This window comes from Chenopodium album, chromosome 13 (genome assembly GCF_948465745.1).
Source record: "Chenopodium album chromosome 13, dcCheAlbu1.1, whole genome shotgun sequence".
NCBI classification, from domain to species: Eukaryota; Viridiplantae; Streptophyta; class Magnoliopsida; order Caryophyllales; family Amaranthaceae; genus Chenopodium; species Chenopodium album.
In genome coordinates this window covers 47,752,668-47,889,829 of record NC_137846.1, presented here as the reverse complement: position 1 = coordinate 47,889,829, position 137,162 = coordinate 47,752,668, and the positions used below count along the sequence as shown (strand labels likewise).

The window sequence follows — 137,162 nt, the reverse complement described above, 5'->3', positions numbered from 1 at the left end:
TTATTATTGCTATAATTATTATAGTATTAGTAGTAGTAGTAGTAGTAGTAGTAGTAGTAGTAGTAGTAGTAGTAGTAGTAGTAGTAGTAATAATAATAATAATAATAATAATAATAATAATAATAATAATAATAATAATAATAATAATAATAATAATAATACTGGTGCACGGGATATCACACGACATTCTCTTATCAAGCATCTTGGTGATCGTCATTTTTGTACTGGTGCGCGGGATATCACACGGCATTCTCTTACTTCTAATTTGGCTGTTTATACTGAGGCTGAAGTTACTTTTTCGCGTATGGGGATTTGGTTATGTGGAGTTTGCTACAAAACGCATACGCATCGTACTAAGTGTCGTCATAGTTGGAGTGAGTTTGTGTCACCCCCGGATGATGGAGATGGTATTGTTCGTTTTGTGCTTCATGGTTTCTCTAAGCCACAAGCTCCTTCTTCTTCGGCTCAGCTTAGACGCATGGGTGGTTTGGTGTCAGATCAACAGTGTGGTTTTGATGTGGCTCTTCTTAATTATTTATTCTCCAAGGGGTTTCGTACGGTGAAGTCTATCCCTCCCAAGTGTCATTTGGGGTTTTCTCGGGTTCTGAAAGGTGTTCTTAATAAGGTAATCTCTAAGTTTGATGACATTTCTAGTTAGGTCTCTTTGTTGGTGTTACCTCTTTTCATCCTTAAAACCTTTCGCCTGCGGAGCAGTTATAAGTCCAGGTCTTCAGTAAAACGCCAGCGTCAAGAAGAGAGTATTTCCCGTGCTATTTGTTCCTGGAGTGCACCAGGCGGTAATTTGCATCTTGTGAGGGATACTTTGGCAGAGGATTCTCCTACTTTATCAGTGGTTGATGATGAGGACCTTGATTTAGAGGAGCGAAATATCAAGCTGTGTCGTAGGAAGATTTGTGATGGCCATTACACTGCTGCGGTTCGGGTTCTTTCTTCTTCAGGCATTGCTCCTTATAATGATGCCACTATCGCGGATTTACAGTCTAAACACCCTACTTCTCCGGCTCCATCCTTGCCTGATATACCTATTGATGGTTTTCATCTCGTTACTACTTCCGCTATTGTTTTGGATCGGATTAAGAGTTTTCCACGTGGCACATCATGTGGTAGGGACGGTTTACGTGCTCAACACCTTATGGATTGCTTGAGTGGTGCTGCTGTGGGCTGTATCAGATGAGTTAGTTCCCTCTATTTCCGGGGTGGTTAATCTTTTTCTAGTTGGAAGATGTCCAATGGTACTAAGAGAGTATATTGCTAGTGCTCCTCTTACACCACTTGTCAAACCCGGTGGTGGTATTCGTCTTGTGGGTACTATTTGGCGGCGTTTGGTTTCGAAGGTGGGTGTTGTTATGGTTGGACAGTCTTTAGGAAGTTACTTTGATGGTCTTCAATTTGGCGTTGGGGTTTCTTTAGGTGGTGAGGCAATTCTTCATGCTGTGAATCGGTTGATTGAGGACCGTGGTTCTGACATTGGTCTTTCTATGTTGTTGGTAGATTTTCAAAATGCCTTCAATCTTGTTGATCGTACGGTCATGTTGCGTGAAGTTTGTCGTTGTTGCCCGGGAATTTCGTGATGGGTTGAGTTCTGCTATTCTAATTCAGCCAGATTGTATTATGGGGACCAATCCTTATGGTCGTGTTAGAAAGTACAGCAGGGTGATCCCCTTGGTCCTTTACTTTTTGCTTTGGTTTTACAGCCCCTGATTTGTAAAATCAGAGATGCTTTTGACTTATATCTTCAGGTGTGGTATTTGGATGACGGGACTATTATTGGTGACACTTTGGTGGTTGGGAAGGTTCTGGAGTTGATCATGGAGGAAGGGCCTCATTTTGGGTTATATCTCAATGTGGAAAAAACTGAAGTTTTCTGGCCTTCAGAGGACCCTCGAAGCAGGCTTGTGGGTGTCTTTTCGCCTAATATTGCTCGACCTCACACGGTGTTAAGTTGCTTGGTGGTCCAGCTAGTTTCGATCCCGGTTTTAGAGGTGACCTTGTGATGCATAGGGTGACTAAGACCATTGCTCTAATGGATAGGGTTGCTAAGCTTGATGATCCCCAGTGTGAGTTGTTGTTGCTTAGGGCATGTACCCGAGTTTCAAAACTCTACTTTGCTTTGCGTACTTGTCTTCCGAGTACTTTTGAGGTGGCTCAGCGCACTTTCGGCGAGGCTCTTCGTTCTTCCTTGGAGCGTATCGTTACTGCTTCGAGGCCTGGGTTTGGCGATTGGCAGTGGCGACTTGCCACCTTACCATTTGTGTTTGGCGGACTTGGTGTTTATTCTGCTGGTGATGTTCGTCATTATGCTTTTCTTGCCTCTCGGTTACAGTCTGCTGGGTTGCAAACAAAGCTACTACGGCATGCTGACGTTGTTGGCCTTGGTCGAGCCTTTGCGGATGCGTTGAGTCTGTTTGATGGAACGGTTGAGTCTGACATTTTGAGTAATCCTACTGAGGTCGCTGCCCCTAAACTCATGAAGAAATTGGAAGATATATACATCACAAAGGTTACCGCTTCTGCAGAATCCACTTTCTCTTTATCTCCTCGACAATCAGCATTGTGGAAATCGCATCAGGGAGATCACACCTCCGCTTGGCTTCGGGCAGTTCCTATTTCAGGGTTGGGTCAGACGATGAACGCAAAGATTTACCGATGTGTGTTATGCTACCGATTGGGTGTTCCATTGTTCTCTGTCTCGACGTCGTGCTCTACTTGTTCAAGGGTTTTCATAGGAGATATTTTCGGTGATCACGCGGTATCGTATGCTGGTATGGTGGGTATTAAACATCGACACAATGTTGTTTGGGATACCCTTGTTGATATTTGCTATCGGTCAGGGATTTCTGCTAGAAAGGAGGTGGACATTGGGTTATCTGGAGGGAACGACGAGGCTCTCATACCTGCAGATGTGTTACTTTATTCATGGGATCGTGGTCGCGATGTCTGTGTTGACTTGACAGGGTATTCTCCATTGACACAGTCTGGGCTTTCTAACTTTGTTCCTGGACGGGTAGTGACTGATGCGGCTAATCGGAAGCGGGTCAAGTAGGAATCCAGTTGCCGAGCAATTGGATATGGCTTCCCTCCTTTTTCTTTCTCTTCTCTTGGGGAGTTAGAAAAGGAGGTTGTTGTATTACTGAAGCGGATCTAGTAGTTCTCGAAAACTCAGGACATTGGGGCGCATGCTGCAGTTCATATCTTTACCAGGATCGGCTTTTCTATAGCTAGAGGAGTGGGGCCCAGATTGTATCTCGGCTTCCCACTAATTTTTTATAGGTTGTATAACTTTGTATGTTTTTGAGATATAATAATAATAATAATAATAATAATAATAATAATAATAATAGTAATAATAATAATACTAATAATAATAGTAGTAGTAGTAATAATTGTTCGGGATACATTTATTGATATTTGCTACAGATCTGGGATTTCAGCCAGAAAGGAGGTTGACATAGGATTGTCTGGAGGGAATGACGGGGCCCTAAGACCTGCCGATGTGTTACTTTATTCATGGGATCGTGGTCATGATGTATGTGTCGATTTCACAGTGTCTTCTCCTTTGACATAGATAGGGCTATCTAACTTTGTTGCGGGACGGGTTGTGGTTGTTGCGGCTCATCGGAAGCGAGTTAAGTATGAAGCTCGTTGTCTGGAAATTGGATATGGTTTCATACCCTTCTCCTTTTTCTTCGCTTGGGGAATTAGAGAAGGAGGCTGTTGCGTTGCTGAAGCAGATTCAGAGGTTCTCGACGACGCAAGACATTGGGGCTCATGCTGCATCTCATATCTTCACTAGCTAGGGTAGGCTTTGCTATAACTAGAGGAGTGGGGGCCATATTGTATCTCGGCTTCCCACTAATTTATTGTAGGTTGTATGACTTTTGTTCTTGAGATATAATAATAATAATAATAATAATAATAATAATAATAATAATAATAATAATAATAATAATAATAATAATAATCTAATATATATAAATAAAGTAGGCATTTTTGGAGAGCATTCGGAGCGCCACATAAGCAAAGGTATCTTTTTGACCAATTAAAAATTAGATTTCTATTTTATTTTTGAATTAAAAAATTCACTTGCCACCTAAACAAAAGTGACGAATGAGATTTAAGAATTTTGTCACGTAGGTAAAAACAACGAATAATGATTTTTTAGGATTTAATTTATTTAATAAACTAACTATTTTTTTTAAAAAAAATCATCTATAGATATAGGATTTATATCTACCATTATAAGATAAATTTTGATGGTGTTTGTGATAGTAAATAAAAATTATTCTTTAATTATAATTAAATCAAAATTTGTGATATTTATCACTATAAATTGACGCATCATACTCCATTAACAAAATTTGATATCAATACAAAACAATATCAAATGAATTTTGTGTCAGTTTTATTAGGTCATCAATGAATGGGTTATTTTTTAGCTTAATTTTTAAAAGTCATGTTTAAATGTATATTTGTGATTATTGTTTACATTGTGTTTATTTGGAATACTTAATAATTAAATGTGTAATTATAAAAATTATTTTTTGTGTGATTTTTTATATATAAAATCATGGGATATAAAAATTATCTTATAAAATTAATGGTTTTATCTAAATATTCGATTAATCTAATATCAAATATATATATAAATAAAGCAGACATTTATTGGGAGCATTTGGCGTGCCACATAAGCAAAGGTCTTATTTCGACCAATTAAAAATTAGATTTCTATTTTATTTTAGATTTTAAAATTCACTTGCCATCTAAGTAAAACTGACGAATGAGATTTAAGAATTTTGCCACGTTGGTATAAATAAATGAATAGTGATTTATTTTTGAAAACTATCTTTTTTAAAAAAAAAATTAAAATCATCTTTTGTTATTTTTTTTGGAGAAAACTAAAAATCAACTTTAGATATAAGGATTTAAATAAATTTTTATTTAAAACATAGGATTAAATAATTTAAAAAGAACTCATGAATAAGTTATATTTTGATATTAGAATTTAAATTATCAATTAAATAATACTTCGTATATACTTATAACAAAAAAATTTAAGTTTTATCAAAAAAAAAAAAAAAAAAGAAAGATTGAAAGATAATAAACATAAACTACATTCAAGTTAAAAATTGTGAGAAATAAAATGTTCAATTATCATATTTGAAAAGTTATAAAATACAATAATGATGGTAATAAAATTAAATTTATATAAGAAAGATAATTTCAAGTTAAAAAAGTAAAATTGTAATAAAAATCATGTTCAATTACTATAAAAAATTTTCAATTTTAGATTAGATAAAATAATAATGTAATAAGAAAAGTGATATTCTTTTTAAAAAAAAAAGTGATATAAAAAATATAAATTAAAAATAATCTAATAAAAAAAATATAAACTACGTTCTATAAAAAAAATAGTAAAAAAATAAAAATAAAATAAAAATTCAATTTTGGATTAGCTAAAAAAACTAATAAATCATTAAAATAAAAAATAATCCTTTCTTTTTATCTTGCAAATAAGAAAAAGTATGCGCTTATCATTTATCATTTATTCTATTAACAAATAAAATATATTATATTAACAAAATTTATCATATTCAATGCTAATAATTTATCAATACTTTAAATTTAGAAAAAACATAAAATTTTATGGGAATCCCAAGTACCAACAATATTTATATGCAAAGAAGCGTATTTCAGAAGTTAAAACAACATAAAATTCTTGGTTTAGAACTCAATAACGGACACAATCAGTGATTCATTATATTTTATTTTAGTATTATAAGATTTAATATTGCCACTTAACTAACATAAACCGATAAGGTCACATTATAAATTACTATCATTAAAATATTATATGGTTTAAGTAAGAAAATTATCTTTTCTTGAGATACATCAACAGATAAAGCCACATTTTTACATAAAAATAATAAAAATTATCCTATTTGATAGACAATAGCAATTAAATTATACTCCGTATTGTTTAACTAAGAAAGATAACTTTTCTTGAGATTTATATATGAAAAAAACACCTGTAAAAAAAATCTATGAAAAAACCGTGCATCGCACGGGCTTTCATCTAGTAATAATAATAATAGAACGGGGCCTTATTCTATTTTTTTTTTTTTTTTTTTTTTTTTTTTTTTTGTTTTTTTTGTTTTGAAACCACAATTATCCTATTGTAATGTACTCTGTAGCTCACTTAAAGTGAACATGGTCAAAGGTTGGATTATTTAGGAATTGAATAACCAAAAGGTTTGATTTGGATCAAATTGACTAAAGCCTAAAGGCTTGCTTATTTTCGGCAACTTAATACAAATTTTATTTATATCCATATAGAAACCCGTAGAAACGATTAATACTGCAGTAAACAATAGTTTAATCTAAAAACAACAAACTTAATTCATATTCAAAAAAATACCTTAATAAAAAAGATATTTATGTAAGATGTACTACTTTCCCAATCGGCTAATCTTGCATGGACCTGAGGTTTATATACACACAACTGATGTAATATTGAACATATTGACTCTAATTTTAACATAGTAACCTTATTTTTAACATAGTAACCTTTATTAAAACTTATGTGACCTTTAATATTATTATGAACCTAAAATATGAGTTATGTTGAACATAATGAACCTGATTTTAATATAGTGACCTTCATTATACATATTGACCAATATATTAAAATTTTCATTAAAAAATTAACCTCATATACTTTTTATAATGTCATAGTGACTTTTATTTTAACATAATAATCTTTATTTTAATATAATGACTTTTTTTAAATTAACAAAACAATCCTAGTGTCTCTAATGTTAGTGGTCCACAATAAATTAGGGCATGTTCACATTTACTGAACTGAACTGAACTGATTGGAGCTGAACTGAACTAAACTGAATTGATTGGAGCTGAATTGAACTGAACTGAACTGAATTGAACCGAACTAAGCTGAAATGAATATTTTATGACATAAGGAAATTAAATATATAAATTTTGACTGCAAAGGAAAAAAAATTTAGCAAGTGAAAATCACACGATGAAATCATATTTGTTTTAATCAAATTACATATTGACTAGTTTTGTGCCCAGGCGATGCCTTTATGGTTGATAAAATTTGTAATTTGATTTGTCAATAGAATCGATGTTATTATTGACTTGAAATTATTTTTATTGACCTTAAATTTTTTTTATTGCACATAAACTATTTTTACCAAAATAAAATTATTTTTACTGATTTTCTATTATTTTTTAATTAAATAAAATATAGAATTTTTTAAAACGAATTTTATGATGGATATAGAACTGGTTATGATTAATTTTGTGTATATGAAATATTATAAGTATATTGATAATAAAATTCTATACAACATTTTTATCTTTTAAAATCTATCCAATATTCGCTTACTTAGCATCATATGTGTCACGGCTATATCTACTAGTCGCCTATGTGGCATGATACTTAGCGAAACACTACTAAAATGTCAAGTGTGTCTCGTGGCCTGGCTGCGAGACCGACTTTATTTATTAGTAATATGATTATTGCTATAATTGTTGAGATGTCCATAATTATAATAGGAATTAAATGAAAAAGATTAAAATATATTGCAATAAATTATTCTGGCAAGAAAAATTCACACTTCAAATATAAAGTTAATTATACATAATTAGGTAAATCATATCAATAATAATATATTTCTTGTAGTGCTACATGTCATAAATTATGTCTAAAATCTAATTATGGAGCATTTTATTTATACAGAGTCAGTTGTCACAATTTTATGTTAAATGATACGGAAGTATATCATATCTTTTATTTTAAGTAGTTACTATATTAATGAAAACCGTTTTTATTTTAGTATTAGATCTTTTCAAAATCTATTAATCTATTAACTAATACTAAAACAAAACATGCTTACATCATTTATGACACATGTCAAAATATCATTAAAAATTTTCCCGCCAAAAAATATATGATGTTATCATTATTTTTATTTATTTTTTTTGGTTTTTGTTATTCTACTTAGCGTATTTTTTAAAAGTACGTTGTATAGTTATTTTTGGAAAAAAACATGCATCATTAACGTAATATAATGTATACTACTTTTAAATATTTTCAACACAACTAATCAACAATAATTTTTTTCTCAATTTAATTTTAATAATTTTGGCCTTATTATTTCAATTTCCTTATACACATTGCATTTGTATATTTCATATGAATTGCCTCATTTTTTAATATTTTATCACAAATTAATTATGGAAAAAAATTGTTACTACCGTGCGATGTACGGGCACTAATCTAGTTAATACTAAAACAAAACGTTGCTGGCATCATCCCTTCTCCAATCTCATTAACTTTTTCCCGCCAATTTGCTATGATGATGTCATTAGTTTTTTTTTTATTATTTTTATTTTTACTTTTACCTTTGTTTTTTTTAATCTAATAAACCTTTCATATACTTTATTCTTTGTCTCTATTGAGTCCTGTTTTTTTTTACACGTATGTTAATATTTCAATGTTTAAAATTGTTTATTGTGATTTTTTTTTTGTAAATTTTATAAGTAATGTGTTACATTAGAAATTACTTAATTGGTATACAAAAATTACAGAGTAGAAAATTTTCTTTCTCCATATTATAAACAGTTCTCATAATGTGTTTGTTTAAAACGTGCATCGCACGGGAACTAAACTAGTAATTTAAAAAGAAAAAAAAACAAAAAAAAACTAAATGACACACTTGGAGATGACACATGTCATTGCCGATGAGTCTTTTAATATATAGCTATTGATGATGATTGAAGATAAAAAGAACACGACCTAGTAAATACTAGATGAAGCCCGTGCGATGCACGGTTTGTTAGTATTTTTTAAAAAAATATTTTTCATATTTATGCGATTAAAATTGTTATTATATTAGTTTTAAAATATTAGATAAAATTCCTAATCTCAAAAGATAATATTTTGTATTTAATTAATTTAAACTTTAAAATCTCATTCGTCAATTTTGCTTACGTGTCATTTGAATTATTTAATTGCAAAAGAAATTAATAATCTCTTATTTAATTGGCTACAACTTAAATTTATAATCCTACATGGCGCACTAAGAAAATTAAATCCTACGTGGCTCTCTAAAAACTCGGAAAAAACTCCCCTTTATATATATATATATATATTAGATTGGTTATAAAGTAGGATGAGAGAAATAATAAAAAATAATACTCGTAAAAATTAATCATTTGTGTATCATTTGTAGAAAGAAAGAGAAGCAACTAAATACTACGTCGGGCAGACTTAAAAAAAAAAAAAAAAAAAAAAAAAAAAAAAAAGACCAAAAAGGACATTGGTATTATTTGGATAAGTATGGATGTAAATCTTTTTCATTTAGGTAAATCTTTTTAATTAAAGAGTGACGGAAGGAATATAACTTGTTAGACCTTTTTCTACAAGAACAAGAATTTGCTTTACTTGGGTCTTTTAAGTATTGTAGCATTTTGGAGAGAGGGTTTCAGTCAATTTTTTATACACTAGCTTAGAGTATCTCCAATGGTTATAGCTAGAGACTTGTTAGCAATTTTCAAAATTGTCTAGCTACTAGCTTGGCCATTGGAGTAAAAAAATGCAATTAAGCTTGGCCAAGCAATTTAATCTTAGACAAGCTAATTTGCTTAAGAAAAAAAGTTTCTAAAACTTTTAAAGATTAATATATTAAAATTATTAAATTAATAAAGCTAATTGAGAAAGTCAAGCTAATTTAAATAGTAAGTTCGTAGCTAACCATTGGGGCATATAATAGCTACAAAATAATTTTGCTTGAAATCATATGTGGCATGACAAGCTAATTTAATTATTAGCTTACCATTGGAGATTCTTAGTCTAGTTTAAATTTAAACATTCATATTATTGCAGGTAAAATTGGGTTTGTGAGTCATCTATACTAATCTATTAAAAGGTGTTTCTAAAAACGTCTTTATGCCACGTAGACCCCCTCAATACGCCACGTCACTAACTCAATTCCTTATTATGCCAGGTCATCTACTTAATTCTTCAATATGCTACGTCACCCGCACTACAAACATTCAGTACTTCATGTTGTATCAATTATATTGAAAAAATATATATGGATGAGAAGGTTCGAACACTAGCCCTCTTGGAAAAGACATTATTGTTTAACCATATAGGCTAATAACCAATTATGCTTTAATGTTGCACACTAAAGAATATTATACTATAAAAGTAATAAAAATAATACTACATACTTACTATTAAATGTTCTTAAAAATTAGCAGTTGCACAACTATAAAAATAGTATCTTGGGGCAACGCCCGGGCTACTCACTAGTTTAAAATTAAATACAAGTAATTTATGGTCAAATGTGTATACAATAAGATCCAAAAATGCAAATGGGTGAGGGACATGTTGGAAGACGTGCATTTGTTCCAATGCAAAATAAACAAGGAAAATTTGTCTGGAAGGGACATATATGTTCACTATTTCATTTCGAAGGGCCTTATATGTTAAAGTGGTCTAAAAGGACCTTATAAGTGTATTTTGTTGTTTGGGGGGATTTTGAAGTCGAAATCCGGCGATAATTAACTTTTTTCTCCGACGTTGACCTCTCATGTGACCTTAAAAAACAATCACGTTTTCTTTTTTCCCACGATTTCCTCCAATTCCTCCTTCTCTCTCTTCTAATCCCGAAATGACACAAATCAAATAATGGAAAAAAGGATGTCATTTTTTAAGATAACATGAGAGGTCAACGTCGGAGAAAACAACCAAATATTGTCGGATTCCGACCTCAAGGTCCCCCTAAACAACAAAACAAACTTATAAGGCCCTTTTAGACCACTTTAAACATATAAGGTCATTGCAGACAAAATCATGAACATATATGTCCCTTCTAGACAAATTTTCCAATAAACAATTATATATGAACATGCTAAATTTTCATTGAACAAATTATGAGATTAACAATTAATAAAATGGGAGAAGCAAAGGTATCCATAACATTAGAAAGGAGATAATAATAAACCAAATTTTATTCATATTTTTTGTAGAATTTGAGGTTCAAACGCATAGAAACAAAGCATGATTATGTTTTACATTTTATGGTTTATTTTCTGTATCAGGCAGAGCATGGAGAGACTTGATGAGACCATCCAACTCTTCCTTGGATAATTCTTCAATCCTTTTCTCACCCTGTGAAATCAAATGGTGTAAGTTACTCATCTTCGCCTCATGATCTTTTTTCATCTCATCTAAAAATTTCTTAACTGCTCTTCGTCCTAATTCAATCATCATAGCCCTTTCAGAATCAATTTTCTGGACTAGACATGGTTGAACTTAATTAGACAAAGTGTTTTGTAAGAAATTTGGGATGTGATGATTTTTTTTATCAATTTATGCAATTTATATATAGCTAGAGATTTAGAGGCTGGCAATTAAAATAATGGTGGTAACATAAAACATGCGAGGGAAATCATGATTTTGTTACCAAAATTTCAAGATATGCCAGCTAATTAGATGATGTGTAAGATAGTATTGTGTATAGGGTTCACATCTTGTCAAGCTAGAATAATTTCATATTAGAGAATCAATTTAACAAAAAACCTAAGTTGTTTTGTGTTAGAGGACCAAGCCCATTCAACTAAAATTTGCAATGGGTATGAGTAGGCCCATGCTAATTGTTAGAGGACCAACTCAACAAATGGCTATAAGGATCAATTCAACCAAAAGTATTAACAAATCATCTTAACCAAAGTACAAACCTAATTATTGAGGCCTAAAAATATGTTTTATATTCTATCACAACCCTCACATGAGAGCATATTGGGATTGAAGTAGGGATATGGCATAGGCCACACATACATAGCGTGAAATATTCCATATGAAAGTGAGGGTGAATGAGACTTTAACTCGCGACATTTGTGTCACATAGGCTCTTATACCATGTTAAATGATCATCTCAAGGGTTGAGGGCCATGATTCCATGAATATGATTTACACTATATCAAAAAGTGTAAGCTGATGAAGCTCGGTTTTGTAGGGAATATTTCAAGCATTAACCCCAAGATTGAACCTCACTGTGATCATACACTTAAGCATGGTGGCGTCCAAAGGGAAGGAAGCTAGAGCAAAAGGTTCGCCAACAAGTTTTTAGGAACTTGTAAACCGTTCACAAGGTGAAGATTACACCCCTTAACTATCCATGAGATCGTCAACTCCAAAAGGTCTTGAACCAAATAGGGTTCGGGGATGAAGGTACAAATCCAACCTAAAAGAGATTGAACCTACCCTAATAATAGGCCTCTACTTCATTCTTCTCGTATTCATGTGCGCTTTCTGACTAGCATGCAAACAATAGATTAATCCTAAACCTGTTTATCTATGTTGGTTGAATTTAATGCACAAATAAAACTATTATTGGCGATCACTTGAATTATAATCATATTAGCCCTAAAAAGATTATTAATTATTTTATTAAGCGTGATTACAAGTACAAATTCCCTTTAATCCTGCAAGAGAGGACGTGATCAAGCAATAATATATATATCAAGCAACATAATAACAATCATCATAATAATAATCATAAAAATAATCATTATAACGATCATAATAATCATAATTATCATAATCACGTTAAAGCACAATAATAGCAAGATCCTAGACATGATACTAACAAGATTAATAACAAACCCTGACATGTCACTAAGTATTAAAGATCAAAGCTTTAGCCCTAACATGATACTAACATGCTATTAGAAAAGAGTAAAAGGCACCCTAAACATGATACTAGAAAGCAATAATAACATCCTAACATGATACTAGAAATTAAACAAATTTAAACATGCTTTCTACAAGAATAGAGCAATAAGATTACATACTTTGATGCCTCGTACCTCTTTCTAATAACAAAATACACGCGTTAGTAATTTCAAGGAAAATATAAAATCAAACAATCAAATCAAATAATTGAAATAAAGATTAGGGACCAAACCCTCAGAAATTATAACCTTTCACGTCTAGGGCGAAGGCAACTTCGAACTTGGCTTGGTGTTTCTAAATCTTGTGAATGTGGAATTTTGTTAGAGGGAAGGTTTAGAAAAAGAATAGAGAGAGAAAGCTTCTAGCTTTAGAGAGAGATGATTGATTGTTGATTGATTGAAATTATTGATGAATAAAAATGGAGGTTCAGGACCCTATTTATAAGAAAACAGTCCGGAAATAGGTAGAACTTGATAAGGAATAAAACCACGCTGTCGCTGCAAAACCGACCTTGTCGCTAGGCGACAGGGTCTGTCGCATGGCGACGGCCTGGATTCCTATGTGCTTTCAAACACGGAGTCCTCATATGAATCAAAATCGATTGATAAAGTCCGTATGAAAACCGAAATCGTATTTTTCATAAAATAATATTTTATTCCAAAAAAAAATTTATCAAAATCTAATTATTAATTCTAATCTTATTAGGATTAAAGAGAACCTTCTAAAGAATTATAGAAGACTATAATCAATTCTAATAACTTTAGGAATAACAATTAACATTGGGCCCTCCCTTAGATCATTGGGTCGCATGTAAAGATCAAACCGGGCCTAGTTTAGTGTTTTGGCCATAACTTCCTCATTATTCATCGGAATTGGGCTTATAATATATCGTTGGAAAGTTCTTTGCAAGCCCCATCCAACTACACTATTATCGGAACCTTGTCGTGGACCAAACTAAACTGGATTAGCTTTTTTCATAAAATAGAGTTGCTTTTGAAAACAGAAAGAAAGAATTTTTAATAAAAACCAACCGCAACACTTGACTTTTCACACTTTCACCTTATTCGATAATCATTCGACGCAAAAGGTATTCATTACTGGGTTTGGTTTTTGGGAGACACATTTGGGTGTCTACAGAAGCCCCCACTTTGACTGAATTTGGAGAAACGCAAGTTTCGAAAACGAAAGTCAAAGTAGCGATAGGGACGGAGAATGATTCAGAACGTTTTGCGATCCTAAATCATTCTTGTAACGCCGATACCTGCAAACTAGCATTAGTTAAACAGATAAGAGAGTTAAGAAACGCATATCTTGCACCGTCGAGCACACGTCTCTGAAAGTAACCGATTTGTTGCATTTTTTTTTTGTCGAAGACCGCTCTGCTTGTAGCTGCCTCCTATTGTTGAAGATGACTCTGCTTGTAGTCATTCTCCGCCGCTTGTGACCATCTTCCACATCCTAGGGAACACGATCGAAGATAACTCTGCCTGTAGCCATATTCAGTTGTTGATGATCATTTTACACATCCTAGGGAACACGATCGAAGATAACTCTGCTTGTAGCCATCTTCAATTGTTTGTGACAACCCTCCACAAGCTAGGGAACGCTGCCGAAGATATCTTCGCCTGAAGTCATCCTCATTTGTTGTGACAATACTCCGAAGAATATCACCGAAGACCAATGCCTGTTGATCTTTTAAAGTTCGCTTAAACTTTGCTTCTGCTATGCCAGTACGTCGGCGCTTTTGCTGCTTGTGAACCAGTGTGTCGGTACCTTTGCTGTTTATGAACCGTTATGTCGGTGCCTTGCGATGAGCCAATGTTTAGACGCTTTAAGCTAAGTGAGACGTCCTTTCATCAGGTCGATCACTTGATTTAATCGTAATCGAGCTGATCATTAAATCATGTCAAGTTGCTTAGAGGGGCTAACCGGCGTACCAAGGAATCCAAACCACCACACGAGGTTCACATAACCATATTATGGAGCCCTGTACTCTGTCGTCGCTCCAGCGCTAGCCGGAACTTCTTGTTGCCACTATTTCTGCTTGTCGCCAGGCGACAGGCTTTGTCGCCACGCAACAAACTTGTCGTTTGGCGACAGGGTTGGGTTTTTTAAATACCCTCCATTTCTTCTTCATTTTCCGTTGCTGCTGATCTGTTTTTCGCATTTGCTTAAAAACTTCGATCTTCTCGTTCTCGCTCAATTCTCAACCGAATTCGCTCAAACTTGTTGCAAATCAAAGCTTATTTCATCTATTTTCCTGATCTATGTAAGTTTTATTCAAACTTAACTCGGTTTTTGCTGAATTATGCGTTCTTTGTTTGTGAATTTTTCGAAAATTCGAACATGTTCTTGCTTAATTTGCTTCTTTTGCTGAATTTTATGCTTTGAACTTGCTTGATTATGCTTATGCATTGCCTTGGGAGTGTTTTGAGACTTGTTTGACTCAATTTGGTTAAGAAATGAGCGATTCACCATTGTTGGACTTCTTGAGGTCGTGAAGAACAATGTGATCCGTTCTTTGTGTTTTTACTAGTTCGTCTTGTATAATTTGTCACCATATTTATCATAGTATTGCAAGAAATTGTTTGGTTGCTTGAAAATGACGATTATGCTCATATTGAATTTGTGCTCTGTTTTAGTACTACGTACTCCATTTTTGCGAACATAGTATCATGCGGCTAGGCGAACCTTAGATACTATAGAAGCATGGTTAGGCAACGCGGATCTGGTTCTCAGTCGAGGGACGCACCCTGGGACGACGAACCTGTCGGCGAGGGTGAGGACCCTTCTACTAAACTTGGACCTCTTCCAGAGTGGGATGAGCACACTCTTTTCTTTTCTCCCGAGCACCATATCTTTGAGCGGGTGCGACGCGGGCTCATCAGCGGGAGGACTCGCAGTCATGGTTCTGGCAACAACGTCATCGGTACACTATATAAAGCGTATTTCAGCAGAGACAAGGTGTTGCGACAGCTGTGGGAGTCTTGTGGGTTGACTCCCCTCTTTCGGGCTACTCAGGCCATGTACTCCTATGATGGGGGTAACCTTCGTTCGAGCTTTGGTGGAGTTCTTTTGGGACACCACCAACACCTTTTACTTTCCCTGGGTGAGATGACGGTCACCCCTGCCGACTTCAGTCTCATCACAGGTTTGGAGTTTCATTCTTCTCCACTGCCATTTGACAGTGATATTACTGTCTACTCACCGATGGTCTCGGAGTTATTAGGTCCGATTCCTGTTCGGGCCCGTGCCGAGGCTCAGCCGGGACAGCTTAGTTCCCGGTGCATCCGCCGTTCCACCTTGGTAGCGGCTTTTGAGGATGATGCGACCACTCGCGAGCAGCGGGTGCGCATCTTTGTTCTTATTTTGCTGTCAGGGACATTTTCTCCTAACAAGGGTATTCGAGTGCTCCTGGTCGGGACGTATGACTGGGCCAGCTTGGCCTATGCTGACTTTCTTCTGGGCCTGCGACGTTCCTGTCGTCAAAGGACCTTGTCGGGAGAGGTCGCACTTTCCAGTTTCTAGAGGGTCGTAGAGGTATATTTCTATCCTTTTGAAATTAGCCCTAGACTTGTGCAAGCATTTGCTGACTTTTCCTTATCTATGCAGATTTGGTTCTACGAGTACTTCCCCTCGCTTGCGCTGGTGAGACCTTCACCTCGCGAGCTTCCCGTCGGCGCTGGTTGGGGAGGTCGCACTGGCCAGGTCGAGACTGCACGTATTCGAGATCTGATTCTCTCGGTAAATTCCCGTGGACACTTATTTTTTGATACTACCCTTTTGAGTGCATTGATCTTACATAGCTGTTTTGTAGGAGCCTGACGTGGTATATCGACCATGGGTTGATTTGGCTATACCTGTGCTGGCCGCGCGGTATACTACCGAGCGTCGTTATTTTCAAGGGACGTATGACGCTACATTGTATCTTGGCGAGACTATTCAGCACTCCTCGGATGCTCTTGTCGTCCCTGCTTGCCCGCCTCAACATATGTTTCATGAGGCGTTGATACGTGACTCTGCTAGTCGGTCGTCTCCTGGCACTCCCTAGCAATCTCATGTCCATTTGGAGTAGAGTTATGAGGATGACTTGCTGCCTTTGCTAGCGCCGGCCCCTGTTTTGTTTGAGGAGGCAGCGGTATGCTTAGTTTTTATTTCTCCTTAGGTAGCCCCCAAGCGAATTCTGATCATTTGAATTTTACTTTATCGGGCTAGGCCTAGGGAGTTCTTCCCTCCGAGGATGTCTATCTATTACTAGGGTACGTTCGGACTAATCGAGGAGATGATTCCTCCAGCCCCCGAGGATCAACGTTTTGTGGAGCGCTCCATTCCTCGTCACCAGACTCGGGTGAACTTATCTATTTTCTTGTTTTTGTATTTGTTTTGTATTATCACTGACTTTATTGCTTTGACAGTTTTCTCGCGAGGTGGTGACAGCTATGGCGAGGTGTAAAGACGCCTTTCGCAGCCGGCTCGTGAGGTTACGGGACCGAGCTACCTGTCGGAGGAACGACGTTGAGGAGGTATCTCTCTTGTCATTCTTTTGTATCACCTTTCATTATATTCTTTCCTTGGTGTCTGACTTGATTTACCTTTGCAGGGATAGCCTATTCCTTCACCACGCACTCGGTCGAGACCCGAGGCTAGGAGAGAGCCGAGTAGATCAGGCTCAAGGCGTCGCCGCACTTCTGACAGCGGCCGAGGTGGCCGGTCTGAGGCTGCTCCAACCGAGGGCTCGACTTCTTCACCTGAGGATGTCTTTGCTGGGCCGACGGGCCAAGGAGGCGTGACATCGGCTCCTTCGATGGGTGGTGGGACGTACGAGGTTGGCTCGTCGTCGCAGCAGCCCTTGCAGCCTCAGCCGTTGTCGATTGGTGAGCCTGGGTGGACTGGCCCTGAGCTGAGATTTCCGCCAACTGGTGGAACAGGAGATGGTGAGGGGCATACTCCCCGGACTACAGCGTTCTTTGATTTGATGGGCGTAACTCACCATCTACGGCCTCCGGCACCATAGTTTGTACCTGTGCTTATTTATTTGACTTCATAGGACTTTATCTTTTGTAGATTGGACATATTGTATGTACAAACTTTTTATATTAAGCCTGTTTTATCTTTGCCTTTTATTTTTCATTTTATGTGCATGTGAGTGTGTGCAATTGTGACTTCATTTTTACGCAAAAATTTCCGTCATTTTTATTATCAGTGGAGGGTATCCGACTTTCTCCCCCAAAAGAAAAAATGGAAAATCAAATGATTTCGACTAAAATAAGCCTAAGCTCAATTTAATCAAAAAGAAAAAAGCAATATGGATTGGAATTGTATATGAGGGTATTGAGTAATGGGGTGTAATGTGCTAAATAAAAGTCGAATCGAAGTCAGAAAAACGCGGTTTTCATGACGCATAATTGTCGCTGTCTTAGACGCGTTGTCGCCAAGCGTATCCTTTTGTCGCCAGGCGACAAGATTTGTCGCCACGCGACACATGTTGTCGCCACACGACAAGCTTGTCGTTTGGCGACAGACTTATTTTTCCAAATCCTTACAGAATTCGAAATCTGCCAAAAAATTGTTTATAAATAGCCCCCAAATCTGACGATTTCTGTATAATTCGAACAGATTAACTCAAAAATTAATTATGGCTTAAATTAAGAAGAGTTTTTGTGATTTCACTCATGAGTGGTGTCGTTTTTTAACTGCTAAGGAGAGAAAGGAACTTGACTTTTTCCATATGGGGGTATTATACCGCCTTAGAATATTGGGATCCTAATACTCATTGTTTTAGATTAGGCTATAATGAGATTTTCCCTTTACCAGAAGAGTTCGGTGCTATTCTAGGCTTTCCTCCATTAAATCTTGTGGTAATGCCTACGGTGAGTGAGTATTATTACAAAGATTATGAGCATTTCCTTGACCTTAGGGGTAAAGATCTAAAAAACATCGTGCATGGTAATAATGTTAATTTAAAAGAATTTGCACGTTTTTATTTTGATAGACCACGCTCTGAATCTTTTCATGTTTATTGGAGAAGAGCTTTCCTCTTTTGCATGCTTAGCCAATATTTTCTTACTAATGGTAAAAATAATGATGGTCAAGCAATTATAATATCTGTGTTAGAACAAATCGAATCTGGCAGAAATCCAATGTCATTAATCGTTGGAGAGACTATGCTTTGTCTTGATGAATTGAAGAAGAATCCAGAAGCAGCTCTTCGAGGCTCCCCAATTTTATTACAGGTAGAAAAATAATATTCTTAATTACAGAAATTAAGAATATATTTTTGTATAGCAATACTGATTATATGCATTGATTTTTACAGATGTGGCTCATGGAGAGACTAGAATTGATTAGTCCTCCTGATAATATTGAAAAATATACCCCCAATTGCTTTGTTTGGCGAAAGAAGCATTTCTCCTTGAAGATGGGTCGCCGTGAATGGGGCGAAGTTTTTGCCTGTTGTGACCTCTCTATTAAATGGGTCGTTCCTTGGTGGAAGCTTGAAAAGATGATTGGTTGTAATACCCAACCCTTTTGTCGTCTTCCTAGTTTGTCAAAATTGACCTTTTATTATCCCTGTAGAGTAAAGAGGCAATATGGGATTGCACAAACCATTCCTACGAGAGATCTTCATCGCCCTTACGAATTCCCGGTTTCACAAGAACTTGAACGATTTGACGGGTATTGGTGTGCTAGGCCTTTATGGAAAGTGATTACCCAAAAGGCTCCATCTTCTTTGTCCAATGATGTGAAGCAATGGTTGACTGGTAGATCTCAAAAGGACCGAACCAAAATAGAGAAGACCGATGTGAAGACTCGCCTTGGTGACAAGAAAATTCCTGCGAAGGAACGCCTAGGTGAAAGTGTTGAGTTTAAGACTCCTGTGACGCCTAAAAAGAAGAGTGCTAAAAAAGACAAAGGGAAAAGAAAGGTGGACTCTACAGAGCAGGAGGTTTGGGTAGAGAAAAAGCATGGAGTTTTAGCCGTGGGAGAGACTATCCATACTAAAATCGAATGTAGATCCTCTAATGGATGTCTCTTAGCAAAAGTGATGGATGAAGAAGAAGCCTCTGACAAAAATTGGAAAAGAATGAAGAAAGAAAAGAAAGATTAGAGTATTGCTTTTCCTTCGATTTATTAGACAATTTAAGTTAATTTTAATTTTTTAAGCTTTATTAAATTCCATCAATAATGTAATTCTTCATTTATTAATGCAATTTTAGCTTTTAAATTAACTTTACATTTGTTCATTTAAAGCAATGAAGACAACTTAAAATATTTTTTTCTGAAAGAATTTCTTCAAGTACAGAAGTCGAAAAAATTTCCAGCATGCACTAAAGATGTCCAGATATACGCAGAAAATTGGCGCTGCTCATATGAGTCTGTAGCCAGTCTTTTCGCCTTGTCGCCTGGCGACACACTTGTCGTTTGGCGACAATTTTTTTTTTCTTTGTCGATGTTGAGACACGAAACGTTTGACAATTAAAGTGGCCGCACCCTTTAAAGAGTTGCCTATGTATCCTTTTTTAAGGAATCAGGCCAAACGTAGCTCTCTTGAGTGTCCTACTCAAGTAATTATAGGTAGTACTTCTTAAGTTGGTCAAGATTGGTCATGTTTGAGAATTCATTGCCATCCATGTCAGTTAATTGAGCTGCACCTCCTAACAAGATTGTTTTGACAATGTACGGTCCGGACCAATTGGGTCTGAATTTGCCTCTTGGATCCAAAACATTTTTCCTTAGTGCTTTTAGTACCAAGTCTCCAACCTTGATGTTTCTTGTCTTGACCTTTTTGTTGAAGTGTCTAGCCATACGAGTTTGGTAGCATTAGGTATGATGTAGAGCTTCTAGTCGTTTTTCATCAAGTAGAATTAGCTCTTCATGCCGTGCTCTAGTCCATTCAACTTCATCGAGTTTACTTTCTAACGCGATGCGTAGAGAAGGTATTTCTAGTTCTACAGGGTGTACGCCATCCATTCCATAGACTATGGAGAATGGCGTGTTTCCTGTTGATGTTCGAATTGACGTGCGATAACCCCAAAGTGCAAAATAGAGTTTGTCAGGCCAATCCTTGTAATTTTCCGTCATTTTCTCGATGATAGTTTTTAAATTTTTATTAGCTGCCTCAACTGCTCCATTTGGTTGAGGTCTATAAGGGGAAGAATGGCGATGTTGAATACCATACTTTTGTAACAATTCTTCACATTCGGCTTGAAAGTGAGTTCCATTGTCAGTTATTATCTCATGTGGGACTCCGTATCTATAAATTATGTTCCTTTCGATAAAGAGTGCTACATGTTTTGCAGTGAGTTTAACATATGACTGTTCTTCAACCCACTTTGTGAAGTAATCGATTGCTACCAAGATGTACTCGTGACCTCCTGTTCCAGGAGGTGTGATTTTTCCGATTGTATCAATTCCCCGTGTTGAGAATGGCCATGGTGAGGTGTAGGTGTAGAGAAGGGATGGAGGAATATGTTGCAAGTTTGCATAAATTTGGCACTTAGGGCATCTTTTTACATATTAATGACAGTCCCTATTCATGGTAGTCCAATAATATCCTTCTCGCATTATCTTTTGGACTAGCATTTTGCCGTTAACATGTGTTCCACATAATCCTTCGTGGACTATTCTCATAGTTATTTGAGCGTCTTTCTTGCCTATACATAATAGAGCTCGACATTTAGGTACCCTTTTGTGTAACTCGTCATTTATGAGTACGTATTGGGAAGCCAAAAGTCTTAAACCTCGTTTTGCTCTTTTGTCAGCATGAGGAGGGTATTCTCCTTTGGTGACATAATTGAGTATATCGGTGTACCATGGTTCTTCTTCTTCTTCTTGGATTGTTTCATCATCCTCTATAGCCTGAATGTATGTTGGTTTGTGTCTTTTCTCTATAGTTAGAGGCATTTTCTCAATTTCCTTAGGAATCCTAACCATTGAGGCTAGTCTTGCCAAGGCATCGGCAAATTGGTTTTCTTCTCTAGGTAGATATGTGTATTCCACCTTTTCCAGTTGATCGGTGAGAGTTTCCAAATAGGTTTGGTAAGGGGCTAAGCTTTCGCTCCTTACTTTCCATCTTTTGGAGATTTGGTTGATGATCAAAGAAGAATCTTCGAATATTCGAAGTTTCTTTACACCCAATGCTAAAGCTGTTTCGAGACCTACCACGCATGCTTCATATTCCTCAGCGTTGTTGGTAACGTCGAAATCTAACTTTATTGAAATTGGAACATGCTCCTCTTTAGGTGATACTAATAGGACTCCTACGCCACATCCCTTTTGGTTCGAGGCTCCATCGAAGTATAAAGTCCAAGTATCATCTTTCGTGACCATTAAGTCTTCATCTGGAAATTCATTGTCGTGTATTGGTGTCGAATCTTCTATTGGAAAGTCCGCTAAGAAGTCTGAGACTACAGATCCTTTGATAGCCTTTTGAAGCATGAATCTCACGTCAAACTAGGCTAGGTTGACTATCCATTTTGAGATGCGTCCATTTAGCGTGGATTTCTCGAATAAGTAATTGAGAGGATCCATTCGTGACACTACAAAGACTGTGTGAACAAGCATGTAGTGTCTTAACTTGGTTGTGGCCCACACCAATGCGAGGCACAATTTCTCAAGTGGTGTATAGCGTGCTTCATATTCGAGCATCTTTTTGCTTAGATAATAGATGGAGTTTTCTTTCCCTTCTACCGCTTGTGCGAGCATAGCTCCCATTGTTTCTTTGGTGACTGTTAAGTACAGCCTTAGAGGAATTCCTGGAAGCGCTGGGGCTAATACGGGAGGATTGGCGAGATAGGCTTTGATCTTTTCAAAGGCTTCTTGACACTCGTCGTCCCATATTACTGGCACGTTTTTCTTAAGCTTCTTGAATATTGGTTCACATATTGTTGTTAGCTTATATATGAACCTACTTATATATTGTAACCGGCCAATAAATCCTCAAATTTGCTTCTCGGTTTTGGGCGGTGGCATTGACATGATTGCTTTGATCTTGGTTGGGTCTATCTCTATTCCTCTAGAGCTTATAACATATCCCAAGAGTTTGCCTGAGGTTACTCCAAAAGCACACTTGGATGGATTCAACCTCATGTTGTATTTTCTTAGCCTCTCGAAGAATTTTCTTAAGGCCACTTGATGTCCTAGACGATCTTTAGATTTCACAATCATGTCGTCCACGTATACTTCGACTTCTTTGTGCATCATGTCATGGAGTAGGGCAGTTGTTGCTCGTTGGTAAGTGGCACCCGCGTTTTTCAACCCGAATGGAATTACCGTGTAACAGTAAGTACCCCAAGGTGTTATGAATGTTGTTTTCTCCATGTCTTCTTCGGCCATGAGAATCTGGTTGTACCCTGCATATCCATCCATAAATGAGAGAAGTGCGTGATTTGCTGTATTATCTACCAAAATATCGATGTGTGGTAAAGGGAAGTCGTCCTTTGGACTTGCCTTATTTAGACCTCGATAGTCGACACACATTCGAACCCTACCATCCTTTTTTGGAACTGGGACTACATTTGCAACCCATTCGGGGTATTTGGATACCCTGATAAAACCTGCAGTTATTTGCTTTTGTACTTCTTCTTTTATTTTAAGAGCTACGTCGGGTTCCATTTGACGCAACTTTTGTTTTACAAGTTTCATTCCTGGGATTAGTGGTATAGTGTGTTAAGCTATTTCTCTATTAATGCCTGGCATATCTTCATATGACCATGCGAATACATCGATGAATTCTTTAAGTAGATTAATTAAATCGGTTCTTTCATCTTTGTTTAGCGTGAGTCCGATTTTAACTTCTCTTTTAATGGTTGGATCTTTTGAGATATCAACTGTTTCAGTGTCCTCAATTATTGGTGTCTTATTTTCAAGTGTTTCCATTGCTTTAATAATTTCTTTGTCATTTTCATCGTTAGTTAAGCAATACTCGTCATCTTGAGCTAAAGAAAGACACGAGGAATAAGGGGAAGAAGACATATTATAAAACTCATAAATCAGTACATCGAACAAAGAAGTGTCCGTTGGGACTTGATTGCTAACTATCCTAGGAGTAGATGTTGAAATAAAAGAATTAGAGGGAGGTGCTACAACTAGAGACTTAGAGGACTCGATAGGGGAAGACTCTGACTCAGACTCTGACTCAGACGATTCTTCGAACATTGGCCCTTGTCCTGTAGTTATTGAGATCTTCTTTCCGTTTTGAGTAATCACCTTTACTGTCTTGCGCCATCTGCGCACTAAATCCTCTGCTGGGGTGATGAGCTTGGAGGGATCGAAATTTTCGCTTTGTAGGACGGTTTGAATGAGTGAAGAGTTATCCTCTGTATATCTTGGCTCATTCTTTTCTTGCCCAAAGATAAGTCCCATGACGTTAAAGTCAAAGCATGGGGGTGCTTTTTCTTTATAGATAGAAGTTGGGATCTCATCTAGAAAGCAGCAATCCAGAAATATTTCGAACCCAGGTTGTCTTATGCCGTTTACAACGAAGGGTTCTGGAAATTCGTAACATGGATAATCTTCTCCCTCTCTTATGAATTGTCCATTTAAGGTAAGTGGGTATTGATCCATTGGGATTGCTTTCTTTTGTGCTCGAGCATTTCCACGTGCTTTTGATTTTTCCTGGGCTCGCTTTAGATCTTCAAGAGTCGGTTCGAAACCAAGTCCGAAAGTATCTAATTTAGGGAGGCCAGGTAGTCCTATCTGTTTTGCTATCCCTTTCTTCTTTCCTAGAGTCATTCCAGGGAAGTGTCCTTGTTTTCTCAGGATAGCATTGGTTATCATGTTGGAGTGGAGGTCATAGAGAAGAGGGGTCCTTTCATCTTCCTCGATCAAGGAGACCTCTTCATTAAAGCCCCACAGATCTTCGTCGTTCTCATCGTGCTCCACATTGATTAGTGGATTTTCTACTGTTTTGATTCTCATGGGTGAAGCATCGATTGTAATTGGTACTTCTCCAACTATGGCTTTCACTTGTTGGTGAAGAGACGAAGGGATGGCCTTGAGGTCATGAAGCCAAGGGCGTCCCAACAGTAAGTTGAACGAAGCCTTAATATCTACCGCTTGGAATGTGGTGGCATGTTCAATTACTCCCGTCGTTATGTTCATGGTAATTGTGCCTAATGCTTGGCGACGTGAGTTATCGTAAGCTCTTATCCCTTGTGTTGATGGAGATAAATCTTCATCCCTTATCCCCAACATCCTCGCAGTTCTAAGTGGGCAAACGTTAATTGCCGATCCATTATCTACAAGAGTCATAGGGACGTTCATTCTCTTGCAAATTACAGTAAGGTTGAGAGCTTTGTTGTGTTTGTCACCTTCCGGCAGTAGATCTTTGTCGGAAAAAGTGATCAAATTAGTAGGACTTGGGAGATCACTCGTGAGAAAGTTAGCCAACCCCTCAAGAGTGGTGTCTGATTCTATCCCTACTTTAGCTAAGGCATCCATGACCGCGATTCTATGTTCTCGGGATGTAGCTAGAAGTTTCCATACGTTCATTTCGACCTTAGTCTTTTTTAATTGTTTGACAAAATCGTTGTCTTCTATGATTGGTATGGGAACTTGCTGAGTAGTGGGAATAGGTTGTGTAGTAATGGGAGGTTGCATTCTCCCGGATCTTGTGAGGACATCTATAGGTGAGTCCTCTTCATCCCAAATGTCACCTACTGGATATATCGTCGGAAGTGGAGTTTCTTCGACGTCCATAAGGTAGACATCCTCGTCATCACTATCCCAAACCCCATTAATAGTAGCATCTCGTTCTTGTGGGATTTGAACTAGCTTCTTGTTATCAATCAATCTTTGGACCAAGTCTTTGAACTTGAAACAATTTTCTATAATATGTCCTCCTGATTGATGATATGGACAATATTACCTATCTGTCCTTTTTAGTGATTCAAATGGTCTCGGTTCGAGAGGTTGAATTTTACCATTCTCGGAGAGCATTTTGAACATGTTTGCATAAGAAGTTCCAATTGGAGTGTATGGCCTATTGCTCCTTTTGGGTGTGTCAATTACTTGGAAGGAGAATGATTTCTTCTCTTTAGGTAGAGGTCTACTTTTGAGTAGTTCGTTTCGTTCCTTTACCACCTCCATGGCCTCGCGTAATAGTTCTCTTGCTTCCAACACAACCTGAATAAGGATACACACTTCTTGTTTTGTCGCAGGTTCTTGTCCACAAGGAAAATGATCCTCGGCATTTTCGAAGATTTCCTCCTCTTGTTCAATAGCTTCGACAGGTTTAATAAGGTTCGAGGGGTCGACCTGATTTTCTTCATCGGAAATAGCCAAGGATCCGACAGTGGTGCATTATTGATACTTGGCTTCTTGCTTGCAGGGGGCAATGGAAGTTTTTTGTTATCAATTAAATCTTGGATTGCTTCCTTTAGCTTCCAACAATTTTCTATGAGATGACCCCTACCCTGATGCTACTTGCAATGTGCATTGGGGTTCTAGCTAGCCGTTCTCTTTTCGACAGTTGGGTCCCCAAATGGTCCTATGGGAGTTATAAAACCTTTTGCATGTAAGCGATCGAATACGGTGTCATAACTCATACCAATAGGAGTAAAGTTCCTCCTAAGTGGTTTCTTTTGTCCTTGATTATTCATGGCGAGGACTTCACTCAAATTAAAGGTGCTAACATTATTTGAGTGGGTGGTTTTGGAAGAAGAAGGATTGTCATTCTTCTTGCCTTTCCAGCCACTATTAGAGTTACTGTTGTTAGCAACTTTCTGTTTAGCTAGGTCGTTTTCAATATTGATACCAATGTCATAGACGGCCTTGAAAGTGTGCAAGTTATTTTGGTATTTGAGATGCTTAGAATATTTTTCTTGGAGATTCTTGATGAACATTCTCACAGATTCTTTCTCACTAGGCACCTCGACCATCTTTCTGCTTAAGTATTTCAAGTTCCCTATGATCAGTTTCAACTTGAATATTTCATTTATACCTATCAATGAAAGCGTTTAAAATTGACTCCCAACTAGAGGTTTTCTCTTTATCAAGAGAAAAGTACCATTGCTGACAAACAGTTTCTAAAGATAGAGAGAACACAGAATGAAAAGCTTTTTTTGTCTATTCCCTTAATATTCATTACAGTTTCAAAAGCTCTTAAATGAAAATAAGGGTTATCCATTGCCTTGAATTTCAGGATGTCGTTGGCATTGAACTTCTGCGGAAGAAGATCCTTGTCCACCGAGACCCCTTGTGAGCTAATGCCTTGCAATTTATAGTCATTGGGTAATCTGCTCAAACTTTCTTGGATGAGCTCCATCTGTTGTTGTCTTGCAGGGTCATTGATTTGAAGAGTCAGATTCTTCAACATTTTAGCCATGTTAGCTACCTATCCCCTGAGTTCGTTGACTTCTTCCTGAATTGCTATTGTCTTCTTAGCTTTCCTTTTTCGACTGATTGGCTTATCAAAAAGTGAGACTTGAACGAAAGTGTTATCCTTGATTAAACGCCCTTCCTTTCTTAACCACGCGCTGTAGATTAAACCATATTTGTTTTAATGACTTGACTCAGGTTGACTTTGATTTTATGGTCTTTTTTAAAAAAAGCAAAAATAGCAAAAATAGGGTGCATATTTTTGGGAATGGGTTCAAACAAGTGGTTTAATTGGAGGATTAATATCCGACTTACCCCCTTAAAAAAATGACGAAAAACACGCATTCAAGACTCTCTAGACACGGTCAAGGTGTGACATGCATGTTAAGTGTGTGCTTTATAAGTGAGTGCAAGTGACATGCTTTGACTCTTGTGTATGACCATAGGACTAGGTGCCTAGACTCAATTAAGGACTTAACAAATTGATTAAACTGATTAGCAGACTAGTTAATTAGACTCATCGTGATGACTCGAGTAAGAATCTGGACTGTCGCCGGAACAACAGAACTGTCGCCATAGTTTAAAGCTTGTCGCCAGGCGACAGGCAGTAAACTCTGGCGCCACAGCCCAAACTCCCGCACCATTGCTGGAACATTAATCTGGGACTGTTTCCAGTAAGCTTACTTTAAGGGGACATGCCTAAAGTCGTACTAAGTCAGATTAATTACTTTATTAGTCTTTAATTAGTCAAATTAATTAATTAATTAGACAAAGTCCTTTTTAGTCATTAATTGGTTTATTTAGACTTAAACACAAGTCAAACAAACGGTTAGCACATATAAGTTATGCACAAGCAAAGAATGTACAAATAGTTCAAATAGTCACAATATGATGCAATGAGTTTGCAATCTAACCATGGCTCTAGTTCTCTAAAGTTCAGGATATGGGTTAGTCAAAGAGGGTCCATGGTTATGAGTCCGGATGCAGCGCGCGGAAACCTTACCTTTGGAAGGGTTGGCGCGAGTGGATGGGACCCCGCAAGTTAAAAACTTGCTTCCACGGTTTGGTGGATTCACAAACTCGGATGTACCCGTCGTTGCCAGGAGCGTTCGATTTGGTAGATGGAGCGTGAACTCCCAGAGGGTTATTTCCATATGTAGAACACATATGGGTTTCAGAAAAGTGAGAAAAACTCAATCAGTAAGTAGAATCGAGCCAACAGTGCTAGAAATGGTCAAAACAAGAAGGCAGAGTTCTGGCTCGGTATTGGAAGAACTTGGTGCCAGACTACAGGGAATGTCGTCGCAAAAGTACCCCTGTCGCCAAGCGACAAAACTGTAGGGAATATTTCAAGCATTAACCCCAAGCTTAAACCCCATTGTGATCATACACTTAAGCATGGCGGCGTCCAAAGGGAAGGAAGCTAGAGCAAAAGATTCGCCAACAAGTTTTTAGGAACTTGTAAACCGTTCACAAGGTGAAGATTACACCCCTTAACGATCCATGAGATCGTCAACTCCAAAAGGTCTTGAACCAAATAGGGTTCGGGGATGAAGGTACAAATCCAACCTAAAAGAGATTGAACCTACCCTAATAATAGGCCTCTACTTCATTCTTCTCGTATTCATGTGCGCTTTCTGACTAGCATGCAAACAATAGATTAACCCTAAACCTGTTTATCTATGTTGGTTGAATTTAATGCACAAATAAAACTATTATTGGCGATCACTTGAATTATAATCATATTAGCCCTAAACAAGATTATTAATTATCTTATTAAGCGTGATTGCAAGTACAAATTCCCTTTAATCCTGCAAGAGAGGGCGTGATCAAGAAATAATAAATATATCAAGCAACATAATAACAATCATCATAATAATAATCATAAAAATAATCATTATAACGATCATAATAATCATAATTATCATAATCATGTTAAAGCACAATAATAGCAAGATCCTATACATGATACTAACAAGATTAAGTCACTAAGTATTAAAGATCAAAGCTTTAGCCCTAACATGATACTAACATGCTATTAGAAAAGAGTAAAAGGCACCCTAAACATGATACTAGAAAGTAATAATAACATCCTAACATGATACTAGGAATTAAACAAATTTAAACATGCTTTCTACAAGAATAGAGCAATAAGATTACATACTTTGATGCCTCGTACCTCTTTCTAATAACAAAATACACGCGTTAGTAACTTCAAGGAAAATATAAAATCAAACAATCAAATCAAATAATTGAAATAAAGATTAGGGACCAAACCCTCAGAAATTATAACCTTTCACGTCTAGGGCGAAGGCAACTTCGAACTTGGCTTGGTGTTTCTAAATCTCGTGAATGCGGAATTTTGTTAGAGGGAAGGTTTAGAAAAAGAATAGAGAGAGAAAGCTTCTAGCTTTAGAGAGAGATGATTGATTGTTGATTGATTGAAATTATTGATGAATAAAAACGGAGGTTTAGGACCCTATTTATAAGAAAACAGTCCGAAAATAGGTAGAACTTGATAAGGAATAAAACTCCACGCTGTCGCTGCAAAACCGACCTTGTCGCCAGGCGACAGGGTATGTCGCGTGGCGACAGGCCTGTCGTCTGGCGACAGCCTAGATTCCTACCCGCTTTCAAACACAAAGTCCTCATATGAATCAAAATCGATTTATAAAGTGCGTATGAAAACCGAAATCGTATTTTTCATAAAATAATATTTTATTCCAAATAAAACTTTATCAAAATCTAATTATTAATTCTAATCTTATTAGGATTAAAGAGAACCTTCTAAAGAATTCTAGAAGACTATAATCAATTCTAATAACTTTAGGAATAACAATTAACATTGGGCCCTCCCCTAGATCATTGGGCCGCATGTAAAGATCAAACCGGGCCTAGTTTAGTGTTTTGGCCATAACTTCCTCATTATTCATCGGAATTGGGCTTATAATATATCATTGGAAAGTTCTTTGCAAGCCCCGTTCAACTACACTATTATCGGACTCTTGTCGTGGACCAAACTAAACTAGATTAGCTGTTTTCATAAAATAGAGTTGCTTTCGAAAACAGAAAGAAAGAATTTTTAATAAAAACCAACCGCAACACTTGACTTTTCACACTTTCACCTTATTCAATAATCATTCGAAGCAAAAGGTATTCATCACTGGGTTTGGTTTTGGGGAGACACATTTGGGTGTCTACAGGTTTATATACTCTTTCATACTACAATAATCTTTTTTTGATTAGTGGGTATTCTTCTTTTTTTAGGAAGGGGGGGGGGGGGCTTGATTGGACTCCATCTACATAAAGATTTTTCTATTGTTTTTTAATTATTTCTTGAATTCTCATATTGTAATATCTCTTATATCATTTTTGTGGTTAGTATCCACAATAATCAATGTTGGACTTAACATGTGTTCTATTCACCTGATTTTCACTGATCTGAAATTATTTGAACTTATCTAAACTTATTTAAATTTACCTGAACTAACCTGAACTTATTAGACCTTATTAAAACTTATTTTAGTTGTAATTTATACTTGGGTAACCCTTATCAGAACTTATTAAACCTAACCTGAACTTATCAGAATTTATTACACCTGAAATAAGTGAAAATAAGGTGAATAGAACAACCCCTTAATTAGGTAGGGTGTTCAGTTAGAAATTTAAAATGGGTTAATTATTCTAAGTATCAAAGTAATTTATAGCTAAAAGCTTAGTCTTACTAGATTTTTTTAAGAACAAACAATTTAAATGTGTTATTGAAAACACAATACTATGGGACATCTATACTATATTAAAAGGCATTTCTTTTTAAGGAAAGGAACGGTGCAACGTGACACTTTTCAACGTATATGACACCATGTCACAATGCCACGTCACTATTCAAAGTACATTTGACACTTAATCTTGCAACTTCATTTCACAAAATAAATAAATTATGGTTTGATGTAGATTCGAATCCAACCTCCTACAAATAAAGCTTACACACTTACCATGTCAACCAACTTTTATTAGTGTTTTAAATTTCACATAATTAACATTATATATATTCTTTTCAAATTAGAGGTTATTTAATTTATTTATTCTTCACAAGATTAGAAAATAAATACATATGAGGTAAATAAAAAAAATTAAAAAAAAAACCGTAACATCCAAGGTAAATTCCGGATCACACATTAGCTATACAAACACTTGAACATAATTATCAAATTAAAGAAATACAAAGTACTAACTAGCAATGTGGGCATTGCTCGGGACACACACTTTTATGACTTTAAGGGTGTCTTTATCGCAAGTAACAAGCAGAGTCTCAAGAAGAGTCTCATGAAAGACTTTGGCAATAATGTCATAAAAGACTATCGTGAGTCTCGCAAGGGGTTTGGTAAATGAAAACTCATCTCAAGACTATGCATGTGGGGGCAATAAGCTGACAAATTTTGCATGGCCCAATAATACCATGCCACCTCATCATCATCAATGTTGTTTTATGAGCAATATCCAACGGCAACCTGCTCCAATTCTCCCAACATTGTTTTGCTACAAAATTTCCAACGACTATCTAATTAACGGTAATAATTTTACCTATAAAATAATTTGGGATCAATATTCTCCAATAATTTTCTTTCCAAAAAAAAATGAACAAAAAAAATAATAATTCATGGATCCAAATCAAAATTTTGATTTAAATTCTTTTTTGCATTTGTTGCAAAATAATCCTTAATTACATTCCTTTATAAATCAAACTCAACAAAATCAATCCCAAACTTCCTCAAACCCAAATAATATGCAAGTGGAAAATTTAACTCAATTTCTCCAATCTCAAAATTATCAATCTACTCCTACTAGTCAAAATATTGAGCAACCTTCCATTACACCCTTGAGTGGTGAATCAACATCCGACATCCCATTTCCGTTGGATAATAATATTGATGTAACTACTACTACTCGTCGACCCACACGCCACAAATCAACTCAAAGAGGAGATAAAAAATGTTTATCTTGGTTGACTGAAGATGAAACACTTCTTGCCATTGCTTGGTTAAATACTAGCAAAGACAAAATAAATGGCAATGCACAAAAATCAGATGCATATTGGGGGAAAATTGCAGATTTTTACAATGAAAATAAAAAAGAAGATCAACCTATATATGAGGGAGACAAATGCTTGCAAACAACATTGGTGGGCAATAAATACTGCTCTTGGTAAATTTGCAAGTTGTTACGCCAAGTTCAAAAATAAAAGTGGGTATAATGAAGCATTTAAGTTGTCGGATGCACGCGCACTATACCATAAATTATACACTTTCAAGTTTCAATATGATGATATGTGGAGTATTGTGGGCAATTCTCCAAAGTTTCAAACTGAACTAGCAACTAAGCGTAATAAATCTGATGGTAACGAATCTTCAAAGAGGAGTAAGTTGTCCGACGCAGGAGATTACACCTCAAGTGGAGGGGACTTCGATACTTTCATTGAGGATGAAGATGGTAGACCAATGGGTTAACAAGCTGCAAAGAGGTTAGAAGATGCCCAAAGGAAAGGAAAAAGTACACAAAGTGATCATAATAGTGAAGCCCTTTCGGTAGCTGTTAGTATTGAAGAAACACGTGCACAATCAGCTAGCCGGTTGGCAGATTTGAAAGAGCAAGAACTTGAAAATCAACTTTTATGTGCCGATGTCACCAAAATGGGTCCTTTGCAAAGAAAGATACATAAGAAAAAATTGCAAGCACTGGCTGAAAAATATGGATGGACTTTCGATAATTAGGGAGATTTGAGCTAGTAATGGTGTTTGATTTCATAAACATTGTAATACTAGTAATAATGTTGGTCGAAGAATTAGTAATAGTAGTAGTACTAGTAGAACTAGTAGTGGTAGTCAAAATAGACTATGAGAAGTAGTAGACTAGTAGTATTAGTAATAGTAGTAGTATAAGTAGAATGTAGAAGATGATATGATGTAATATTATGTTTCATTTAAAGTCTTATGAATATATGTTTAATTCAAAGTCATATTAGTAAATATAATTATAACTTTATTTATTAAATAATTTAATGCCACATTAGTTAATAATAATAATAATAATAATAATAATAATAATTGCATTTTGATTGAGTTGTCAAATTCAACTTTATATTAGCATATAACAATTTTTGTATGTTGCAGTGACAGTGTGTAGTCTAATAACTAATATCTTTTCAATAAAAGAGAGTATTGTTGTTCATTGCATTATTGTAAGAAATTTCAGAAAATTGTATCTGAATTTTCAATTATGTATTGTCACCTCAAATTTTCTTGAACCATTCATTGTATCATTGTATTATTGTATGTACCGTAGAGTTTATAAATTGAAGTTACTTTGGTACTCAACTTCACCCACCAAACAATCAACTCTTTCTCTCTACTTCAAACACTCCAATTACCACTATGTCAGATTACAACCCCCCTAGCACATTTGATGAATTATACAATGAATTGTATAATTCATATATCGAGGGAAACACTTCATGAGTTCAGTAGATAATATCATAAACGATATCGTAGAAGCAACTTCTTCCTCAAATGTTAGAAAAACGAGAAAGAAGCGAGAATACACAGAGAGATATCGTGAGGAAGGTCATGAGAGTATGTGGAATGATTATTTCTCAAATACCCCGGTGTATAATGAACACCAATTTCGCCGGAGGTTTCGAATGAGAAAAGAGCTATTCATTCGCATTATGAAAGATCTTGAAAATAAATATCCATATTTTCAACAAAAAATTGATGCCATCGGTAGAAACTCACTGTCACCCTTACAAAAATGCACTGCTGCCATTCGAATGTTGGCTTACGGAGTGGCCGGTGATGCCGTAGATGACTACGTGCATATTGCTGGAAATACAATCCTTTAATGTTTGAAGAATTTCTGTAGAGGGGTGATCGAGATTTATGAAGCTCAATATTTACGTAGGCCCACTGTCGATGATGTCCGGCGTCTTCTTCGAGCGAACGAGGCCTGTGGATTTCCTGGTATGCTAGTAAGCATCGATTGTATGCACTGGGAATGGGAGAAATGTCCAGTTGCATGGCAAGGCATGTACACTCGAGGTGATCAAAGGGTCCCTACCATGATATTGGAAGCTGTTGCTTCCAAATATTTATGGATTTGGCATGCCTATTTTGGTGTTGCAGGTTCTAACAATGATATCAATGTATTGGATCGATCTCCAATATTTGATGAGCTTCTTGAAGGCCGAGGCCCTGACATTCAATACATAATAAATGGAACAATGTACAATTTAGGATACTATCTAGCAGATGGTATTTATCTTGAGTGGCCGATTTTTGTCAAATCCATTCTTCAAGCAAACATGCTCTCTGAGAAAAGGAAATGATTTGCTCAATATCAAGAAGGCGCGAGAAAGGATATAGAACGAGCATTTGGAGTGCTCCAAAAGAGATTCGCAATTGTATGTAACCCGGCACGTTTGTGGAAAAAAAACTGAAGTAGGAGATGTCATGAAAGCATGCATCATATTGCATAATATGATCATTGAAGATGAAAGAGACGATAACGACGAAATGAATCCACCACGAGATGTCCAATATTTTGTAGCTGTGAATCAAACAGAAACACCCGAACTTCATTATGGTCTTCTTCGAAATTATTATGCAAATCGGGATCGATACTTTGAAAATCATATTCGAATTTGTAACCGAACTCAATGGTATCAGCTGCAACATGACTTGATGGAGCATATATGGTCACGTTTTGGAGGAGGTGCTAGCTAAATAGTGTTGTTTAAAGTTTCATGTATTTTTAAGTTCCATTTGCCTTTAAATTTCACATGCTTTAGAGTTATTGTTATTGTATTATATCCAAAATTATCGTTGCTTTATATTTTATGTATTTTTAAGTTCAGCTCGCCATAAAATTACCAATTTCCATTACAAGTTTTATTCTAATTTAATTTTTTTTCCTAATTATTATAATGCATGAAGTATTTTTTTTTTCAAATTATAATATATACAAATAGATATTATATCATTAGTATTAAAAATAATTTTATAAAAGAAATAGATTTATTAAATTAATGTTAGTATTTAGGAGGGTCAGTGAGTCTGGAGTGAGTCTTGGGATAATGTGTGAAAATGGAGAGAGTCTTGTATAAGTTTGAATATTAAAAAAAGTAATTAAAAGTTAGTGGAAAGCTGATGTGGTAGAGTTTGGAGTCTTAGTCTGGGTCTGGGGATAAACTTACCCTAACATCAAAATAGGTGTATATTTGAGTTGACATATAAGATTGAAATTATTATTCAAAGTATCTGTTGAAATATTATAAACAGCCAGGTGATTTGAGAGATCGATTTGGATACAGGTATTATGCTTGTTCTTTACCAAAAAAAAAGGAAGAAATTATTGTTTTAAATGTTCACTTATATATAAATAAACATCCAATTGCTAGCACAATTACGTATTTACATTATTGATAGTTAATTAATCATACAAAGAAATTTGCATATTTCCTCTAATTTCTTATATCCTTCCTGTTAAAATCGAGGACGAACTAACTAATCTATATGCTAATGGGCTAACTCAACTAATTAAAAGCTTAAATTGATGGTTAAATAATTTTGGAATCGATTTATATACTCTATATTACGCCTCCTCATATGAGAACTCTTCGGGCTTGAAGTGTGGATATGACATGGGCCCCTATATACCCAGCGCAAAATATTCCACTTGAGCAAAATTTGAACCTGTGTCTTTTGTATCATGTTGGCTCTGATACCATGTTGGAGGGCCCACTCCACCAAAAGTTTAAACAGATGGTCAAAGCCCATGAGTGATTTATTTACTCTATCATTATACCTATTGCTAACGGATCATCTCAACCAAAAGATTAAGCCGATATTTAAAGCCCAAAATCTGTTATATACTCTATCACGCTCCCTCACATGAGAGCCTTTTGGGCTTGAAGTATGGATGTAACATTGGCTTTCTAATACCTTACGCAAGGAGGGGAGGATGAGATTTAAACCCGTGGCTTTTGTGTCACGTTGGCTCTAATAATATGTTAAAGGACCAATATAACCAAAAACTTCAGCTGATGGTTGAAACACAAGATCGGTTTATATACTATATCACATATACTTCCACTGTTTTTTTTACTTGCAATGTTTCTTGTATTTACGTTTGCCGATGCATATAACTTCAATCGTTTATATCTTTACATAATTATTTATAAAAAATCAAAAAATGTCAAACTCACCACGCATAATTGTATTTTTGGTTAATTTAAAAAATTAAAAAAGACACACCAGCAATGACATGTGCCATATTCTAGTTTATAAAATTAAAAATTCAAATTGATAACTATATAAACTTAAGTATGTGAAAAGAAAAAAATTCAAATTGAATCTACTAAATTATTACAATAAGAAATTTATTTTTAACATAATTTTTGCCAAACATAGTGTTATATAGTTATGTACTAAATTTTTACAATAAGAAATTTAATTTTTTGAATATTTTTATCAAATTATATATTAGAAGCTCCAAGAAAGTAGTTAGATTATCAAATACTAAAACCTTACTTAAAACAAAATATTTGATATCCTTCCACAAAAACCATTTACAACTATAAATTTAAAAAAATAAAAAAAATAAATAAATAATAAAAAATAAAGTTTTAACATGTGACATTCTGATTGATGTGATACGTTTATTATTACAACACCTATTTACTTTATAGATTTTTTTATTTAGTTACAAAATAGAATCGACAGCAAAATAATTTGTGAATATCAACCTACGACTTATACTATTATATATTTCCTTGAATAGTTTATGATTGGACGACTTATAAATAATCAATATCTATAAATATGAATACTATCATTATACAATAAAACTTGCCAAATACAACACTGCACAAATTGATTCTTAGTGAGCCTTTTTTTGCTATTTATTTTTTAGTTAGTTATTCAGCAATAATTCAATGGTAAATAATTTTATGAAATCAAATAAAGGTATTGAATAATTGTTTAATAAAAATATTGGCAAAATATAGTTTAAATTTTCGAAGAATTATGCAAATTGAATTATCTAACAAAATTAATGATATGCCATAAAAATTATAAGAATTGTTAAATTGATAAGATATCATTTTACACAACAAAAATAAATAAACTAATATACAAACTTTGTAGTAAATATTAAATTAATAGAATAAAGTTCAAAAAAAGATGTGAAATAGATTAATTATCAAAAACATACAAATGAAAAGTTTGACATAACATAATTTAAAATTAAAAGAAAATATAATGTTAAGCAATAAAATTCATAATAGAAGAAACACAAAGTTTCATATGTGGCTGGCCATACTGTGTGTCCAGGGTTACTCGGTCGGTCATGGGTTAATCGATCAGGGTTTACATTTGGTCAAAGATTACTCGATTAGTCAGGGGTTAATGGGTTGGTCAAGAGTTACCCGGTCATTGTTTTGGTGTGTGTCTGCCAACCACACAAAAAAAGCGTTGTAGACGAAATTTTGAATATAATAATAAAAATAATATTTGACATAAAAGATATAGAATAATATTTAAGTTGCTTGATTATTGATTTTTAAAAAATATTAATATATAAATACATTCATAGGTTACATACGTAGTACATAGTTTTAAGAAATTCATTTGTTTGTGAAATATACAAAAACATATAGATATTGTCAAATACGTATATTAAAATTCTTAACTAGCTAACATGGTCTTTCATATATTATAAACTCATTATAGCATTTTAGACAAATTTACATGTTTATAATTGAATGCAGTTTTAATTTCAGAATACTCAATTGATATGTATATAATATATCAATGTCATCAAAATATTATATATAGTGTTAATTTTAAAAATAATTACCCTATTAAAAATTATCTTGCGTGACACGGGACCTGATCTAGTTAATTATTATTTGCAACAAAGAAATTTTTTATGTCTAGGAAATAATATCTCTTTGTTACAAAGAATAAGAAACGAAGGTAATAACTTTTTATTTTCCAACAAACCCCACTTAGGATCTGTTCACTTCACCTTATTTTTGCTGAACTAAAATTATTTTTATTGAACTGGAATTAATTTTACAGAACTGATTTGCTGGATTGAAATTATTTTACTGAATTCCTATTATATTTCTTCTTTAAGTTTATTGCTTTTTACTGAACTGAAATTAATTTTGTTGAACTGAACTTATTTTTACTGAACTAAAATTAATGTTATTGAACTAAAATGATTTTTACTAAATATTCTTTTTTAAAAAGTGAATAGGGCTTTACATATATACTGTATTTGAACAAAATCAACTTAATCACCCGAAACAAAATTTTGTATTTAAAAGTGTTTGGGGAGGGGGGGGGGGGGGGGGGGGGTTTAAATATTATCATACAAATTGTTGTGAAACATAAAGTATGTATCACTATAGAAATTTCATAATATTAATATTTTAATAACTTTTACGAAGTATTAACTTTCAATTATATATATTGGTGGTCAGAGTAATGAATTGACACATATTATAAGTTTGAAGCATCAACTATTATGGAAAGGAGGGGGTATTTCGTATTTGGTATAAATGCCTATAATTGGGAATATTTCACTAATTTTCCTTCGAGAAATAATTATAAATTTTTGACGAAAAAGCTATAATGCATAATAGAAATGGTAGTTGAGAGCATAATAAGGTATAATTATTTTAGACAACCAATATAATAAAAATGTAAAATTACCATAAAATATTCAAAAGTTACTCTACTTGCTATACACTCTTCCGTACACTCCTTGTTTGTTTAAAAAACAATTTTAAATAATTAGAACAAAGGTAGTTTAATATTTTAATCATAACAATACATCAGAGATGGAAACAATAAAATACATCATCATTAATCCCATGTTTATATACTAATAATCTCATGTTCAAGTATAATTGTTTGTAACTATTTGTTCATTATTACTAATGCTTACAATGCATAGAGACAAAAGGGATCTTGCTTTCACGTTAATGCATGATTTTAGGAGCCAAGAAAAAAATACAATACATTACAGTTGACATGTGAATAAGATATTATTGTACTATGTATTATGTGTCCTGTTGAATTGGAATTCATATATATATATGTGTTATGTTTTGAATAGAACAAAAAACCAGAAGTCCTCTTATTCAAACACTTAAAATTATCACTTCTTAAGTACAATTATTTACTACAATATAGTAATTTTATGATGAATACATCAATTTCTGGTACGTTGCTTATTGCATTAATCACTTGGCTCATTTTAATAATGAGCAATTTTGGTGAGTCTCATGGTTCCAATTTGCATGAGAAGCACTTCAAATTTAGCCACCTTGGTAATAAACCTCCTGGCTTTGGTTTGTATAACAAGTTCTCCAAGAAGTTTGGTCATCACAGTAAGCTTTATGATGATGTTGATACATCCGAGGATCATATACTTACACATGATCAGTATAGAGAGCAAAACGGCCATCAATGGAGACCTTATGGTTCTGTTGGTTTGCAAAAGGGTCGACGGGTAAATGTTGGTTCGTTTGGTCGACGAGCAATACAAAGAAGCAATTACCCAAATATTAATCATGGGTCGAACAACCCTTATAGTCAATACACATATTCTCCTCCAACCCCATTTAGTTCTCCCTCAAATACTTGTAGCCCTTCAATAAATCCGACTAACTTTAATTCAAATCCTTACGTTTCTAGTCCTTCCAATACTCCATCAAACCCCTCTAGCCCTATAATTGATCCTTATTATGACCCTTATTATAATCCTTCAATCAAGTTTTCTAGCCCTCCTATTAATCCTCCTACATATACTTTTATTCCTTCTACAAGTCCTTATAGTTCTAGTAATCCATTAATTGCTCCTTCTAGTCCCCCTCTCAATCCCCAAATAAAATATTTTTCCCCTTTGGCAAGTCCATCTAACTCTTCTCCAAGTCCTTCAATATTTTCTTCTAGTCCTCCTCTTAATCATCTTCCAATAAATACTTCTAACCGTTCTTTTAATGGTCCTGTAGCTTCTTTTACCCCTTCAGTAAGTCCTAGTCCTACTATAAATCCTCCTATCCATTTAATAAGTTCTTCTAGTCCACTTATTTCTCCTAATAATGCTTTCTCCCCTTCCATAAGTCCAATTATTAGACATTATCTACTTCCTTCTACTCCTTTCCCTAACCCTTCTATAAATCCTTCTTCCCTTTCAATTAGTCCTATTAATTCTCCTATATATCATTTTAATCCTTCAATAAATTTAAGTCCTTTTAACAATCATCCTTCAAATCATTTTCCTCCATCAATAAGTCCTTCTAATCAAAATATTAATCCTCCTATAACTTCTTTCCCTCTATTAATAAGCCCTAGCAATCCGAATCATGTTTCAAACCCTTCAACAATTATGTCACAACCTCCTAAAATTGCACCAAAAGATCTCATTTCCCCTTTAATAAGTCCTTCACATACTCCATCAATCTCAATGAATCCTTTGAGTCCTATTGATCATCCAAAAATTCTTTCTCTCCTTTAATTAGTCCTATGCAAAATCCAAAACCTCTAATAAATCCATCTAACCCTCCTATTAACTCCCCCGTAACTCTTTTATCTCCTTCCATAAGTCCTAATTCTAACAATCCTAAGTCTTCAATAAATCAATCTCTTAATCCTCCTGTCAATTCTTTCTCACCTTCAATAAGTCCTTCTGATTCTATCTCCAATCCACCTAATTCTTTTTGGAATCCTTTGAGATCTCCTCTTAGTTCTCCTATAGTGTCTTTAACGCCTTCAGAAACCCCAAGTAGCTCTCCTACAAACACTCCTAACTCTTCAACTAATCTTTCTAGTCCCTTACTACATTCTCCCATAAATGCTCCCTCTCCATCAAAGAGTCCTTTTAGTTCTTTTCACACAAACCCTCCTAGTAATTCTCCAACAACTCTTTTATCTCCTAACCCAAGTCCTAGTTCTTTTACTGTTCAACCTAAACCTCCAATAAGTCCTTTTCTCGATCCTCCTACCAATTCTTTTTCCCCTTCACCAAGTCCTTCTGATTCTACCTCTAATTCTCCTAGATCATGAGAAATCCCTGATTTCTCCTCCTGGTCCTACAATCTCATTAACACCTTCGATAACCCCAACTACCTCTTCTATAGATACACATAACTCTTCAATAAATCCTTCTAGTCCTCTGATTAATCCTCCCACTAATGCTCCTACTCCATCAATGAGTCCTTCTAACCCTTTTCATACAAATTCTTCTATTTCTCCAAAACCTTTTGGTTTGCAAGTAGGCTTCTACAAAGGTTTATGCCCTAATAGAGTTGTGGATATCGAAGCTAGCATTACATCTAAAATCCAAGAGCATTTTCTTAAAGATCCAACTCTTCTTCCGGCCATACTTCGTATGCAATTTCATGATTGTTTTGTCCATGTATGTACAAATCATTTTCAACCATTCTATTGAATTTGTTATCCTCTATGGTGACAATATGATTATAAATAGTTTCACATTAGTAATTTAGTATGTTTCATAATTTACAACCTATCATTTATTAGATAGCGGCTTAATTTTATTATTATTATTATTATTATTATTATTATTATTATTATTATTATTATTATATGGTTACTTAATAAACTAATAACTCTTTCATGTTTGATTCAATTAGGGATGTGACGCATCAATATTACTTGATGGACCTTCGACTGAGAAATTTGCCGGCCTTAATTTGAGTGTTAGAGGATACGAGTTTATTGACTCTTTGAAGGATGTAGCAGAAGAAGAATGCCCAGGGTTGTTTCTTGCGCTGATATCATCGCTATTGCTACTAAAGAGCTTATCAAGATGGTAAGTTAAATATATCATGCTCTTAAATTATTTCTAAATGTTGTTTATCAAACTGCTACATAATTTTTGTCAATCTTCAGTATCAAAAATTAATTATATTATGGATCTTTATTTTTTTAATAGGGTGGAGGACCAGATTATTTAGTACAAACGGGGAGAAAAGATGGACTTATATCTGAAGCCCAGGATGTGAGCCTACCAAGCCCCTTCGGATCTGTCAGACAAAGTATATTAGCCTTTGCTGACAAAAACTTTTCTCCAGAAGAAATGGTTGCTCTTTTTGGTAAGTTTATTACTTTATACTTCCTTCGTTCTTTTTTACTTGACCTATTTCTTTTATCACGCTTGTTATTACAAATCTTTAAAAATTAATAACTTTAATTTTCATAAGTGAAAATTATAAAAGTTATATATTATGATAGTACTTATTGAGACAAATTCAAAAATATCCCCCATGAATTCACAAAAGACAGTCAAAAAAGAGGTAGTAAATAGTGTAAAAGTCAAAACGGGTCAACTAAAAAGAAACGGAGGAAGTTTTTTTTACTTTATCATGTTAGTTTGTAATGTTTTTTTTATTTTTATTTTTTTACTTTACAAATCAAAAGAAATTACTACCTCCGTTTCATATTATTGCAACGATTTGACATAAATTAGAGAGGAAAAATGTCTAATTGTTGCAAATAATATGAAACGGAGGTAGTAATCACCTAAATCGTGCAAGTTTCTAAGCTCAAAGCATTTTGCTAAAATTATTTTAGGTTCAATTTGGTTGAAATGATTTTGGTTAGGGAAGCAAAGAAAGTAAAAGATTTTAATTATGTCCTCGTGTTTTGTTTTAATACTAAAGGAGGTAGAGTTTTCCTTATTAACAACCAAGGGCTTATTCGGCATCGTTTTTTGTTTTCAGTTTTCTATATTTTTTTAAAAACAAAAAACTAAAAACTAAAAACAAGAAAAAGATATTTCCACTTTTTTTAAAAACTAAAAACTAAAAACAAAAAACACCCAAAACCTAAAAATCGACAATCGAGAAGAGAGGGGAAAGGGACGGGCCGAGGTTCCTTGGTTTCGAGGGAGGGTGCGCAGGGTTTCGAGGGTGGAATACGCGTGGATGGGGTGGCTGGAAATTGATAAGATTTTTGGAAGGGTGGCCGTAATTCGAGAAGGGAGGGGAAAGGAAAGTGGTTTGGAGGTGTTCGGGGAAGGAATGAGGAAGGGGAAGTGGTAAAGGGAGGTTGGCAGGGAAGGGGCAGCTGGAAAGGGAAGTAGGGCGGGGAGGGGAGCTCCCCGGAAATGGGAGCGAGGCCTGAATTCTTTTTTCTTTTCTTTTTTTTTTTTTTGACGGGGAGGCCTAAATTCATGGAGGGGTAAAGGGAAGAAGAAGAAAGGGAAAAAAAAGGGATTTTTTTTTTAAAATTTAAGTTTTTTTTAAATTTAAATTTTTTTTGGACAAATGAAAACGCAACACGTGGCAAGTGACCTGCTGTTTTAGGTTAGGTGACCTATTTGGCCTAATAAAATAGAACACCCCCCAAAGCTTGAATTATTCTAGAATAATTAAAAGGTTGGATTATTAAAAATAAATACGTTAAAGGTTGGATTATTTAAATCAAATTTTCCTACTTAGTAATCCTCAGAAAAATTTGTAGATTACACATGTCAGCACCACATAAAAAAAATTCCGCCAAAAATATTGTTTTTTTTTCTATTATAATTTTTTTCTATATATATTTTTTTAAAAAAATCAAAATAGTTTCAAAACTTGATATGTAAAAGCAATAATAACTAAAAGCTAATTTTATCAGGATAAAAAGATAAAATAGATAATTTTAATTTTAACATATACAATCATATGTCTAATTTGACCGAATCAAAAAAAGAAAGGTTTTTACATATTAATAATTTCAGATATTGATCTACTAAATAAATCAACAATCAAAATTAATTTTTCATATTATATATAAAAATAATCCAACTATGTATTAATTGAAAAAATTGAGCATAGCTCGAGCATTAACTAGTTAACTATAGAGGTAATGTTACATGCATCCTTAAAATAGTACAAAATATAAATTTTAAAATTTATGACAAAATGATGCGTAGACTAATTTGATTAATGCTTACTTACTCGCAATATTTTCTTTTTTAGCCTATTTATGCAACTTTCTTAGGACCATTAACATTTCTCTAAAAAATAATGGAGCTTTTTTTTTTGAAACGTTTCTTATAAATAACATATTATCCTACATTCCTACTAATCATATTCAAATAAGGATAACTAAAAGAAATAAAATAAACAACCACCGACCTATCATTAATTGATGAGAACATTTCAGTTATATTACAGTTTTTGGTGTATTGCAAATATCATATCATATCACTAATATATAAAGCCGGTCATGGTCAATTTTATAGGGGTTACTTTGGTGTGGCTAGTCGCACACAAAATGCATTGTTATTTAATTTATTAAAAAAAAAAATTACAGAATCTGTAAAAATAAGTTTTAACCAGTAAAAATAATTTAATTTCAATAAAAATAATTTCAAGTCAATAATAACATAGATATCTATTTACAAACCAAATTACAAAAAGTAAACTCCATATGCTATCGTATGTGTAAATATCCTTCATTATCAGAACGAATTATTTGACCGTATTTAACATTCAAATAAAAATGTTATCATACAATTTTATCAACCATTTGGGCATCGCCCGGACATACAACTAGTTATGAAATAAAAGGAGTATTTAATTGATAATCAGAGATCAAGTCAGAGAAAACAATGAAATAGATTATTTGATCAAAAGTTTGGGGTCGTCACAACTAGTAAGATATCAGAGTTTATATCTAAATATTTATATTTACTTTAGTTTATCTCTATTTACTTGCTCCATTCATAATTTTTTTTTCTCTGTATAATTTTTTTGTACAAATTAATGGTTAGAAGGAAAATAAATTATACATATTTTTTTTATGAAGTTTTGTACAAATGGTTAGAACCTAGAAGGAAAGTATGTATTTTTTTCACCGTTAAAGCCAATCAATTGGTAAAGTGATAATGTTCAATGCAAATTGCAAAACAATATCGATAAGTACACTATTTGTGGCTTTTGTGCTTTTGCTATTGTGTTAAAAAAAAAAAATAAAAAAAAAACCTATTTGACTATTACTAGTTTACTACAACCACAACTTGAAACAACCTACTCCGTAACTTTTTAATGTTGACCGTACAACAAATTTTATTTTATTTTAAATAATACATAGTAGCTTTTTTGAAATGAATAAATATCATACGTTGTATGGGACCTAAATTAGTTCATATGAATATATGATCTATGTTGTTACGATAATAATACACTTTGAATCAGGTGCACACACGGTTGGAATTTGAATTTCGCAATGTATTTTCTTCCAAGATCGTTTGTACCAAGGGACAAGCCAATTTGACCCAAAAATGGATCCAAACCTTCGTCGACAATTGATTCCTACTAGTCCTCAAGGCACCAATTCAAACAACTTCACCTTTCTTGATCAAAATTCACAAAGCTCGAACAAATTTGACAACTCTTTCTTTGATCAAATTCTCAAGCAACGAGGAATCCTCGAAATTGACCAAGAATTAGCTCGTGATCCTCGAACTAGGGGCTTTGTTTTAAGATTTGCTCGAAATGCTGCTTTATTCAATGCAAAATTTGCAAGTGTTATGGTTAAAATGCAAGCCCTTGACGTCCTCCTTGGCGATCAAGGCCAAATAAGGAAGGTTTGTAGTAAGGTAAATTAATCTAAGGCTCTAAGATCAGAGTCGAAACTCACGAGTACAAAACGTTACTTGTATCTACTGAGAGTGAGAGATAGTTCAAGTAGTTAGAACACAAGTTAATGTGGTACTGTATGTATTTAGGCTTGTTTGATTTTTAAGTTGAGCTACATTGTGTATTGAGTATGGAAATTTTATCTATCTATTACTTGAATAAAAGTTGTACGAAGTATGACTTTTTAATGCAGTCAAATAAAGAATTTGATCCCAATATTGTCAAAGTATTAACTATAAAGTTATTCTTGACCTTTTGGTATTTTGTTTTGATAAAAAAAAAAAATAAATAAAAATGATCACGAAACAAGCCCTAAATTAATTGATCCACTTTAATTTCATACTTTGTAATAGATATCACTAGATGAAGCCTGTGCAATACACAGTTTGTTTGAATTTTTAAAAATAATTATATATATATATATATATATATATATATATATATATATATATATATATATATGTGTGTGTGTGTGTGTGCGCGCTAAAATTTGTTATATATTTAGATAAAATTCCTGATATCAAAAGACAATATTTTATATTTAATTAATTTAAACTGAAAAATCTCATTCGCCAATTTTACTTACGTGTCATTTAAATTTATTTAATCTAAAAGAAATTAATAATCTCATATTTAATTGGCTACCACTAAAATTTATTATCCTACCTGACACGCAGAAAAAATTAAATCCTACGTGGCTCTCTAAAAACTCGGGAAAAAACTCCCCTTTATATATATAACTAGTTTTGTGCCCCGTGCGATGCCCGAGTTGTTTTTATTAAATTTTAAAATAAATTTTTAATATATATGTCAAATTTTAAAATATATCATTGATACAAAATTAGTTAGCAATTGAAGTGCTTTTGTAACGATTTGCTATTTAGTAGGTATGTAATGACTAATAATTATATTGGTGAAAATGTTCGATTAAATACATATAAAAAAAAATGTTCAAAACCCGTTGGGTTGTCTTGAACTTAAAACTTTGGGCAAGAGTTGAACATTTCTTGGCCCGTAACCTAAAGTGACCTGATCCGAGATAACTTGTGACCTGACCCGGCCCTGATTAATGGGTCTCATAGTAATAAAATTACATTAGATTGTGAAGTATAATGAACTATTAACTCGCTATCTTTCTTTTACAATTTTTTAATACTTCAATTACCTCACTTATCTCTTATTTTATTTAAGTCAATTAAATTATCTAAAATTATGTGTCGGTCAAAGTGTAAGACTTATTAAAACACGGAGGGAGTAAGAAATAATTTACCAAAACTATGGTTCTCTTCAGATAATCGGTTTTTGTTAAGACAAATTTTAGATTAATTATAACAAATCTTTGTACCTGCAATGGCATTTTAAAGTATTAACTTTATATGACCTTTTCCGCCAATTTAGGATTAATTTATAGTTGTATTTATATAATTATTGTCGTACTAGATTCTTCATGTATAGTATAGACGTGTTGGACTTACCATGTTAAATCTCAAAATAGTTTATTCTTTCATTGATAAATTGTCCCTTTTCAAAGGTTAATTAAATCACCGAGTTTGACCTTAAATAGATGAATGTGGAGAGCTCATTTGTGAAAGGGTCGGATTATTCGTTAGAGTTAACAAGAAAAAGACCCGGTCTATTTCGTCAACGGCAATGTTGAATTGGGCCAAGTTACCGACATTTAAAATTAAATACTCGTATCAAGTTTATTACAAATATTGGGAGATGACAATCCAAAGGCCCATGATTTTTTTTAATAAGAGATAAAATTATGCCATATTTCAAACATTATTAGTTTATTACTTTCTCTATTTTTTTTAACATGTCTAATACAAATCTATTATCATATAACTAATATATAAAACAAAACTTTTAGCCAGGCTACGAGACAGTGACACTTGGCGTTTCAACTTTTCGCCAATCGCCAAGTGTCGCGCCACGTTGGATATATTTAGATAGATTTCATAGTATAAAAAAAATTAGTTTAAAATTCTATTTTCAATCAAACTTGGATAGAATTTTAGGATAAAATTGTTAGTTTAGAGTTTTAATTTCGATAAAATACAAATATTTCAGATGTAAAAATTGAAAAATAATTTTATTCAAAACAAATATAAGATTATAATTATCATATACATTTATTTTTTATATCATAGTATTTTTTTTGGAGCGAAGGAAGTAGTTCAAAACATAAACATCCATTTTTAATATATACTAATCGGTTAGAATAATACATATTGAAAAGTAATAAATATGAGAGAAAAACAATAATAAAAAAGTAGTAATGGGTTTGAGTGGAGACCATAAAAAGAGAAAAATATAATATTAAAAAAGAAGTGTACCACTTATTAAAACATAGAGAGAATACTTTATCTTTTTTTTTTTTTTACGAACTTACCTAGCTAGAATTGATTGATGATAACTTACTATCCACGATATCTAAATTAACTGGTTAGTAATAATAAGCCCTTTGATTTAATTACGTGTTTGTACAATTGTACCTTCATGGGGGTATGTATAAAAGGTTATGTAATAGGTCAAATGATGGGTCAATAATTGACTATCTAATTTCTTTTTGTCGTTTTAGATCCAAATTAAAAATACTACTTAATAAGATTTTAAATTTCATAGCTCGTGAATAAAAGAAAAATGAATCCAATAATTGATGTGCTCATTCTATGAATCCCTAACAAATCAACATCAATCGTTATGTAGTTAGATCACATTCATAGGAATGATAGAAACATACATTATTATGAGAAGTGGAAGAACTCAAAGTTAGCCGTCCTCTTAAAAATACTCCATTGCACGTCTAAAATAACATGAATACTGGAGTCGTGCATGCCACTTTATTTAACGATCCATCAACATTTTTTTTTTTTTGGAAAAACTATTCTTTCTTTATCATCATATATATACATTGCATGCATAACATCATACTACAACATCGACCTCCATATTAAAGCTCTAATATTATCTACTAGTTCCTCGAAGGAGCTAAAAAAATTTTAAAAAATAAAAAATTACAAAAAACAAGAAAAAAAAATGAAGCTTCAAGCAAATTTTGGGTTAGTCATGCTAACCCTAGGGCTAGTCTTGGTATCACCCCCAATGGCTCAATGTGCTACTATATTTGGCATCAAAGTGAAGAATCCCTTTACAAAACCTTCAAAGGAACAACCAATGGGTGATTCTCCCGCGTTGTCACCCAGCCTTGGTCCTGCACTGGCTCCTGCTCCTGGTCCTTCTATGAGTTCTAGACGTTCAGGTCCATTTTGGTTTTCAACGACTGCTACTTCTGGTTTGGTTGTTGGTTTCTATGAAGACAAATGCAATTCTGATGTTGAGGAAATCATTGATGTCCTTTGCCAAGAGGAGTTTGATCAGGATCCTACTATTCTTTCTGCCCTTCTTCGTCTCCAGTTTCATGATTGTTTTGTCCATGTAAGTTCCTATGTTATATTCTCGTACATTATTTATCCAAGTAAAATTTATAGTCAAGTATACATGCATTTTTTAAAATCTTAGAAAATTTCCACAATTTCTAGCTATATAAGTATTATGTATAGATTTCCATACACATCCTTTAGTTCAAATACGATTATATATGGGGTACCATATATATTACATTATAATTGATTATATAATACATAGGGTTAATTAGCATCATCTTAATTAATAATCTGACGTACATATATACGAAGGTATGGCTTAGATAATGAAATTATTATTTCTTGACGAAAGCAGTACTTATTCGTATAAGGAAAGTGGATAATTTCATTCACTCATTATCTTTCATCATAATTATTAGTGTATCTTATCATGAAATAGATCCTTAATTAGCTACATAGCATGGTATGATGAATATAATGTGACTAATTTGTATATTTTTTTTTTGTATAATGTGAAGGGTTGTGATGCATCCATCCTTATCGACGGACCATCAACTGAGAAGACTTCAGACTCTAATGGTGGCGTAAGGGGTTATGAATTTATTGAAAAATTGAAGACCGCAATAGAATCAGAATGTCCTGGTGTTGTCTCTTGTGCTGACATTATCGCTATTGCTACTAAAGTGCTTATTAGGCTGGTAAATCCATACTTTTATAATATCTAAAACGTCAACTTTCCGAGTTTTAAATTTCATTATTAAGAGTAAAAAAACAACATTAATTAAAATGTGTATTAACACTTAGCTTCTAATTAACAGGGAGGAGGACTTGACTTTCCCGTAGAAACTGGACGTAGGGATGGACTCGTTTCCAATTCCGCCGATGTGAACCTTCCAAATCCTTCCATGACCGTCAAGGAAGCAGCTGCTGTATTCGCAGCCAAGAACTTCACCGTCGAAGAGATGGTTGTCCTTCTAGGTACTGTTACTACCTTATTACTTACTCTTTTATTTTGTGAAAAAATTCAATAATTTTAACCTAAAATGAAGTGTTCAAGTGTCATACCCATATTCGAGTATCAAGGATTCGACACGACATGGGTACTTAAGGTAAAATAAAGAGTCGGAATAACATAGGTTATATTATATGATGAACTTTAAATTATAGGTCCCTAAAAAATATTTTATATGTTATATTAAATAGACAACAAAAAGCTAAAATTAATATTTCAGATATTCATTTGAATTAGTTTCTTTGATCCATTAAAAAGGAATAACAAATCTGAAAAGAAATACCGTCCAAAAAAAAGCTAAGAGATTAATGTTTCCACTTAATAAATTATGTTAACTAAAAGTGAACTAGCTCTTCACATATACGAAGTACTTCCTTTAGGTATATATTTCATCACTCGTAAGTTGCAACACATATTTTGGCACGTCAATTGAAGTTTAGTTGTGACTCGTAAATGCATATAAAACCATTACCCTTGTCCATTATGAAATGTGTTACACATAAATGCATGATCATTTTTCATGTACATGAGCTAACAATTTTCTTTCAGGTTACCACGCTGTTGGAAAGGCACACTGCAAATTCTTCGAAAAACGACTCTACGAAAACACCGGCGAATTCGACTCAGAGATGGACCTAAGCCTTCTAAACCAGTTAAGAAAAGTTTGTCCTCAAAACACAGATACAACCAACAACTCCGCTCTCCTTAACCAAGACCCAACCAACAACAACACATTGAACAACCGTTTCTACGGTGAGCTCATCGGAAACCGGGGAGTTCTCAAACTCGATCAAGAATTGTCCCGTGATCCTGCAAGCTCTAGCTTCGTTTCGGCTTTGTCGCAAAATCGAACATTGTTCAACGTTAGGAAGGCACAAGTCATGATCAAGTTGCAAGCTGTTGAGGTTCTTACAGGCAGTCAAGGTGAAATTAGGAAAGTTTGCAGCCGCTTTAATTAAGAGTACGTAAGCTAGCCCAACCCCTTATTATACCTTATTAATTATTGTCCTAATCAAATTTATTTGAAGATTTAATTTGTTGACATTTTCAACAACATTGTAATTTGTATTGTCTTTTTGACATATATTTCCTGGTTTTGAGATTTCATAAATCTCAACAATATATGGAGTTCTTGACAAATCATGGTTGTCTATTATTTTCTCATAATTTTTTTTTACTATTTGTTATTTCATGTTTGCCGATGTAATATTTTGGTCATTAAAATCTTTGATTGTACTTCCGTAAAAATTATAAAAATTTGATATTTGAAGAGTAGTCGTCAAGACGAATCTAACGAGATTTATTTTTCCTTACTGATAAATCACAAAAGATGGTAAATAGAGATATGAATAGCGTAAAATCTCAAATGGTGCAACTTAAAAAAAAGGGAGAAGTATTATTCAACCTTTCCTTGATTTTTTCTTTCTTTTTTTTTTTTTTATTCACACGAACATCTCCTCGCTAAATGGTACTTCATGATATTAAGCTTATACAATGCTATGAGAGTTCGGGTGTATATAATGGTCATATATGTTTGGTAAAATGGAGGATTCTTGTTAGGAAAAAAAAGTATGAAATATTTGGTAAAGAATTTGTATATGAGAGTTGTAATATTTACTTTTACAGCTTATTTGTTTAGAGAGATAGGAGAAGAGGGATAAGGATAAAAGAAAAATGATCTAACTAATCTTTTGTTTGTTTAAAGGGATGGGGATAGAAAAGGGAGTTATCCCTTTAAAGTAATAACTAAAGGTTCGTTTGGCATCACGGTAGTTTTTTGTTTTTTTATTTTTTAAAACTATATGATATATATCACATAATGAATTAAATATTATTTAAACTTATTAAATCATGTTAATTTTGAAAACTGACAACAAAACAGTTGAAACACTTTTTTCTTATTTCCTGTTTTTGGTTTTTAGTTTTCAAAAAACCAGGAAATTAAAAATAAAAAACAATGTCAAACAAGCCCGAAGGGTGGTGGTATAAGGGATGGTGATTAAATTTAATGGATAAAAGATGTTTCTACTCTTAATCAGTGGCGTATCTAGGGAGGTACACAGAGGTATAGTTGTACCCCCATTCCGGGAAAAAAAAATCAGAAAAAATGGTAAGAAAAGAGACCGCCTGTACCAAATTGGTGGTCTTAGGTTTTGTTATGTAGTTAGCCAAGGCAACGAATCAGTTTGCCTTTTTTGTGTTAACTTTATAGAGACCGCCTATTTAAAAAACTGGTCTCTTAGCCTCTTAGGTGATATTTTAATTTTTTCAACGTCAAATTAGTATTTTCCGATCAAAGTGACATGTTGTTCCAAATAACAGGACTCTTAGGTAATCTCTTTTTTTACACCCAAACATATTAGTTACTCAATAATAGGACTTATTGTCGGAGCATGGGGTGTATCGTAAACACAAATACTAATACAAAGTAAAATGATTTATGATTTATTAACAAAAAATTTAGTTCGGAAAAAATAATTGCAATCTACATATTATTTTGTAAATTTTTTTTATCATCTTCATTTCTTACCCCCATTTCCCAAATCCTGGATCCGCCACTGCCCTTAATGAATGAGAAAGGAGAAGAGAGTGACTAAAGAATACTAAAGATAGTTATGTATTTTTATTAGTTATTATTATCTTAATATATTTCAATTCATACCAAACAATGGAATAAATAATTTTTATCCTTATTCCACCTATTAATTCCACCTTTCTATCCCATACAATCTCATCCCTCATACGAGTCATACCAAACGCTTGAAATTAGGGTGCACATGGATTGAGTCGATAAACAAGTTGTCTGCAACCTGGTTGTTGGAAATAAAGAAAGGAAATTCAAAGGGTCAGATATGGGCGCCCGATCAGGTGCCTAATCGAGCGAGCCCCGCCCGATCGGGCGTGGGAAGAGTCGTAAAATTCTAGAGTTCCTCCGCCCGATCGGGCGCGTGTTTGTCCGTTGGACTCCAACGATTCCCTTGGATTCCTCTTCTTGTTTGATTTCTTGTAACCCCCCATTCAAGAGGTTGATTATGGTGTTTTAATCACCATAATATTTCTGATTTCATTTCCTTGTTCATAGAAGATTCCTCCATGATCTTTCATCTTCTTCCATCATTCATTTCTATAAATTGGAGGATGTATTCTGATTTTGAGATATACAAGAAATACATATCAAACATAAGCTTGCTTAAACACATACTCTATATTGGGCATAAGTTACTTGGCTCCAACCTTCCACCCAAAAGTGCCTTTGTGTGGCAGTGGTGTGTTAACCTTAGGGAACGTGCTGGCGAATACAATTGTGCACCCCGGTTGCGCCGGAATTTCGTTTTCAAGTCAGTGATTTACATCACGACACACCGTGCTCTTTCATTGTCATAAGATCATCTTTTCGATTTTCTTATTTTAATTTCAATATAGCCTTGAAAATACTTCTTATATTACAACACTAGTTTGTGTTGACAAAGTAAGCTAGACATGTCAAATGCATGGGCCATAGGCATCCATGGATGTCATTCAAAATTGGCAAGAGCCCAACAATAGAACGAGAGCTAGGCTATGCATCTGCCCACTTATTTCTAACCAATTAACACAAAAAATTGAACAATACTCGTAGCTAAACCCTTATGCCTCGGTTCCTCACATAAGTCACATGACACATAAGTTACGTTGTGCATGATCCATTTACAAAAAACACGAGTTCTCTTAAAACAACACAACTTGCCTTAATCATTATGCCACACTACCTAATCAATCAACATTATATTAGGATAAGAAAAACAAAAAATGTTTATAGGTTTTCTCTAGATTTCTCCTTGGGAGAGTGTTTTCCTAGTTTTTGCTAGGGTTTTTCTAGTCTTTTGGGTTTGCTTTCAATCTTCTCCCTTCTTTATTGTTACCATCATCCTTCTCTCCTTGATCTCCCCCGTGAATAATGGGTAGGGGCTACCACTAGTTCCTTAATCAGTGGTAAGCCCCAAAAATCCCTTTTTAATCTTTTATAATAATAGATCTCATCCTTTCGATGGTTTTGATCGGTGTAGATGATTTCTCTTTTGCCATCGGAAGTTCTAATTTGTTGCTGGTGGTTCGTGCGACGTTGAATCGGTTATCAGATCAATAACTACAATTAATTAAATCAGTTTCTGTTCAATTCAAAAACTACCAAAGATCGCAAAACTCCATTATAGAAGGCTGCAGAGGACGACAATTCAAGAGACGGGGGTATTTAGGAGATTCAAATGCACAACCTCTTATAAGAAGGATGGTTACTTAACCATCTAACCCAATCATAAACCATGTTATAAACATGAAAATAATGTATATAATTGCAAATCACAAGGACTAATTAAAATAAAAAATAAAAAACACCATAATTATAAAATACATATAATCATAAGATATATTTAAAGTAACAAGTGCATGCAACGCCCGACCTACACATTAATTGTAGTAGTTATACACATGTTCATTATTCAATTTTGAGGAGGCATACCTAGATCGTGTTTTTTGTTCGATAAGAACAGATGCCAAAAACTTGCACAATTATAGCACTTGCACTACAATCCATGATAATTGCTACGAGTATTATAATGGGGGGTATTTCATTGATTTTTTTTATTTTTTTATTTTTTTATTTTTTTTTGACAGAGAATTAAATTAAATTAAATTAAATTAAATGATTAACAAAGAAGATGAAATTCACCGTCGAATTAAAGTGCTGGACCATGTGACATGACCCAGGGAGATGCAACGATATTTGATGCTTCATCATACGTTGTTTTTGAGGATATAATTAAGCCACGTATGTCATACTGTTTCTACAATTAATTACACTTATAGATAATGAAGATGAGGTGAGAAACCTATTTAACCTTTTTATCATCATAATTTAAAAGTAACTATGTTTAATTCACCTTATGTCTAGACCTTACATTCTTCATTAGTAGTAATATAATTGCTCTTATGCACTATTTAGATACTATACTTTGACTTTATCAAAAGATTCTTTTCGTTTTTTAATGGACACGATTGGTGGAGAGTCAATTCTAAGAACCTTGGAATTAGGATGGAAGCTCAAACTAATTGTGCTATCCTCACTCTCTATCAAAATATATAGCTAGTTCGGGTTAGATTCATTTCCATCAAGATAACCATTTTTATATTATGGAAAATTTACAAATTGCAGCCATTTAAAGTTCGTATTTTGCGAATTGTAACCATTTAAAAAAATTGCAAATTGCAGCCCAAAACTTCGTATAAATTGTAAATTGCAGCCCCATTCAATTTTTTCACCGGTTTACATGTCAAAAAATCTTCGGTTAAGGTTTTAGGGGCCATTTTCGACCTTAAGGATCCGAATTGAGCTCGGAATTAGCAAAAAATAACGTAAGTGTCTCATTTTTACAGTTTTCCACAAATTGATACATTTTTGTTACGCAAAACGAGGCATTGACGTTAGTTTTTTGCTAATTCCGAGCTCAATTCGGACGCCTAAGGACTAAAATGGCCCCTAAAACCTTTACCGAAGGTTTATCGGCATGTAAACCGATGAAAAAGTTGAATTGGGCTGCAATTTACAATTTATACGAACTTTTGGGCTGCAATTTGCAATTTTTTTTTAAATGGCTGCAATTTGCAAAATACAAAATTTAAATGGCTGTAATTTGCAAATTTTCCTTATATTATACATAATTTTTGTTTTACCACCCGTTTTTTCATTTATTTTATTTAACCAACTACAAAAATGAAAGAAATTATCACCTCATCACAATTTTCATTAAGGAAACATAAACTGTTAGGGCTTGTTCTCTTCACATTATAAAAATAAGTTTCAGGTCTAATAAGTTTAGATCAGTTCAAATAAGTCCAGATAAGTTACAATGAGGTTCAATAGTTTAATAAAGTCTAATAAATTCTAATAAGTTAAATAAGGTTTAATAAGTTTCAATAAGTTCAATAAGATCTAATAAATTCTGATAAGTTCTAATTAAGTCTAATAAAAAGGTCCAATAAGTTTCAATAAGTTCAATCAGGTCATATAAGTCACAATAAATTCAATAAAGTCTAATAAGTTCAATAAGGTTTAATAAGTTTAACATGGGTCTAATAAGTTCAGATAAGTTAAGTTAAGTTAAGTTTAGATAAATTCAGGTCCAATAAGGTAAAGAGGGCACACCCTATTTTTTTTTTTTTTTTTTTTTTTTTAAAATATCCGATTTTGTGTCGAACACTTGCTCTAATAAGGTTGGCCCTTCAAGATCTAATTTGAGGTCAAAATAAAAAAAATAAAAAAAGGAAAAATCCCGTTTTGCGCACTACTCCCGTCATTCCTGAAAAAGTTTACATTTGGTAATTTCACGCGGTTATTAAGGAAAATAAGATAGTGAAAATCATTAATTATCATGCATATCAAGTATTAAGACATTAAGGGTCTGTTCTGATTTACTGAACTGAACTGAACTGATTGGAGCTGAACTAAACTAAACTGAACCGAATAGAGCTGAAATGAACATTTTATGAGAGAAGAAAATTAGGAACTGAAGTGAATTGAACTGAACTGAACTGAACTAATTGGAGATAAATTGAACTGAACTGGACTGAAATTAAGCTGAAGAGAACATGCTCTAATTCAACATTGGAAATAAAAATATTTTGTTGGAAATAGGTAGATATTTATGTAAATAGGAATATGTGCATAGACAGTGGGTAATTATGTTAGTAAATGAGAATAATTACATTGAAAGTAGGTATGTATGAGGGAAATTGTGGAATAAAAATTTACATTAATCTAGAAAATAATTTAATTGAAATATAAGCATCAAAAGAAAATGCCTTAAAATGACAAACTTAACCACCCTCTTTCAGAAACGGAGGGAGTAAGAAATACTTAGATTTGCGTGATGCACACAAATTAAAATGAGGCATTTTCAATAATTTTTGTTAGTTATGAGATCAAATCGGATTGTGAAGGGCCAAAATAATCCCCAAAATATTAATAAAGCAAGTTTTGGCACGTAAATTGATGTTTTTCTTTAAAATGTAACTTAACAATTCATGGAAACTGTTAAGAAGTGTTGAAATTTAATTAAGTTTTAACATTTTTTTTAAGTGGTTAAATATAGATAAATGAAAAAACGAGTTGTTAAATCAATATATATTGTTTTGAGTGGTGGTAAAATACAAATTTTTCTTAAAGATATTATTGTATATATTATTGTATTGTGAAATGAAATTGTTGCAAGCTAAGTAAAAAGCTAGAAATAGAGTAAATATTTAAGGTAAGTTATGTTTAGTTCAACTAATTTGAGACGATCTAAATTGATTCATATTGTGCGTGCATTATCATATTTGAATTTTTCATAAATTTGTTGAATAAGAAAATAAAGATATTTGACACAAATTAAAAGATTTGATTAAAAAAAACTCTAGCCGTCTCCTCTCTATTTTTTCTCTATAGGGTTCTTCAAAATAAGTGTTTCATAGGCCGACTATAACCAATAGTTTTTTTTTTTTTTATGTTTTTGTTATTGAATTCAATAAAAACTACACTCTTTGAAGGTAGTAACTAGTAAGTATCCCTATAGTGGGTTTGAGTGTAGTTATGGTGAGCTTTATTCTAGTTTTGTTATTGTTTTTTGAGTATAGTATGGTACAAGTTGTTTCACGGGTAAAGATTTGTGCTGGATCGAAAAAGTGGTTAATCCGTCGATTTCAATAAGATGAATGAAATGAACATTTTTTTTTTTCATGACTACAACAAATCGATAGACTCCCTCGTCAAAACGCAGTAAGGGCCTGTTCACATTTACTGAACTGATTGGAGTTGAACTGGACTGAATAGAGCTGAAATGAATATTTTATTAGAGAAAGAAATTAGGAACTGAACTGAACTGAACTGATTGGAACTGAATTGAATTGAAATTAAGCTGAAGTGAACAAGCCCTAAATCACAGAGATTTGAAAGAATGTATGAAAAATATACGATTTGCAACAATGATCATAGCTCTATAGAAAGGATGTTTTTATTTGACTCAAGTGTCATGTATCTCTTTGTAGATAACATACGACTTTTTATTTATGAATCATTTTAGAAAGAAAAAATAAATAAATAAAAAAGATTTGATTTAGTCTAATCTAATATGACCTGAATATTTACCTAAATAAGTTGAGCTAAACATACCCTAAGATTCTGTCCATGTTTACATCCACCTCATCATAAACCATACAACTGGTTGTAAAGTTTCCTCATTTGAATCAACAAAATTTGTAATATTTAGAAACATAAATAAGCAATTTTGCTCATTTCTAATTAAATGTGTAAAAATAATATTTGCTTGGAAAGTGGAAAATTTAATTTTGGTTAAATTTTTGGAATTACTTGTTGTTGGGTGATATAAAAGCTTTATTTTAATTTGTTTATGTGTACTCCGTTGTTTAAATAATATACAAAGTAAGTTGGTGATCAAGAATAAGAGCTTAATTGGAAATATTTGCTCATTTTTTACAATGAGCAAAATATAATGTCCTCATCATTGACCATTTAATAATGAGCTCATTTTACAAATTAAGCATAACTAAATCAGTGAATAAGAAAAAAAAAATTTGTTTTTGAAATAGTTGACTTAGGTATTGAACTTACAATATTAAGAAATTACTAACAACACAAAAGAAGAAAAAACATAAAAGAGAATAGAGTGCTGCTTAAAAATAACAAACCTGGCCTAAAATGAAAGATTTTCATGCAAAAGTAAAAAGGTACTGTAAGAGAAAACCAGTCTTATGTATTTAGAGACTGAATTCATCGAGAGGGTATGAAACTAATTGATTTAGTGAGAGAAAGTGAGTGCTATACACTTAGAGATTAAAAGAGGAATGAGAAATGAGCCTTATTTTATAAATGTTAAAAAAAATATTTAAACAGGCTTCAAAAAAAAAATATTTAAACAAAAAAAATTGCTTATTTGATGTAAATTTAATTTGCTCATTTTGATAAATAAACTTAATTTTCTCATTTTGAGTAAATGAGCAAAAATTCATGCAAATTATCAAGTAAATATTATTATACCTTTTGTAAAAAAAATAATAATAATAATTATTATTATTATTATACCTAGTTATATGATACAATCTGTCATTTACATCACCTTTTACTCAACTAAAATTATTTTTTTACAAAGAGAAATTTTTTTACTAAAATCAACTTTTATTGTATTTAAATTATTTTTGTCGTACTTAAATTATTTTATTAAGTAAAATTTTTACAAATTCTTTATCAACATGTGCTCTTTAGAGTTAGTGATTTTTTGAAAATTTTAAGGTACAGGCAGCTGTACCATGCTTGGTAGAGACAAAAAAGGCGGAATAAACATGTATTTATTTTGTAAAGAACATACCGCTATTTTGTAAAGAACATATAGCTGTTTTGTAAAGAACATCCTTTTTTTATATACATCTAAAGAACATCTATAATATTAATAAAGAACATAATAATATTATGTTATGAACATTTTATATATACGCACCATAACTTGAAGACATAATTCAAATAACATTTCACAATAATCAATGAACATTATGACACAAATAAGTACATTACATTGACAATCAAAGAATATGTACATATGTTCTTTTCACTCTTTTGGGTGCAAATTTGTTTTGTTCACTCTAGGTATATGTTCATTGTATTTTAATTGTATGTTTTTTTCAATCTAGATATATGTTCATTACATTTTAATTATTATGTTCTTTTCACTATAGCTATATGTTCATTACTTTTCTATATTATGTTCTATCCTACAAAACGGTTGTATAATGCACCGTACAGGCACCTGCAAGGACCATCGTTTGCTTATTTTTGTAGATTAATTTATTTATTTTATATAGAACTTAACTTTTTTTATTTGCTAAATTTAACTTTATTTTACTGAAATTAATTTTTTCTTTTTGCTATAATTTTTTTTTATTGAATATTATTTGAATAAGGTGATGTAAACCGGGCATAAATATAATGAATATGATGTGATATTTTTTTAATGAATTAAAGAGAACATAAGACCCAAACTTTGATTAATTGGAAAAAAAAAATAACGAGTCCTTGCTAAAAAAATAAAAGGCACAAATGATATTAAGATAACCAAAAAAGGAAAGATATCGTATAAAATACTATAAACCATGTTTTTATCTTAAAATTATTATATGTAGGCTTTGTTTGGTGATAACGTTTGAGGTAGCGATTAGCGTTTTGACCAGTCAAAACACTACAAAAATTTTGAGTGTTTGACAAGGTAGCGGTTAGCGATAGAGGTAGCGTTTAGGTAGCTTTTCTCAAACGTTATAGTAGCGTTTAGAAGTAACGGGTAGAGTTTGACAAATTTTTATTACTTTTTAAACAACATGTAATATAATTAACAACTTACTAGCTTAAGTTCCATGCAATGCACAGTTTTTATAAATTTTTTTAAAGGGTTATTGAATTTTATAAAAAAATTATACTACTTCAAAAACAAATATAACTTGAATTTTATACCTACACCAATGTCATGATTGAAACTCTATGATGAATGGATACTTCTAATAATTATCGTACCCAACTACCCGTACTGAACACGCAACACACACCCGTATCTCTATAGGTATTGAGTGCTTGATATATTGTTTTATAATATTTTAAAATATTTTGTTTTTCATAAAAAAATTTGCTTTAAATTTATTCAATTTGATGAACTTTTGAATGATTTTTTTTTGTCTTATTAAAATATACAATAATACGTAATTACGTATAAAGTAAATTTTATTAAATACTATTGGAAATTTTATAAAATATCACTCTATGATGAATGGATACTTCTAATGATTATTGTACCTGTACTGAACACGCAACACGCACCCGTATCTCTACAGGTATTGAGTACTTGATATATTGTTTTACTAGTTTTGTGTCTGGGCAATGCCTAGAAGGTTAATAAAATTTTAAGATAAAATTTTTACTTGAATGTTAAATACGGTCAAATAATTCGTTCTAATAATGTAGGATATATAAATATACGATATCATATGGAGCGTAACTTTTGTGCCCGGCGATGCCCGGATAAAATTTTAAGATAACATTTTTACTTGAACGTTAAATATGGTCAAATAATTCGTTATGATAATGTAGGATATTTAGCCATATGAATATATGATATCATATGGCTTATATTTATATTATAGTGTACTTTTTTAATTTTGTTTGTAAATAACTATTTATGTTACTATTAACTTGAAATTATATATATTGAACTTGAATTACTTTATTGAACTAAAATTATTTTCACCATACTAAAATTATATTTTACTAGTTAAAAACTTATTTTTGATGATCCTCTAATGTTTTCTTAAATAAGTTAAATAACAATGCATTTTGTACGCAGCTAGCCACACAATATGGCCGGACAAAATAATACCTATAAAACAGACCGAGTAACTCCTGTAATAGTAATTGAGTAACCTCTAACATTAACTAAATAACCCCTATCTATAACACTGATTGAGTATCTGCTATAATACTGACCAAGTAACCCCTATATCACTAACAAAGTAACTCTTAAAAGTTTTTAAAATGATTTGGCCAGCTATGTATAAAAGTTCGTTATTAAATATATATATTATAAATGGATCTTATATTAAAGAACTTTTTAAAATGAATATGATGATGAAAATAGAAAAGAGTTATAGGATATTAATTAAAAGTTATGATTAATTTTGCATATATGAAATATTATTGATAATAAAAGTCTATACAACAATTTTATCTTAAAAAATCTATCCAAAAATCGCTTACTTAGTATTATATGTGTCACAATAACCTATTTTTTGCCTACGTGGTGCGACACTTGGTGAAAAACTGGAATGCCAAGTGTCGCTGTCTCGTGGCCTGACTATGAGACCGGCTTTATAAATTTTATATTTTAAAATATTTTTTTTTAATAAAACTTTGCTTTAAATTTATTCAATTTGATGAACTTTTGAATGATTTTTTTTGTCTTCTTAAATATACTACCTTTGTTCCTGAAAATTCGACTCACTTACTATTCCTATGGTCAAAATAAAATAACTTTGACCATATTTTATGATTTATACAATCAAAATAAATTAACAAGTTTGATCTTATTAGATTCCCCTTATGATAAATTTTTCAAATATCAACTTTTAAAAAAATTTACTTATACATAGCCGAAGTTATTAGTGGCCAAAGATGTTCATTGGAGACCGTGCAAGTGTAAAGCGAATCGAATTTTCAGGAACGGAGGAAGTACAATAATACGTATAAAGTAAATTTTGTCTAATATTTTAAAAATTTTATAAAACTTTCTTTTTAAAGAATAAATTATACCATACTTAATTAGTCGTACCCGTATCCTCTATTTTCTAAGTAATCGTGTTGCATACTCGTTTCATATCCATACTAGATCTCATACTTGTTCTAGTGCAACCTAGTTGACACTTAGACTTGATTAAAAAAAAAAGGAATATATGAGGTTTTATTTTTTATTTTTTTCCAAAAATCAAAAGATAGTACCCGTGCTTGTTGCGTTATTTTTTATACGACTTTTAAGAGTAGAGAAATAAAGTATCACATAAACGAAATATATGTTAACCAAATGATATAATTTTTAATTGAATTAAACATTATTGCAAAAAATTAAAAAAAAAAATTGGAAGAAAAAAAAAGTTGTTCGTATTATCATAAAATTTAGGAAATTTTGATTTTTACCACCTCCAAAACACGACTTATTGGCTTTAACCACCTACATAAAAAAAAAGTTTAATTTTACAACCTACAAAATTTCCAAAAATTGGATTTTATCACCAACTAACGGATTCCGTCAATGAATCCGTTAGTAGGGCCCACCTTTTTGACGTTTCTTCTTTATCTTCCCCGATTTTCCATGTCAACCAACCGACAAGGAAATAAACTTATCTCGGTTGGTCGGAATTTCGTGTGGGGCTAAGGAGGGGCCGGAATTTGGTGTGTGGGCTAGGGAGGTGGTCGGAATTAGGTGGTGGCTAGGGATTTAGGAGTGCGAAATTTGGTGGTGACTAGGGTATTTAAGAGTGGTCGGAATTAGGAGGGGGATTTTATGGGTGGTCAAAATTCGGTGGCTAGGGTTTTGAGGTCAGAAATTGGTGGAAAGGGGGTCGAAATCTGGTGGTGGTGGCTTGTGCATTGTACGATGCATGCGGTGGCCGTTGTGTGGCGAATAGGTGGTGGGGCTGGTAGTGGTTTGGTGGTAGGGCTAGTAGCCGGTCTGTCGATGGGGCTAGTAGCCGGTCCGGCGGTGGGGTCTTGGCGGTGGCAACAACCGCCGGTTGATGGCTGGGGTTTTTTTATTTTTTTTGTTTTGTTTTTAAATTATTTTTTTAAAAAAATTTACTCAATAATACGGTGACACGTGTGCAAGGTAGGCCTCACTAACGGATTTATGGACGGTATCCGTTAGTTGGAAGTGATTGGTGGTAAAAGCCAACTTTTATTTTTTTATGTGGTGGTAAAATAAAATTTTTATGTAGGTGGTAAAATCAAATAAGTCGTTTTTTTGAGGTGGTAAAAGTCAAAATTTCCTAAAATTTAATAAAATTTACCTAATATAGGTTAATTTACCTAATATATGTTATTTATTTGAAAAAAAAAACTTATATAAAATACTACTTTTATGTAAAAATATATTAGTTGAGTGTATATGGAGAATTATTGTTAACAGTGTTGATTGGAAAGAATATAGTTTAGATTATTATTATAAAATAATTTCCTTAAACAATATGGGAAAAAAGAAAAGCAAAAAATTTTTAAACTAGGCAATGACTACAAATTCTTAAATGGACCTGGTTCACACTAATTTATTGTGGACCACTAATATTAGAGATAATATGATTGTTTTGTTAATTAAAAAAAAGGTCACTATATTAGAATAAAGGTTATTATGTTGAAATAAAAGTTAGTGTGTCATAAGCTATAAGAGGTTAATTAATTTTTTCAATGAAATTTTTGATACAATGGTCAATATGAATAATAAACACCACTATGTTAAAATTAAGTCACTATTCAACATAATGTCGTACTTTAAGTTCATAATAACATTAAAGTTCGCACAAGTTTTAAAAAAGGTTACTATGTTAAATATAAGGTTACTATATTAAAATTAAGGGTCACTATGTTGAATATAATGCTAGTTACGTGTGTATAAATCGTAGGTCCACAATAATATTATTGTGGACCAGGTCCACGCAAGATTTTCTGGGCAATGACATGTATCATTCCTGGTTTTGATTTTAGTATATAGTTATGATTGCAAAAATTTAAAAAATTGGAAGAAAAAAGAATTTGTTCGTATTATTGTATAGAGTAGTATATTTTAATAAAATTTACCTAATATATGTTCATTTAAAAAAAAACTAATATAAAATACTATGTATATGTAAAAATATATTAGTTGAGTGTATATGAAGAATTATTGTTAACAATGTTGTTTGGAAACAAGATAGTTTAGGGTCCGTTTGGCATCGCTGTGGTTTTCTGTTTTTTGGTTTTTTGTTTTTTAAAAGTATATTATATATGTCACATAATGGATAAAAAATATCTAGTCTTATTAAAATCATGATAATTTTGAAAACTGACAACAAAAAAGTGGAAACACCTTTTTCTTGTTTCCTGTTTTTGGTTTTTAGTTTTCAAAAAAATAGGAAACTGAAAACCAAAAATGATGCCAAACAAGCCCTTAGATTATTATTATAAAATAATTTCCTTAAAGAATCTACGAAAGAAAAAAGCAAAATGAACGGAAAATTTTTAACCAGTTAATGACTTGTGTAATTTCTGATTTCTCTTTTAGTGTGTGTGTATATATATATATATATATATATATATATATATATATATATATATATATATATATATATATATATATATATATATATATATATATATATATATATAGATTTTTCAACAGTAATTGTGTTATAACTTATAAATTTTTTAAAAATAAATGAAATACTCCGTATTATTAATCATTTATCCTCTTAACCTATTGAGTGATAATTGCACAAGTATTAATTAGTTTGTAATTAGGTATGACATAAATAATAATAATAATAATAATAATAATAATAATAATAATAATAATAATAATAATAATAATAATAACCCTTGTTGATATTTGCTACCGATGTGGGACTTTAGCAAGAAAGGAGGTCGACATAGGGTTGTCAGAAGGGAATAACGGGGCCCTTAGACCTTCAGATGCATTACTTTATTCATGGGATAGTGGTTGCGATGTATGTGTTGACTTAACAGAGTCTTCTCCTTTGACACAGACAGGGCTATCTGACTCTGTTCTTGGGCGGGTTGTTGCTGATGCAGCTCATCAAAAGCGGGTTAAGTATGAAGGTAGTTGTCGTGCGATTGGATATGGTTTCATTTCCTTCTCCTTTTCTTTGGTTGGGGAATTAGAGAAGGAGGTTGTTGCGTTGTTGAAGCGGGTTCAGAAATTACATATTTTCTATAAATAATTAATTGTCATATAGGCATTCAATTTCCCTTCCAAAATAATCCTTGCCATGGTCTTAATATCTTCTCAATTGTAGTTAACTTGTTATCTTCTTCCTTTAATTTATTTTTACAATTTTCCAACCTCATTAATGTCCTAAAATAGCTCTAATTCAAATGATCATCTTCTTTTTATTCTTTGATTTTGAATGGGATTAGGTTCACAATATTCACCAATTAATAATCCTCCATCCAATTCTTCTACATCTCAACCCTTTCAATCTTAAGAAAAATTGTAATGGGTATACAGTAATATTTCTTTTTCTTTTTGGAAAATTTGTCCAGAATAATACCACCTTTCACTCATCTTCCAATAATGGAACCACCTTTGTTTTATTTCGAAATAGAACCACCTTTCACACCACTTTTCTATAAATGGAACAGCCTATAGGGTAACCTATTTGTGAAGGTAAAGTGGTGACGTGGTCCTATTTTTGAAGGTAAAATGATGACCTGGCATATGACCTTTAGGTCATATTGTCCTTTCTTATATATTACCCTTTGACGAGATGAATATAGTAATTTATAATTCCTTAATTATTTTTACTTTTAATTTTGTCTTGGCTATAATGTAATTATTTAAATTAATATTATTTTGATTTTATATGTTCTTTTGTGTGAATTATCATATTTCATAGCTCATTGCTTGCGGAATTGGTGTCCGAACATTGGAGTTTATGGTAGATGCTTTTATTGGTGAATTTGCATCTAGAAATGCTCGTATACAATGTCTTGTACTTCGTATGATATGATGGTTCTATTATTTTTTTAACGGGTTGTTACTTAATTATAAGTTATTGTTTTATTGTAATTTGGTATTTTATACTTTGATAATTTCAAAGCAAAGCAAAAAAAAAAATCAAATTTTATTTTACATTTTTTACTTTACTCGATAATTAGGGTCCCAATTTGTCATTATGCCCATAGGCCACCATAAATCTAGGAACGGGCTTGGCGGGTCAAGTATGAAGTTGGTTCTCAGGTTATTGGGTACGGATTCCTTCCTTTCTCTTTCTCTTCTCTTGGGGAATTAGAGAAGGAGGCAGTTGCATTGCTGATGCGGGTCAAGAAATTCTCGAAAACTCAAGACATTGGGGCACGTGTTGCTGCTCATATCTTCACTAGGATAGGATTTGCTATATCTAGAGGAGCGGGAGCCTAGATTGTATCTCGGCTTCCCACTAATTTTTTTTTAGGTTGTATGACTTTGTCTATTTTTGAGATATAGATATAATAACAACAACAACAACAACAACAACAAATACAAATGATAATAATAAAATAATAATAATAATAATTTTAACACGGAGTAGTTAAAAGGTTTCAATAATTAGGTTCAATCAAGTATACCTTATGTATCTGAAATAACCTTGTCTGAATAAGTGATGCATTAAAATAAATAAGAAGGGCATACATAATGAATTCTAGTCAATCCTACCTATGTTGCTTCTTTTTTTTCTTTTTTTTTTTTGTGCCCAATTTGACTTTTCACGATCTCTAATATGTATTTTCAAATAAATATACCTCTATTTCCATACTCATAAAAACTATAAAATTTTATACTAATAAAATATTCAATGAAATGAATCCAACAATATTTCATATATATGACTATATTACCTCTTATAGATTAATTACAGTAAATGGTCAAAGTTTTAAAAATTTAATCCAAATAATGACATTGCTAAATTTAACAAGTACAACTAATATTTTAAATGGTTTAAATGGTTTCTGAAAAAAAACAAAGGTAATATCTATCAATCAATAACATAATACCAAAACAGACACCAAGATTAACACGTGTCACTTCCTAGTGCTGTTTTTTCCCTTCAAAACTTTTACACCTTTTGTACCAAATGTCTTTTATTTTTGGAATATTTATATTCATGGTGTTGAGTTTTACACAATATAGTTTATTATATCCACAAAAAATCAAAGCATTTGACTCTTCCTTCACACTCTCTCTCTTCACTTGGTCACTTAAGCATTTGAGTCTTCCTTCACACACACTCTCTCTCTTCACCTGGTCACTTTTCGGCTTTCCCATTCATCTGGTAAAAACTGAATAGCCTCCTCATCTCCTAAATCTCAAATGGCAACCTCATCTCCGATCCCAAATCTCCAATGGCAACAAGCGTTTCTTCCACCTCTTGTGGATTGCAGCCGGCTACAATCAGGAGGGATAATTTTGGAAACCTAGTGTGTGAATGTTCAATCCCAAAAATAGCTCAACTGAACTCCTCCAAACAACCTTGGAGCAAAGGAAAAAAGTTCTATGGTTGTCCATCGTGGCGGGTTAGATTATTATTCTTTTTCTTTATATTATTTTTGAGAGGAACTATATTACGTTTCGATACTTCACACCTTCAATTAATCTAAACCTAAAACAAAAGAAATTGGTAAAATTCAAAATTATGGTAATTGCAGCAAATTTCTGAAAATGCATTCAATTTGTTCAAAGAAAGGGTGAATTTGTTCAAGGAAATTTCATAAATTTAATGATCTGTCTGTCTATGCTTATTTAAGTGATTTTTGTCCTCCCAGCCCTTATTTTGTGAATGTATGTTACCTATATCCGAGTGTTTTCAAATAAATTTGGTTTTGAAATAAAAAAAGTAGAATTTCATAATGTGGTTTCATTAACATAGGGTGAATTGGATAAGATAAGGTGGTTTAGATAACATAGGGTGGATTCCATTAGATATAATGTGGTTTCTTTAACTAGGGTCAATTGGATAACATAGGGTGGATATGATAACATAAGATGGTTTCTTAACATAGTATGGTTTTATGAACATAGGGCGGTTTGTGAACATAGTGTAGTATCTTTAATATCGGTAGAATTGGATAACATAGGGTGAATTTGATAACATAGGGTGCATATGATAACATAAGATGGTTTGGATAACATAGGGTGAATTGAATAAGATAATTCCATTAGATAGGGTGTATATGATGACATAGGATGGTTTCATAACATTGTATGGTTCAATGAAAATAGGGAAGTTAGCAGGGCATTAATCCACAAAGCCATGGTCTGTTCACAATAGTTATATCATTTCCTTTTACTTATAATTATCTAAAACGTATAGGAATCCAAGTTCTTCTACTTGGTTTTCCCAATCATTATATTGTGTATTACAGATTACTAGTATACAGTAGATTGAAGCTGAAGTTCTTATTGTTGCCTGATGATCAGCTTTGCCAAGTTAGTCTTTAACCAAGATAGCTATAAGATGTGTATAAATTTGGCATGAGATAATGATTTGATGAGGATGGCTTTGACTCCAAATAATACTGACTCACGCTTAGTAGAAGCATAATAACAGTAGGCTGAATATGGAGCCCTAGCATTTGTGAGGTTGGGATGTTTACATTTTAGATTGAAGAGGCGTAACTTGATGTTTCGTAGGTTTTATGTATTGATCCTTCCTCCATAATTTTGAATGACGAAAAACATTATTCTTTCTTCGTCTAGGTGGATGATCTTTACATTCACGAGATAGATTTAATGATAGATGCGTCATCCACTAATTATCAAGTTCACGAATCAGTTCAACAGGAAAGAAAACGAACCAAAATCAAGAAACTGAAGGTTGAACTGCTAGAGGTAAAGCTGGCATACAAAAGAGCAATTCGATGTCAAATTGTTTTTGTTTTGGCGCTTGTGTTTGCAATTTCATGGGTGGTATCACGTTGACGGTTTGCCAATGTCGGTGTTCATATTGGTTGAACGATCAGAATCAATCTTACTTTATTTTTAGACAAATATAAGTCTAGGAATGTTCGGTTTTAGATAAATTAATTAACCTTTAATTAGTCTAATAATATGTAAAGTTTAGACAATGATTTGGTTAAGTTTAGAGCATTGTTGTTAAGTACTATTAGATTCTACATAACATAATTTTTATTATCATAGTTAATTTAATCCACCCTATGTTATAAAAAACCACCCTGGATTTGTAAATTTCAGGCTTTCTTAAATAAATTAATTTATTTGCAAATATCCATTTTTTATTTCACCCCTAATAAATCGAACTCAAAACTATACTACCTACAAAAAAAGTCCAAATAATAATCTTACATACTTTTTTTCGAACAATATATCAATTTGAATCACCCCGAGGTGTCTACTATAGCCAATGGTGGTTTCTGTAACCTAGGATGGGTTTTGTAACGTAGGGGGATTTCCATTACCTAGGATAGGTCCATAATATTGGGTACCTAAAATGACCTAGGTGGTTTCTATAACCTTAGATACCTGGTGTTGTTATTAAGAGGTTTAACTCATTTATTTACTTTTTTTTAACGAACTCTTTTATTTACTTAACAAAAACTAACCTTGTTAACATATGAAATTTTAAATCTTGTAAAGAAAAAAGAATTTTTTTTTTAAAAAGGAAGAAAACAGAGCGAAAACATAAACACATAGATAACTGTTGCTTTCTAACATCTTCCTCTCTTATCTTCTCATTTACTCTCTAAAATCATAGTCCCCATCAATATTCTCAATTTATCTTTGTAAATTTGCTCATTTTTGTTACAAGACTTCACAGTGCAAGGTAATTTTAAGAATTTCATCTTTTTTTTTTCGAATTTGGGTTTTATTTTTTTGGGTATTGACTGTTCATTTTTTTGGGTTTTTTTTACTTTTTTTTTGTATTGATTGCTCATCTTCTTCTCTTCTCAGCTCATGCACTCTACTTTCACAATTTCATCTTTTTTGGCATTTTATTTCAAATTTAGGGGGGCTTTTTTTGGTATTGACTGTTAATATTTTCGGGGTTTTTTCTTTGGTATTGACTGCTTGTCTTCCTCTCTTCTCATGCACTCTACTTACTAATTTCATCATTTTTGAATTTGATTTTGTATTTTGAATTTGATTTTCAGAATTAAGTAAAATTAGGAATGTGGAAAACCATTTATCAAAAAAAAAAAAAATGGTAAGTGGAAAATCATTGTCAAAATATGTTGTTAAGTACTCCATATATTGTTCATTTATTAGTGTTTTTGGGAAATGAGGTATTTAAATTTGAAATTACATTATGGAAATTGGAATATTTGGAAATAAAATTAACTTCTGGAAATTTGGAATATGTGGAAATTTGTCAGATCTAACTATAGAATACAGTGCTTATCTCTCAGTTTTCATGTATATGGAGTATGTCCACCTAAAAGACTTTATCATCATATGCTTCTAATTAATCTGGAAAATTATTCATAAGCAAACACATGTAGTTTAAGATTGTATATTTACATGCAGATGTGCAGTAGTCTATTTGAAGGCATTTCAATCTGTAAGTGCAATCTCAGAACTATAAAGTTGATGCACATTTGTTAGTGTTTTCTGGGATGTGAGGTCTTTTTCTGTGAAATTACCCTCTGAAAATTTGGAATATGTGGAAGTTTATCAGTAAAATCTGTCTGATCCTCTTTGCCCATTAAAACCCATCTAACTATAGAATACAGTGCTCTTATTTCTCAGCTTTCATGTATATGGCGTACGACCACCTAACATATCCAATCATCATATGTTTCTAATTAATCTGGAAAAGTATACATAAGCGAAACATATAGTTTAAGATTGTCTATTTACATGTAGATGTGCAATAGTCTATTTGAAGGCAGTAGTCTATTTGAAGTCATTTAAATCTGTAATTGCAATCTCGGAACTTTTTGTAGATGTGATAGTTGATGCACACAGATAAAAGATTTGATAGTTTTTTCCGTGTCATTGGTATTGCAATTAGTATAATTAAACAAAGGAATTAGCTTAGGTAATTAGAAACAAAGGTACTTAATGCAATATTTCTGTTATGATGTTGTTGTCGTGTGTGCTTGCATGCAGGAATCAATCCCGAAGAATTATGGAATCAATCCCAGTCTTGAAGGCCCCTACTGTACCAAGTTACCAACCCACCCACCCCCTCCTTCCTGTTTTTAATCATAGAAAACTCATCAAACCAATTGTTTTTTATGTTTCTATTTGTATGCAAAAGGTTTCCAATTTTATGCGTCTCTAAAAGCATTGGGAAATGTAATGATGAGAGACGATATGGAAAACTTCCTTGAAAAAATGGAGGATTAAAAATTCCACCCTTTCCTCAAACAACTTCACAAGATTGTTCATATTGCAGGCTCAACTAAGTCATTAGCTGGCTCCTCCAGAGTAGTCTTCTATTTCGGTATAAGATTCAATGAAACTGACATGGGTTTTATTGTTGGAGATGTGAAATTCAAGCTTTGTGCCAATGAAGTGGCAGGTGTGCTTGGGATTCCTAATCAGGGTACCATACTTGATGAAGGAAGGAAAGGAGGAAAGGAAAAAGAGAGTGAAAAAAGGATGATAAAGAAGAGGTCAAATGTTTCTTTAATAAAATTCTATTACAACTCGATGGAAGGATAGGAGGAAAGGAAAAAGAGAGTGAAAAAGAGGAGGATGAAGAAGAGAACAGGAAAAAGAAGAAAAAAGGAAAGGAGAAAGAAGAGACCGAGAAAGAGGAGAACAAGAAAAGGAAGAAAAATGGAAAGAAGAAAAAAGGAAGGGAGAAAGAAGAGAGCGAGGAAGAGGAAATGGAAAGAGGAAGAGGAAGAAGAGAACAAGAGAATAAAGCAAAAAGGACAAACTTTTATCAAAAGACATCAATTATTGGATATTCTATAGAGTATGCTCGTGAAAGGTGGATGATGCTCAAAGTGGAAGATTTCAAGAAGGTTTTCTATTACTATCTTATAGAGGGATTTCTACTTGTTTTAACAGAAAAGACTTGTAGAATAAAAACCTACAAGTACGTTCAAAACTTTGAAAAAAAGTAATTGGGCTCAGCTATATTGAACAACATTCATGAAGGAGCCAAGAAAGTCGCCGCCACCAACTCTTGCTTTACAGGATGTTCTCCTATTCTGGAGGTATACAAATTGTCTACCTTTGCACTCTAAGAAGATTTACCATAATTGTTGCCATTGAATTATTCTTATTGTGTTTCAATAATGTGTTGGATGCCACTTAATTGTTATCATCAATTATATTTATATCATCAATTGTGTTTACAAACTTGCTTTATCATTGTCTTTAAGGGTATAAGGTGTGGAGGAACTGATATTACAATTCTTTGGGCTTTTTTTTATAATTTATTTATTTAATTATTTTTTTTTGTAAGTAAATCAACAGCTTGTTGTATAGAACACTAAAGTTATGCTAGATATTCTCTAATAGCTAAACATCTAACATCTCAACTACTACAAGGTCTACTACAGCTAATAAGGCTTTAGTTTTGTAAATCTTGAAGTCTACATTCAAGCGAACTATAAATTTGTCTATGCTGATTTGTGTGATTTCTATCCCCCCTACTCTTATTTTGTGAATGTAGAAGTCCCTATATCCAAGTAGTAAGTGTTTTCTGAAATAAAATTATTTACAAATGGAAAAATTATCATTTTCTTTTACTTTATAATTACCTAAAAAGTAAAATTTCATAGAATGGTTTCATAACATAGTGTGATTTCATTAACATATGGTGAATAGGATAAGTTAAGCTGGATATGATAACATAGGGTGGTTTCATGAACAGAGGGTAGTTTGATAACATAGTGTGGTGTCATTAACATATGGTGAATTAGATAAGATAGGGTGGTTTGGATAGGGTGTATATCATTTTATAGGGTGGATATGATGACATAGGGTGGTTTCATGAACAGAGTGTAGTTTGATAACATAGTATGATTTCTTTAATATAGGCCGAATTGAATAACATAGGTTGGATTTTGATAACTTAGGTGGGTTAACATAACATAATGTGGTTTCATTAACATAGGGTGAATTGGATAAGTTAAGATGGATATGCTAACATAGGGTGGTTTCATGAGCATAGGGTAGTTTGATAACATAGTGTGGTTTCTTTAATATAGGGCGAATTGGATAACATAGGTTGGATTTGATAACTTAGGATGGTTAAAATAACATAGTGTGGTTTCATTAATATAAGGTTAATTGGATTAGATAGAGTGGTTTCGATAACATAGGATGGTTTCATAAACATCTAATAGCTTAACTACTACAAGGCCTTCAACATCTAATAGGGCCTTAATTTTATACATCTTAAAGTCTACATTCAAGAGAATTATAAATTTAATGGTGCTAAGCTCCTAACATGTTTAGTATTTTGTTAAGGCTCAACATAGAGGAAATTGCATAAGTTTAATGATCCATATGTCAATGCTGATTTGAGTGATGTCTATCCTCCCCAGCCTTATAATGTGAATGTATCTGAATGGTTAAGGAGGAGATGATAAGGGTCGAATGTCTGTGATCTTGGTGTTCACAAATTGAAAGCATGTAGTTATCTACACGAGTTATATATCTGAAGTGAAACAGCCCTTGGTAATTTTTGTGTGCAACTATTTTATTTTTTTGTCCTCACACTACTGCTGTGAAAATTCCTGGTGTTGTTTTCCCTTTAATACTTCTACACCCTTTTTAGCAAAAATATTTTATTTTTGGAATATTTATATTCATGGTGTTGAGTTTTACACAATATAGTTTATTATATCCACAAAAAATCAAAGCATTTGACTCTTCCTTCATACTTTCTCTCTTCGCTTGGTCACTTAAGCATTTGACTCTTCCTTCACACACTTTCTCTCTTCACCTGGTCACTTTTCGGCATCCCATTCATCTGGTAAAAAACTGAATAGCCTTCTCGTCTCCTAAATCTCTAATGGCAACCTCGTCTCCCAAATCTCCAATGACAACAAGCGTTTCTTTCACCTCTTGTGGATTGCAGCCGGTTACAATCAGGAGGGTCATTTTTGGAAACCTAGTGTGTTAATGTTTAATCCCAAAAATAGCTCAACTGAACTCCTCCAAACAACCTTGGAGAAAAGGAAGAAAGTTCTATGGTTGTTCGTCGTGGCGGGTTAGATTATAATTCTTTTTCTTTATATTTCTTTTGAGAGAAACTATATTACGTTTCGATAATTCACGCCTTCAATTAATCTAAACCTGAAACAAAAGAAATTGGTAAAAATCAAATTATGGTAATTGCAGCAAATGTCTGAAAATGCATTCAATTTGTTCAAAGAAAGGGTGAATTTGTTCAAGGAAATTTCATAAATTTAATCATCCATCTGCCTATGCTGATTTGAGTGATATCTGTCCTCCCTGCCCTTATTTTGTAAATGTATGTTACATATATCCAGGTGTTTTCTTAAATAAATTTGGTTCTGAAATAAAAAAATTAAATTTCATAGTGTGGTTTCATTAACATAGGGTGAATTGGATAAGATAGGGTGGTTTGGATAATATAGGGTGGAAACCATTAGATATAGTGTGGTTTCTTTAACTAGGGTCAATTAGATAACATAGGGTGGATATGATAACATAAGATGGTTTCATAACCTAGTACGGTTTTATGAACATAGGGTGGTTTGATAACAAAGTGTAGTTTCTTTAACATCGGGTGAATTAGATAACATAGGGTAAATTGTTGCAAAATCAAACGATCTTAACAACAACGTGTCAACAAGGAACCGTTATATTAAGTAGCTTTAAAAATATACTATAATGTATGACAACTCTCCTTCTTGAACCATTGTTATAAGTGGATATCTTTAACAACGAATTATGAATTAGACAACATTTTATATTTAACTGGTGTTAAAGGAATACAATTTTAATAACGGGCTTTTGGTAAGCGTTATTGAAGGGCCTTAGTATCTTCTACTGTAGTAAAATTCCAATAAACTTTTTCTGCTTAAAAAATAATAATAAAAAAATAAAATAAAGTAAAATAAAATAAAACCAATAAACCCCCAAAATTTATCCCCAAAAAAGCATCAGCTTCTAGTCCCTCTATGACTATATCCCACTCTCCCACAAAACCCACTCACAATAGAGTTTGGCAGGCTGTGAAACTCTACTTCTCCGCTTCCACTCTCCATAAACGTGATGGAACTGCTACTATTCCACTCTCATTGTTTCTGTAATGGTCATATATATAAGGGAAAAAAAAATCAAATCTCTCTTTTCTCTTTCCTCGTTCTGGTTTGCAAGACATCTTTCGGTACGGTATTCTATCAATTCATCTTGATTTCTTAGGGTTTGTTGCTTGAATTAAACTGATTTGAGTCTAATTTGATGTAATTAGGGAGGCTGAGGTTACAATTTGTGGAGTACATATCAGACAACTTATTTGCGGACTTCGGTAAGTAATTCATCTACTCCGTATTACTAATTTTCAGCTTTTTGATGTTTAATTTGTTTTATTTTAATTGCATGTGGCTTCAATGGCAAGAATCTGGGTAAATTGTTTCATGAAATTAGATGTATGGTTGAAATTAGATGTATGGTGAATCAATTTTGGTCGGTTTACCATGATTAAGAGGATATGTATACATTATAGCTAACACACAATTAATTTAATTTGTATTATCTTTGGTATGTAGCTAATTCAAATTTGTTTCTTTCCCCATATTGATATTCTGTTTGTTGGATTGGTATGTTGGTTTCTTTCCAATTATAAAAAGAAAATACAATTCCACATTGATTTATTGGGATGATGTTGGCAACGGGTGGGATTTAGTGAATTTTTTTGATTGGAGCTTGTATTATTTTACTTGGCTATGAATAATTACACAATTTCATGTGCATTTAGAATGATATATATTTCGTATTTAGAGTAATAATTGCTTCTGGTTGGTAAACATAGTTTAATAACTACAATGTAAGGTTATATTATACTCCCTCCGGCCCTAAATGATAGTCACTTTTGCCATTTTTAGTGACCCTAAATGTTAGTCACATTTGATTTTTTCAAGAACCATTAATATTATTTTTTTACCAAAATTCTCTAATATTTGGATAAATATTTGTGCAAATTTAACTTTCCCATGTAAATTTTACTTTCCCATGTACTTTAATTACTTTCTCTCTCTAATTTTTTGCATACCCAATGTAACTTTACTTTATCAATGTACTTTCTTTAATTATGTTTAATTCCCGTTATTTTTCTTCAAAAGTGACTATCATTCGGGGCCGGAGGGAGTAATTTTTTTTGCTTCTGAATGAGATAAAAGTACTTGACATCCATAATTAGATTTGTAGGCCTAATACACAATAACACTAGAACTTCGTATCTATTACACATCAACAAGAAAGACCCATTTATAAAATAGTGCTATCATGCTTATGGAAATGCAAAAAAGTACTCTTCCAAACCTCTAGCTATCTCAAGATGACCAACCTCTTTAATAGATTTAATCACTATGCCAATAAATTGAGTTTCAATCACATATTTTTTGTTGTAAGAAACACAAAACTAATAAAGGGATTCAAATTACTCCATCAAATTTACGCCCACTCTCGAATATATATCATGCAGTATTACTTTGTTCATATAATCTATATAATTCATTTGTAAGATAAATTAAAAGACTACAAAAAAAAAGCTCATTTATCATTTCTTTTTGTATCATTCAAAAGAGGTAATTGGGTTTCTTTTGAAAATCAAGCTTAGACTTAAATTATTGGAAAGTTGCATTTTAGGGTGGGGCTCCAAATCAAAATTCTGTTGTTACTTCATAAATAATAAAAAAAAATCTCTTGAAAATCAATTACTTATTTTATACCCTACTCTAATTGGATATGAAAACATGGATCATGCTCCATATATAATTCATCTTATATATAAGCCTTAGTACTTTCACTCGTCTCATTCTTGCTTAAATGCTTAGCCTTTGTAAGTATCTCTTTCAAACACACCTATATGAACATCAATTATTTTTTTTTATTATTTTTTTTAGGCAAAATAATCATTTCAATACAAAGATGCTAAAGTCACTAAGCCTTTAAATTTAATAGCCACAAAATAAATGATGAAAGATATTAGGAATAGATATATTTTAGTTGGTTGTCATGTAAAAGCAAAATTTGAATTGAATAGAATAAATCACCAAATGCATTAGTTTAAGTTAAAATTATCATAGTCAAATATATGAAGTCTGTACAAAGTTAGAGTCGTAGACACATTCAGAAACAAAGACTACTTGTATTACAAGAAATCTGATGAGGCATGCTATGTGGTAGCAGCAGCTGATGTGGCAGCGTGACTAATTCTGAAAAAAAAAATTGATAAAAGTATTAAATTAATAGTGTTTGATAATAATGAAAGAATATTGGACAAAATCAAATTAATCAAAATTTTGTTTAGATTGATTAAAATTTATTAACTCTTCAATAACACTGACCATTATGAAAATTTCCTCTTCGTGATTAGTCATAATGGATCGAAAATGGATGTCAAAAGATCGTACCGGGGGAGAATATGAGAAAGGAATGGAGGAGTTAATTGCTTTTGCGATTAAACATTCTAAACATCCAAATAGAATAATATGTCCATGTGTTGAATGTTGCTTTCAAACCCGACTTAGTGCTGAAGAACTAAGAGATCATTTGACCATTTATGGAATAGATGAAAACTACACGAATTGGGTTCGACATGTAGAGGTTCGAGATGTTTCTCTTGATTGGGGTGGTGCTCACGATGAGCCAAATGAAGACAACGCCTGGGAAGGAGAAGATCACTTAGAGGAGTTGACGCGTGTGATTGAGGAAGAATTACAAGATTGCCCAGAAATGCTTGATAACATAACTAATGATGCAAAAACACCCTTATATCCCGGTTTTACAAAACACACAAGATTGTCAACTATCTTAAAATTGTACAACATGAAAGCTGGCAACGGGTGGAGTGATAAAAGCTTCACAACGTTACTTAATTTTTTAAAAGATGTGTTGCCTGAGGACAATACAATTCCGAGTAGTTCATATGAGGCCCAAAAGATGTTGCGTTCAATGGGCATGAGCTATGAGAGGATACACGCATGTCCTAATGATTGCATTTTATATCGAAAGGAGTATGCATCTTTAACAAAGTGTCCTGAGTGCAACGTGTCTCGATACAAGAAGAAAGATAAGGTTCCTGCCAAAGTGTTATGGTACTTTCCCATTGTACCAAGATTTCGACGTTTGTTTAGTAGTCCAGAAGATGCAAAGAACTTGACTTGGCATGCAAATGGGAGGATTAAGGATGATGGTTTGCTTAGACACCCTGCCGATTCTCCGCAATGGATCACAATTGATAAAGAATTTCCTGAATTTGCTGGTGAAGATAGAAATCTTCGTCTTGCACTCGCTACCGATGGCATGAACCCATTTGGCAGTCAAAGTAGCTCATATAGTGTATGGCCTGTTATTCTGGTTATATATAACTTATCTCCAGAGTTGTGCATGAAAAGAAAATATATGATGCTATCTATGTTAATCTCAGGGCCAAAACAACCCGGGAATGACATAGATGTTTATCTTGCGCCCCTTATTGAAGACTTGAAGATGTTGTGCGACACAGGTGTTGAAGTGTTTGATGCATCTCATAACGAGAATTTTAATTTAAGGGCTATGCTTTTTGGGACAATAAAGGATTTCCCTGCGTATGGAAATCTCTCTAGATATAGTAACAAAGGATATAAGGCATGTCCTATATGTGATGATGGTATGTGTGACATGTATTTAAATCATAGTAACAAAGTTATTTATCCTGGTTATCATCAATTTCTGCCATCAGACCATCACTATCGTAGACTAAAAAAAGCTTTTAATGGTAAGACAGAAGAGGGTAAAGCACCTAAGCCACTAACTGGTGATCAAGTTTTTGAAAAGGTAAAAGGGTTGGAAGTCAAATTTGGAAAACAAAATGCAGATCTTCTTCCCAGCACTGGTTATAAGAAGAAGTCAATATTTTTTAACCTTCCATATTGGAGCTCTTTGTATGTGCGACATTTTCTTGATGTCATGCACATTGAAAAAAATGTGTGTGATAGTCTTATTGGAACTTTGCTTAATGTTCGTGGAAAGACCAAAGATGGTAAAAAGTCAAGATTGGATCTCGTTGACTTAGGCATTAGAGAAGAACTATAAAACCTCAGACTAAGAATAGGCGTACATATTTACCTCCAGCCTGTCATACGTTATCAAAGAAAGAGAAGGTTGCTTTTTGTGAATTCTTAAGGGGAGTTAAAGTTCCAGAGGGTTATTCTTCAAATATTAGTAGTCTTGTGTCTATGAAAGACTTAAAATTAATAGGTTTAAAGTCTCATGATTGTCATATTCTACTAGAGCATATCTTGCCAGTTGCTTTGAGGTCTATTTTACCAGAACGTGTTCGACGAGCCATCACAAGACTTTGCTTTTTTTTTTTTGCTGAAATATGTTGCAAAGTTATCGACCCTCAAAAACTAACCAATTTGCAAAAAGAACTTGTTGTCACTTTGTGTGAGCTTGAGATGTTTTTTCCACCATCTTTTTTTGACATTATGGTTCATCTAACTGTTCATTTAGTTAGAGAAACACAATTGTGTGGGCCGGCATATTTGAGATGGATGTACCCAATTGAGCGCTTTATGAAGATCTTAAAAGGGTATGTGATGAATCGAAGTCGTCCAGAAGGTTGCATGGTTCAACGATCCCTAGCTGAAGAAGCTGTTGATTTTTGTAGTGAATATCTCTTTAATGTTGACCCTATTGGTCTACCAAAGTCGCGAAGCATCACATCAACGGGTAAGGGAATTGTGGGAAATGTAGTGATATCCATATCTCGTGATGAATGGCGTCAAGCACACCTTTATGTTCTTCACAACAGCTCTGAAGTTGAGCGTTATGTTGATGAACACATGGCTTTCTTAAGGGACTTGAATCCTACTAGAAACCAAGCATGGTTAGCTTCTGAACACAATCAAACTTTTGTTAATTGGCTACAAACAAAGGTTGCTGAAGATTTGAACAGGAGACCAGATTATGTTTCTGAAAGACTGAAAGCTTTGTTTCGAGGTCCCCGTATGGAAGTCATATCTTATTCTGCATATCAGATAAATGGATTTACTTTCTATACAAAGGAACGAGATAATCAAAGTACTATGCAAAACAGTGGTGTGGCTCTTGAGGCTGAGGCTATGCATATTTCTAGTGGAAAAGACAAAAATCCTATTTTTGCTAGCACGTCATATTATGGGTTTATTGTGAGCATGTGGGAGTTAGATTACAATATGTTTAGGTTACCCGTCTTCAAATGTATGTGGGTTGAGAATAAAGGCATCCAAATTGATAATATGAAGTTCACCCGAGTTGATTTCCGAAGGGCTAGCTATACTAAGGAGCCATTTATATTAGCATCTCAAGCAAGACAAATCTTCTTTGTTACTGACCCAAAGGATAAGAATTGGAGCATTGTCTTATCGACAAATAGAAAAAATGCTAGTACTGACCAAGTTGAAGATGATATGGGAAATGAATTTGAAGAGCACCCATTCCCTGAATCATTACAATCCTTTGATGATGATACTGACGAAGATGATTTGTATAAGCGAGCTGATCATTCTGAAGGGATATGGATTAGACCTAGTAAGAGACGTCCAGGTGGGCCATTAAAGAAGAATTGGATGCAACCCCTTCGAAAGAAGCGCAAGATCTAAAATGATGGAAGAGACAACGAGTAGTTGGAAACATTAATTTTTTGCTAGATTTTTTCAATAGTACAATGATACATTAGAGTTTTAGTTACATTTGCACATTTATGAAACTGATGAATTAACTAATGTTATGGATTTAAAATTTAGTGTGATACTATGTTCTATTGCTATTTTGAACCGTTGTCAATTAGCAATATTGTGGTAGTGCCTATATCCAAGTAGTAAGTGTTTTCTGAAATAAAATTATTTACAAATGGAAAAATTATCATTTTCTTTTACTTTATAATTACCTAAAAAGTAAAATTTCATAGAATGGTTTCATAACATAGTGTGATTTCATTAACATATGGTGAATAGGATAAGTTAAGCTGGATATGATAACATAGGGTGGTTTCATGAACAGAGGGTAGTTTGATAACATAGTGTGGTGTCATTAACATATGGTGAACTAGATAAGATAGGGTGGTTTGGATAGGGTGTATATCATTTTATAGGGTGGATATGATGACATAGGGTGGTTTCATGAACAGAGTGTAGTTTGATAACATAGTATGATTTCTTTAATATAGGCCGAATTGAATAACATAGGTTGGATTTTGATAACTTAGGTGGGTTAACATAACATAATGTGGTTTCATTAACATAGGGTGAATTGGATAAGTTAAGATGGATATGCTAACATAGGGTGGTTTCATGAGCATAGGGTAGTTTGATAACATAGTGTGGTTTCTTTAATATAGGGCGAATTGGATAACATAGGTTTGATTTGATAACTTAGGATGGTTAAAATAACATAGTGTGGTTTCATTAATATAAGGTTAATTGGATTAGATAGAGTGGTTGATGGTTTCATAAACATCTAATAGCTTAACTACTACAAGGCCTTCAACATCTAATAGGGCCTTAATTTTATACATCTTGAAGTCTACATTCAAGAGAACTATAAATTTAATGGTGCTAAGCTCCTAACATGTTTAGTATTTTGTTAAGGCTCAACATAGAGGAAATTGCATAAGTTTAATGATCCATATGTCAATGCTGATTTGAGTGATGTCTATCCTCCCCAGCCTTATAATGTGAATGTATCTGAATGGTTAAGGAGGAGATGATAAGGGTCGAATGTCTGTGATCTTGGTGTTCACAAATTGAAAGCATGTAGTTATCTACACGATTTATATATCTGAAGTGAAACAGCCCTTGGTAATTTTTGTGTGCAACTATTTTATTTTTTTGTCCTCACACTACTGCTGTGAAAATTCCTGGTGTTGTTTTTCCCTTCAATACTTCTACACCCTTTTTAGCAAAAATCTTTTATTTTTGGAATATTTATATTCATGGTGTTGAGTTTTACACAATATAGTTTATTATATCCACAAAAAATCAAAGCATTTGACTCTTCCTTCATACTTTCTCTCTTCGCTTGGTCACTTAAGCATTTGACTCTTCCTTCACACACTTTCTCTCTTCACCTGGTCACTTTTCGGCATCCCATTCATCTGGTAAAAAACTGAATAGCCTTCTCGTCTCCTAAATCTCTAATGGCAACCTCGTCTCCCAAATCTCCAATGACAACAAGCGTTTCTTTCACCTCTTGTGGATTGCAGCCGGTTACAATCAGGAGGGTCATTTTTGGAAACCTAGTGTGTTAATGTTTAATCCCAAAAATAGCTCAACTGAACTCCTCCAAACAACCTTGGAGCAAAGGAAAAAAGTTCTATGGTTGTTCGTCGTGGCGGGTTAGATTATAATTCTTTTTCTTTATATTTCTTTTGAGAGAAACTATATTACGTTTTGATAATTCACGCCTTCAATTAATCTAAACCTGAAACAAAAGAAATTGGTAAAAATCAAATTATGGTAATTGCAGCAAATGTCTGAAAATGCATTCAATTTGTTCAAAGAAAGGGTGAATTTGTTCAAGGAAATTTCATAAATTTAATCATCCATCTGCCTATGCTGATTTGAGTGATATCTGTCCTCCCTGCCCTTATTTTGTAAATGTATGTTACATATATCCAGGTGTTTTCTTAAATAAATTTGGTTCTGAAATAAAAAAATTAAATTTCATAGTGTGGTTTCATTAACATAGGGTGAATTGGATAAGATAGGGTGGTTTGGATAATATAGGGTGGAAACCATTAGATATAGTGTGGTTTCTTTAACTAGGGTCAATTAGATAACATAGGGTGGATATGATAACATAAGATGGTTTCATAACCTAGTACGGTTTTATGAACATAGGGTGGTTTGATAACAAAGTGTAGTTTCTTTAACATCGGGTGAATTAGATAACATAGGGTAAATTTGATAAGATAGGGTGCATATGATAACATGAGATAGTCTGAATAACATAGGGTGAATTGAATAAGATACTTCCATTAAATAGGGTTTATATGATGACATAGGATGGTTTCATAACATTATATGGTTCAATGAAGATACGGAAGTTAGTAGGGCATTAATCCACAATTAATCCACAAAGCCATGGTCTATTGACAATAGTTATATCATATTCTTTTACTTTATAATTATCTAAAAAGTATAGGAATCCAAGTTCTTCTACTTGGTTTTCCCAATCATTCTAGTGTGTATTACATCTTACTAGTATACAGTAGATTGAAGCTGAAGTTCTCATTGTTTCCCGATGATCAACTTTGCAAAGTTAATCTTTAGCCAAGATAGTTTTAAGATGTTTATAAATTTAGCATGAGATATTGGTTTGATGAGGATGGATTTCACCCTAAATAATACTGACTCACTCTTACTAGAAGCATAATAATAGTAGGCTGAATATGGAGCCCTGGCATTTGTATGGTTAGGATGTTTACATTTTAGATTGAAGAGGCGTTACTTGATGTTTCGTAGGTTTCATGTATTGACTCTTCCTCCATAATTTTGCAGGACGAAAAGCATTGTTCTTTCAACGTCTAGGTGGATGATCTTTACATTCACGAGGTAGATTTAATGGCAGATGCATCATCCACCTGAGATCAAGTTCACAAATCAGTTTAAAAGGAAAGAAAACGAACCAAAATCAAGAAACCGAAGGTTGAACTGCTAGAGGTGAAGCTGGCATACAAAAGAGCAATTCTATGTCAAATTGTTCTCGTTTTGGTCCTTGCGTTTGCAATTTCATGGGTAGTATCACGCTGACGGTTTGCCAATGTCGGTGTTCGTATTGGTTGAACAATCAAAATCAATCTTACTATGTTAATTTTTAGTTAAATATAAGTCTAGAAATGTTCGATTTTAGATAAATTAATTAACCTTTAATTAGTCAATTAGTATGTAAAGTTTAGGCAATGATTGGGTTTATTTTAGAGCACTGGTGTTAAGTATTATGAGATTCTACATAACATAAGTTTTATTATAATAGTTAATTTAATCCACCTTATGTTATAAAAAACCACCCTGGATTTCAGGCTTTCTTACATAAATTAATTTATTTGCAAATATTCATTTTTTATTTCACCTCTAATAAATCAAACTCAAAACTATACTACCTTATAAAAGTCAAAATATTAATCTTACGTTATTTTTTTTGAACAATATATCAATTTGAATCACCCCAAGGTGTCTACTATAACCAATGGTGGTTTCTGTAACCTAGGATGGGTTCCGTAACATAGGGGGATTTCCATTACCTAGGATGAGTTCCATAACATTGGGTACCTAAAATGGCCTAGGGTGGTTTCCATAACCTAAGGTACCTGGTGTTGTTAATAAGAGGTTTAACTCTTTTTTTTTTTTTTTTTTTGAACGAGCTCATTTATTTACTTAACAAAAACTAACCTTGTTAACATATGAAATTTTAAATCCTGTAAAAAAAAAGAATTTTTTATAAAAAGGAAGAAAATAGAGCGGAAATATAAACACATGGGTAACCGTTGCTTTCTAACATCTTCCTCTCTTTTTTTCTCATTTACTCTCTAAAACCGTAGTCCCCATAAAAATTATCAGTTTATCTTTGTAAATTTGCTTATTTTTGCTACAAGACTTCATATTGCAAGGTAATTTTAACAATTTCATTTTTTTTTTTATTTTTTTATTTTTTTATTTTTTTTGTTTTGTTTTGTTTGGGTATTGGCTGTTCATGTTTTTTGGGGTTTTTTTTTTTCGGTATTGACTGCTCATCTTCCTCTCTTCTCATGCACTCTACTTTCACAATTTTATCTTTTTTGGCATTTTTTTTCAAATTTGGGGTGTTTTTTTTGGTATTGACAGTTAACTTTTTTGGGGTTTTTTTTTTGGTATTGACTGTTTATCTTCCTCTCTTCTCATGCACTCTATTTACGTAATTTAATCTTTTTTGGCAATTTTTTTTTCAAATTTTGGAATTTGATTTTGTATTTTTAATTTGATTTTTCATAAATTTATCAAATTAGTAACGTGGAAAACCATTTACCAAAAAAAAAATGGAATGTGGAAAACCATTGTCATAATATGTTATTAAGTACTCCATTGTTGATTTGTTTGTGTTTTTGGGAAGGGAGGTCTTTAAATGTGAAATTACCTTCTGGTAATTTGAAATATGTGGAAATTACCTTTTGGAAATTTGGATCATGTGGAAATTTTGTCAGATCTAACTATAGAATACAGTGCTTATTTTCTCAGTTTTCATGTATATGGAGTATGTCCACCTAATAGATTCTATCATCATATATTTCTAATTAATCTGGAAAATTATTTATAAGCAAAACATATAGTTTAAGATTGTCTATTGACATGCAGATGTGTAATAGTCTATTTGAAGGAATTTCAATCTGTAATTGCAATCTCCGAAACTGTAAAGTTGATGCATATTTAATTTGTTAGTGTTTTCTGGGAAGTGAAGTCTTTTTCTATGAAATTACCTTCTAGAAATTTGGAATATGTGGAAATTTGTCAGTAAAATCTACCTGATCCTCTTTGCCCATTAAAACCCATCTAACTATAGAAAACAATGCTCTTATTTCTCAGCTTTCATGTATATGGCGTATGGCCACCTAACAGACTCAATCATCATATGTTTCTAATTAATCTGGAAAAGTATACATAAACGAAACATGTAGTTTAAAATTGTCTATTTAAATGCAGATGTGCAGTAGTCTATTTGAAGGCAGTAGTCTATTTGAAGGCATTTAAATCTATAATTGCAATCTCGGAACTGTTTGTAAATGTGCTGCCCTCTTGTTTAAAGTTGATGCACACAAATAAAAGATTTGATAGTTTTTGCTATGTCATTGGTATTGCAATTGGTATAATGAAACAAAGAAATTAGCTTTGGTAATCCGAAACAGAGGTACTCAATGCAATATTTCGTTCATGATGTTGTTACTGTGTGTGCTTGCACGCAGGAATCAATCCCGGAGAATTATGGAACCAATCCAACTCTTGAAGGCCCCTACTGCATGACATTTTCTTGATGTCATGCACATTGAAAAAAATGTGTGTGATAGTCTTATTGGAACTTTGCTTAATGTTCGTGGAAAGACCAAAGATGGTAAAAAGTCAAGATTGGATCTCGTTGACTTAGGCATTAGAGAAGAACTATAAAACCTCAGACTAAGAATAGGCGTACATATTTACCTCCAGCCTGTCATACGTTATCAAAGAAAGAGAAGGTTGCTTTTTGTGAATTCTTAAGGGGAGTTAAAGTTCCAGAGGGTTATTCTTCAAATATTAGTAGTCTTGTGTCTATGAAAGACTTAAAATTAATAGGTTTAAAGTCTCATGATTGTCATATTCTACTAGAGCATATCTTGCCAGTTGCTTTGAGGTCTATTTTACCAGAACGTGTTCGACGAGCCATCACAAGACTTTGCTTTTTTTTTTTTGCTGAAATATGTTGCAAAGTTATCGACCCTCAAAAACTAACCAATTTGCAAAAAGAACTTGTTGTCACTTTGTGTGAGCTTGAGATGTTTTTTCCACCATCTTTTTTTGACATTATGGTTCATCTAACTGTTCATTTAGTTAGAGAAACACAATTGTGTGGGCCGGCATATTTGAGATGGATGTACCCAATTGAGCGCTTTATGAAGATCTTAAAAGGGTATGTGATGAATCGAAGTCGTCCAGAAGGTTGCATGGTTCAACGATCCCTAGCTGAAGAAGCTGTTGATTTTTGTAGTGAATATCTCTTTAATGTTGACCCTATTGGTCTACCAAAGTCGCGAAGCATCACATCAACGGGTAAGGGAATTGTGGGAAATGTAGTGATATCCATATCTCGTGATGAATGGCGTCAAGCACACCTTTATGTTCTTCACAACAGCTCTGAAGTTGAGCGTTATGTTGATGAACACATGGCTTTCTTAAGGGACTTGAATCCTACTAGAAACCAAGCATGGTTAGCTTCTGAACACAATCAAACTTTTGTTAATTGGCTACAAACAAAGGTTGCTGAAGATTTGAACAGGAGACCAGATTATGTTTCTGAAAGACTGAAAGCTTTGTTTCGAGGTCCCCGTATGGAAGTCATATCTTATTCTGCATATCAGATAAATGGATTTACTTTCTATACAAAGGAACGAGATAATCAAAGTACTATGCAAAACAGTGGTGTGGCTCTTGAGGCTGAGGCTATGCATATTTCTAGTGGAAAAGACAAAAATCCTATTTTTGCTAGCACGTCATATTATGGGTTTATTGTGAGCATGTGGGAGTTAGATTACAATATGTTTAGGTTACCCGTCTTCAAATGTATGTGGGTTGAGAATAAAGGCATCCAAATTGATAATATGAAGTTCACCCGAGTTGATTTCCGAAGGGCTAGCTATACTAAGGAGCCATTTATATTAGCATCTCAAGCAAGACAAATCTTCTTTGTTACTGACCCAAAGGATAAGAATTGGAGCATTGTCTTATCGACAAATAGAAAAAATGCTAGTACTGACCAAGTTGAAGATGATATGGGAAATGAATTTGAAGAGCACCCATTCCCTGAATCATTACAATCCTTTGATGATGATACTGACGAAGATGATTTGTATAAGCGAGCTGATCATTCTGAAGGGATATGGATTAGACCTAGTAAGAGACGTCCAGGTGGGCCATTAAAGAAGAATTGGATGCAACCCCTTCGAAAGAAGCGCAAGATCTAAAATGATGGAAGAGACAACGAGTAGTTGGAAACATTAATTTTTTGCTAGATTTTTTCAATAGTACAATGATACATTAGAGTTTTAGTTACATTTGCACATTTATGAAACTGATGAATTAACTAATGTTATGGATTTAAAATTTAGTGTGATACTATGTTCTATTGCTATTTTGAACCGTTGTCAATTAGCAATATTGTGGTAGTGCCTATATCCAAGTAGTAAGTGTTTTCTGAAATAAAATTATTTACAAATGGAAAAATTATCATTTTCTTTTACTTTATAATTACCTAAAAAGTAAAATTTCATAGAATGGTTTCATAACATAGTGTGATTTCATTAACATATGGTGAATAGGATAAGTTAAGCTGGATATGATAACATAGGGTGGTTTCATGAACAGAGGGTAGTTTGATAACATAGTGTGGTGTCATTAACATATGGTGAACTAGATAAGATAGGGTGGTTTGGATAGGGTGTATATCATTTTATAGGGTGGATATGATGACATAGGGTGGTTTCATGAACAGAGTGTAGTTTGATAACATAGTATGATTTCTTTAATATAGGCCGAATTGAATAACATAGGTTGGATTTTGATAACTTAGGTGGGTTAACATAACATAATGTGGTTTCATTAACATAGGGTGAATTGGATAAGTTAAGATGGATATGCTAACATAGGGTGGTTTCATGAGCATAGGGTAGTTTGATAACATAGTGTGGTTTCTTTAATATAGGGCGAATTGGATAACATAGGTTTGATTTGATAACTTAGGATGGTTAAAATAACATAGTGTGGTTTCATTAATATAAGGTTAATTGGATTAGATAGAGTGGTTGATGGTTTCATAAACATCTAATAGCTTAACTACTACAAGGCCTTCAACATCTAATAGGGCCTTAATTTTATACATCTTGAAGTCTACATTCAAGAGAACTATAAATTTAATGGTGCTAAGCTCCTAACATGTTTAGTATTTTGTTAAGGCTCAACATAGAGGAAATTGCATAAGTTTAATGATCCATATGTCAATGCTGATTTGAGTGATGTCTATCCTCCCCAGCCTTATAATGTGAATGTATCTGAATGGTTAAGGAGGAGATGATAAGGGTCGAATGTCTGTGATCTTGGTGTTCACAAATTGAAAGCATGTAGTTATCTACACGATTTATATATCTGAAGTGAAACAGCCCTTGGTAATTTTTGTGTGCAACTATTTTATTTTTTTGTCCTCACACTACTGCTGTGAAAATTCCTGGTGTTGTTTTTCCCTTCAATACTTCTACACCCTTTTTAGCAAAAATCTTTTATTTTTGGAATATTTATATTCATGGTGTTGAGTTTTACACAATATAGTTTATTATATCCACAAAAAATCAAAGCATTTGACTCTTCCTTCATACTTTCTCTCTTCGCTTGGTCACTTAAGCATTTGACTCTTCCTTCACACACTTTCTCTCTTCACCTGGTCACTTTTCGGCATCCCATTCATCTGGTAAAAAACTGAATAGCCTTCTCGTCTCCTAAATCTCTAATGGAAACCTCGTCTCCCAAATCTCCAATGACAACAAGCGTTTCTTTCACCTCTTGTGGATTGCAGCCGGTTACAATCAGGAGGGTCATTTTTGGAAACCTAGTGTGTTAATGTTTAATCCCAAAAATAGCTCAACTGAACTCCTCCAAACAACCTTGGAGCAAAGGAAGAAAGTTCTATGGTTGTTCGTCGTGGCGGGTTAGATTATAATTCTTTTTCTTTATATTTCTTTTGAGAGAAACTATATTACGTTTTGATAATTCACGCCTTCAATTAATCTAAACCTGAAACAAAAGAAATTGGTAAAAATCAAATTATGGTAATTGCAGCAAATGTCTGAAAATGCATTCAATTTGTTCAAAGAAAGGGTGAATTTGTTCAAGGAAATTTCATAAATTTAATCATCCATCTGCCTATGCTGATTTGAGTGATATCTGTCCTCCCTGCCCTTATTTTGTAAATGTATGTTACATATATCCAGGTGTTTTCTTAAATAAATTTGGTTCTGAAATAAAAAAAATTAAATTTCATAGTGTGGTTTCATTAACATAGGGTGAATTGGATAAGATAGGGTGGTTTGGATAATATAGGGTGGAAACCATTAGATATAGTGTGGTTTCTTTAACTAGGGTCAATTAGATAACATAGGGTGGATATGATAACATAAGATGGTTTCATAACCTAGTACGGTTTTATGAACATAGGGTGGTTTGATAACAAAGTGTAGTTTCTTTAACATCGGGTGAATTAGATAACATAGGGTAAATTTGATAAGATAGGGTGCATATGATAACATGAGATAGTCTGAATAACATAGGGTGAATTGAATAAGATACTTCCATTAAATAGGGTTTATATGATGACATAGGATGGTTTCATAACATTATATGGTTCAATGAAGATACGGAAGTTAGTAGGGCATTAATCCACAATTAATCCACAAAGCCATGGTCTATTGACAATAGTTATATCATATTCTTTTACTTTATAATTATCTAAAAAGTATAGGAATCCAAGTTCTTCTACTTGGTTTTCCCAATCATTCTAGTGTGTATTACATCTTACTAGTATACAGTAGATTGAAGCTGAAGTTCTTATTGTTTCCCGATGATCAACTTTGCAAAGTTAATCTTTAGCCAAGATAGTTTTAAGATGTTTATAAATTTAGCATGAGATATTGGTTTGATGAGGATGGATTTCACCCTAAATAATACTGACTCACTCTTACTAGAAGCATAATAATAGTAGGCTGAATATGGAGCCCTAGCATTTGTATGGTTAGGATGTTTACATTTTAGATTGAAGAGGCGTTACTTGATGTTTCGTAGGTTTCATGTATTGACTCTTCCTCCATAATTTTGCAGGACGAAAAGCATTGTTCTTTCAACGTCTAGGTGGATGATCTTTACATTCACGAGGTAGATTTAATGGCAGATGCATCATCCACCTGAGATCAAGTTCACAAATCAGTTTAAAAGGAAAGAAAACGAACCAAAATCAAGAAACCGAAGGTTGAACTGCTAGAGGTGAAGCTGGCATACAAAAGAGCAATTCTATGTCAAATTGTTCTCGTTTTGGTCCTTGCGTTTGCAATTTCATGGGTAGTATCACGCTGACGGTTTGCCAATGTCGGTGTTCGTATTGGTTGAACAATCAAAATCAATCTTACTATGTTAATTTTTAGTTAAATATAAGTCTAGAAATGTTCGATTTTAGATAAATTAATTAACCTTTAATTAGTCAATTAGTATGTAAAGTTTAGGCAATGATTGGGTTTATTTTAGAGCACTGGTGTTAAGTATTATGAGATTCTACATAACATAAGTTTTATTATAATAGTTAATTTAATCCACCTTATGTTATAAAAAACCACCCTGGATTTCAGGCTTTCTTACATAAATTAATTTATTTGCAAATATTCATTTTTTATTTCACCTCTAATAAATCAAACTCAAAACTATACTACCTTATAAAAGTCAAAATATTAATCTTACGTTATTTTTTTTGAACAATATATCAATTTGAATCACCCCAAGGTGTCTACTATAACCAATGGTGGTTTCTGTAACCTAGGATGGGTTCCGTAACATAGGGGGATTTCCATTACCTAGGATGAGTTCCATAACATTGGGTACCTAAAATGGCCTAGGGTGGTTTCCATAACCTAAGGTACCTGGTGTTGTTAATAAGAGGTTTAACTCTTTTTTTTTTTTTTTTTTGAACGAGCTCATTTATTTACTTAACAAAAACTAACCTTGTTAACATATGAAATTTTAAATCCTGTAAAAAAAAAGAATTTTTTATAAAAAGGAAGAAAATAGAGCGGAAATATAAACACATGGGTAACCGTTGCTTTCTAACATCTTCCTCTCTTTTTTTCTCATTTACTCTCTAAAACCGTAGTCCCCATAAAAATTATCAGTTTATCTTTGTAAATTTGCTTATTTTTGCTACAAGACTTCATATTGCAAGGTAATTTTAACAATTTCATTTTTTTTTTTTATTTTTTTATTTTTTTATTTTTTTATTTTTTTTGTTTTGTTTTGTTTGGGTATTGGCTGTTCATGTTTTTTGGGGTTTTTTTTTTTTTCGGTATTGACTGCTCATCTTCCTCTCTTCTCATGCACTCTACTTTCACAATTTTATCTTTTTTGGCATTTTTTTCAAATTTGGGGTGTTTTTTTTGGTATTGACAGTTAACTTTTTTGGGGTTTTTTTTTTGGTATTGACTGTTTATCTTCCTCTCTTCTCATGCACTCTATTTACGTAATTTAATCTTTTTTGGCAATTTTTTTTCAAATTTTGGAATTTGATTTTGTATTTTTAATTTGATTTTTCATAAATTTATCAAATTAGTAACGTGGAAAACCATTTACCAAAAAAAAAATGGAATGTGGAAAACCATTGTCATAATATGTTATTAAGTACTCCATTGTTGATTTGTTTGTGTTTTTGGGAAGGGAGGTCTTTAAATGTGAAATTACCTTCTGGTAATTTGAAATATGTGGAAATTACCTTTTGGAAATTTGGATCATGTGGAAATTTTGTCAGATCTAACTATAGAATACAGTGCTTATTTTCTCAGTTTTCATGTATATGGAGTATGTCCACCTAATAGATTCTATCATCATATATTTCTAATTAATCTGGAAAATTATTTATAAGCAAAACATATAGTTTAAGATTGTCTATTGACATGCAGATGTGTAATAGTCTATTTGAAGGAATTTCAATCTGTAATTGCAATCTCCGAAACTGTAAAGTTGATGCATATTTAATTTGTTAGTGTTTTCTGGGAAGTGAAGTCTTTTTCTATGAAATTACCTTCTAGAAATTTGGAATATGTGGAAATTTGTCAGTAAAATCTACCTGATCCTCTTTGCCCATTAAAACCCATCTAACTATAGAAAACAATGCTCTTATTTCTCAGCTTTCATGTATATGGCGTATGGCCACCTAACAGACTCAATCATCATATGTTTCTAATTAATCTGGAAAAGTATACATAAACGAAACATGTAGTTTAAAATTGTCTATTTAAATGCAGATGTGCAGTAGTCTATTTAAAGGCAGTAGTCTATTTGAAGGCATTTAAATCTATAATTGCAATCTCGGAACTGTTTGTAAATGTGCTGCCCTCTTGTTTAAAGTTGATGCACACAAATAAAAGATTTGATAGTTTTTGCTATGTCATTGGTATTGCAATTGGTATAATGAAACAAAGAAATTAGCTTTGGTAATCCGAAACAGAGGTACTCAATGCAATATTTCGTTCATGATGTTGTTACTGTGTGTGCTTGCACGCAGGAATCAATCCCGGAGAATTATGGAACCAATCCAACTCTTGAAGGCCCCTACTGCATGACATTTTCTTGATGTCATGCACATTGAAAAAAATGTGTGTGATAGTCTTATTGGAACTTTGCTTAATGTTCGTGGAAAGACCAAAGATGGTAAAAAGTCAAGATTGGATCTCGTTGACTTAGGCATTAGAGAAGAACTATAAAACCTCAGACTAAGAATAGGCGTACATATTTACCTCCAGCCTGTCATACGTTATCAAAGAAAGAGAAGGTTGCTTTTTGTGAATTCTTAAGGGGAGTTAAAGTTCCAGAGGGTTATTCTTCAAATATTAGTAGTCTTGTGTCTATGAAAGACTTAAAATTAATAGGTTTAAAGTCTCATGATTGTCATATTCTACTAGAGCATATCTTGCCAGTTGCTTTGAGGTCTATTTTACCAGAACGTGTTCGACGAGCCATCACAAGACTTTGCTTTTTTTTTTTTGCTGAAATATGTTGCAAAGTTATCGACCCTCAAAAACTAACCAATTTGCAAAAAGAACTTGTTGTCACTTTGTGTGAGCTTGAGATGTTTTTTCCACCATCTTTTTTTGACATTATGGTTCATCTAACTGTTCATTTAGTTAGAGAAACACAATTGTGTGGGCCGGCATATTTGAGATGGATGTACCCAATTGAGCGCTTTATGAAGATCTTAAAAGGGTATGTGATGAATCGAAGTCGTCCAGAAGGTTGCATGGTTCAACGATCCCTAGCTGAAGAAGCTGTTGATTTTTGTAGTGAATATCTCTTTAATGTTGACCCTATTGGTCTACCAAAGTCGCGAAGCATCACATCAACGGGTAAGGGAATTGTGGGAAATGTAGTGATATCCATATCTCGTGATGAATGGCGTCAAGCACACCTTTATGTTCTTCACAACAGCTCTGAAGTTGAGCGTTATGTTGATGAACACATGGCTTTCTTAAGGGACTTGAATCCTACTAGAAACCAAGCATGGTTAGCTTCTGAACACAATCAAACTTTTGTTAATTGGCTACAAACAAAGGTTGCTGAAGATTTGAACAGGAGACCAGATTATGTTTCTGAAAGACTGAAAGCTTTGTTTCGAGGTCCCCGTATGGAAGTCATATCTTATTCTGCATATCAGATAAATGGATTTACTTTCTATACAAAGGAACGAGATAATCAAAGTACTATGCAAAACAGTGGTGTGGCTCTTGAGGCTGAGGCTATGCATATTTCTAGTGGAAAAGACAAAAATCCTATTTTTGCTAGCACGTCATATTATGGGTTTATTGTGAGCATGTGGGAGTTAGATTACAATATGTTTAGGTTACCCGTCTTCAAATGTATGTGGGTTGAGAATAAAGGCATCCAAATTGATAATATGAAGTTCACCCGAGTTGATTTCCGAAGGGCTAGCTATACTAAGGAGCCATTTATATTAGCATCTCAAGCAAGACAAATCTTCTTTGTTACTGACCCAAAGGATAAGAATTGGAGCATTGTCTTATCGACAAATAGAAAAAATGCTAGTACTGACCAAGTTGAAGATGATATGGGAAATGAATTTGAAGAGCACCCATTCCCTGAATCATTACAATCCTTTGATGATGATACTGACGAAGATGATTTGTATAAGCGAGCTGATCATTCTGAAGGGATATGGATTAGACCTAGTAAGAGACGTCCAGGTGGGCCATTAAAGAAGAATTGGATGCAACCCCTTCGAAAGAAGCGCAAGATCTAAAATGATGGAAGAGACAACGAGTAGTTGGAAACATTAATTTTTTGCTAGATTTTTTCAATAGTACAATGATACATTAGAGTTTTAGTTACATTTGCACATTTATGAAACTGATGAATTAACTAATGTTATGGATTTAAAATTTAGTGTGATACTATGTTCTATTGCTATTTTGAACCGTTGTCAATTAGCAATATTGTGGTAGTGCCTATATCCAAGTAGTAAGTGTTTTCTGAAATAAAATTATTTACAAATGGAAAAATTATCATTTTCTTTTACTTTATAATTACCTAAAAAGTAAAATTTCATAGAATGGTTTCATAACATAGTGTGATTTCATTAACATATGGTGAATAGGATAAGTTAAGCTGGATATGATAACATAGGGTGGTTTCATGAACAGAGGGTAGTTTGATAACATAGTGTGGTGTCATTAACATATGGTGAATTAGATAAGATAGGGTGGTTTGGATAGGGTGTATATCATTTTATAGGGTGGATATGATGACATAGGGTGGTTTCATGAACAGAGTGTAGTTTGATAACATAGTATGATTTCTTTAATATAGGCCGAATTGAATAACATAGGTTGGATTTTGATAACTTAGGTGGGTTAACATAACATAATGTGGTTTCATTAACATAGGGTGAATTGGATAAGTTAAGATGGATATGCTAACATAGGGTGGTTTCATGAGCATAGGGTAGTTTGATAACATAGTGTGGTTTCTTTAATATAGGGCGAATTGGATAACATAGGTTTGATTTGATAACTTAGGATGGTTAAAATAACATAGTGTGGTTTCATTAATATAAGGTTAATTGGATTAGATAGAGTGGTTGATGGTTTCATAAACATCTAATAGCTTAACTACTACAAGGCCTTCAACATCTAATAGGGCCTTAATTTTATACATCTTGAAGTCTACATTCAAGAGAACTATAAATTTAATGGTGCTAAGCTCCTAACATGTTTAGTATTTTGTTAAGGCTCAACATAGAGGAAATTGCATAAGTTTAATGATCCATATGTCAATGCTGATTTGAGTGATGTCTATCCTCCCCAGCCTTATAATGTGAATGTATCTGAATGGTTAAGGAGGAGATAATAAGGGTCGAATGTCTGTGATCTTGGTGTTCACAAATTGAAAGCATGTAGTTATCTACACGATTTATATATCTGAAGTGAAACAGCCCTTGGTAATTTTTGTGTGCAACTATTTTATTTTTTTGTCCTCACACTACTGCTGTGAAAATTCCTGGTGTTGTTTTTCCCTTCAATACTTCTACACCCTTTTTAGCAAAAATCTTTTATTTTTGGAATATTTATATTCATGGTGTTGAGTTTTACACAATATAGTTTATTATATCCACAAAAAATCAAAGCATTTGACTCTTCCTTCATACTTTCTCTCTTCGCTTGGTCACTTAAGCATTTGACTCTTCCTTCACACACTTTCTCTCTTCACCTGGTCACTTTTCGGCATCCCATTCATCTGGTAAAAAACTGAATAGCCTTCTCGTCTCCTAAATCTCTAATGGCAACCTCGTCTCCCAAATCTCCAATGACAACAAGCGTTTCTTTCACCTCTTGTGGATTGCAGCCGGTTACAATCAGGAGGGTCATTTTTGGAAACCTAGTGTGTTAATGTTTAATCCCAAAAATAGCTCAACTGAACTCCTCCAAACAACCTTGGAGCAAAGGAAGAAAGTTCTATGGTTGTTCGTCGTGGCGGGTTAGATTATAATTCTTTTTCTTTATATTTCTTTTGAGAGAAACTATATTACGTTTTGATAATTCACGCCTTCAATTAATCTAAACCTGAAACAAAAGAAATTGGTAAAAATCAAATTATGGTAATTGCAGCAAATGTCTGAAAATGCATTCAATTTGTTCAAAGAAAGGGTGAATTTGTTCAAGGAAATTTCATAAATTTAATCATCCATCTGCCTATGCTGATTTGAGTGATATCTGTCCTCCCTACCCTTATTTTGTAAATGTATGTTACATATATCCAGGTGTTTTCTTAAATAAATTTGGTTCTGAAATAAAAAAATTAAATTTCATAGTGTGGTTTCATTAACATAGGGTGAATTGGATAAGATAGGGTGGTTTGGATAATATAGGGTGGAAACCATTAGATATAGTGTGGTTTCTTTAACTAGGGTCAATTAGATAACATAGGGTGGATATGATAACATAAGATGGTTTCATAACCTAGTACGGTTTTATGAACATAGGGTGGTTTGATAACAAAGTGTAGTTTCTTTAACATCGGGTGAATTAGATAACATAGGGTAAATTTGATAAGATAGGGTGCATATGATAACATGAGATAGTCTGAATAACATAGGGTGAATTGAATAAGATACTTCCATTAAATAGGGTTTATATGATGACATAGGATGGTTTCATAACATTATATGGTTCAATGAAGATACGGAAGTTAGTAGGGCATTAATCCACAATTAATCCACAAAGCCATGGTCTATTGACAATAGTTATATCATATTCTTTTACTTTATAATTATCTAAAAAGTATAGGAATCCAAGTTCTTCTACTTGCTTTTCCCAATCATTCTAGTGTGTATTACATCTTACTAGTATACAGTAGATTGAAGCTGAAGTTCTTATTGTTTCCCGATGATCAACTTTGCAAAGTTAATCTTTAGCCAAGATAGTTTTAAGATGTTTATAAATTTAGCATGAGATATTGGTTTGATGAGGATGGATTTCACCCTAAATAATACTGACTCACTCTTACTAGAAGCATAATAATAGTAGGCTGAATATGGAGCCCTAGCATTTGTATGGTTAGGATGTTTACATTTTAGATTGAAGAGGCGTTACTTGATGTTTCGTAGGTTTCATGTATTGACTCTTCCTCCATAATTTTGCAGGACGAAAAGCATTGTTCTTTCAACGTCTAGGTGGATGATCTTTACATTCACGAGGTAGATTTAATGGCAGATGCATCATCCACCTGAGATCAAGTTCACAAATCAGTTTAAAAGGAAAGAAAACGAACCAAAATCAAGAAACCGAAGGTTGAACTGCTAGAGGTGAAGCTGGCATACAAAAGAGCAATTCTATGTCAAATTGTTCTCGTTTTGGTCCTTGCGTTTGCAATTTCATGGGTAGTATCACGCTGACGGTTTGCCAATGTCGGTGTTCGCATTGGTTGAACAATCAAAATCAATCTTACTATGTTAATTTTTAGTTAAATATAAGTCTAGAAATGTTCGATTTTAGATAAATTAATTAACCTTTAATTAGTCAATTAGTATGTAAAGTTTAGGCAATGATTGGGTTTATTTTAGAGCACTGGTGTTAAGTATTATGAGATTCTACATAACATAAGTTTTATTATAATAGTTAATTTAATCCACCTTATGTTATAAAAAACCACCCTGGATTTCAGGCTTTCTTACATAAATTAATTTATTTGCAAATATTCATTTTTTATTTCACCTCTAATAAATCAAACTCAAAACTATACTACCTTATAAAAGTCAAAATATTAATCTTACGTTATTTTTTTTGAACAATATATCAATTTGAATCACCCCAAGGTGTCTACTATAACCAATGGTGGTTTCTGTAACCTAGGATGGGTTCCGTAACATAGGGGGATTTCCATTACCTAGGATGAGTTCCATAACATTGGGTACCTAAAATGGCCTAGGGTGGTTTCCATAACCTAAGGTACCTGGTGTTGTTAATAAGAGGTTTAACTCTTTTTTTTTTTTTTTTTTTGAACGAGCTCATTTATTTACTTAACAAAAACTAACCTTGTTAACATATGAAATTTTAAATCCTGTAAAAAAAAAAGAATTTTTTATAAAAAGGAAGAAAATAGAGCGGAAATATAAACACATGGGTAACCGTTGCTTTCTAACATCTTCCTCTCTTTTTTTCTCATTTACTCTCTAAAACCGTAGTCCCCATAAAAATTATCAGTTTATCTTTGTAAATTTGCTTATTTTTGCTACAAGACTTCATATTGCAAGGTAATTTTAACAATTTCATTTTTTTTTTTATTTTTTTATTTTTTTATTTTTTTATTTTTTTTGTTTTGTTTTGTTTGGGTATTGGCTGTTCATGTTTTTTGGGGTTTTTTTTTTTTCGGTATTGACTGCTCATCTTCCTCTCTTCTCATGCACTCTACTTTCACAATTTTATCTTTTTTGGCATTTTTTTCAAATTTGGGGTGTTTTTTTTTGGTATTGACAGTTAACTTTTTTGGGGTTTTTTTTTTGGTATTGACTGTTTATCTTCCTCTCTTCTCATGCACTCTATTTACGTAATTTAATCTTTTTTGGCAATTTTTTTTCAAATTTTGGAATTTGATTTTGTATTTTTAATTTGATTTTTCATAAATTTATCAAATTAGTAACGTGGAAAACCATTTACCAAAAAAAAAATGGAATGTGGAAAACCATTGTCATAATATGTTATTAAGTACTCCATTGTTGATTTGTTTGTGTTTTTGGGAAGGGAGGTCTTTAAATGTGAAATTACCTTCTGGTAATTTGAAATATGTGGAAATTACCTTTTGGAAATTTGGATCATGTGGAAATTTTGTCAGATCTAACTATAGAATACAGTGCTTATTTTCTCAGTTTTCATGTATATGGAGTATGTCCACCTAATAGATTCTATCATCATATATTTCTAATTAATCTGGAAAATTATTTATAAGCAAAACATATAGTTTAAGATTGTCTATTGACATGCAGATGTGTAATAGTCTATTTGAAGGAATTTTAATCTGTAATTGCAATCTCCGAAACTGTAAAGTTGATGCATATTTAATTTGTTAGTGTTTTCTGGGAAGTGAAGTCTTTTTCTATGAAATTACCTTCTAGAAATTTGGAATATGTGGAAATTTGTCAGTAAAATCTACCTGATCCTCTTTGCCCATTAAAACCCATCTAACTATAGAAAACAATGCTCTTATTTCTCAGCTTTCATGTATATGGCGTATGGCCACCTAACAGACTCAATCATCATATGTTTCTAATTAATCTGGAAAAGTATACATAAACGAAACATGTAGTTTAAAATTGTCTATTTAAATGCAGATGTGCAGTAGTCTATTTGAAGGCAGTAGTCTATTTGAAGGCATTTAAATCTATAATTGCAATCTCGGAACTGTTTGTAAATGTGCTGCCCTCTTGTTTAAAGTTGATGCACACAAATAAAAGATTTGATAGTTTTTGCTATGTCATTGGTATTGCTATTGGTATAATGAAACAAAGAAATTAGCTTTGGTAATCCGAAACAGAGGTACTCAATGCAATATTTCGTTCATGATGTTGTTACTGTGTGTGCTTGCACGCAGGAATCAATCCCGGAGAATTATGGAACCAATCCAACTCTTGAAGGCCCCTACTGTACCAAGTATACCCACCCACCCTCCCCTTCTTGTTTTTAATCATTGAAAACACATCAAACCAACTGACTTTTTTGTTTATATTTGTACGCAAAAGGTTTCCAATGTTATGCGTCTTTAAAAGCATTGGGAAATGTAATAATGAGAGACAATATGGAAAACCTCGAAAAAATGGAGGATTCAAAATTCAACCATTTCCTTAAACAACTTCACACGATGGTTCATACTGCAGGCTCAACTACGTCATTAGCTGGCTCCTCCAGAGTAGTCTTCTGTTTCGGTATAAGATTCAATGAAACTGACATGGGTTTTACTGTTAGAGATGTGAAATTCAAGCTTTGTGCCAATGAAGTGGCAGGTGTACTTGGGATTCCTAATTAGGAAACTATACTTGATGAAGAAAGGAAAGAAGGAAAGGAAAAAGAGGATGATGTAAAAGAGGTTAAAATTTATTTAACAAAATTCTACAACAACTTCATGGAAGAACAGAAGGAAAGTGAAAAAGAGAGTGAAAAAGAGAGTTAAAAAGAGGAGGATGAAGAAGAGAACAGGATAAAGAAGAAAAAAGGAAAGGAGAAAGAAGAGATCGAGAAAGAGGAGAACAAGAAAAGGAAGCAAAAAGGAAACAAGAAAAAAGGAAAGCAGAAAGAAAAAAGAGAAGAAGAGGAAGAGGAAGAGGAAGAGGAAGCGGAAAAGGAAAGAGGAAGAGGAAGAAGAGAACAAGAGAATAAAGCAAAAAGGACAGACTTTTATCAAAATACATCAATTATTGGATATTCTATAGAGTATGCTTGTGAAAGGTGGATGATGCTCAAAGTGTGGAAGATTTCAAGAAGGTTTTCTATTACTATCTTATGGAGGGATTTCTACTTGTTTTAACAGAAAAGACTTGTAGAATAAAAACCTGCAAGTATGTTCAAAACTTTGAAAAAATTAATTGGGCTTCAGCTATATTGAACAACATTCATGAAGGAGCCAAGAAAGTCGTCGCCACCAACTCTTGCTTTACAGGCTGTTCTCCTGTTCTGGAGGTACACAAATTGTCTACCTTTGCACTCTAAGAAGATTTACCATAATTGCTGCCATTGAATTATTCTTATTGTGTTTTAATAATGTGTTGGATGCCACTTAGTTGTTATAATCAATTATGTTTATATCATCAATTGTGTTTACAAACTTGCTTTATCACTATCTTTAAGGGTATAAGGTCTGGAGGAACTGAAATTAAAATTCTTCGGGTTTTTTTTTTGTAAGTAAATCAGCAGCTTGTTGTATACAACACTAAATTAATGCTAAATATTCTCGATTAACTAAACATCTAACAGCTCAACTACTACAAGATCTACTACAACTAATAATGCTTTAGTTTTGTACATCTTGAAGTCTGCATTCAAGCGAACTATAAATTTGTCTATGTTGATTTGTGTGATTTTTATCCTCGCTGCTCTTATTTTGTGAATGTAGAAGTACATATATCCAAGTAGTAAGTGTTTTTTGAAATAAAATTATTTATAAATGGAAAAATTATCATTTTCTTTTACTTTATAATTACCTAAAAAGTAGAATTTCATAGAATGGTTTCATAACGTAGTGTGATTTCATTAACATATGGTGAATCAGATAAGTTAAGCTGGATATGATAACATAGGGTGGTTTCATGAACAGAGAGTAGATTGATAACATAGTGTGGTGTCATTGACATATGGTGAATTAGATAACATAGGTTTGGATAAGGTGTATATGGTGGATATGATAATATAGGGTGGTTTGATGAACAGAGTGTAATTTCTTTAATATAGGCCGAATTGGATAACATAGGTTGGATTTGATAACTTAGGATGGTTAACATAACATAGTGTTGTTTCATTAACATAGGGTGAATTGGATAAGTTAAGCTGGATATGATAACATAGGGTGGTTTCATGAACAGAGGGTAGTTTGATAACATAGTGTGGTTTCTTTAATATAGGCGAGTTGGATAACATTGGTTGGATTCGATAACTTAGGATGTTTAACATAACATATTGTGGTTTCATTAACATAGGGTTAATTGGATTAGATAGAGTGGTTTTGATAACATAGGATGATTTCATAAAAATCTAATAGCTAAACTACTACAAGGCCTTCAACAGCTGATAGGGCCTTAATTTTATACATCTTAAAGTCTACTTTCAAGAGAACTATAAATTTAATAGTGCTAAGCTCATAACATGTTTAGTATTTTGTTAAGGCTCAACATAGAGGAAATTGCATAAGTTTAATGATCCATATGTCTATGCTGATTTGAGTGATGTCTGTCCTCCCTACCCTTATAATGTGAATGTATCTGAATGGTTAAGGAGGAGATGATAAGGGTCGAATGTCTGTGATCTTGGTGTTCACAAATTGAAAGCACGCAGGTATCTACACGAGTTATATATCTGAAGTGAAACAGCCCTTGGTAATTTTTGTGTGCAACTATTTTATTTTTTTGTCCTCACACTATTGCTGTGAAAATTCCTGGTGCTGTTTTTTCCCTTCAATACCTCTACACCCTTTTTAGCAAAAATCTTTTATTTTTGGAATATTTATGTTCATGGTGTTGAGTTTTACACAATATAGTTTACTATATCCACAAAAAGTCAAAGCATTTAACTCTTCCTTCATACTTTCTCTCTTCACTTGGTCACTTAAGCATTTTACTCTTCCTTCACACACTTACTCTCTTCACCTGGTCACTTTTTGGCTTCACATTCATTTGGTAAAAAACTGAATAGCCTCCTCGTCTCCTAAATCTCTAATGGCAACCTCTTCTCCCAAATCTCCAATGGCAACAAGCGTTTCTTTCACCTCTTGTGGATTGCAGCCGGCTACAATCAGGAGGGTCAATTTTAGAAACCTAGTGTGTAAATGTTCAATCCCAAAAATAGCCCAACTGAACTCCTCCAAACAACCTTGAAGCAAAGGAAGAAAGTTCTATAGTTGTCCGTCGTGGCGGGTTTGATTATTATTCTTTTTCTTTAATTTTTTTTAGAGGATCTATATGACATTTAATTTGATACTTCACGCCTTCAATTAATCTAATACTGAAACAAAAGAAATTGGTAAAAATCAAAATTATAGTAATTACAACAAATTTCTAAAAAAGCATTCGATTTGTTCAAAGAAAGGGTGAATTTGTTCAAGGAAATTGCATAAATTTAATGATCCATCTATTTATGCTGATTTGAGTGATATCTGTCCTCCCAACCATTATTTTGTGAATGTATATTACCTATATCCGGGTGTTTTCTTAAATAAATTTGTTTCTGAAATAAAAAGTAGAATTTCATGGTGTGGTTTCATTAACATAGGGTTAATTGGTTAAGATAGGGTGGTTTGGATAATATAGGGTGGAAACCATTAGATATAGTGTGGTTTCTTTAACTAGGGTCAATTGAATAACATAGGGTGGATATGATAACATAAGATGGTTTCATAACATAGTATGGTTTTATGAACATAGGGTTTTTTGTGAACATAGTGTGGTTTCTTTAACATCGGGTGAATTGGATAACATAGGGTGAATTTGATAAGATAGGGTGCATATGATAACATAAGATGGTTTGGATAACATTGGGTGAATTGAATAAGATAATTCCATTAGATAAGGTGTATATGATGACATAGGATGGTTTCATAACATTGTATGGTTCAATAAAAATAGGGAAGTTAGAAGGGCATTAATCCACAAAGCCATGGTCTGTTTACAATAATTATATCATTTTCTTTTACTTTATAATTATCTAAAAGGTATAGGAATCTAAGTTCTTCTACTTGGTTTTCCCAATCATTCTAATGTGTATTACAGATTACTAGTATACAGTAGATTGAATCTGAAGTTCTTATTGTTTCCTGATGATCAGCTTTGCCAAGTTAGACTTTATCCAAGATAGCTTTAAGATGTTTATAAATTTAACATGAGATATTGATTTGATGAGGATGGCTTTCACTCCAAATAATATTGACTCACGCTTAATAGAAGCATAATAACAGTAGGCTGAATATGGAGCCCTAGCATTTGTGTGGTTAGGATGTTTACATTTTAGATTGAAGAGGCGTTACTTGATGTTTCGTAGGTTTCATGTATTGATTCTTCCTCCATTATTTTGCAGGACGAAAAATATTGTTCTTTCATCATCTGGGTGGATGATCTTTACATTCGCAAGATATATTTACTGGCAGATGCATCATTCACTGGAGATCAAGTTCATGAATCAATTCAAAAGGAAAGAAAACGAACCAAAATCAAGAAACTAAAGGTTGAATTGCTAGATGTGAAGCTTGCATACAAAAGAGCAATTTGATGTCAAATTGTTCTCGTTTTGGCCCTTGTGTTTGTAATTCATGGGTAGTATCACGCTGACGGTTTGCCAATGTCGGTGTTCGTATTGGTTGAACGATCAAAATCAATCTTACTATTTTTTTAGCCAAATAAGTCTAGAAATGATCGGTTTTATATAAATTAATTAACCTTTAATTATTCGATTAATATGTAAAGTTTAGACAATAATTGGGTTAAGTTTAGAGCACTATTGTTAAGTACTATGCGATTCTACATAACATAACTTTAAATATCATAGTTAATTTAATCCATCATATGTTATAAAAAACCACCCTGGATTAGTAAATTCCAGGCTTTCTTATATAAATAAAGTTATTTAAATATCCATTTTTTTTTATTTCACCCTTAATAAATCGAACTCCAAACTATACTACCTTCAAAAAAGTCAAAATAATAATCTTACATAATTTTTTTGAACAATATATCAATTTCAATCACCCCAAGGTGTCTACTATAACCAATGGTGGTTTCTGTAACCTAGGATGGGTTCCGTAACATAGGGGGATTTCCATTACCTAGGATGGGTTCCATAACATTGGGTACCTAAAATGACTTAGGGTGGTTTTCATAACCTTAGGTACCTGGTGTTGTTAATAAGAGGTTTAACTCATTTATTTAATTTTTTTTTTAATGAGCTCATTTATTTACTTAACAAAAACTAATCTTGTTAACATATGAAATTTTAAATCCTATAAAAAAAAGAATTTTTTTTAAAAAAGGAAGATACTAAAGCGAAAATATAAACACATGAGTAACCGTTGCTTTCTAACATCTTCCTCTCTTCTCTTCTCATTTACTCTCTAAAACCGTAGTCCCCATAATAAATAATCAGTTTATCTTTGTAAATTTACTCATTTTTGCTACAAGACTTCATATTGCAAGATAATTTTAACAATTTCATCTTTTTCTTTTTCGAATTTGGGTTTGGTTTTTTTTTGGGGGGGGGGGGGGTTAACTGTTCATCTTTTTAGGGTTTTTTTTTTGTATTGAAAGCTCATCTTCCTCTCTTCTTATGCACTCTACTTTCACAATTTCATCTTTTTTGGCTTTTTTTTTCGAATTTGGGGGTTTTTTTCGGTATAAACTGTTAATATTTTTGAGGTTTTTTTTTTTTTGTATTGACTGCTTATCTTCCTCTCTTCTCATGCACTCTACTTACATAATTTCATCTTTTCTGGCAAATTTTTTCAAATTTTGGAATTTGAATTTGATTTTAAGAATTTAGTAAAATTAGGAATGTGGAAAACCATTTATCAAAAAAAAAAAAAAAAAAACCATTGTTAGGCTATGTTGTTAAGTACTCCATTGTTGATTTGTTAGTGTTTTGGGAAGTGAGGTCTTTAAATGTGATATTACCTTTAGGAAATTTGGAATATGTGGAAATTTGTCAAATCTAACTATAGAATACAGTGCTTATTTCTAAGTTTTCATGTATATGGAGTATGTCCACCTAACAGATTCTATCATCATATGTTTCTAATTAATCTGGAAAATTATTCATAAGCAAAACATGTATTTTAAGATTGTCTATTTACATGCAGATGTGCAGTAGTCTATTTAAAGGCATTTCAATCTGTAATTGCAACCACGGAACTGTAAAGTTGATGCACATTGGTTAGTGTTTTCTGGGAAGTGAGGTCTTTTTCAATGAAATTACCTTCTAGAAATTTGGTATATGTGGAAATTTGTCAGTAAATTCTGCCTGATCCTCTTTGCCCATTAAAACCCATCTAACTATAGAATAAAGTGCTCTTATTTCTCAGCTTTCATGTATATGGCGTATGGTTACCTAACCGATTCAATCATCATATGTTCTAATTAATTTGGAAAAGTATACATAAGCGAAACATGTAGTTTAAGATTGTCTATTTACATGTAGATGTGCAGTAGTCTATTTAAAGGCATTTAAATCTATAATTGCAATCTTAGAACTGTTTATAGATGTGTTGCCCTCTTGTTTAAAGTTGATGCAGACGGATAAAAGATTTGATAATTTTTGCTGTGTCATTGGTATTGCAATTAGTATAAGGAAACAAAGGAATTAGCTTTGGTAGTCCAAAACAGAGGTACTCAACGCAATATTTCTATTATGATGTTTTTGTTGTATGTGCTTGCACGAGGTTTCAATCCCGGAGAATATGGAATCAATCCCAATCCTGAAGGCATCTACTGTACAAGTATACCCACCCACCCAGCCTCCCCATCCTATTTTTAATAATAGAAAACTCATCAAACTAACTTACTTTTTGTTTATATTTGTATGCACAAGGTTTCCAATGTTAAGCGTCTCTTAAAGCATTGGGAAATAAAATGATGAGAGACGATATGGAAAACCTCGAAAAAATGGAGGATTCAAAATTCCACCCTTTCCTTAAACAACTTCACACGATTGTTCATACTACAAGCTCAACTAAGTCATTAGCTGGCTCCTCTAGAGTAGTCTTCTGTTTCGGTATAAGGTTCAATGAAACTAATATGGGTTTTACTGTTGGAGATGTGAAATTCAAGCTTTGTGCCAATGAAGTAGCAGGTGATCTTGGGATTCCTAATCAGGGAACCATACTTGATGAAGAAAGAAAAGGAGGAAAGGAAAAAAAAAGCGAAAAAGATAGAGAGGAGGTCAAACCTTTCTTTAATAAAATTCTACAATAACTTGATGGAAGGACATGAGGAAAGGAAAAAAGAGAGTGAAAAAGAGGATGATGGAGATAAGAACAGGAAAAAGAAGAAAAAAGAAAGGAGAAAGAAGAGACCGAGAAATAGGAAAACAAGAAAAGGAAGCAAAAAGGAAAGAAGAAAAAAGGAAAGCGGAAAGAAGAGAGCGAGGAAGAGGAAGAGGAAGAAGAGAACAAGAGAATAAAGCAAATAGGACAGACTTTTATCAAAAGACATCAATTGTTGGATATTCTACAGAGTATGCTCGTGAAGGTGGATGATGCCAAAGTGTGAAAGATTTTAAAGAAGTTTTTCTATTACTATCTTATAGAGGGAATCCTACTTGTTTCAGCGGACAAGACTTGTAGAATAAAAACCTACAAGCATGTTCAAAACTTCAAAAAAATTAATTGGGCTTCAGCTATATTTAACAATATTCATGGAGCCAAGAAAGTTGCCGCCACCAACTCTTGCTTTTCAGGTTGTTCACCTGTTCTGAAGGTATACAAATTGCCTACCTTTGCACTCTAAGAAGATTTACCAGGTTTGCTGGCATTGAATTCTTAATGTGTTTTAATAATGTGTTGGATGTCACTTAGTTGTTATCATCAATTATGTTTATATCATCAATTGTGTTTACAAACTTGCTTTATCACTGTCTTTAAGGGTATTTTTCAGAGCATAAGGTCTGGAGGAACTGAAATTAAAATTCTTCGGGGTTTTTTTTTTTGTTTTTTTGTAACTAAATCAGCAGCTTGTTGTATAGAACACTAAAATCATGCTAGATATTCTCTATTAGCTAAACATCTAATAGCTCAACTACTACAAGGTCTACTATAACTAATAGGGCCTTAGTTTTGTACATCTTTAAGTCTACATTCAAGCGAACTATAAATTTGTCTATGCTGATTTTAGTGATTCTATCCTCCCTGCTCTTATTTTGTGAATGTAGGAGTACCTATATCCAAGTAGTAAGTGTTTTCAGAAATAAAATTATTTACAAATTGAAAAATTATCATTTTCTTTTACTTTATAATTATCTAAAAAGTAGAATTTCGTAGAATGGTTTCATAACATAGTGTGGTTTCATTAACATAGGGTAAATTGGATAAGTTAAGCTGGATAAGATAACATAGGGTGGTTTCATGAACAGAGGGTAGTTAGATAACATAGTGTGGTTTCATTGGCATATGGTGAATTAGATAAGATTGGGTGGTTTGGATAGAGTATATATCATTATATAGGGTGGATATGATAACACAAGGTGGTTTAATGAACAAAGCGTAGTTTGATAACATAGTGTGGTTTCTTTAATATAGGGTGAATTGGATAACATAGGTTGGATTTGATAACTTAGGATGGTTAACATAACATAGTGCGGTTTCATTAACATAGGGTGAAATGGATAAGTTAAGCTGGATATGATAACATAGGGTGGTTTCATGAACAAGGATAGTTGGATAACAAAGTGTGGTTTCTTTAAAATAGGGCGAATTGGATAACATAGGTTGGATTTGATAACTCAGGATGGTTAACATAACAAAGTGTGGTTTCATTAACATAGGGTTAATTGGATTAGATAGAGTGGTTTCGATAACATAGGATGGTTTCATAAACATCTAATAGCTCAACTACTACAAGGCCTATAACAACTAATAGGGCCTTAGTTTTATACATCTTGAAGTCTACATTCAAGCGAACTACTCCCTCTGTCCCTAATTGTTTGCTCCACTTTCCTTTTTAAGGTGTCCCCAAAAGATTGCGACATAATGCTTCTGGCATGTTTTCCCACTTGCACTCTCTCTATCTCTCTTCTCATTTATATTTGTGTCAACCCATGTACACCATTTTTTGCCCAAAGCCTTAATAAAGTGAATTTATGGTTTGGGGCAAACAATTGGGACAGAGGGAGTATAAATTTAATGGTTCTAAGCTCCTAACATGTTTAGTATTTGGTTAAGGCTCAACATAGAGAAAATTGCATAAGTTTAATGACCCATCTGTCTATGCTGATTTGAGTGATGCATGTCCTCCCTACCCTTATAATGTGAATGTATCTGAATGGTTAAGGAGGCGATGATAAGGGTCGAATGTCTGTGATCTTGGTGTTCACAGATTGAAAGCATGCAGGTATCTACATGAGTTATATATCTCAAGTGAAACAGCCCTTGATAATTTTTGTGTGCAACTGTTTTATTGAATTTGTCCTCACACTATTGCTGTGAAAATTGCAGGCAATTTTGTGTGAAAATTTTGAAGTTCTGAGGCCTGAATTAAGAAAAAGCAAAGATGGACTTCTGCCTATTTTTAAATACCAATCGAGTAGGCAACAGTTGACTAAATAATGGCCTAAGGTGCAACGCCTGACTATAAAAGATGTAAGTGTGAGCAAATCTTATTAATTTTGTGTTTAATGCAACCCAATTTTATAACAAAAGTGAGAAGTTCATCTGAATTTTGGTAGATCAAGATTAGGAAATGCATTAAGGAATGCAATGAATGTGAAGTCAAGTCCTTGGAAACCCGTGGTCCAATCCCTATAGATAAGGATTATATTGTTGATGAGTATTCTGACCAAGTAGCGAAACTATGTGGAGGTAAATTCTCTAACTAGTGTAATTGATAAACTATTCATTAATAAGTAGTGTGTCCAAATTTGTTGCATACCCAATATTAAACACACAAAACATCCTAAGTATAATTAGTGTTAAATCATACAGATGCCCTCCTTCAACTGTCAGTTCTACATGGAATTCAGCAAGCTAGGGGCCGGAAAGTGGAGCTTGGATGTTATATAGGTTCCGACCCTCAAAAGATTGTTGATTTCTTAGTAACCGATTTGAAGGCGGATAGTAGCTGGTCAAGTTGGAATCTCCTTGAAAAATTATGTGGTACTGAAGTTGTTGATGCTTCTCTTCATCACGTTGTCAATCTTGATGACGACAATGTTGTTTCTTCTAATACTGATGCTACTGCACCTGTTACTACTTCTTAAAATAATGGTTCTGAGAAAGAGGAGAAGGCAACAATGGAGCCAGAAGCTAAAAAAGCTGAAGAGAAGAATGATAAGGTAAAGGGGATAAAAAGGCAAAAACCAAAAGCCCCATCAGATAAGGAGGTGATCAAGGGGATAGAGGGTGAAAAGAAGGCAAGGGGGGAAAAACGAAGAGGAAACAACCAGTGGGGGAGGCAAAGGTGAGAAAAAAGCATAAACAAGTAGAGGAGGCAGCAATGGGGGCAGAAGCTGAAAAGAAGAACGAACCAGTGTACTAACCATCAAGGAAATTAAAAAGGAAGCATAAACTAATAGATAGGTATACACCTGGATAAGTTTACACCTTGATTTCATTTATGTTTTTATGACTTAGACATTGATTTCATTTATGGATTTCCTTTGTAGCTAAGGTGGAATTTTTACTCCCGCTAAAGCTAATTATTCAAGTCTAAGGATTTTGTATTTATATTAGCTCAAACCGTATTTATATTAGGACATATTGTGAATTCTAACCTAGGATGGATCATATAACCTAGGGTGGTGAAGATAACCTAAGGTGGTTTGGCTAACCTAAAGTGATTTTTGTAAACTAGGGTGCTTTAGATTACCTAGGGTGATAAGAGCAGGGTCTCTATGATTGAGGGTAGCATCTCTATGATTGAGGGTAGTGTCTCAATGATTGAATTGATTGACAGTAGGGTCTCATTGAAGGTAGGGTCTAATTGATTGAGAGTAGGGTGGTTTCATTAAAATATGGTGTTTAGATAAGATAGGGTGGTTTGGATAATATAAGGTGGTATATAGGGTGGATATAATAACATAGGATGGTTTCATTAACATATGGATGTGTTCAACAGTATGGCTTATAGGTCATAACCTAAGTATATATAGTTATTTATGCGCACACACACAACACCTAGATTATGGACTAATTTATATTCATGGTGTTGATTTGAAATCTTATGAAATAACAATAATTGAGTTATTTTTCTATAATATTTTTACCAACTAATTTCATTTTTTTTCCTTCAAAAAATCTATTAGCTATTACTAAAACAGGTCATGTTTACATGATCATTTTGGACATATGTCAAGCTGTTATTTAAAAATTTCCCCCTAATACAATATATGATGTTAGCTTTGATTTTTTTTTTTTTTTTGAGTTATTCTACTTAGCTTATTTTTGGAAATACATTGTATAGTATTTGTAGACACCCAAATGTGTCTCCCCAAAACCAAACCCAGTGATGAATACCTTTCATGTCATTTGATTATCGAACGAAGTAAAAGTGTGAAAAGTTTAGTGATGTGGTTGTTTTTATTAAAATATCTTTCTTTCTGTTTTTGAAAATATTTCTTTTCTTACTCTATTTATGAAGAACGTCCAATCCAGTATGGTTTGGTCCATGATAAGGGTCCAATAATGGTGTAGTTGGATGGGGCTTGAAAAGACCTTTCCAACGATATATTATAAGCCCAATTCCGATAAATAATGAGGAAGTTATGGCCAAAATACTAAACTGGGCCCAAATCGGATTTTACCTACGACTCAATGATCATGTGGAGGGTCCAAAGGTTTAATACTATTCCTAAACTAATTAGGATTAATTAGAAGCTTCTATGAGTTTCTAAAAGATCTTAATTATCCTTTTTGAAAAGATAAAATCAAATAATTTGAAATTGAATAAAACTTTCCTTTTTTAAATCCTAATTCTATTCTAATTTAAAGATGTTCAAAGATAGTCAGATATTATTTTTGTACCACATAATCTTTATCCAAATCTTATATGGTTGGATAGATCTTGAAATTATCTTTCCAATGATATATTATAATATTAATTCCGAGCTATAACGAAAAAGATATGAATGGAATACGAAACTCTATCCAAAACTGACACCCTTCCACTATTTCGGCCATATCTTTTAATATACAAAATATTTTAATCTGATTTTAATTGGGTTAGAAATTAGACTTCAATAGCTTTCCAACGACATATTATATAACTTATTTTGACTTCTGGATCAAAAGATATGATAAAAACAAAATCTATAAAAAAATTGTTCTAGTGCCAAACGACAGGTCTTTCGCCTGGCGCTAATACCTGTCACCTGGCGCTGCACCTGTCGTCTGGCGCTAAATCTTGTCATTGATGACAAGAGGTCTTTTATTCCGAATGGGACTCGAACTCTTTTCTATCGTATCCCGAGCTATTTTTTCTATAAATACGGGTCGTATCTCCCCGTTTTTAATAATTCCCCACAATCATCTCTCTCTATTCTCTCTCTCTCTTCTTTTTTTAACTTTTCCCTTTTACAAAATTCCACATTCACAAGTTCTAGACACACCTAGCCAAGTTCGAGGTTGCCTTCGCCCTAGACGTGAAAGGTTGATAATTTCTGAGGGTTTGGTCCCAAACCTTATTACAATTCTTTGATTAGATTTATTGTTTATTATTTTTCCTTGAAGTTACTAACGTGTTTATTTTGTTATTAGAAAGAGATAAGAGGCATCCAAGTAAGTAATTTAATTGTTATTCTTTTGATATAGAAAGCATGCTTTGATTATTTTAATTCCTAGTATCATGTTAGGATGTCTTTATGATTCCTAGTATTATGTTTAGGGTAATAACTAAAATTTCTAATATCATGTATATTTTATTATAATGCTTCCTATTTGTTTCCTAATAGCATGTTAGTGTCGTGTTAGGGCTAACTGATCTTTATTGTTTAGTGACATGCTAGGGTTTGTTATTTATCTTGTTAGTATCATGCCTGGGATCTTGTTAATATTATTATGCTTTATTGAGATTATTTTGATGATGATTGTTATTATGTTGCTTGATATTATATTATTATTTGTTATTGCTTGATCACGCCTTTTATGCATGTTTAAAGGGAATTTGTACTTGTAATCACGCTTAATAAGATAATTAATAATCTTGTTTAAGATAATATGATTATAATTCAAGTGATCGCCAATAATAGATTTGTTTGTGTATTAAATTCAACCAACATAGATTAAACAGGTTTAGGGTTAATCTAATGATTGTATGTTAGTCAGAAAGCGCACATGAATACGAGAAGAATAAAGTAGAGGCCTATTTTTAGGGCAAGTTCAATCTCTTTTAGGTTGGATTTGTACCTTCATCCCCGAACTTCCAGTCATGGTTCCAGACCTATTGGAGTTAACGATCTCCTAGATCGTTAAGGGGTGTAACCTTCACCCTGTGAACGGTTTACAAGTTCCTAAAACTTGTTGGCGACTCTTTTACTCTAGCTTCCTTCCCTTTGGACGCCACCATGCTTAAGTGTATGATCACAGTGGGGCTCAAGTGTGGGATGCTTGAAATATTCCCTACAGTATTCTTTTTCGAACTAAATTAATTCATTAATAAAAAGTCATACGATATCTACATTATATTGTATAGTTTTATTGAGAATAACATTCATCATCAATGTAATATAATGTATACTATGTTTAAATATTTTCAACACAACTAATCAAAAATAATATATTTTATCTCTCAATTATAATTTTAATAATTTTGATCTTATTATTTCATCTTTCTTATATGCATTACATTTGTTTATTCCACATATGTTGCCTCATTTTTACATTATATCACAAATTAATTATGGGAAAAAAGTGGTCGGGAAAAAAACTATTACTACCATGCATCGAACGGGCACTAATCTAGTATATATATTAAAACTCATGGCAAGAATTGTAATCTTGTCACGTGTCATCATTCTTGTCACGTGTTGTCATGACTTGATAAATGATGCGGGGTCATGTGACTCATGTCATATTAAAACTGATCATCAATGTTTCCTCACAAAAAATTTATAATATATATATATATATATATATATATATATATATATATATATATATATATATATATATATATATATCATTCTTTTGTTTACTCATCCATACTTTGAAGAAATTTATAATGGTAGATAAAAATTCCTGTAACAAATAAAACAAACTAATATGAAGTATAAAGTTAGGTTACTGCATATTTCATAATGAATTTTGATAATGTTCAATAATATTAAAAAAAATAATAATTTTTTTTAAATTATAAAACCACCAATAGATTTCACTTTAATTTATTATAATTTTTTATATGCAAAAAATGACCCGGGGCCTCGCCCGGGCTTAAAACTAGTTTTAAATGTACAAGATAACGAGCGCTCCAGGACGTTAGATAAGAGAATTCAAAGTGGTAATATTAAAGTAAAATAAACATACTTAATATTACTATTTTAGGTAATATACTAAGGTATAAGCTAACGAACGCCTTGGAGTGTTGGATAAGATAATAAAAAAAAAGTAATAATATTTATTTGAAATAAACATTAATTACACCAACCGACGCTGATTTTGACTGTATTCCCAAATTAATATCATTTTAAGAAATATTTTAAAGGGTTATCCAACCACCCAGGAGCGATTCATTAGCGAGATCCACTAATTAGTTAGCTAATTAGATTAGTACTCGTGCGATACACAGTAGTAATAATCTTTTTTCCCATAATTAATTTATGATATAATATAAAAATGAAGCAACTCATGTGGAATAAACAAATGCAATGCATATAAGAAATATGAAATAATATCTGTCAAAAAAAAAATGAAATAATTAGGCGAAAATAATTAAAACTACAATTGAGAAAAAAAATATATGTTTTTTTTTTAATTAGTTGTGTTTAAATTTTTCTTAAAATAGTACACATTATATTACACTAATGATGCATCGTATTCCCAATAATACTATACAATGTAGATGTCGTATGACTTTTTATTAATGAATTAATTAAGTTAGTTCAAAAAAAAAAAAAAAAAGCTGATAGCCTGATATTATATATTATATTGGTGAGAATTTATTTTAATAGCTTGACATGATATGTTGAAAATGATCGATGTGATGTCGAAAATGATTGATGTAAGCATTAATTGTTTCAGTGAATTTATGGAAAAAAAAAGTTATACGTCGGTAATATTATTTCAGAAATATTTAACAGAAAACTAACTCAATTATTATTATTTGATTAGATTTCAAATCAACACCATGAATAGAAATGTTTTTTCCCCATTGAACCCCACTGTTGTACAACTATTTAACGGTAATATGAATGTTAATATTGTATTTTTGGATCCGTTATTTTATACTCTCCCACCATATTTCAACCTTCTAAATTATAGATTATTCTCCCTTAATTCAAAGCTCTCAAAATCTGGTGTAATTATTTTAAGTAAATAGAAAACGAAATACAATTAGTCCCCATTCATTTCACCTTATTTTTGCTGAACTGAAATTATTTTTACTGAACTGAAAATATTTTCATTGAACTGAAATTATTTTTGCTGAATTGCAATTATCATTAATTTTTTTTTTACTGATTTTCTAGTATATTTCTTCTTTAAAGTTACTAATTTTTACTAAATTGAATAATTTTAACTGAAATGAACTTATTTTTACTCAATTGAACTTGTTTTTGCTGAATTGAAATTATTTTTACTAAATTGAAATTATTTTGATCAAATATTATTTTTTTAAAGTGAAGTGAACAAGGTCTTCTTATAAATATTACATATAAGATTAGGAATAATATATTATTATAGATGTATCATACAAATATTTCAAAAACAAAAGATTTTTGTTAAAAAAAGAAAAACAACTCTGATGTTTGTTTTAGTATTATGTTATTAATTATTGATTGATGATGATACCTCATAACGCTCGTTTGCAAGATCCTTATATAAAATACTCGTATTGAACAAGTTCGGATAAAAAGCACGCCCCTATAACAGTTATGCACAACTGATTTTAGTAGTACTACTAACAAGTGTTCATGTCAATTCAATTATGGATCTGGGTCGCACCCGTCACGGGAGAGTGCAAGTCTACCACTTTACAAGACCAAGAAGGTTCCACCTTAAAACCATTTGGCAATGAGGGGAGTAACCCCTTAATATTATATAGTGGTGGTAACTGTTGAATTCTTTCAACGTGGGATTTCATTAGCACTACACTCCTCCTTTCATGGTGTTCACTTCAGTTTAATTTCAGTTCAGTTCATCTCCAATCAGTTCAGTTCAGCTCCTAATTTCCTTCTCTTATAAAATATTCTTTCAGCTATATTCAGTTCAGCTCAGTTCAACATATGTGAACAGGCCCTTAGCCTTTTTTAGTGTGGGACAAGAAACGCTCACATGTAGGTTGTTTATGGGCTCAACATTTCAGTAATACTGAGAACATGAAAGTACTACTGAAAAGGTTTTACAATACTCCCTCTGTTTTCTTTTATTAGCATCAGTTTGATCGGCACTTTGACCATTAATATCTTTAATGGTTAATTAGTAAAATTATAAAAAAATTATATTATGAAACTAGATATTATGACAAATCTAATGATATATTATACAATAACACTTATTTATTTTATAGAGGTGAAAAAATCAAGTCAACCATATAGGTGAATAGTGCAAAAATCAAAATGATGCATTTAAAAAAATTCGAAAAGAATACTTTTTTTTTTTACCCTCTAAGTAGTATTTTTAATTTTTTATTTTTATTTACAAAATAACCACTTATATATATTTGTTTGTATGTAACTGTTACGCCTTTAAATCCATCCGCAACCATCGGCTTTCATTCCACCCCCATCAATTAAACAAAACAATACCTGACCAATCAAGAAATCTAGCCCATATCCTAAAACTGTACAAGAAACAATTCCGTATACAATAATTAATCTTCTACTGTATTGGTCATTATATTAAATTTAAATAAACATTTGTTTTATATGGTGGTGTGGAAATTATATGGTCCACGTTTTATTTGGAGGGATTTTGTTTGGCACCTTTTATTTCTGATTTTCTGAAGAAAAAAGGCTTGGAATTTATGAGGTTGTGGTGCTTTGCTGTTTCTTCAGCTCTGTTCATCTTCACTAAAAACTTTTTCTGTTTTTTGTTTTGGGTTTTCAGGTTGATCCCTCTTTTCATTTCAACTGTTCTTCTTCAACTTTATGTTGGTTAGTTTCTCTCTTTCTCTCTCCTCCCCTTACAATACTTGTAAAATTTGAGGTGAAAATGATGAAATGGGAACTTAAATGGCTGTATGATTAGAGTTTTATGTGTATTTTAATATATTGTTGATGGGTTTTTCTGGGTTTTTGCTTTTTTACTGATTGCTGTATGATATTTGCATGTTTATGAATTATGCTTTAAATGAATTATTTTTTTAGGAAGATCAAAGGTTTCTATAATTGTGTGAGTTTGGTTTTGTGGGTAATTCTGTGAATTGTCAGTTTCTGTTGTTATTGTAATAAGATTTGTAATTGTTGTACTCTCAATAGTGCACCAATGGGGTGTCGCTTTGTTTCCTGGACTCTTCGCTTTACCTCAATTACCCGTGCTAGATCTTAGTACGCACTCGGACATGGGTATTGACACTTCTTGACACTATTTTGGATAAAAAAATTTGAATATATTAGCCATGTCTTACACTCGGATACATACTCGTGTATGATATGAGGTGCCTAGCTCAAGTAACATAGAGCGTTAATGACAAATTTGTACAGAAGTTAGCTCTTATTTGTATATGGGTAAACTTTATGAAATAGATTTTAAAGCATGGATCATATGGTATTATCTATAGTGTGGTCTCCCCTACTACTCTAGGTTTACCACTTTACCTTTCCTGTGATAAAGTCATGGAGGTTTTGATTGCCAAAAAAGTGTTAAATGTTTTAATTTCAGTAACTACTGATAAGCGTTTGCTAAAAGGATTGCCTCTAATTCTTCACCTTGGCAAGCCTTGATGTTGCCTTTCATGAACAACTGTGGCATGTTTATAAGCGATGATCTACAATATTATGAATTTCATTTTCATGTAATTATATGACTGAAGGTTGCTCATCATATTGTTATAAATGGTTGAGTTTAGCTCTACATAGTTGCTGACATGTGAATTTCTTCTTTTGTTAAGGAGATTCTGAAGAAGGGATTATATTTGTGAGGATCGATCGTATTCTTTGGATGATAAATTATATTAGTGAGGATCAATTATATTCTTTGGATGAATTGAATGAGTGAAGGAGATAGAGTAGATACTTGTGGTTTGGATATATTGCTTTAGATCTTTAGTCTTTTGTTGGTAGACTGTGTCAGTCTTAAGTTGGTTTACATACATAATCTCAAATTGGTTGCTGACATAAAATTTCATGACATTCAACATAAAAAGATGCTGGAGGTTCAAATGAGAGTTGTATATAGATATATGAAGATATATTCTGAAGATTTCCTATTTGTGGTTTTGTATTCCGGGTAGATGACAAGATGACCTTGGGAGAATGTGCTTTTACTGAATGTATATGAGCTGTTCTTGGTGAGGTAATATCTGGATGAAAATGGAAGGTTCATCTGATAATGGTTGGCGTAAATCTGCTAGTTCTAGAGGATTGGAGACTTCTGCATCTTCTGAAAGAAATCTGAGGCTACTCCATGAAAGTAGACGTAGCTTATCTACTGATGCATCACGTAACTCAGTACATGGCAGTGGGCGTAAGGTAAGAGATTCTTTCGGGCAGGCTCCAAGTGACTATCTCAGGAATCGCCTTGGAGCGTCTGGTGTATCAGAGGATGAAGTAGCTACGGATCCTGTAGTTCACAGCATTGAATGGGGTGATGTCAGCTTGAGGCGGTGGCTGGACAATCCAGAACGTAGCATTGATGCAATTGAGTCTTTGCATATATTTAGGCAGATTGTTGAGATAGTTAGCACTGCACATTCTCAGGGAATTGTGATTAATAATGTACGGCCTTCCTGCTTCATAATGTCTTCCTTCAACCATGTATCTTTCATTGAGTCTGCTTCTTGTTCAGATTCAGGATCAGATTCCTTGGAGGATGGGTTGGATGGCCAAGATACAGAGAGTAAACAGCAGTGTTCATCCTTGTGTAATGATGAACTGAATGAGCAGAGAAGTGGGTCAAGCCATAGAGAATCACAACTGATACCAGAAACCATTGGCTCTAAGTCTTACACAATACAGGCAACAAATCCATCTTCTGTAGAAGAGAAAGGTTGGTGTGAAACTAAGGACGCAAAAGGCTGTAGAAAGGCTGGAGAAAAGCGGTCTTTCCCAATGAAAGAACTTTTGCTGATGGAGTCAGGTTGGTATACTAGCCCAGAGGAGATTGCTGGTGCCCCATGTTCCTGTGCTTCAGATATCTATCGCTTAGGTGTTCTTCTATTTGAGGTCCGTAAACATGGTATTGTCTATGCATTCTTAGAATCTTGGTTGGCTTAGGCGTTTGATGCTAAATTATCTTTACCTTTGAAAATTTTTAGTGTCTTTTTTATTTTTTATTTTTATTTTTATTCCCATCTTGCCTGCAAAAACGTAAATTATACTCCATCCAGAAATATTTATCACATTACTCCAATCCTTCATAAGTGAGCATATGGCATGATTTTTTGAAAAGGTCGATTGGGTTTTAACAACACTCTAATCATCACTCAACTCAAGAAAGTGGGAAGTCCAAAAATAAACTATTACTAGTCAAGATAAGGTGATAGATTTTTAAGATCAACCATTAATATTTGAGGTAAGGCAACAACATTTTTCTGGAATCATGAAATAGTGTATTTGACAATTATTTCTGGATGGAGTAATTATAGTGGAAATCAGACGAGGAAAGGTAGCTAATGTTGAAAGTATCTGATGAAACAGTTATTTTGCACGTTTAGCTCCATTGAAGAAAAAAGCGGAACAATGTCTAGTTTACGACATCGAGTTCTTCCCCCACAACTTTTGCTGAAATGGCCTAAAGAAGCTTCATTCTGCTTATGGTTGTTGCATCCAGATCCTTCTAGTCGACCAAAAATGGGGTAAATGCTACTAATTATTCTTCACATTAGTTTAATTTGGTTTGTATGTTTGTTGATTTATGTGTTCCTTACATTCTGAGGGATGGAAATTGTTTATTGTTAGTATTGGAGTAGATTGGACATTAACCAATACTTATTTTTTTGGCTTTCTTTCATGCATAGTATTAGCCTGCTTGTTTTAAGTTTACCAAAGTTTCTCTAAACTGAAACTATTAAAACTAATTAAAATGAGTTATTATATTGAAATTTGAATACTCCTACCGATCTCAACAAAAAGTTCCATTTGCTGTTTGATCACATTTTTAGTTTGGTGAACAATAGTTTCTAATTACGAACTTTGGTCCTTCAGGACTTGTAAATTATTTTATCAATCTTCTCTCTTTGCCAATGTCAGTGATCTGCTGCAAAGTGAGTTTCTTAATGAACCTAGAGATGATTTAAATGAGCGTGAAGCTGCAATAGAACTCAGGGAAAAGATAGAGGAACATGAATTGTTGCTTGAGTTCCTTGTGCGTATGAGACAGGCCAAACAGGATGCTGCCAGTAAGTTGCAGAACACCGTTTCCTTTTTATCTTCTGATATTGAGGAAATAGTAAATAAACAAAAAGCTCTAAAGAAGAAAGGAGGCACTTTCTCAGGCTCGGAGAGGATTCGGCAGTCAGCACCAGATCTCATTCCAATTAATTCTGTTGAACATGATGCAACAGATCATAACAGGCAAGAAGTTCAGATACATGATGCCGTGAAGTGTAGTTCTGTTGAAAGTGAAAGTCATAATCAGGAAAATTTGCTTTCAAAGAACTCGCGATTGATAAAAAACTTCAAGAAACTTGAGTCAGCCTACCTTTCAACAAGACACAGGCCAGCCAGGCTGTCAGGGAAGCCAGTGGGTGGCCATTCTCAGCTTAGCAGCAATAGTAGAGGGTCTGTAGTTTTAACTGAAAAAAGTTCTAGCGTTTCATTAGCTAAAGAGCAAAGGAGTAATAATGGAGAAAGTGGGTGGATTAGCCCCTTCCTTGAAGGTTTATGTAAGTATCTGTCGTTTACTAAATTGAATGTAAAAGCAGACTTGAAGCAAGGGGATCTTCTGAACTCTTCAAATCTGGTATGCTCTGTCGGTTTTGATCGTGATGGAGAATTTTTTGCAACTGCTGGAGTAAATAAGAAGATCAAAGTATTTGAGTGTGATGCCATCCTCAATGGGAATCGTGATATTCATTATCCTGTCACTGAAATGGCATGTCGCTCAAAGCTTAGCAGCATTTGTTGGAATAGCTATATCAAAAGCCAGATTGCATCTAGTAATTTTGAAGGAGTAGTGCAGGTGGGTTGACTCTCTTTGAGCGTTATGTTGATTTCTAAAAGTTTCATCCTCATTTCTTTGTGACATTTGTAGGTATGGGATGCTGCAAGAAGCCAAGTGTTTGTGGAACTCAAAGAGCATGAAAGGAGAGTCTGGTCTGTTGATTTTTCGTCAGCAGATCCAACACTGTTGGCGAGTGGAAGCGATGACGGTTCAGTCAAACTCTGGAGTATCAATCAGGCAATTCTATTACTGCATTTGGTGGCTGTCAGCTTTGACAATAAACGTACTGTTGTTATCTAATTACTGTTGCTACAAGGTCAATGTTCTGGGGTTGTGATGATTTGTTTCTCTCACATGGGTTGTTGCTGCAGGGAGCAAGCATCGGTACCATCAAAACCAAAGCCAATGTCTGCTGCGTTCAGTTTCCCATGGATTCAGGTCGTTCTCTTGCTTTTGGTTCAGCAGACCACAAAATATATTACTATGATCTGCGGAGTCCTAGAGTACCATTATGCACATTGATTGGGCACAACAAAACTGTAAGCTACATCAAGTTTGTGGATTTCAACACTCTGGTATCTGCATCAACAGATAACACTCTGAAGCTTTGGGATTTATCACTGTGTGCATCTCGTGTTGTTGAGGGCCCTCTTCAGTCATTTACTGGTCACACAAATATGAAGGTATGCATTGACCTGATCTGATCTATTATGGTTGCTCGTATTTAATTGCTGGATGTTTAATCTGATAGCTCTGTTGGTGCTAGTAGCTTAGTATAATTAGCTGCATTTTTTTTAAATGTAATAAAGTGTACATTTTATACCAATGTATAAGTCTATGCTCCTCTCCTACCTAATGATATGGATTAAGCAAATGTTTTAAATAGGCATTATTGCAAAATTTCTGTAAGGGGATGCAGCTTCTGTACATGAAATATAAAGAAGTAGAAGGTTACTATAACACCTTCATACATTACCGATTTCTCCAAAGCCTTCCTATACAGGTAGTCCGTGATAAGGCAATAAAGGAAGGGCTTGAAATGTTTGCTGCCTTACCCTTCAGGCTTCAACTACGGAGTTGAACATTTTAGTAGATCAACCTCACCCTACATCAAAAATAAACTTAAAATAAAATCAATTCAGTAGTTGTAATTGTGCATACTTTGACTTGTTACTGAAATTTCTGTCCACCTGTGGCTTAAATGATTGCTTGTTGTTGCTAACTCTTTTCTTGATTTCAGAACTTCGTAGGTTTATCTGTATCAGATGGTTACATTGCTACAGGTTCTGAAACAAATGAGGTAAGATCAATTGGATAGGTTGTCTTCATTTATTATCTATTAAGTTGCTCTTGATTCTGTGAAATATAGAAATTGTTACTCCACAAATCTATTACCATTGTACAGAGTTACCATGAAACTAGTAGTAGTTTTTAATATGCAAATTGAAAGTAACCATGAAAAAGTGATTGATATCAATAACAGTTAAAATTGAAGAATATTTTGAATATGTTCCTACTATTGCTATATATTTTGAAGCTTAAGCCGTTTTTTCCTATCTGAAAACACTCATGCCATTCCTCTTACAAGTTGCTTTTAACCCATTTGTTTCCTTTTTGTGGATGTTCCAACCTATCAATTGAAGCCTTTTGTTTACTTGATCACTTAAAGAGATGATGATGTATCACTGTTATACTTTTTATGATGTCATTTAAGAGTAAGCGCACACATTAGCTTGTCATAATTTGTAATAACAATACCGTATATGAATGATGATTAGTAAGGGCATTAATGGACGTTGCTGCTATGTATATTTTATATACAAAGTAGAAGTGATCGCTTTTATATTTTAGTATTTGCTAAATGATACTTGTATACTTTAAAAATCAGCCCTATATGTCCATAGTTGCCTGATTCTGTTAAGCATGTATAGGCTAATAGGCTAATTTTACTTAAAAGCCAATTTATCAACAGCCTCTGACTATTTTCGCCTCTAGATCAGATTTGTTTGCTGAAATTAGTTGTGGTGCCTATGAACAGGTATTCATTTATCACAAAGCCTTTCCAATGCCAGCTCTGTCGTACAAATTCAGCTGTTTAGATCCACTTTCGGGCAATGAAACAGAAGACGCTGCACAGTTCATCTCTTCTGTTTGTTGGCGCGGTCAATCATCAACACTTGTAGCTGCAAACTCCACTGGAGATGTCAAGCTGCTGGAAATGGTTTGATTTTAGATTGCCTTCAGCTGGCAAAGAAAAAATGTATAGAAGAATTGGAGGAGCTACTCCCCACAGATTCCTTTTTCGAGCATTGTTTGCTTGAACTTTTCGGTTGGTGAATTGGTTGGGGGGATTAACCATAGCAATTTTGATATTAGATCAGAGCCGATGCCATGGGTGTGAAGACTCGGATATTATTTGCTGTAAATAATTTTTTTAGGCACAAAGAAGGGTAATATGAGCATGCCCTTGTATAACCCTCTTATATAGGTCAAAATCTTATTTTCTCACTGTTGGAGCCTTCCAATTAGTGATTTTGTGATGCTAAACTTTCATTTTTCAGCAATGCAACTTAAATGAAATACATATTATATCTTTACCATGTTACATATAGTCTTTCATTAGTTTCCTATGACAGGATAGTGTTAAAAGGTGATACATTAAATATCATAAGTTAGACAAACTAAATTCAGAGAGTAAACTATTTTTTTCGGTCAATTCATCCGACATCATACGTTAACTAAAAGTGTTTACAAAGCATCAAAAGTACAAGAAGCTAGCACATACAGCATAAGCTAACGGGGTTGATCAAAACACTTGCACAACAGATACTACTAACATGAGCTTTTCTAGCTCTTACAAAACTAAAACGCAACATCAAACGACAACACTCTTCTTGAAGACCCTTGAAAGTTGGAAAAACCTTTTAGGCTGCAATCCTGCAACATTGGAATACTAGTGTGCCAAAAATATGCAAAACATATGCATCCAAAAATATCTAATGGAGAATCAAGGTTAGCCTATTTGGTTGGAGGCTCTCCTTCCACCCCTGTGAGAGGGGTTCGATTCTCACTAGGTAAGTAGGTTCCCCAATTTCCCCCCTACTTGTAAGGGAATTCTCCTTACCCAAAAAAAAAAAAAAAAAAAAAAAAAAAAAAAAAAAAAAATTTAATGACCTTGTAACTTGGTGACTTGGCTAACAAAGTCCATATTAACAGCAGTTGGGCAATTTCTGATATTTCCCTCAAACCTTGCTTCGGAGAGGGTATTTTTAACTTCCCTAGTTCTAGCAAGTAGCAACTAATGCCAAACATACATGGAAAACACACAGGTTATTGCTATTAATCCGAAAAAGAGATTTTTGCTATTTTCATTTTACTTTGTCTAGCTAACCGTTTCAATTAATCCATATAAGAAATGATACTGAGAGGGGGATAATTTAATTGGTTAGAGCTTCCCTCCCGATTCTTGGAATCGATTCTCATCACCCACCCTTGTAGCACTCTAAACATCATAAAGTATAAGAAATGATACTTCTACCATTACCTTTTTTCTTTTTTCTTTTTTTTTTTTTTTTTGATTTTATGGTCAATGTTTAAATGCTCTGAGTTTTTTTTTTTTTTTTTTTTTTTTTTTGTGAAAGGAATAATTTCATTAGATAAAAACAATCAATCCTAAACAGATCTAAACACTCAACACAAGTATGAATGGTTTTAAGATTCCAAATCAGAAAATTAAATATATAAAACATCATCAGGCATGTTGATTCTTGTCTTAAAGTAGTTTATTACGAGTAATATTTAATTGTTATATATTTTACTAATATGTAATTAAATATATTCATGGTCAAAGTAATGTGTTTATAAACGTGTACAGTTAAAGCGAGAAGATCATTGTATTGTAACGGAGGGAGTAATATTTAATCAAATATAATTATATTTATTTGTAGTCAAAGATACACATTGAAGATTGTAAATGTAAAAATTTAATGGAGGGAGTACCCAAAAAACAAAAGGACATTTAATATATAAGCTTGCTATTATGCATTTGACAAACCTGAAAATTAAAAAGTTGCATCTAAAATAAAATGGATGAAATATACACGTGCAATTGCACAAACTTTTAATTTAAAAAAAAAAATAACAAAACAAAAACAAACGTAGATTAATCCTATTTAAAACTTCAAAAATCTATGTAATGATTTCAGAGCTAATTTTCTTTCAAAAAAAAATTCAGAGCTAATTTTACAACTTTCCAGTTTCCACCACAACCTTCTAAACATTTAATCCTCAAATCCTATGAACTTCAATTACGGAGTAGTATTTTATTTGATTTATAATTTGCAAAATTTGTCAATTGCAGCCATTTAAAAGTTTGTATTTTGCAAATTATAGCCATTTAAAAAAATTACAAATTGCAGCCCAAAAGTTGTTATAAATTATAAATTACAGCCTATTTTAACTTTTTCATCAGTTTACGTATTGAAAAATATTCGGTTAAGGTTTTAGGAGCCATTTTAGCCCTTAGAGATCTGAATTGAGCTCGGAATTAGCAAAAATATAACGTAAGTGTCTCATTTTGCGTAATAAAAATGTATCGATTTGTGGACAACTATTTTTTGTTGTAAAAACGAGGCACTTAAGTTATTTTTTTGCTAATTCCGAGCTCAATTTAGATTCCTAAGGGCTAAAATGGCCCATAAAACCTTAACCGAATATTTTCTGACGTGTAAACCGATGAAAAAGTTGAGACGAACTGCAATTTACAATTTATAAGAACTTTGCAATTTTTTTTAAATGACTGCAAATTACAAAATACTTATTTTAAATGGCTGCAATTTGCAAATTTTCCTAAATATTTCTAAAAACTACTCCATAGCAAGTTCTATCATACGGAGTAATTTCCAATATCATCTTCACATCCTATAACGTCAACTAAACAATTCAATAACTCCTTTAATCTATACTTCCAGATAAATTAATAATACCATATTAATTTAAAAAAATCTAATGACATAATATTAATATATCGAATGGTTTAGCATGGGTATGTTCACGGCCCCGTTCACTTCACCTTATTTTTGCTGAACTGGAATTATTTTTACTGAAACAAAATTATATTTGCTGAACTTAAATTATTTTTACTGAACTTAATTAATTTTACTGAACTAAAATTATTTTTGCTGAACTAAAATTATTTTTACTGATTTTCTATTATAATTCTTCTTTAAGATAATTGAATTTTACTGAACTAAACTTATTTTTACTGAACTAAAATTATTTTTACTTAATATTAATTTTTTAAGGTGAAGTGAATATGGTCTAATTTTACACCGAAATATAGGATGAAAAAATTGGCACATTAAAATCAGAATTAATTCAAGTAAATAGGCCGGTGGAAGTGTGAAACTAACTAAGAAACGTGTAGAATTTGTGCTATTTGTTTTAAAATAGACTAATATAGGTAGGAAACAAAGCTTTAAAAGCATCCCATTTATGACGCAGAAAATATCGACGTTGACATTGAAAAATCAAAGTACAAAAATGGTTATGGAGTACTTGTATCTGTCACAATTGATTGGAGATTATTTATGAGGCTGAGGCTTGAAATATCATAATTTGTCTTAATAACTTAAAGATTAAAAATTACGGAGTAGCAAATTTTTAATTTAAGGTGTCTTAATTTACTTGTTTATGGGCAAATACAAGTTTATCTGTCAGATAAACGACTTTTTGTTAATCTGGTGGTATTTCTGTAGATGTAGTGAAAAAGTGTGATCATTTATTCAATATTTTTGGTGAGCTGTTCAATTATTGTTTGCAACTTGCATTTAGGAAATTACACATGTACCCTTCAACTAGTACATGAAAAGACGCATGTACCCCTTCACTAGTATTTGAAAAGACGATTATACCCTCATCTGGGGAATTAACTGGGCACAACTCCTTGTTCATTTACCATTTACCATTTACTATTTACTACGGAGTATTTTTTTTCTTTTGTTGAATCTTACGCTCATATAGTCATATGCCTATTTTTTTCACTAAAATAAAATTTTATGCATTCATATTTTGGGCTAATCCGGATTCGGGCGCATTGAATAAGGAAAACCACCACTACATAATTGTATTTTTTTTGATATTTCACCCGGTTCAACCTTTGCGTTAATTCGGATTCGGGGCTCAATTCTAAATGGTTATGCTCCAATCCTCTCCCAATTGATAATGTGGGAGATCGAACACGTAATTTTCCCTATTATATAAAGCCTCAATTATAACTACAACAACAGCCAAATGATACTACATGATTGCATTATGACTATATGAGTATGCCATGCCGTGATGCCAGGGCGAAATTTCAATTTTAATGCTTTTGTTCGGCACTTTTGCATTGAGAGAAAGTCATTTAATTTCTCCAACAAACCTTTCACATTACGATTACGGATTTCACCTATGCGACTATGTCAACTCTTTTCTGAATTACAACTCCAAAGAACGTTTACTTGTCACGATGTCCGTCCTAGTCTTCTAGAAAATGTATAGTGGATATCCTCTTTAATCCATTCCTTTATAACTACACTACTTCAAGGTGTCTATTTAGGTTACTAGACTAGGTTCGTTTGAGTCAGATCAAGTTTGTTTGAGTCAGATAATTCAAGTTTGAGTTATGTCAAATCATTGGATAAATCATTATACTCAATTACTCATACATGATGCAAGTCAAAATCTAGAACAAATTACTTCTTTCAAAAAAAAAAAAAATCTAGATCAAATTACTTTTGGACTAAGGCGACATCAACAGAGGAGTGCAACTTGACCGACTTCAACAAAGTGAAGAATCTTCAATCATAATGTTAGTGTTACTGCCGCTACAATTGCGGAAGGGTGTTAGAGATATGAGATATCGAAAAATATATGTGTGATATATTTTCCATAGATTTTGTTAAGAGAATAATATATTTAGCTTTATTTATATTAAGATATTATTTAGAGATAATATCTTTAAGGTTTATAATTATCCTATTATAACTTTTAGGAATATTGTTTTCTATCTTATGAGCGTAAATTTTGTATAAATACTCTATCCAATTGATGAATAAAAATAAGCCATTCACTTCTCTCTTTCACCTTAATTTGTCACAGCTCGAATCAGTTTTTTTTTATACCTCTATTACTATTTACTAGCTCCAATCCATACTCAATAAAGTATCATTTAAGGTTTTACACTATTTTTACAATAAATTTAAGGAATTCCCCAATGCCTTGGTCTTACTGGATGCTCTCATGAGAAAGGAGGAGGATTGGAGTCTTCCCAAGCGAGTAATCCACGAGTCGTTACCAATTCCAAGAAGAATGCTGGTCACTTCCTTGCAATTCGTAACTCGAGGTTTCGACATGGGAGTTCCAAATCGCCGTATAGCTCTGTTTTACTCCAAGGAAGAGGTGGTGGGAACACAAATTCAGGTGACTTACTTCAATCGCCCGAATTGTTTTCGCCAGGTGCATGCACTATTGACTCCGATCAAATTAGAGGACTTGGGTCCGATGAATCTCATGGAGCACTGGAGGGAATGGGAGAGTTACTTCCTCCCCCTGCATGCCTCCCCGAATGATCCCCCTAGGATCACCTTGCAGCGCCCACTTCCTAATTTAAACATGAAAATCATCCTTTGGAATGTTCGCGGTGCGGCTAATGATGAGTTTGTTCCACATGCAAGGCATATTGTGGATGTGTACAAACCTAATGTCTTTGTTTTTCTTGAAAAAAGCTAGTTCTATGCGTGCAAGGCAAGTTATGCTTCAATTGTCTTTTTCTGACTTTAGGGCTATTGAACCTAATGGCACTAGAGGGGGAATCTGGGTTTTTTGGAAGGGCAATGTTGATTTGCTTCTTTCAAGCTCGTCTGAGAATACTTTTCACGCTCTGTTAAAGTTCAGAAATGATAAGCCTGAAGTCCTTGTTACTAGCATGCATGCACCTTCTATCCCGAATGTTAGACATGCACTTTGGAAGAAAATGAGAGACAATATCCCTCCGAAGGATATTCCGTGGCTCTTTCTTGGAGACCTTAATGAGGTCACTAAGCAGAGTGAAAAGTCCGGTGGTCGTGACTTCAAGCAGGGTCAATGCAAGGAGTTTATCGAATTCACTGAAGAGGCGGGTTTGGTTGATTTTGGATTTCATGGAAATCCTTTTACTTGGTCTAATTGCAGGGAGGGTGCTGACCTTATTCAACAAAGGCTTGATCGTGCGCTAGGCAATGTGACTTGGTTGGATGCTTTTCCCCATACTAAGGTACATCATTTACCTCGTAACTTTTCTGATCACTGTCCTATATTTATTGATGTTACTAATCCTAGGGTTGCTGGTCCTTTTCCTCTTCGTTGCAAGGAAGTTTGGCTTGAACATCCTCTTTTTAAAGACTTCTTCTTAAACAGTTGGACTCCTCCTAATACTGATTTAATTCCTGGTATTAATGCCTTTTGTAATAATGTCAAGTCTTGGAATCATAATGTTTTTGGTAATTTAAAAAAAGAGAAAAAAAGACTCCTAGCTCGCATTGATGGTATCCAAATTTACTTAGCCAGGAATTACTCTAGTTACCTTATCAATTTAGAAAAGGAATTAATTAAGGATTTGGAAGACATTTATAAAAAAGAAAGAATTGTGTGGGCTCAAAAATCTGGTTTTAATTGGAGAAAATTCAGTGATCTGAACACCAAATATTTTCATATTATGGCTAAGGTCAAGAAATCTAGAGGAAAAAATTTAGCTCTAAAAGATAATAATGACAATTGGATAACTAATGATTTGCAATTAAAGGATATGGCCTCGGCTTATTTTAAGGATATCTTTACTTCCAGAATTGGAGATAATAATATTCATGATAATTTTGTTCCCAATTGTCATTTATCCTCTAAGGACTCTTTAATTCTTAGTAAAATTCCTTTATTTGATGAGGTTAAAGAGTGTCTTTTTCGTATGGAACCAATGAAGTGTCCTGGTCCTGATGGGATTCAAGCCAGATTTTTTCAGCATTTTTGGGAGGATTTAGGGAAAAACATCTTTGATTTTGTGGAAATCTGCTTCCATCTCAGTTGCATTCCTCCCCAAATTAATCAGTCTTATATTTCTTTGATTCCCAAAACGGATGTTCCTTCCCACATTTCTGAATTTAGACCAATAGGGCTTTGCAATACTGTTTATAAACTTATCACAAAGCTTATCTCTGATAAGTTGAAGCCTTTCTTGAATAAACTCATTAGCCCTCTTCAATCAAGTTTTATCAAAGGTAGAGGCATTGAGGATAATATCATTGTAATCAAGGAGATAGCTCATCTTTTTAATAAGGCTAGGAAGGGCAAGAACATTGCTGCTCTTAAACTTGACCTTTCCAAGGCTTATGACAGCTTGGAATGGAGTTTCATCAAGTCCACTCTTCTGAATTTTAATTTTCCTAGTAGTATGGTTGATCTGATTATGTGTTGTATTACTACTCCTAAAATCTCAGTTTTGTGGAATGGGGAAATAACTAGTGAGTTTAGTCCTTCTCGAGGCATTAGGCAAGGTGATCCTTTATCTTCCTATATTTTTGTCCTTTGCCTAGAGAGATTATCTACTCTTATTGAGAATAGTGTTAGGGATAAAAATTGGAAGCCTCTCAATTTGACTCATAATGTCAGCATCTCTCATATCTTCTATGCAGATGATGTTTTTCTTTTTGGGCATGCCTCCTCTAGCAATATTAAGGAAATGATGGATATTTTGACTCATTTTGGTGATATGTCTGGTTTGAGAATTAATCTTCAAAAATCTTCAATGATCTTCCCTAATAGGATGTGTTATAACATGAGAAAGGATCTAGGACAGCAGTTCAATCTTAGATTTTCTTCTTCCTTTGGTAAATATTTGGGAATTGAAATAAGCCCTAACAGACTTAAGGCTTCACATTATCACTCTCTTCTTGATAAAACCATGAGTAAAATTAGGGGTTGGCAATCTAGAATGTTAAATCTTGCTGGTAGAAATACTCTCATCAAATCTGTGCTTAATTCATATCCTGTCTATCATATGCAGACTAATATTTTGCCTATTTCTGTCACCTCAGCCATTGATAAAAGATGCAGGAAATTCCTTTGGAACAAAGTGGATAATATTCACTATTCTCCTAGAATTAAATGGTCTCATATCACCAAACCAATTGCTATTGGAGGTTTGGGCATAAGAAGATTAAGAGAGTGGAATTCAGCTTTCATGGCTAAGTTGGGGTGGAATATTCTCACTAAACCTGACAAACTTTGGGTTAAAATTTTCATTGATAAATATTTGAAATATTGTGGTTTATTTGATAGCATTCCTAACAATTCTCAATCCCCTATTTGGAGGGACATTCTAAAGGGCAGGCATTTGCTTGCCTCTGGTTTAAAGGTTGGCATTGGTAATGGGAAGACCACCTCCCTTTGGTTTCACCATTGGGTTGGTGAAAAACCCCTTTATTTGTATCTTGACAGGGATGTGCCTAGATCCAAGGCTCACTGGTATGTATGTGATATTATTAGAAATGGTAAATGGTGCCTTGATCACATCTCTCATCTCCTTCCTAATGATATTTCTGATTTAATTCTTGCCACTCCCATTTCCATCTCTGATAATACTGAGGATTTTGTTAATTGGACTCTCACTAAGAATGGTGTTTTTTCTGTCAAATCTGCTTATCATTACTTGATAAAAGATAACTGTATTAATTCTAGCTTCTGCATTTCTTGGAAAAGGCTTTGGAAAATTCAAGTTCCTGCTAAATATAGAATGCTTGCCTGGAATTGTATGCATACTATTCTTCCTGTTGCTGAAAAGCTGTCCAGTTTCCTCCCTCTGATTGATCCTATTTGTTCTAGATGTGGATTATATAATGAGTCTCATTTGCATTTGTTTAGGGATTGCTTCTCTTCTCACATCCTTTGGAATGATATTTTTGCCAAAATCCCTCTCCCTAGTGGTTTTAATTTTAATGATTTTGTTTCTCTGGATTGGGTTGATTGGCTTAATTACAATCTGAGTTTGACTTCCCATTGGAGGATGACTTTTGTCACTGCTCTTTGGCATATCTGGAGAAGTAGGAACATTGCTGTTTTCGAGCTTAAAATGTTCCATGCTCATGCCACTTATGCTAGATTCTTCTATGATTATCAGAAATCTAATATCTTATTGCAGGGCAAGAGCAGTAAATCTGATTCTGCTGCTCCTAGTTCTCTGGCTGCTATTGTTTTTGGTGGCTGCTCGTCTGCTGGTTCATGCTCCAATCTCAAGGATAAAGGAAAGGCTGCAGCTTCTTCCCTGTCTATTGTCAAGCCCTCTTCTAAGTGGAAAGCTCCTCCTTCTGGCTACAAAAGAATCTGTACTGATGGCTCTTGGAGAAGCATTAATGTTGCTGCTGGTGGGGGGGTAATCAGGAACGAGGATGGCTCTTGGTACTATGGTTTTTCTTGCAAATACAATGCAGTTTCTGCTCTCACAGCTGAGCTCTATACTGTCAGGGATGCTCTCATCAGAGCAGAAGCCTACAATATCAAGAAGATTGATCTGCATACAGATGCTCTATCTATCAAGGTTATGTTTGAAAAAATGACTAATGATGATCGTGTTCATCATGAGCTGGCTGCGGTAATTAATGATGTTGCAGCAGTCATAGGCAGATTGGATGATGTGATTATCACTCACATTAGAAGGGATCTCAATACTTTAGCTCATAAACTTGCGGAGGAAGGAAATGAGATGCATGTTGGTTTCAAGGAGTATTTTGAGGTGCCTGATCGTGTGAAGATGATCTATGACAGAGAGATGGTCACTGAAGCTGATATCTGAGTTAGCTTGCTTTGTTCTTAATTCTGATGGTGGATGTCATATCTATGTTTTAAATTTTAATGTTAATTCTAGTAGTAATGTTAGTAGTAGGAGCAGAGTTGTTAGCTGTACTAATAGCTTCTGCTGCTTTGCTTTAGTTCATGTTCTTATTTCTCTTAGTACTAGTAGTTGGATTACTTGCATCCAATTTTCTTGTGCTCATTTTGATGTAAGGATAATCTTATATTAATATATTTCCCCTTGTTTGTGTTAAAAAAAAAAAACAACCAAGTTTAATTACTAATATGATTGAATTTACTTAATTACTACATCCGTTTCACATTTTTCGCAACTAACAAAGGTAGTATAATAGTTATTGAGTAAATTATTATTATTATTATTATTATTATTATTATTATATATATATATATTCAAAATATAAGCATTTTTTTTTTTATAATTTTTGTTAAAGTAAAATTAAGATACTTATGATCAAAGACGGAGTATAGCATTTACAAATATATTTAGTCAAAATGATGCAAACTATTAAATTCATCTTAAATTTATGACATACTCCTATAAGCAAAGGAAAACCGCTCTATTTTTCCCATTTTGTAGCTTAGTCGTGTACATTGACGTACAATCGTCTTTCAAAGACTTTTAGAAAGGCACCAACTAGATAACGAACAATCGAATTAATCTCAGACTCATTCCAAAATTGCACAAATCATATTAAATTGAAAACGATCACTTTGTTGGTCTTTGAAGAAATTATGTTGATATGATTACGAAATTTCCTACTCGTAATAATTACGTAGTGATAGTCTGATAGACCTTGACTTGGAATTTTGGTGATATATAGTATTTGTATAAGTAGTTATGTACCTTGAATTTTATAACAGTCTACGTCAAAAGTGAAATATAAACAATGTACAACTAGTTCAATACTTTATATATCTGATGTACTTATATATTCTTGATTATTCCTCACTTAGGGCCTGTTCTCATACGATTCTTTTCAGTTCAGTTCAGCTCTAATAAGTTCAGTTCAGTTCATTTCAGCTCTAATAAGTTCAGTTCTGTTCATTTCAGCTCTAATAAGTTCAGTTCAATTCAGTTTAATTTAATTCAGTTCAGCTCAGTTCAATCAATGAGAACAAGCCCTTAGATCATGCTTATGATTGTATTACAACCATACACTTTATTTAATTGAGAGATGAAATAATACAATGCACTTTAAGTGAATATTACTTCACTAATTAAAAGATTAAGTAGGATGATGACTTCATGGATAAACAATTGAATTCATTCTCTTATTAATTTATTCTTTTTTGGGAAGATAGTTGCATTAAGTTTAAGCTAATACAAGTATGAAGTAAAAAAATTAACTCATCCGTGCACAAGAAATTGTTTTTTATGCTTCGTTTGTATAATTATATGTAGTAGCTATGTGGAAGATCTATCCTTATTTACTGTGAGTAATACAACTGATAATATAATACTTCATATGATATAATACGCATTACCTTCATTTATGTTAAAAAAAAAATATTGTATCACTTTAGCTAATATATTTGTTGATGTATAACTTTGATCATGAATATCTGTAATACGTAGTGAAAGTCTATTATTAATTAAAATGATACAATTACATTATTTAACAAATAATAATGTTATTGTATCACTTTAACTAATATGTTTCATAAAAATATTGTATCACTTTAACTTTTTTTTTTTTTTTGATGGAAACTTTAACTAATTTTATTGTATGAAAATATACAATAAAATTACCAATAGTTTTAAAAAATTGTTTTAATTATCAGTAATACGTGGTATAAAAGGTTACATTATTATGGACTTATGGTAAACAGAAGTAGTATTTAGTACGTACTCTAGTACTTTAACTTTCCTAATTTTCAATGTTCTAACTTCTATGCATTTTGTGTGGAATACACTTTAGCTAAATGACTTACTTTTTGTGAACTGGATTTGGATCGAATATAAGTTGATAGACTTTAACCTTTTCTTTCTTTTTTTTTTTTTTTATCAATCTTGTTTTTGAAACCTATGTTACTGGAAATCGCCCATATTAGATACGGATATGGGATCTTTCCAAAAAAAAAAAAAGATACGGATATGGGATACTACATGTTTAAATATTTGATTTAATACGTTATGAAATTTTTATAATTTGCCTAAAATAAGTATCCTATTTTTGTCTGATTAGTGCCGAGGATTCAACATTGGTAATTCACGTGAAGTACTCCCTCCGTTTCATAATATTAGTCCCATATACTATTTTGAGCGTTTCAAAAAAATATACCCATATTGAATATGTTCCATTTTTAAATTAATTTTTTTAGAATTATTTGGTTGTGGATTGATGACATGACTCTAAATAAGGAAATTTCTACCTTGAATTTTGCAATTATGACTTATGCTTTCCCAAAAAAAAAAAATCCAAAAACTTAAATAAGGTAAACTAATTATGAATTATTTTGTAATTTAATGTTAGATTTCAAATATTCTTCTTTTCTTATTTTATGTGATTGATTCCATATGAGACTAACATTATGAAATGAAGGGAGTAACATTTTAAGAAGAGTTTGGAAAAAAAAAAGGCTCAAATAAAGGAGTGCATATATATGATATTACTTCGTTCAAATTTTGAAATTGAGTATCATACTTGCTCTGTTTTCCTTTGTTATACTTATTTTCTTTCCACACTTTTCATTGTATTTAGAGGCTAATGAGTTTAAATAAGATAAGATAATAAAGAAGGATGGATTACAATAAGATAAAGGTTAATAAGTTCCAATAAGATAAAATAAGAACTGATAAATTCATGTAACATAAAAATAAGCACTAATTAGTTCATATAAGTTCAATTCATCGTTCTTTCAAAAAAAAAAGGAAAATTTGTCAGAAAAAACCTATTATAACCCTCTTTTTGTCAAAAAAAAACTTTTTAAAAATTTTTTGCCCAAAAGAAACCTGTTTCTAAATTTTTTTTGTTGAAAACAACCAAAACCTCTAATTAAGCTAATTAGCCCCTGATTACCCCTAATTAACTACTAAATCTTATTTAATTATTTAGAAATAACAAATAAATTGATAAATTTAAAAAAAAAAACTTAAACCACCCCCCAACCCCATCACCACCTGCCACCCTTCCCCTTCCACCTCCCCTGGTAGCAGC

General features: G+C 33.0%; 6 protein-coding genes and 1 pseudogene across 6 annotated transcripts; all 7 read left to right on the top strand.

Moving 5' to 3' along the window:
• The first annotated feature begins 33,617 nt into the window (after positions 1-33,617).
• Positions 33,618-34,487, top strand: LOC145575611 (uncharacterized). The gene is made up of 2 exons (XM_081633450.1): positions 33,618-33,934; positions 34,025-34,487. The coding sequence occupies exons 1-2, from the start codon at positions 33,618-33,620 to the stop codon at positions 34,485-34,487; spliced, it is 780 nt and encodes a 259-aa protein (XP_081489576.1).
• A 6,896-nt stretch (positions 34,488-41,383) lies between these two features.
• LOC145575610 (peroxidase 57-like) lies at positions 41,384-45,793 on the top strand (annotated as a pseudogene).
• A 3,070-nt stretch (positions 45,794-48,863) lies between these two features.
• LOC145576757 (peroxidase 57-like) lies at positions 48,864-51,359 on the top strand. Its single transcript, XM_081634472.1, has 4 exons — positions 48,864-49,265; positions 49,732-49,911; positions 50,032-50,191; positions 50,775-51,359. Exons 1-4 carry the CDS (start codon positions 48,867-48,869, stop codon positions 51,182-51,184), a joined length of 1,149 nt encoding a protein of 382 aa, XP_081490598.1. The 5' UTR covers positions 48,864-48,866; the 3' UTR covers positions 51,185-51,359.
• Positions 51,360-78,088: 26,729 nt separating this feature from the next.
• LOC145575609 (uncharacterized) lies at positions 78,089-81,333 on the top strand. The gene is made up of 2 exons (XM_081633449.1): positions 78,089-79,730; positions 79,823-81,333. Exons 1-2 carry the CDS (start codon positions 78,089-78,091, stop codon positions 81,331-81,333), a joined length of 3,153 nt encoding a protein of 1,050 aa, XP_081489575.1.
• Positions 81,334-86,739: 5,406 nt separating this feature from the next.
• On the top strand, positions 86,740-88,415 carry LOC145575608 (uncharacterized). The gene is made up of 2 exons (XM_081633448.1): positions 86,740-86,812; positions 86,905-88,415. Exons 1-2 carry the CDS (start codon positions 86,740-86,742, stop codon positions 88,413-88,415), a joined length of 1,584 nt encoding a protein of 527 aa, XP_081489574.1.
• Positions 88,416-93,830: 5,415 nt separating this feature from the next.
• On the top strand, positions 93,831-95,506 carry LOC145575607 (uncharacterized). The gene is made up of 2 exons (XM_081633447.1): positions 93,831-93,903; positions 93,996-95,506. Exons 1-2 carry the CDS (start codon positions 93,831-93,833, stop codon positions 95,504-95,506), a joined length of 1,584 nt encoding a protein of 527 aa, XP_081489573.1.
• Positions 95,507-117,672: 22,166 nt separating this feature from the next.
• LOC145574852 (protein SPA1-RELATED 4-like) lies at positions 117,673-124,729 on the top strand. Its single transcript, XM_081632712.1, has 8 exons — positions 117,673-117,956; positions 118,916-120,185; positions 120,660-120,817; positions 121,212-122,142; positions 122,215-122,361; positions 122,496-122,807; positions 123,365-123,424; positions 124,163-124,729. Exons 2-8 carry the CDS (start codon positions 119,328-119,330, stop codon positions 124,349-124,351), a joined length of 2,655 nt encoding a protein of 884 aa, XP_081488838.1. The 5' UTR covers positions 117,673-117,956; positions 118,916-119,327; the 3' UTR covers positions 124,352-124,729.
• Positions 124,730-137,162: the final 12,433 nt, after the last annotated feature.

Coding starts and splice junctions, on each gene's coding strand:
- LOC145575609 (XM_081633449.1), top strand. CDS start 78,089: ATGGATCGAAAATGGATGTCAAAAGATCGTACCGGGGGAGAATATGAG. Junction 79,731..79,822: donor TCGTGGAAAGACCAAAGATG/GTAAAAAGTCAA, acceptor ATTTACCTCCAG/CCTGTCATACGTTATCAAAG.
- LOC145575608 (XM_081633448.1), top strand. CDS start 86,740: ATGCACATTGAAAAAAATGTGTGTGATAGTCTTATTGGAACTTTGCTT. Junction 86,813..86,904: donor TCGTGGAAAGACCAAAGATG/GTAAAAAGTCAA, acceptor ATTTACCTCCAG/CCTGTCATACGTTATCAAAG.
- LOC145574852 (XM_081632712.1), top strand. CDS start 119,328: ATGAAAATGGAAGGTTCATCTGATAATGGTTGGCGTAAATCTGCTAGT. Junction 120,186..120,659: donor TAGGTGTTCTTCTATTTGAG/GTCCGTAAACAT, acceptor CTGATGAAACAG/TTATTTTGCACGTTTAGCTC. Junction 122,362..122,495: donor AACTCTGGAGTATCAATCAG/GCAATTCTATTA, acceptor TTGTTGCTGCAG/GGAGCAAGCATCGGTACCAT.
- LOC145575611 (XM_081633450.1), top strand. CDS start 33,618: ATGAGTTCAGTAGATAATATCATAAACGATATCGTAGAAGCAACTTCT. Junction 33,935..34,024: donor TGCACTGCTGCCATTCGAAT/GTTGGCTTACGG, acceptor GAATTTCTGTAG/AGGGGTGATCGAGATTTATG.
- LOC145575607 (XM_081633447.1), top strand. CDS start 93,831: ATGCACATTGAAAAAAATGTGTGTGATAGTCTTATTGGAACTTTGCTT. Junction 93,904..93,995: donor TCGTGGAAAGACCAAAGATG/GTAAAAAGTCAA, acceptor ATTTACCTCCAG/CCTGTCATACGTTATCAAAG.
- LOC145576757 (XM_081634472.1), top strand. CDS start 48,867: ATGAAGCTTCAAGCAAATTTTGGGTTAGTCATGCTAACCCTAGGGCTA. Junction 49,266..49,731: donor TTCATGATTGTTTTGTCCAT/GTAAGTTCCTAT, acceptor TATAATGTGAAG/GGTTGTGATGCATCCATCCT. Junction 49,912..50,031: donor CTAAAGTGCTTATTAGGCTG/GTAAATCCATAC, acceptor TCTAATTAACAG/GGAGGAGGACTTGACTTTCC.